The following is a 144179-nucleotide window of genomic DNA, read 5'->3' on the forward strand; positions in this document are numbered from 1 at the left end:
GATGGGGTTTCGTCCAAGCATAGCGAACTTGGGTCCGATCAAAATGGGGTGTCTACAACGAGCTAGCAGTTGAGAGACCGAACGTTACTCAGAACCCGCTTCCTAACCATCATGCTATGTCTCCTCCTGCCACAAATGCCATCTTTACCGATGAACCTTTGCTCAATCCTTCAACTCTCATTTGTGCCATTACCATAGAAAAAACCTATGTAATTAAGTTTGACGAAGAAGAGTTTGAAAAAGTGAAAAAGAAGCAACCTTATGTAATCTCGTTTGACGACGCTGAGCTGACTGAATCATCTTCATCTCAGTCTTGTGTATTTCAGACTGACAGTGCAGGAAATACAAAGAGAGCTCCGTATGTCCTAAGGGCTGAAGACTTTGAAGAAAAAGACGGTAGAAAGCCGTATGTTGTCCGAATGGAGGAAGACGAGCTACTGTTGTTAGATGACCATTGTGATGAGATGCGTCATATGATCCGCGGCGGACGTGTTTTCAAACCTCAGGAATTGTGTGTAGAAAATCTTGCAGAGGTTGCAAGAAATGCAGAAAATCCGAGACAGAATAAGGTGAACACAGATGAAGAAAAGGAGAGCTTGCTGAAGCAGTTGAAAAAGACTCAGGCTAATATCTCTGTGTGGGGTTTACTCATGGCTTCATCCAAGCACAGAAAGCTAATCCTTCGAGAGCTAAACTCAGCACAAGTTTCTGTTGACACCACTCCTGATGAGTTGGTGAGTTTGGTCGCCATGACAAAAGTGTCTAAGACCTTGTCTTTCACTGATGATGACTTGCCTTCTAAGGGCCGAGACCACACCAAATCTCTCAAAATCACTATCATTTGCAACATGAAGATCGTACCGAGGTGTTGGTTGACAATGGCTCTGCTTTAAATGTCTGCCCGCTGAGTACTGCGACAACCCTTGGATTTGGTCCTGAAGACTTCGTCCAATATGAGCAGGGTATTCTGGCGTATGATGGCACTCACAGAGATGTGATCGGAACTCTGGTCACTGAGATACAGATTGGAGGGGAGGAATTCGACATAGAGTTCCAAGTTTTAGATATCAAAGCTTCATTTCTGTTGCTTCTTGGCCGTCCTTGGTTACACAAGGTTGGAGTTGTTCCTTCCACTCTTCATCAAAAGCTGAAGTTTCTTCGCAATAATAGAGTGATAACTGTGAAGGGAGACCCAGATCTTGAAATAAGGCTGATTACTCAGGATTTGACTGTGGGAAAGGCTGAGGATGTTAGTCTGACTGGTTTTTCGTTAGAAGTGACTGCAATCACTTTTGAGGAAGATATGAATGAAGAAATATGTTTCCTAACCAGTACAAACTCGAATGTTATAAAGATGATTCGCCGACAGGGGTACATACCAGGTGCCGGTTTGGGCAAATATCATCAGGGTTTGACTGAGTTTCCCATGTTTAAAACATTTAATGGTTTGTTCAGACTGGGATACAAGCCTACAAAGAAAGAAATCAAAGAGATGAAACAGTTGATGCTGAAATGGGCTGAATGTCGTCGAAGAGGGTTAGAATTTCTGATGGCGCCGATTAATTTGACAATGAATGGCCGATTCCGGAAAGAGGGTGCAGACTTTTCCTTCTGTGGCTTTTCTTTAATCTGGAGTTAGAAGATGAGCCGACAGGGGTGCATATCACAGAAGTCGAGTCAGAAGCAGATTGGGCAGAACATGTAGAGCTGAGCCTTCTGAGTTCACTGTTTCTCAAAGAGTCACAAACTATTGCCGTGATCAATCAGAATGCCTTGATTCTGAACCCTACTCACCTAATCACCCCAGCAGAGGAACCGTTGACTAATTGGACCTCTCAGGTCATACCTCAAGTCACTTTCCAATACAGTCGTGTCCCTTCAAAAGAGTCAGTCGTCCGTAAGTATGTGTCAATCTCTGAGTCTGATTCAGAGTCTATTTATTCTAATGATTCTTTGGATGCAGGTACTATAAAGGTCGAGTCTCCTGAGGTTGGTGGCGATTCTTCTTCTTCTAGCGGGATTGAGTCAAATGCTGAGTCATCTAACTTTTCAATACATAGTTCAGAGTCAATTGACACAAATGTCAATATATCCGTTGAGTCTGTAAATGTGTTTCAAGAGTCTATTGTAAAGCCCGATGTGGGTAATTCATCATTTGATGTACTTGATTCAACATTCAATGAAATAAAGGATTCTTTTTCTATGTACATTCCTGTCTCCACTTTTGTTTCTAATGTTTCTACTTCAGAATCTGATGATCTTAATAATAACAATTAAGACTCCCCCTCTGATGAGGATGCCGATGACACTCCCCCTAAAATCAAACACATGATTCAACGGGAGGAGAGTCGCCGAGCAAAACCACTCGAAGAGGAAATTGAAACTGTGAATATAGGTGATGAAACCTTGATTCGGGAGATTCGAACTGGCAAAATTTTATCTCCTGAAGAACGCGAGGAATTAATGACCCTACTCAAAGAGTTCAAGGAAGTTTTTACTTGGTCATATGATGACATGTCGGGATTAAGTGAGGAAATTGTTCAACATCGCTTACCTTTAATCCTTGGTATTAAGCCAAAGAAACAAAAACACCGAAAACTCAAAACTGAATGAGAGTTGAAAGTTTATGAAGAAGTAAAGAAACTGTTAGAAGTAAAATTCATTCAAGTGGTTGAATACCCAGAGTGGCTTGCGAACATTGTACCGGTGCCCAAAAAGGACGGAAAAGTTCGAATGTGTGTCGATTTTTGAGACCTGAACAAGGAAAGTCCTAAAGATGACTTTCCTCTTCCAAACATTGATCTCCTGATAGATAATATAGCTGGACATGCTCTTCTATCCTTTATGGATGGGTTCTCAGGCTACAATCAGATTAAGATGGCGCCTGAGGATATGATGAAGACAGCGTTCATTACTCAATGGGGTACTTACTGCTAGAAAGTGATGCCGTTTGGTCTGAAAATGCTGGTGCTACATATCAGAGAGCTGCTACAACTCTTTTACATGATATGATCCATAAAGAGGTCGAGGTATATGTCGATGACATGATTGTAAAAGGCAAGACTCGACATGAGCACACTGTTGCCTTGAGAAAGTTCTTTGAGCGGATCAGGAAATATCAGCTTCGCCTAAATCCGAGTAAGTGCGTCTTTGGTGTTACATCAGGAAAGCTCCTAGGGTTTATGGTCAGTGAAAGAGGGATCGAAGTGGACCCACAAAAGATCAAGGCGATTCAAGAAATGCAGCCGCCAAAGACAGAAAGGCAGATCCAAGGTTTCCTTGGCAAAGTTCAGTATCTGAGACGGTTCATAGCACATATGACGATGACGTGTGAACCCATTTTCAAGCTTCTGAAGAAGAATTCCTCGAAGAAGTGGAAAGACGAGTGTCAGGAGGCTTTTGAAAAAGTTAAGCAATGCTTATCTTTACCTCCTGTTCTATCACCTATCATTCCAGGCCAGCCGTTGTTGCTATACTTGTCTATCATGGATACAGCGATGGGTTGCATGCTTGCTCAGCAAGATCCAGAAACTAAAAGGGAGAAGCCTATTTACTACATCAGTAAGAAGATGCTAGAATATGAATTAAAGTACACAGTTTTGGAGAAGACATGTCTAGCATTAGTTTGGGCTACCCAGAGGCTTAGACATTATCTGCTGTCAAGCAAGGTTCTTTTGCTACCACGGATGGATCCGTTAAAGTACTTATTTGAAAAACCTGCCCTTCCAGGAAGGACTGCAAGGTGGTTGTTGTTATTGTCTGAGTTCGACATCACTTATGTCACTCAGAAATCAGTTAAAGAGCGAGTCGTTGCTGAACAGTTGGCTAATGCTCCTGTAGAAGAAAATGCGTTCTTGAAGGCAGATTTTCCGGACGAAGAAATCATGGATATTGAAGAAGAGACTTCGAGTACTAAGTGGCTTATGTACTTTGATGGAGTTGTAAACAATCGAGGACAGGGAGTAGGAGCTGTGCTTATATCCCCTCGGAAGGAGTATATTCCTGTTTCTATCAAGCTGCAGTTTGAATGCACGAACAATATGGCCGAATATGAAGCTTGTATCGCCGGACTTGAGGCAGCTTTAGCTCTGCAGATTCAAGACATTGATGTGTTTGGGGATTCTATCTTGATCATTTGTCAAATTAATGGGCAATGAAAAACTCGAGAAGATAAATTGATCCCTTATAACGCGTATTTGGAATCTCTGGTCAGGAAGTTTAAGAACATTACATTCACTCACTTGTCAAGGACTAGAAATCATTTTGCTGATGCTTTGGCAACTCTTGCCTCGATGTTGGACATTTCTGTATCAATGGAGGTTCAGCCGCTAGTTGTCAGACTCCAGTGGGCTCCTTCGCATGTGAATGCTATAAAGATTTTAGCCAGGTGTCCAGATGGGAAACCTTGGTTCGCAGATATCAGAAACCTTATTTCAGGCAGGGGACATCCTCCAGAAGCTTCAAACAAAGAGAGGAAGACTCTTCAGAAATTGGTTGCCAACTTCGTTATTTGTGGTGAAGAGCTGTACAGAAGGTCATTTGATGGCATACAACTCCTTTGTGTTGATGAAGATAAAGCTATAGAGCTTATTGGGCAGACCCATGATGGAGTTTGTGGACCTCGTATGAATGGGAAAATGTTGTCAAGAAAGATTCTTAGACTTGGATTCTATTGGCCCACAATGGAAGCAGACTGCTTCACATTTGTGAAGAATGCCATAAGTGTCAAGTCTATGCAAATCTCATTCATGTTCCTTTTTCGGAGTTGCACTCTCTGACTTTGCCGTGGCCGTTTTCAGTATGGGGTATTGATATAATTGGGAAGGTTTATCCAATGTCTTCAAGCGGACATGAGTACATTCTGGTAGCTATTGATTATTTTACGAAATGGATTGAAGCCGCTTCGTTTGCTTCCATAACTTCAAACACAGTTGCGAAGTTCATTCGTGCCAACATTATTTGCAGATATGGAGTACCTCATGAGCTGATTTCAGATAATGGGTCGCATTTCAAGAAAGAGGTGTTACACCTGTGTGAAGAGTTTAAGATAAAACATCACAAGTCATCTCCTTACAGACCTCAAACAAACGGGGCTGTAGAGGCTGCGAATAAGAATATCAAAGTCATTATCAGTAAGATGACTGAGACTTATAAGGATTGGTCAAACAAACTTCCATATGCTTTATGGGCTTATAGGACGTCGATCAGATCTTCAACAGGTGTAACTCCGTACTCTTTAGTGTACGGAATGGAAGCAGTTCTCCCTGTTGAGCTAAGAATCCCCTCTTTGAGAGTGATGATGGAAGCTGACTTACCAGAGTCTGAGTGGGCTAGAGCCAGACATGATGAGCTGCAGATGATAGATGAGAAGAGGTTGACAGCCTTGTACCATATCCAGGGATATCAGAGACGAATCGAGAGAGCTTTCAACAAGAAAGTCCGTGTCCGTGATGTGAAGCCCGGAGATCTAGTTCTGAAGTCCTACAGGGCGCCAGTGTTTGATCCCAGAGGTAAATTCAGGCCAAACTGGTCTGGTCATTACATCGTTGATGAAGTCCTGCCTGGAAAAGCCGTAAGACTCCTCAATGAAAATGGAGAAAAATTAAATGAACCTACAAACCTGGATCAGTTAAAAAAGTATTATGCCTAAGTACACCAGGAGGCCGTATTTGGTCGATTTGAGCTTTGAGCCGACAACCTAAATATTTTAAACCGTTTTGCAAACCCTTTGGGCCTATAAAAAAAAACTTGTTTTCTTTGATAAACCCAAACGAGGGGCATTTTTTTTTATATAATAAAAAAAAGGGTTTGAACTACGTTATGATCTGATCCCTTTTTAAGGGTATGTAGGTAGCTTGATCAACTCGGGTTCAGTCATATCTTTTGTAGCATTTTGGAAAACAAAAATCCTTGAAACCCAAAGGGGCGAACTACGCGGATCTGATTTCCATTTTCTTCAGGGATACGTAGGCAGTCTGGAGGGTCCAGACTCAGTCGAAATGCATGTAAACACATTAGGGTTTAGCCTCTTTGAACCTAAGCCTACCTGGAAGTCCTTCTGGTGCATTTAGGCCCAGGTTTGTAGAGAAACAGAAAAAAATAAGAATGATGGAGTCTTAGACCCGCTAAGTTGAAAACCCAAAAGGGCAGTTTAGGCAAAAATCAGGGTACTGAGCCTGTTGGATGGAAAATCTGCAAGGGCAGACAGTCCAGGCAAAAATTAAGGCATGCCGTCCGCTAAATCGAAAATCCAAAAGGGCGATTTAGTCGTGGCAGGGACTTCATGAAGGATAGAGCTTTCTGGAAGCCGATTGAACTTTCATTTTCTCTTTGGCTCTTCTTTAATGTCTGAGTAAGCGCCAACAAAGCTTCTTTTGTTACTCTTTGAGTTAGGAAGATTGAAACTAAGCAATCTGAAGGGATAATAACCATGACGAAAATCTTGGAAAGAGGTTGAAACATCTTTAAACATGGTATTTAAAAGACTCTAAGAGTGGTGGACCTTTAAGAAGCAGATTCAGTCTCTTTTGGAGTCTTCTTTAAAACTCGTCAAAGTCTTTGGTCATTGTCTATCAAAGTCAGTCTGTTATCGAGTCAAAGTCAATTTTCAGAGTCCTGCTTAGTCAGTATTTCTCCTAACCGGGGTGATAAAAACTCAGAGACTCAGAGAAGCAGAGAATTTGTGGTTCTTGTGGATAATGTAAAGCAGAGCAGTGTTCAGATGTCGACAAGCTTTTAGCTCAATACCAGTGTTAGCAGATGGCAGAGATGAAAGATATTTTTCAACAGAACAAGTTTCTTGTACCTATGAAAAGCCTTGTAAACCCAAGTGTTCTTGAGAAGAATTTGTTGTAATCTCAGGTGTGTATTAATAAAAGCCTTTGGCCCATTCCTTTTGTGTTGCTTTCCGATGAAGTTTGCCATGGAAGTAATCTTACTAGGGGCATCTTTTATGACTTATGTCATAAAAGATGTCAAGTAATAATTGATATTTGAGATGGATACTCTCATCAAATTGAGACTAAAGAAGTTTGAACACTCTTTGTATTGAGCTTCTGGGTCAGGTTATTCTCCTTTGGAGTTGAATTTCTTTGAAAAATCTTTATCCCAGCGGAGTCTAGAATCTACTCCAGCGATTTTTAAACTTCAGTCAAATGCTTTGCATCTTTGGAAAAGGGGTTGTTACTCTAAAATTCTTTCAAGTTACTTGAGTCCGGTCTTTGACCAAAATCATGCTTTTCAGTTACTCTTTGCGAAGAGATGACTGGTCCTTTAATGAAATCATTAAGGGTCGATCTCTTCTTTCAGTCATTTTGAGTTTCTCAATTTTCTTTTATTTTGAAGGTTTTAATGAGGATAGAAATTGACAGATTTTTGTGTTTCACGATCTGGCCTTTTGTCCTGTCATTTTGAAGGATTTTTAATAAAGGAAATTACTAAACCTGTGTTACACGGTTTAGTCATTTTGAAAGATTTTTAACAGAGATAGAAATTACCGAACCTGTGTTACACGGTTTGGTCTTTTTGAAAGATTTGTAACAGAAATGGAAATTACCGAACCTGTGTTACACGGTTTGGTCTTTTTGAAAGATTTTTAACAGAGATAGAAATTACCGAACCTGTGTTACACGGTTTGGTCTTTTTGAAAGATTTTTAACAGAAATGGAAATTATCGAACCTGTGTTACACGGTTTGGTCTTTTTGAAAGATTTTTAACGGAAATAGAAATTACCAAACCTGTGTTACACAGTTTGGTCTTTTTTGAAAGATTTTTAACAGAAATGGAAATTATCGAACCTGTGTTACACAGTTTGGTGTTTTTGACAGATTTTTAACAGAAATGGAAATTACCAAACCTGTGTTACACGGTTTGGTCTTTTTTGAAAGATTTTTAGCAGAGTTGGAAATTATCAGACCTGTGTTACACGGTTTGATCTTTTCGAAAGATTTTAATAAGGAAAATATTTCTGATCATGTGTTACACGGATTGGTCTTTTCTTCATTCGCCCGGGTATTTAGTACCCTGATGATTAGTAGTGCAATGGCAAGTAGTGACTTGCCTAATCATCATTCCGCAATGTGCAGCTTCCTAACGAGTTAAGAGTAATGTGTATCTGTGAAGAGGTTTGTATGGGACTGTTTAGCAGGACATACGAATCTGGGTTTATGTGGAACTATTTAACAGAACCACGTAATCCGAAGTGATTCGCTACCTCGAAAGAGAGGAGTCAGAGTTACTGGGATAGTTAAACAGATGTATTTTCAGCAATGATCTGTATATATATCTCCTGGCTTGAGACTTAGTTTCGCTTTAGTAAAAGATGTTTGAATTTGGCTCAAATATTTGAGTACCCTAATAAATGGTCAATTAAGTTTTGGACTGATCGACATGATGTATAAAAAAATTAACTCTTTGAGTGTTTGGTTTTGAACTTGTTTTGGATGAGTTTCAATACAGTGGTCTTGGGCCTATTTTTGCTGGTTTCTAAAAAAGGAAAAAACTCTTTGAGTGTTTGGATTTGTACTTGTCTTAGACAAGTTGCAATGTGGTTTCTAAAAAATTTAAAAAATGAAAACTCTTTGAGTGATTGAAGTGATTAATTTGTTTGTTTGGTTTGTGCTCTTTGAGCAATTGTTGTGTACTTTGGTTTAGCCTGATATAAAAAAAAGAAAAAAGAAAGAAAGAAAGAAAGTGTGTTTGTGTTTTATTACTGTTCGTTCCTCTTTGCTAACTAGTTTCGATAGTTGAGTCATGAGTATTAGGGAGAGGCTATCTCTTTGAGATGTCGTAGTTGCCGAGTTAAGAGTCGGTGAGAGGCTATCTCCCTATTGTTAGTAGAGTCTTACCCTTGTGAATGCCGTTCTTAGAACCAGAAGTCCAAAAATTGCTTTGCTTCATATTTGGGTCAATCAAAATGTTTCGTTTGTTCAACTTTGCCATTCGCATGACAAGCACGCCTTGCCAAAGAGGGGCATCTGTAGACACCCCATTTTGACCGGACCCAAGTTAGCGTCGCTTGTGCAAAACCTTGTCAAATCAGTGAATTAAGACCTTAAATTCCACCCTAAGCTAGATTAGGGTCTCACCAAGGTCCCTGCAAAATTTCGTCGAAATTCGAGCACGTCTGCTTAGTGAACAAACCGAAGCAATGAACATAGTACATTTCCAGAAGGGGGTTGAATTATTGCAATAGGTGTGTGTTAATACCAATTTTCATGTGTATTATTTGTTTAGAAAGAGAAAATATTATTTTCTTCTCCTCCAAGTTATCATTAGGCCTAATCTTGGATTAGTGTGAGCTTTAGGTTGGGATTAGTTGGGAAGGCATCTTAGGAAGCTTCCTTGGAAGCTTCCTAGATGCTTTTAGAATTTTGATCCTAACCTCTCATTTGCAAAGGCAAAATGAAGGGTTGAGATTAAGAGAGAAAATAATTTATTTGCCCCTATTTTCTGCTTGGGACCACCCCCTGCTAGTATAAAAAGATGTTTGTAAATGCATTAGGGAGGGCTGCCCAAGGAGGATGGGGAGGCGAGTATATCATTTCCTAATATAAAATCCCAAACGGATTAGGGCTAAAGGAGGGTTTTCCATTTTCTTTTCGTAAGGCACAGAGAGAGAAAGAGAAAGAGAGAAGGGGATTTGGACGGAGGCCGACTCTTCTTCTTCTCCAGCAGATTCAAGCCAAAATCCGGTAAATCGCTTTCTTCTCCGGCCTCTCCCCACCACCATCACCACATCAAAACCCTCACCTCCTTCCCCCACTCAACCTCTATTTGTGCCATCACCATCTCCTTCTTTCACTTTCACCTCCAACACCACCACAAGCCACCGCCACCATCTTCATACCCAACCTCCTTTTGCATCTTCTCTGTTACTAAAAACCACTTCAAAACCCATTAAATCCGCCACCTCTAAAAAAACCATTAAATCCGGCACCTCCAAACCCAAATCCACTGATTCCGGCAATCTTGCCGGAATCCGACCGATTGCCATTAAAACCAGCCCCCATCTCTGGCCACTCTTTCCATCCCCTTATGCTTCTTCTTCTTTTATTCTTTCCTTCTCAAAACCCATTTCCGATCGGCCCCATCACGACCATCTTCTTCTTCTTCTTCTTCTTCTCCACCGACCTCCACCCTTACCACTTCTCCGGTCACTCTCTACCACCTCAAACCTATCCCAGCCAATATTCCCTCCCTACCATCAAAACCCTCTTCTCAGACCCTCACATCTCCCATTTCTCTATCTCAACCTTCTTCATCACCATTAGCCTTTCCATTTTCTCTATTTTCAAGAATCAAACCCATTTTCTTCATCTCCAATCATCTCCCACCTACTCCGGCCAGATCTGGTTGTCCTCTGATCATCTCTTACCTGTATCTTCTCTTTAATCACTTGTTAAAAATTCGATCTATCGTTTTACTCATTTTCTCAAACCCTAGCCTAGATTTACCTTAGATCAGCTTTATTAAATCTGAGATTCAAACTTTCCAGCTTTAAATTATCCATTTCCATTGCTAAAGAGCTTCAGATCTGTTATACTCCTTAAAAGCTCTAAATTCAAAAGCCTTAGATCGGAGTTGGATTTTGACCGAGTGAACTCGTCTGCTTTACCAACCGATCTCATTTCTAACAGGAAGATCTGAGTAAAATAGCTAATCTTCGTTGGAAGATTCAATGATCCGGCAACTGGAGCTGTGGATTTGGTAATCAACCTGTAAATCCAATTTTATCAGGCTTTCTCTGAAAGATTCTTCCATTTTTTGTTTCATCATTTGGTCCAGGTAAATATCTCTGTTGAATTCTCGTTTATGCTCCTTAAATCGCATGTTTAGAGTGTTAGATGTATGAAGAGACTGCATAATTTTATAGATTTATTTATATCTCAATAGATTAAAAGATTCTCTGCATATTTTATTGGCTCAGTTATTGTTTCGTGGGTTCATTCAGTTTATTTTTTTTATAGCAAAGCTCATATGGACCCATGATTTGCTTTATAACTGTTGCTGCTGCCATTGTGTAGTAGATTAGATTGCTTCCAATTAATCTGCCCTCACTACCTCTCTCTAAATTGGGTAAGGTAGAGTAGTGATTGTAGCTATTGAAAGCATGGTTGGGCTGTTTTCTTTGCTCAAGGGAGAACCACTTGGCCAATATGCTGTTTAGAAATAATGGCTATTGAGACAGTCACATAGCTTAGCCTATGATCCATTTCATCTGAGCATATTATGAGCAATCAAAATTGATGCCATTTGATATTTGTAATGGCATGGATGATATAGAATTATGAAACGATCTCTCCCCCAAGTGTATGAGTGCTTATGTACACGTGTGTGCCTATAAGTGCATGGATATGTGCCTGTATGAGCGTGTGTACATTTGTATGTATGATCTTGTCTGTGTGTGCTGTGCATGTATCTATGTATGCGTATGTACAGGTGCATGTGAGATTTGTGTGTACTTTGTATAAGTGAATGTGATGTCCTACAGTGTGTAGTTGTTGTCTTGTAGCTGATGCATCCTATGAATTAGATAGAAATGGTTCAAATTATACAACTCTTGGCTGTTTGGAATATGTTGACATTCTTTTGAATATTAAAAGACCGGTTGAGCTGAAGTAAATAACAGAGCATGTTTGTGCTGGTGTCATTTCCCTTTCGAAAAAACCAAATGTTAGAAGAGAATCTGCAGAAACCAATGATAAATAGAAAAAAAATTTGTCACCTGTTCATTTCAGTTTCTTCCAAAATGCTTGTGTGCATGTGAGGATAATAAGCAATAGTGTTGACTTGTCATTTTCTCCTGTTTGGATCTTTTAATGCCAATCCCGCATTTAATATCAAATGAGCAAAGGATATAATTGAGAAGGGTTTTGGAATAGTTGCTAGAAACTTGTTTTGGTTACCGTCATTTAGGTTTCAATGATGTTTCTTTACTTCCCTTTTGTTTCTAAAAATAGTATATAACCTGTTAGATTTAAGGCCCTTTTGAAATTGCATTCATTTAGTTGGATTTAGAATTTTGAGTTGCGTTTAGCATGTTGGTTTTGGACAATACCATCATATTTGATCTCATCCGGATCTTGAGATGAATTCTTGATGTTCCAAATCTCAATTGTTTCCATTTGATGGTATGATCTTTGTTGTAATGGTTACTTTAAATTCCATTTAAATTATAATAATTCCAGAGGTAAAGTTAATCCTGGAAATTTCTTTCCCTGTGCTATATTGTCATATATAATAATGGTGGTTAAGGTAAGCTTGGTGATTCTTTTTATGTTTTGAAGAAAAAGGAAAATTGTACATGACTTGAAATCGTTTTTCCTGTAGGGATATGTAATCTTTTAGATAAGTTTAGTGTAGACACCCCATTTTGTTTTGTTTTAATCAACAAATAAATTAGTGTGTTAAATCCATGTGAGAACCCCCTCTATCATTGATTTATATGTTTTAGGTCATTAATATCTTGATCTGACTTTACGGATCATCAATCGGGACAAAATAAGCTAGGGTCACTTCATAGCCCGGACCCTGATTCCATTCCGAGACCCGATTTCCGTAAATCGTTAGATCAATGGCAGATCTTGACCTGGGTCTAACCATCCAAAACCACCTAACCTCTCCTCTCATCCTAACCATCCAAACCTCACCTAACCTCACCTAACCTCTCCTCTCATCCTAACCATCCAAACCTCACCTAACCTCACCTAACCTTACCTAACCCCACCTAACCTTACCTAACCTCATCCTCTCATCCTAACCATCCAAAACCACCTAACCTCACCTAACCTCCTATCCCATTCTCCTATAAATACCCTCTCATCCCACCATCCAAGAGGAGAAGAAAAAAGAACCCCTCTCTTAGAAAATTCATCCCTCTCCCTCATCTCTTCAAGGGTTCGGCCATCCTTGCCGGATCGGGTGATTTTATACGTTGGGTGATATATATCAAAAGCAGTCATTATCAAGCAAGGAATCATCTTCAAGGAATTAACATCAAAGAAAAATCAAACACAAAGTGGGTTTCCAAAGAGGTAGGCATTTATTTCAATTCTATGTAGGGTCTGTTTTCATGCATATCTTTTACTTTAAAAGAAAAACCATGTTAGGAAGCATGTAGGGTCTGTTTTCCCCCTGGTTAGCCTCTGGTTAGACCCTGGTTGCACCCAGGTTCGCTGCTGGTTGCATCCAGGTTCGATGCTGGTTGCACCCTGGTTCCCTACTGATTCGCACCCTGGTTCCCTGCTGGTTGCACCCAGGTTCCCTGCTGGTTGCACCCTGGTTCCCCTGCTGGTTCGCACCCTGGTTCCCTGCTGGTTCGCACCCTGGTTCCCTGCTGGTTCGCACCCTGGTGCACCCTGGTCCGCACCCTGGTTTGTACCCTGCTTCCTCCTAGTTAGACCATGGCTAGTCTCGGGTTTGCTCCTAACTTAGACCCGACTCACTTGACCCTAACCATTAACCCAATCCAACCAAGTCATATCCCAACACAATCCGAGTCGCATGTCTGAATCCATTTGGCCGAATCTCATAAGCCCGCCCACTTTGAATTCCGAAAATTCAAACCCTTGATGATTCCAATATGCTCAATTCTTTCATGCAAATTCCCAATTCCAAAATCCCATTGCTAGATCAATGTTTCTGAATCTCAAGTCCAATGCTCAAATGCAAACCCGATTCCAGATACAAATACCAATTCTGTCTTCCAAAATCCAAGCAACCTCGCCAGTGGAACTACGTGTGGCTTGATCCCCATCATGGGGTACGTAGGCAATTTGGCACTCCCAAGTTCAGTCGCACCTTTCTCTATCTTTCCCATTCCCTCACACTATTCATCATCTCGATTCATCTCGTGTCTCTCGGAACCATTGGATTATGGTTTCCGTCGTAAGAACCCTTAGAGCCCAATTTAGGAACAATGGTGTCGTGTCGTGTTGTGTCCTAAGTTTTAGGGAGTCCTAGAGTTAGGAGTCCAGCCTCATCACGGACGTTTGCTATGTATAGCAACCGTGCCATAGGTCTAGTTACACTAGTCACCCAATCTTTCCCTAGGACAAGCCTAGTAAACTAGGATGTAGGCAAACCTGCATTAGTCTAAGGGACCATTTGCATTTAGATGAGAATCATATAGCATCTTAGATGAAATCCTAAGATAATAAAATCCTCAACTTGAATTAAATAACTTCTCCTAAAACTGTTGAAACAGTCAATCCCGTCTAGGTCGGTGTCCTAGTTGAGTTAGGCATAAGTAGCTTAGCTTAGGTGCACCGAACTACGTCGACTCTGATCCCAGTGAGGCTTGGGTACGTAGGCAGCTTGGATGTCTGATGGCATACCACCCGCGAGTCGGCACCACAACAAATTGTGGTGTTTTATATATTAATTTTCTTGTAAATGCTTAATTAAATCACTTAGGATTTTCCATGAAATTAGAATTCTAGGAGAACTGTCACTTAGATTGAATCCAGACAAATTAATAAATCAAGATACACATCTAGGATTCACATTGAAATTAGATTCTAGGATGCATGTCACTTAGTTCGCACATTAACATAGAGTTGAATGAGCCATTTAAAATAAATTTAAAAGAGTTAGCTTTTGGAATCGAAGACCGATTATCGGGCAAGAATGGTGCATGTGGTGGATAACTCCCCATACCTTCCATTCTCGTAACCAGGTAGCGAGTCTAGATTTCTGGTTAATTACGGGTCCTAGATCCCACATCTAGGTGGCGACTCTGTCAGTCTCTTTCGTGTGGAATTCGGATTGCCTTAGTGATCCCAAGTTCACAGGAAAGATTAATTCAAATCAACATTAAAATGCACACGCCAATCGCGTGGATACGAGAGACCAAAAGAGAGAGCGCGCGGCGGCTCGCCCCACGCCCCTCTCGCGGGATCAGGGTACCACAGTCTGGCGACTCTGCTGGGGATCACCTAACTTCATTAAAACTTCAAAAGATAATTCATTTGAATTTAATTTTAAATGGCTCATAAAAACTCTATACTTGTTAGATTAGTTTGTCTTGTTTTATTTTCTCATCACATTTTACTCAAACTTAATTTAACAAAACCTGAAGGCATCATAGATTGCGCAAACATATTGCACACACTTACATCACTTGCATCTAAACCATGCATCTCACGTGCACACACATCCTATTTTAGGAACCCGGAGTGTTATCTAGCATGGTTGACTGGGATTTCATCACCTGGTGCCTCTGTGCTAGAGAAGCATTCCACCCTTAGCCTAGTACCTTTATGGTACGTAAACGGATCCCTTGTTCACGTACTGATACGCCGGACACTGGTACAGTATATCGAACATGGATTCGCGCTAAGGGAACTCTTGGCCTTACCCCTAGATTAACCCACACATGCATGTAATATACGAACACATGTGCATCACGTGTGTGAGCCTAGTTTAGGATATTCTACCTATTTGTGTCTAGATTAGGCCGTAGTCCATCTTCCAATGGCTACGATCGGTCCTTAGATACACGAACAAAGGCATGAGTCGAGATTCTCTCTCCACTCCGATAGATTAGGATTAGGGTTGATGCCTTCAGGTAACACTGATAAAATGTGAAAAAAAAAAAAAAAAAAAAATTTCCCTTTGGGTTAGGATATAAATCCCATCATTTCCAAAAATCTCATAGGATTAGTCATTCATGATCTATCCGTTGAAAGCAATCTTATGCTATCTCATCTAATCTTTTGATCGTGCGTCTTTCGTTCTTCTGTCATACGATTCGATCGTATCTTCATGCCATCCCCTAACTGGCAGATGCAGAATCTCACAATCTTTCTATTATGCATTCTCATGATCTGATCATGCCTGGTCCAGATAATCCAATCTTGCTTGTACCCCTGGTCTCTTCCTCCTCTAGGGGCTACCTTTTCAAGATTATTTTGCTAAGTCCTTCAGAGTTCACTCTCAGAATCCTTGAGCTAGGGACATTCCCCTATGCGAATCAGTCATCATTGTCCAAAATTGAAAGTATCAGCCATGATGATGTTCAGAACGAACCAGCCTTCGCCGAGCCTTCAACGCCAAACAGTTGCAGCAGTTAAAGTTTTAGTCACTTACTATTTTATGTTGAGTCAGTCATCATGGTCAGTATAATTGTTGAGTCCGATCTTACAGTTAAAGGTCAATGCCTAGTCCAGGCAAGTTATCTTCTGTTTCCCTTTCTTATTTAGAGTTGTGAATCCTGAGCATGTTCAGGATAGGTCGTCTGATGTAATAGCTTTTCTTTAAATAAAATTTCAGTCAGTTCCAAAAAGTTCACTTGTGTCTGTTTCTTAAGTGTGCTTCTGATCTTAAAATAAGACTCCCTCCTCAAATGAGGACAAAATTGACGAAACTCCACTTGAGTCACAGCAATTACTTGAACGAGAGGAGGAGCGCCAATCCCAACCTTTCAAAGATGAAATTGAAATGATAAACACTGGCACTGAAACTTTGATTCAGTGAATGCCGATTGAAAATACATTACCCTCTAAAGAGTGTGAAGAATTGATAAAATTATTTCAAGAATAAGAAGATTGTCTAGAAAAGCTACAACCGATACCAGGGGCAAGACATAGATGGAAAGCTCAAAGAAAATGAAGAAAGTGAGAAGATATATGCTATACAAGGGGCATAGAGTGGAAACAACTTTCATATTTCCAATCAATGACCTTGGTTCTCAAATTCATAACATAAAGCCAACAAATTCAAGATAAGAAGTTCAAGAGCAAGCATTGAAAAGTGATCATCAGATATCAAGAGTTAAAAATCCATAGATGGAGGATGTCAAAGAACAAGTTTCGCTTTATGAAAGTCGAAAGTACGCATTAGAATCTTGGAAGAAGAAGATACATTATCTCTTACCTGGAAATGCCGTCAAACTCCATGAAAAAAAAAGAAAAATAAATAAATAATCAGTACCAGAGAGACTCTAGTAACCTAGATCGATTCTCATTCTGAACATCGGAAGGCCTCCTTTGGCCGAATAAATCCCAAAATCAGAACCCAACGTCAAAAGAATACCGGTTTGCAAACCCTCCGAGCCTGAATCAAATTTTCTTGAAAACCCATCAAACTCGGGGCATTTCCCCGAACTACGCGAGACCTGATCCCTATACTGGGGTACGTAGGCAACTCGGTTGAACCGAGTTCGGTCGATTCAAAAAGGAAAAGAAATTCAATCCTTTCAAAAAAAAAAAGAGAGGGACAAGTTCCAAAAGAAGAGAAGTTAATTGTTCCAGAAAGAAAAGAAAAAAGGAAAAAAAAAATCAAACAATTTATCTTCAAACTAGGGGCATTCGCCCTGAACTACACACGACCTGATTCCTACCTTGGGATATGTAGGCGACCTGTTCACAGGTTCGGTCGAAATCTTTGTTGAGCCTTAAGCCATTCTTTGAAAAGCCCTATCCTACCTATAAAAGTCCTTCTGGTGTTCAGAACTAATGAGCTAGGTCCTGAGATACAATAAAAAAATGAAATGATGATGAATAAGAAAAATAACGGAGTTTGAAGATCTGCTAGACTGAAAACCTGAAAGGGCGGTCTAGGCAAAATTTAAGATCATTCCCCTGCTAAGTTGAAAACCCGAAAGGGCGGCTTAGGCAAAAGCTAAGGGGATAGCCTGCTGGATCGAAAACCTAGAAAGGTGGTTCAGGCAAAAGTTAAGGCTAGCGCGGTCCGCCAAGTTAAAAACCCTGAAGAGGTGACTTGGTCACGGTAAGAGAATCAGTATAAGAAGGCAACAGCCGGTATCAAGACTGAAGATCAACTGAAGTTCAAGCAAATTCAAGTGATATCCTCAAAACTGGGGGCATTGAAGCTAAGCAATCTTAGGGGTCGTAATTAAATTCTTGAGGCATTACTGTTTCGAGGAAGAAGTCCGGTGTTTACCAATTGAAAAACTATTCCTTGAAAGGATAGACTTACCAAACAAAACATTAACTAAGTCAGAAGCATCACTATGTTTGTCAGTATAGTCAGTCAATCTTTATTATTCTAAGTTCACTCCTTCAGGGCTGCTCAATCCTTTGAGTAGTGCCTTTCATCTAAGTTTTCTCTTTAGAAAGAGTCAATTGTCGTTCCTATGTCCAAATGATGTAACTGTCTTGGTGAAGGAGGCCAGGCCTAGGCAGCTCCCTGCAATTATACCTGAAAGAGCTCGAGAATTTAGTCAAACAACTTCATTTCAAAGAAGATCAGCTCAGAAAAATTCAGAAGTAGAAACATCAGAAAGCCCAGCTTCCGTAAAAAGATCATACCCCAGGAAGGCACCTTAAGCTTGGAAGAACCTCAGATGCAATGGTGGTCGAGCCAATTTCTCAGAAAGATGAACCATTCAAATTCATAATTCCCTTCCGGTTAGTTATCCTGGTCAATAAATGTTTATCTAAACACCTGTCAAGAAGCAGATCCCGCTTTTCCATGTTAATATCCAAGAGAGTCGTTGTTCTAAATTACCAATCTCAAATGTCTTGTTCAAGGTTTCAGTTATCAAAATCCCCAGAAGACAAGACCAGCAGTCTCTTTGAGAAAAATCTTGTTGAAGTTTCATAAAAATGTTCCTAATCCATTCTTGCTAGTAATGGTTCTTCGTTCCAAAGGTTTGCCGTTTCATCATTCGTCAAAGTCCTAGTTTCCAACATCTTTGTCGGGCACGATCCATAATATCCCCGATTTCATTGAGTTCAAAAAATAAAAAATTCATCAAATCCAATCTTACGTCAAATTCAAGTTCATGGAAAATCTCTAAATTCTTCGAGCCCGTTTGTGAACGCTACCTCTTTTCTCGAGCCCATTTGCAAATGGCCTCGTCTTCTCCTTGAGCCCGTTTGTGAACGGTGCCTCATCTCTCGAGTCCATTTGTGAATGGTTTCGTCTTCTCCTTGAGCCCATTTGTGAACGGTGCCTCATTTTCTGAGTTCATTTATGAATGGTCTCATGTCCTCCTTGAGCCCGTTTGTGGACGGTGCCTCATTTCTCAAAAAATCAAAAATTCATCAAATCCAATCCCCAATTCAAAAAATCCAATCCTACGTCAAATTCAAATTCATAAAAATCTCTAAATTTTTCATTGTTGAATTCATCAATCAAAGCTATCTTGTGTCGTCGAGCCCGTTTGTGAACGGTGCCTCATTTCTCGAGCCCATTTGTGAATGGTCTCGTCTTCTCCTTGAGCCCGTTTGCGGACGGTACCTCATTTCCCAAAAATAAAAAATTCATCAAAACCAATCCCCGATTCAAACAAATCCAATCTTACGTCAAATTCAAGTTCATGAAAAATCTCATGCCCTCTTTGAGCCCGTTTGTGAACGGTGCCTCTTTTCTCGAGGCCATTTGGGGATGGTCTCGTCTTCTCCTTGAACCCGTTTGTGAACAGGTTTCTCATTCTCTGAGTCCATTTGTGAATGGTCTCATGTCCTCTTTGAGCCCGTTTGTGAACGGTGCCTCTTTTCTCGAGGCCATTTGTGAATGGTCTCATCTTCTCCTTGAGCCCGTTTGCGGACGGTACCTCATTTTCCAAAAATAAAAAAATTTATCAAATCCAAATCCTTAATTAAAAAATAAAAATAAAAATCCATTCCTACGTCAAATTCAAGTTCATAAAAAAATCCCTAAATTCTTCGAGCCCGTTTGTGAACGGTGCCTCATTTCTCGAGTCCATTTGTGAATGGTCTCGTCTTCTCTTCGAACCCGTTTGTGAACAGGTGTCTCATTCTCTGAGTCCATTTGTGAATGGTCTCATCTTCTCCTTGAGCCCGTTTGTGAACGGTGCCTCATTTTCTGAGTCCATTTGTGAATGGTCTCGTGTCCTCTTTGAGCCCGTTTGTGAACGGTGCCTCATTTCTCGAGTCCATTTTTGAATGGTCTTGTCTTCTCCTTGAGCCCGTTTGTGAACGGTGCCTCATTTCTCGAATTCATTTGTGAATGGTCTCGTCTTCTCCTTGAGCCCGTTTGTGAACGGTGCCTCATTTCTCGAGTCCATTTGTGAATGGTCTCGTCTTCTCCTTGAGCCCGTTTGTGAATGGTGCCCCATTTCTCGAGTCCATTTGTGAATGGTCTTGTCTTATCCTTGAGTCCGTTTATGAATGGTGCCTCTTTTCTCGAATCCATTTGTGAATGGTATCGTCCTCCTTGAGCCCGTTTGTGAACGGTGCCTCATTTCTCGAGTCCATTTGTGAATGGTCTTGTCTTCTCCTTGAGCCCGTTTGTGAACGGTGCCTCATTTCTCGAGTCCATCTGTGAATGGTCTTGTCTTCTCCTTGAGCCCGTTTGTGAACGGTGCCTCATTTCTCGAGTCCATCTGTGAATGGTTTTCTATCCTCCTTGAGGCCGTTTGTGAACGGTGCCTCATTATCCAAGTCCATTTGGGAATGCTTCTTATCCTCGTTGAACCCGCTTGTGAGCGGCGTCTCATCTCCTTCTAAAAACTGTTTGAGAGCGATCTTTGTCCTTTCCCTTCAGAATCCATTCGAAAATGATATCTCATTCTCTAATTGCCCGTTTGTGAACGGCGCCGCATCGAGTTTTTTTTATTATTCAAGTTCTAGGGTTTCATCTAAGGTTTTGCATTATGTTAAGGTGCGTTGTGTCTAGAGAGTCCTTTGTCGATTACAGCTACGCAAAATGGTTCTGTCATTTTTAACTTTGGTATTCAATGACTACGTCATCTCTACCAAAGAGGGGCATCTGTAGACACCCCATTTTGTTTTGTTTTAATCAACAAATAAATTAGTGTGTTAAATCCATGTGAGAACCCCCTCTATCATTGATTTATATGTTTTAGGTCATTAATATCTTGATCTGACTTTACGGATCATCAATCGGGACAAAATAAGCTAGGGTCACTTCATAGCCCGGACCCTGATTCCATTCCGAGACCCGATTTCCGTAAATCGTTAGATCAATGGCAGATCTTGACCTGGGTCTAACCATCCAAAACCACCTAACCTCTCCTCTCATCCTAACCATCCAAACCTCACCTAACCTCACCTAACCTCTCCTCTCATCCTAACCATCCAAACCTCACCTAACCTCACCTAACCTTACCTAACCCCACCTAACCTTACCTAACCTCATCCTCTCATCCTAACCATCCAAAACCACCTAACCTCACCTAACCTCCTATCCCATTCTCCTATAAATACCCTCTCATCCCACCATCCAAGAGGAGAAGAAAAAAGAACCCCTCTCTTAGAAAATTCATCCCTCTCCCTCATCTCTTCAAGGGTTCGGCCATCCTTGCCGGATCGGGTGATTTTATACGTTGGGTGATATATATCAAAAGCAGTCATTATCAAGCAAGGAATCATCTTCAAGGAATTAACATCAAAGAAAAATCAAACACAAAGTGGGTTTCCAAAGAGGTAGGCATTTATTTCAATTCTATGTAGGGTCTGTTTTCATGCATATCTTTTACTTTAAAAGAAAAACCATGTTAGGAAGCATGTAGGGTCTGTTTTCCCCCTGGTTAGCCTCTGGTTAGACCCTGGTTGCACCCAGGTTCGCTGCTGGTTGCATCCAGGTTCGATGCTGGTTGCACCCTGGTTCCCTACTGATTCGCACCCTGGTTCCCTGCTGGTTGCACCCAGGTTCCCTGCTGGTTGCACCCTGGTTCCCCTGCTGGTTCGCACCCTGGTTCCCTGCTGGTTCGCACCCTGGTTCCCTGCTGGTTCGCACCCTGGTGCACCCTGGTCCGCACCCTGGTTTGTACCCTGCTTCCTCCTAGTTAGACCATGGCTAGTCTCGGGTTTGCTCCTAACTTAGACCCGACTCACTTGACCCTAACCATTAACCCAATCCAACCAAGTCATATCCCAACACAATCCGAGTCGCATGTCTGAATCCATTTGGCCGAATCTCATAAGCCCGCCCACTTTGAATTCCGAAAATTCAAACCCTTGATGATTCCAATATGCTCAATTCTTTCATGCAAATTCCCAATTCCAAAATCCCATTGCTAGATCAATGTTTCTGAATCTCAAGTCCAATGCTCAAATGCAAACCCGATTCCAGATACAAATACCAATTCTGTCTTCCAAAATCCAAGCAACCTCGCCAGTGGAACTACGTGTGGCTTGATCCCCATCATGGGGTACGTAGGCAATTTGGCACTCCCAAGTTCAGTCGCACCTTTCTCTATCTTTCCCATTCCCTCACACTATTCATCATCTCGATTCATCTCGTGTCTCTCGGAACCATTGGATTATGGTTTCCGTCGTAAGAACCCTTAGAGCCCAATTTAGGAACAATGGTGTCGTGTCGTGTTGTGTCCTAAGTTTTAGGGAGTCCTAGAGTTAGGAGTCCAGCCTCATCACGGACGTTTGCTATGTATAGCAACCGTGCCATAGGTCTAGTTACACTAGTCACCCAATCTTTCCCTAGGACAAGCCTAGTAAACTAGGATGTAGGCAAACCTGCATTAGTCTAAGGGACCATTTGCATTTAGATGAGAATCATATAGCATCTTAGATGAAATCCTAAGATAATAAAATCCTCAACTTGAATTAAATAACTTCTCCTAAAACTGTTGAAACAGTCAATCCCGTCTAGGTCGGTGTCCTAGTTGAGTTAGGCATAAGTAGCTTAGCTTAGGTGCACCGAACTACGTCGACTCTGATCCCAGTGAGGCTTGGGTACGTAGGCAGCTTGGATGTCTGATGGCATACCACCCGCGAGTCGGCACCACAACAAATTGTGGTGTTTTATATATTAATTTTCTTGTAAATGCTTAATTAAATCACTTAGGATTTTCCATGAAATTAGAATTCTAGGAGAACTGTCACTTAGATTGAATCCAGACAAATTAATAAATCAAGATACACATCTAGGATTCACATTGAAATTAGATTCTAGGATGCATGTCACTTAGTTCGCACATTAACATAGAGTTGAATGAGCCATTTAAAATAAATTTAAAAGAGTTAGCTTTTGGAATCGAAGACCGATTATCGGGCAAGAATGGTGCATGTGGTGGATAACTCCCCATACCTTCCATTCTCGTAACCAGGTAGCGAGTCTAGATTTCTGGTTAATTACGGGTCCTAGATCCCACATCTAGGTGGCGACTCTGTCAGTCTCTTTCGTGTGGAATTCGGATTGCCTTAGTGATCCCAAGTTCACAGGAAAGATTAATTCAAATCAACATTAAAATGCACACGCCAATCGCGTGGATACGAGAGACCAAAAGAGAGAGCGCGCGGCGGCTCGCCCCACGCCCCTCTCGCGGGATCAGGGTACCACATTTAGACATATATTCCTGTCATTGCAACTGACGATGAAGGCGTTAGCCCAAGCCCAACCTCAGGGGACTTGCTTAGTCAAAGTAGGGTTCCCCTCTCTATTTAATAGACTTCTCTAGTCTTTTAGAAACCATTAGATGGTAGTTTCTGTTTCTCATTTAGGAGAACATTGTGGTCTTATTAGCGAGTTCCATTCTAGGAGACACGCTTTGTCTCGTTAGGCAGCTCTCCTCTGGGAGCGAGCCTCGTTGTTTAGAGCCTACCCTCAGGGAGGTTACTTTGATCTTAATACATAGTGTACCTGAAATTCCACTTAGCAACCCAAGAGGGGGTGAATTGGGTTTCTTTTCAAATTTTAAGAATTTTGAAAACTTAGATTGCACTAGTTTTAGATTTAATAGGAAATCAAAAATAGTATTCAAAGCAATAGTGAAAACTTACCACACAAGAAGAGGTGAAGAGGCAAAGAAGCTTTGACACAAAGATTTTTATAGTGGTTCGGTCTTAGCTCAAGACCTACTCCACTCTTCTCAAGTTACTCTCCTTGAGGATTCCACTATCTTCTCCAATGAACTTAAATATGGCGTTCCTTCCACCTTGTACAAATCGAGCTCCACGCTCCAAGGGTCTTCTACAGCGCCCTTTGTGCCAAATACAAAGAAGATGAAATGAAAAAGCTTGCTTGCCTCTAGATAGGCTAATTTAAGGTAAAGCTCACTCACTCTCACAAGAACAAGATGAACAAATGAAGGTCCTAAGGTGTCTCAAGAATAATCTAAGGTAAATGGCACAAGAGAGAGATGGAGAGTGAAGATCTTCAAGAGAAGGAGAATAAATGGCTTTTAGTGCTCTTGAAATCTTTGTAAAATCCTTAGGTAAAAAGCCCAAGAGTCCCTAGGTTCATATATATAGAGAGGGCAAAGAAAACACAAAATTTCGCTCCCCAACGGTCGTCTCGGACTCCGGGCTCAGAGGTCCGAGCGACATATTTTTTGAACCTGGAATGATTCTCGGAGTTCCGAGAAGCCTACGAACAACAGAATTTCCTTATATTTTTGCTGTTTTTGTTTGGGCTTTTGGAACTTTGATTTTTCAAGATAAATGGAATGTCATGAGGGTCCAACAATGTTGGGACATCACTATGAACATTCACAAACCCATTAAATTCTATCTAGGTTGATTTTAACTCTCCTTTGTGCCATAGACCTAGACTAAACATTAAGGACCATTTACATTCTAAATTTACTTGGTCTTCAATCTTGTTGGCACCTTGTAGGGGCTTTGACATGTCTTCACTCAACTCCATTGATGCTTGAGCCAAGCTTGAACTTTTAAGTTGATTTGCCATTTTTGTGCTTGAGTTGATTTGCCATTCTTGTGCTTGAGTTGATTTGCCATTTCTTGTGCTTGAGTTCACCCTTGTCATGCACTCTTGAGGATGGTACACTGTGAACATCATAACTTTGCCACTGGAAATTATTAGTGTATAAAACCTTTATAACAAATTGAGTTTGTTAATCATCAAAACAATTCAATAGGAGTACTTGTTGAACCCTTGGGCTAACAGTACCCATAGGAGGCATGCATTGCTTCATTTAAAGAGTCCCTCTCTAAGTTGTATCCCAACTTATACCTTTGCTAGTTGAAGACCAACTTGGTCTGTTAGTTGCTTTTGCCTTTAATCATTGCTAGGGCGATGATGAGGCTACTTGGAGCCCGCCTTTGCGTCCAGGAGATTTACTTAGTCTCGTTAGCTCCCTTTTTGGTAGTATGGTTAGAGAGTCTTTGACTCAGTCGCCCTTTAGGTGGTATTATTAGAGAGTCTTTGACTCACTCGTCCTTCAGGTTTTGTTATTAGAGAGTCTTTGACTCAGTTGTCTTTAGGTAGTTATTAGAGAGTCTTTGACTCATTTGTTATTATTAGAGAGTCTTTGACTCATTCGTCTTTTAGCAGTATTATTAGAGAGCCTTTGACTCATTTGTCTTATTAGGGAGTATTTGACTCAGTTGTCTTGTTTAATCAATATTATTAGAGAGTCTTTGACTCATTTGTCCTTGTTAGGGAGTCTTTGACTCAGTTGTCTACTTTAGCGATATTATTAGAGAGTCTTTGACTCATTCATCTTTTCGTGGTATTATCAGGGAATCTTTGACTCACTCCTCCTTCTCTTTTGCTAGCAGAATTAGAGAGTCTTTGACTCATTTCCCTCTTTTCTTCAGTATTTTTAGTTAGGAGTTTCTCCTTAGTCTTGTTATTTATTCTTCTTCTTTAGAGACTAGCACAGTCTCATCAGAGCCTTGCTTGTTAGGGATCTTAGATAATTGTCATTATCCTTCACAATTAGCTTATCTGGTTTAGGGGTTTTCCCTGTTAGCCCTAGGGTTTGGCCCTAGCGTATTGCTTGGTGTATTCCCTTAGGTCTTTGACCAAAAGGGTGAAAACCTTTAAAAATCTAAAAAAATTGGAAAAGCTTTAAAATCTAAAAATCATTGAAACATTTAAAACTCAAAAATATTAGAAATTTAAAACATAAAAAATATTTGAAAACCTTAAAAAAAATCTAAAGTGTTGAGTGTTTTAGAGCTAGTAATTAGAAGAGTTCGTTTCGAATTACGTTGGCTTGATCATCTTCCACGAGGTACGCAGTGCAGCTTGGGATCTGTATCCCAAGTCCAGCCAAACTTTTGTAAACAGCGTTTTAAACCTTTTTGAATAAACAACTTTACAGCCTTGATTTCAAAAGATCTTCCTCTAGAGTTAGGACTTTGTCCTAGATAAAGAGTTTTAGAGTTAGGGTTTAGTCTTCGATTTGTTGTGTGCTTGTTTGTGCTTGTTTTAGAGTTAGGGATTTGTCCTAAAGTTATAGGAACACCTCCATCCGGTCAGTTAGAGATCCACATCGCTGACTGGTGACTATAATAGGATGCGTTAGTTCACCCTTTGTTTTTCTTAGGAAACACAGCCTAGTTATACATAGGTTGTATGAATCACCCGCATTAACTTAAGGCTAACCTGTATTTAGTTAGGGCATATAGGGTGTCCTAAAATCCACAATTCACTGGAATTTAAATAATCGCTCAAGAAGCTTTAATAATTAGTCCGGTCTTTTAGATCGAGTCTAGGATAGAGGTCTAGATGTCTTAGGCATCCTAGCTTAAAATAGGGGCGAAGAACTACGTTGCTCTGATTCTTTGGGAGGCGGGGATACGTAGGGTTCTTTGGATGAACATCAGACCATTCAAGGACTTGGGCTAAATCGTTTAGAGTCTTAGGATTTGTGGTTGTCATTGTTGTGTATTGTAAGCCCAATGGTTCCCACCTTGGCAATTCTCATCTTATTTTGATGATTCCAATACACAAGTGATTTAAGATCACTAATGTGTTTGATTGTTTAAGTTGTAGATCTTAATTGTGCTAAGACAACATTGCTTGGATTGAGGCCAAGAAGATCTCATTGGACCACATCATGAAGGCCAAAGTCATCGAGTCCAAGACGAATGAAGACTAGAAGAATCGCATTGAAGATCGAAGTCAATTTAGATTGTAAAAGATCCAATCTTAATTTAGATTTTAGAGGCATAAATTAAGTAATCTCACACACCCCTAAAATGTATAAGTGATTGCCCTTGTGGTGTTCCAACACTTTGGAACCCTCATAACAATCCCAAGTTGGTGAAATATTGGAAGCCCAGAAACAAGAGTTGAAAATCTGCTGCTGATAGGCTTCTCGGAACTCTAAGATAATTCTCAGAGCTCCGAGCTCGGAACTCCGAGAGATTCCTTGGAGCTCCGAGAAATGGTCCAGTAGAAATTTTCTAACTTCTGTTGAACTCCGAGAATTTCTCGGAACTCCGAGAACACTATAACGGTCTGATTTATAGCCGTTGGGAATTTTCGCAGGAATTACCACTATGCCCTTGAACGGTCATATTTTGGTTTTTCTATATATATGGGCATTCTAAACTTCAAAACTATCAATCCTAACACTCTAAAAACATACTTGAACATCCTAAGAGTGATCAATACTTGTTTATGCCTCTCATCATCCAATATTAGGATTTGGATCATTAGGCTCAATTTGTACATCTTCTACAAAGTTGTAAACCCTTGTGAGGGATTTTTGTTTCTTTCTTTCTTATTCAAGAACTTTGTATCGGGCGATTGTTCGGAGAAGCGTAGCCCACTCTCCGTGGTGAAGATTGCCACCAAGGTTAAAGGCGGTTGGAATTTTGTAATCGGCATTGATCTTCGCCGAAGTTAAGAAGATCACATAGTGAAGCCATCAACGGGTTTTTGTTGGTGGAGTGGAGTAGCCCTCGCATTTTGAGGACTTAACCACTTTAAATCTCGGGTGCACTCTCTCTTGAACTCTTGCTCTTTATTTGTATTGCACCTCTAGATTTAACTTGTGTACTTGAATTTCATTGTTGATCTCTTAATTTCCAAATTAGGTTTGAGTTTTTCATAAGGCTAAAACTTGCTAGCAACCTAATAATTTTCACTCCTCATTGTTGCCATTTCGGGACCACCCTTGAATTTCACTTGGTATCAGAACCTTGGGTCTTAAAAGATTTTCGTTTTCTTAAAATCTTTGGTAAATTTTTCTTTAAAATTTTAACAAGGGAAAGATCATTTGATCTTTGGCAACTTTCTATTTTGTGAAATGGCAAATACAAATGGAACCGGACTTCCGGAAGGCCATTCCACAACTAGACCTCCCTTCTTTGATGGGTCCAACTATGGACATTGGAAGACAAGGATGCGCATCTATCTTCTTTCGATAGATGTGGAACTTTGGCACATAGTTGAAAATGGATACATGTTTCCTTCCAAACCATTTGAAGAATGGAATGTCGTAGAGAAAAGGCATGCAAATTTAAATTACAAAGCTACAAATTCTTTGTTTTGCGCCTTATCTACGGAGGAGTTTAATCGAGTTGATCTTTTTGATTCCGCCAAGGTTATTTGGGATACACTTGCCGTTACCCATGAGGGAACATCACAAGTCAAGGATTCCAAAATAAACTTGTTAAAGAGCAAATATGAAATGTTTAGAATTGATCAAAATGAAAGTATTTCCGAAATGTATACCCGATTTTCTAAAATTTCTAATGAATTAGCTAATCTTGGTAAATCTTATCCTACTGATGAGCTTGTGAGTAAGTTGCTTAGGTCTCTTCCTCCATCTTGGGATCCAAAGATAACCGCCATACAAGAATCAAAGAATCTCAAGACGCTAACCATGGAGGAGCTCGTAGGATCTCTCATCACCCATGAGATGCTCCTCACTAGCCGACAAGAGGAGAAGAAGCCAAAAGAAAAAGAAAGAGAAAGTTGATCTCTAGCTCTAAAGGTCTCCAAGGCAAAAGCGGACTCATCATCCTCAAGCGAGGCGGATAGTGATGAAGAAGAAGCATTGAGTAAATTTAAAAGCTTATGGAGAAAGAAGCATAAAAAGGATAAAAAGAAGAAGAAAGAAGAAAGTGAAGTTGAGAGAGCTATAAGATGTTACAATTGTAAGAAAACCGGAAACAAAAGACCGGAATGCCCTCTTCTCAACTCATCCTCCTCGAAGTACAAGGGTAAGAAGAAGGATTGGAAGAAGCACAAGGCTCTTGCCGCCGGTTGGGATACTTTGAGCACCTCGGGACAAAGCTCAAGTGAAGAGGAAGCAAAAAATGATGATTTTTTCCTCATGGCACTCTCCCATGAAGTTGAGGTAAATTCTAACATCTCTTATTGTTCATCAAGTAGTGATAGTGAAAAAATATCTTATGATGAATTGTGCTCAACCTTACATTCTCAAATTTCAAAAAATAAAGTTCTTAAAAAATCTATTTCTAAATTAGAAAATGAACTTGATATTTTAAAAAATGAGTCATCCTCTTCCATATCAAAATCTCAAGCACAAATTGAACATTTTAAACTTGAGATTAAAACCCTTAAGGGTTGTTTGGATGAGAAAATTTGCCAACTCCAAAATGTGGCAAGCTCTTCCAAATCTTATGAAGATGAATCTAATGATTTTTTAAATCAAATAACCCATCTTCATAATGAAAATGAAAGGTTAAGATTATGTCTCCATGGATTCCTAAATGGTGACAAAATAATTGACATAATCTTGAAGAAAGCTAGTCATAGACCTAATCATGCATTTTATGATAGGACTAGCTTATCTAACCCTCATGTTAGATGCCATTATTGTGGAATAAATGGTCATTACCAATTCCAATGTGCATCTAAGATTAGGGATTGTGGTGGAACCAAGAAATCTTGGGTTCCCAAAGCCCCCATATGATTCTCTTCATATATGCTTAAATAAGGGGTTTATGCTTAATATTGAACATCTTTTTAGTGGTTAGTTTAATATCCCCTCTTATATTGAATAAAAATTCTAATTAGGGGGAGTACTAGGTTTGTCTTTTTCCATGAAAAAGGGAGAGTTTAAAATTGTAAATTTCATCCCTTTGCTTTTCTTTTACCCCAAATCTTTTTGATTGATGCCAAAGGGGGAGAGAATTCTAGTATATGGAAAAATAAGTGTGCTTTTATTGGAAAATCTCTTGTGCTTGTCATCATCAAAAAGGGGGAGATTGTAAGCCCAATGGTTCCCACCTTGGCAATTCCCATCTTATTTTGATGATTCCAATACACAAGTGATTTAAGATCACTAATGCGTTTGATTGTTTAAGTTGTAGATCTTAATTGTGCTAAGACAACATTGCTTGGATTGAGGCCAAGAAGATCTCATTGGACCACATCATGAAGGCCAAAGTCATCGAGTCCAAGACGAATGAAGACTAGAAGAATCGCATTGAAGATCGAAGTCAATTTAGATTGTAAAAGATCCAATCTTAATTTAGATTTTAGAGGCATAAATTAAGTAATCTCACACACCCCTAAAATGTATAAGTGATTGCCCTTGTGGTGTTCCAACACTTTGGAACCCTCATAACAATCCCAAGTTGGTGAAATATTGGAAGCCCAGAAACAAGAGTTGAAAATCTGCTGCTGATAGGCTTCTCGGAACTCCGAGAGATTCCTTGGAGCTCCAAGAATTACTCCGAGATAATTCTCGGAGCTCCGAGAAATGGTCCAGTAGAAATTTTCTAACTTCTGTTTGTATTCCCGGAACTCCGAGATTTTTTCTCGGAACTCCGAGAACACTATAACGGTCTGATTTTTAGCCGTTGGAAATTTTCGCAGGAATTACCACTGTTCCCTTGAACGGTCATATTTTGGTTTTTCTATATATATGGGCATTCTAAACTTCAAAACTATCAATCCTAACACTCTAAAAACATACTTGAACATCCTAAGAGTGATCAATACTTGTTTATGCCTCTCATCATCCAATATTAGGATTTGGATCATTAGGCTCAATTTGTACATCTTCTTCAAAGTTGTAAACCCATGTGAGGGATTTTTCATTCTTTCTTTCTTATTTAAGAATTTTGTATCGGGCGATTGTTCGGAGAAGCGTAGCCCACTCTCCGTGGTGAAGATCGCCACCAAGGTTAAAGGCGGTTGGAATTTTATAATCGGCATTGATCTTCGCCGAAGTTAAGAAGATCACATAGTTAAGCCATCAATGGGTTTTTGTTGGTGGAGTGGAGTAGGCCTCGCATTTTGAGGACCGAACCACTTTAAATCTCGGGTGCACTCTCTCTTGAACTCTTGCTCTTTATTTGTATTGCACCTTTGATCTCTTAATTTCCAAATTAGGTTTGAGTTTTTCATAAGGCTAAAATTTGCTAGCAACCTAATAATTTTCACTCCTCATTGTTGCCATTTCGGGACCACCCTTGGATTTTCATGTATTTTATTTTCTTACTTTCATGTTCAGACTATATACCTTTAGCTGTAGCATGCATGTGTTTGTCCATCAGAACTTAGATACCAGTTAGGTATGTCACTCATAACCTAGCAATGTTTAGGTGACACCTCTTTCATTTATTTTTGTGTGCTTATTATTTCTATTCTCAAGAAATGCATGCTTAGGTAGACGACTCGTGAGGATTGTTCCCATTTCACATGATTTTTGCCTAAAACTCTTCAAGGTTAATAAAAAATGCCATAATAGACCAAGTGCTTGCACTCAGACGAATTAGGGGTGCTTTCGGACCTTCTCCGTTCGTAATCAGGCACGAGCCCATGTATATTTCTGGTTATCCATTGCACAGAGGATTTGATTTTGGGGTTCCATGGCCTATCCATGGATGGCGACTTTGAGTTTATTTCTGGTACGTCTAGGTTTGAGGATTTATTCTTGGATCAGGAGGTATCTAGTTTGTATCGCCACTCGTGCTTTGCTATGAGGGTGGCATCTGTTCGAGAGTTCCTTGGTAGAGCTCTCCTTCACGTGTGGATGATCTAGAGACTGTTGGCGGACTCTGTAGACACCCCCATTTTGCTCCACCTTAATCGACAAAGAAGTTAGCGTTTCTCTATTGGTCTTTTTCAGTATTTTCCATTCCTGTGTCTGCTTCTTATGTTTTCTCAATCTTCCCGATTATTTCCGCAATGTTCTGTATCTTTCTTTTCGCCAAGTGTGGAGAAGAGCTTTTCAGAAAAATCTGAGCAAGAGGGAATTTGGACCTGTTTGATGGGCCCGCATTGAATATTTGTTTAGATTTGGATCAAACGGGGGACCCGCATTGTTTTAAATGAAAAAAAGAGTATTGAACCTGCTTCGATCAAATGCTTAAAGATGCCCGTTAAGGGAACAGTCGAAATCTCAGGAAGTCATTTATATCAATGTCCATCAAGTTGAGCCATTCAGATAATCCTTGGAAATGATTTTTAGGCACAACTTTATAAATTAAATGGCATGGATCATCCCGCGAAATTGATTTGGAGGGGCACATCCCATATATATTGCTGCCTTTCAAATGGACAATTACTATCATCTCATGGAGGAGATTGTTGAAATGCAACTAATTTGTATCTTGGCCCGTCGGTTGGATGGCTCAGATCATACTACGGAAATGATCTTAGGAGCACAACACATTTATGTGTAGCCCATCTATTGGACGTTCCAGATTATCCCGCCATTCTTGAAAAGCTAAAACAAGAAACGTGCTAAAAGGTCTGCAAAGACATTTAGAAAATTCTAAAGGGTAATTGTGTTAGGTAATCAAAAGCAGCGCCATCCTCATAGGATATCACTCAATAAAAGCAGCAACTCATGCTATCTTTGGAGGTAAATAACGCAAACTCTGTTTTTGAGAGGTAGTTGCTATTTATTTTTCTTGTTGAGTTGATGAAAATGGCAGCATGGCAAGCAAAATTTTAAACGGAAAAAGGCAACTATACGAAGTTACTGTATTGGTGTAATGCCTCATATACAGGTTGGGGCGATGAAAAAAGAAAAAAGGAGAAAAAACACAGCAACTGGGTGGAGAAAAAAAAAAGAAGAAAGGAGAAGGGAGGCTCTCGGGTTTTTTTTGGTCTGCAACGCTGTGAAAAAAAAAGAAAAAGAATATAGATAGTTAGAGGGGAGGAGAAGGAAAAACCAAGAAAAGAAAAAGGGAGAGGATCGGCTCTATTTTTTTTTGAAATCCCTACTCACCCTCTGTTTCTTCTTCATCTTCCCCACACGGCATCTCCCTCAAGCTCTCCCCAGCTCTGCGTATTCCTCATCATCTCTCCCTCTATCTCTTCATCTCTTGTTTCACACTCACGTTTTTCTAAAGAAACAGAGCACACCCTCAGCCATCTCTCTATATCTCTTATTCATCTCTCCTCTAAAACAGAGCATCGGCTCTCCCACACCATCCTCTATTTTTTCCCCTCCCTTCTCATACTCTACACTCTCACCCATCCTCTCTCATCCTCTGTGCTTCCCTCTTCCTCTCTCTCTACCCATCTGTTCTAGCTTCTCTCCCACAGCCCTCTCGGTTTCACACCCAAACTCCATCTAAAACAAAAAAAAAAAAACAAAAAAAGAAGAAGAGAGAACGAAAAAAACAGAGCATCTCACGCTCTGTTTTTTTCCTCTCTCACACCTATCATTCTCTCTCTCTCTCTCTCTCTCTCTCTCTCTCTCTCTCTCTCTCTCCACCACCTCTCCCTCACTCTCCCACTCGGTTCTCTCTCCCCCTCTCATCACCCTCTGTTTCCATTGCTATCTCTACCTCTCTCGAATTGTCTCTCTCTATCTCTCTCAGATTGTCACTCTCAACTCACTCTCTCTCTATATCTCTCATCATCTCTCCCAATCACTCTCTCTTACTCACACTCTCTATATATATATATATATATCTCTCTCTCAATCACTCATATTCTCCCCATCAGCAGTGAGAAAATAAAGAAAAAAGCAAAGAAATAAAGAGAAAGAAAAGAGGTCGGATCGCACGTCGGCGGAATTTTTGGATTTTTTGGCTCTTGGATTGGGCGAGGATCTCGACTACAGGTAGGTACACGATTCTCAGATTTTTCCAGGATTGTTTGGTATTTTTTATGTATTTTGCATGATTTTTAAGCATCTAATTGAATTTAATTCAATATTATATGTGTGAGCTAAAAATCATGATCTGCATGAGTGTTTCAAATCCGTTTCGTCCCGAAATTTAATACAATGTTCTACTTAAATAGACTAAAATAACTATCGGATCGGATCGGACATTGAATCAAAGGGTTTTGAAAATTTGAGTGAAGAGCGGAATTTTATTTAAAATAATGGCCGAGAAATTACGAAATTCGAAAAAATAGCCATCTCAGGATGATCTATTTTTTAGAATTTTCAATTTTTCTTGTGTTCATCACATCAGAACAAGTTTAAAGGAAGTTTTCCGGAGCCATAATTTTCTCGAAAATCGTGTTTTAAAAATAGAAAACTCTTCAAAAATATCTTTTTGACAAAGAAAAATAAATTATATGCTAAACGGATTTGAAAATTAATGAAATTTCGTGGGAAAATAATATGATACGGGTACATTATACCATGAAGTTTTGAGAATTTTTGGATTTGGTTTGGTATATTAGTTTATGCTTTCTTTGAAACTTATGAGATTTTGGGATAATTTTTACAGACATCAGATCACAGATAAAATTCCCAAAATTTTCATAGTAGTCTTTTATTCCACATTTCTAGTTTCTGTAAAACTTTCAAGTGATTTAGATCTTGTTTCATATGGGATGTAGTGTTAATTCATAATCTGGTCTGAAAATTGAAAAATCCGAAACTGATAGTAAATAGTTTCTAAAATTCATGAAAATCTTATAGCATGCTATTTTTACTTATATATGACTATTGTAGAAATTTCATTGAATTTAGATTTCTATTTCTAGTAGTTTCTGTGTTATTTTTGCAATCTGGTCTTATTATTGTTAAATCAAAATTGAATATGAGCTTAATGTAAAAATCTGCAAAATTCATCCAGTAAGCTACATGCATTCTCATCTTGCTGCTGTAGAGATTTTGATTCATTTCGAATTCGTTTGCAACAATTTCACTTCTAAAATCACTCATATGTTTAAAATTGATAAATTCCATTGAAAATTCGAAATTAATTAAAAATCATTATCAAAATTTCTAAAGAACCTTAAATTTTTGTCACATATTCACTCCTCAATCCATTGAAACAGAAATCTTAAGGATCTTTAGATTTCCCTGGAAAAATGACCAGTGCGTCCATAATCGTATCCCAATTGCAACCGACCTTTGACAATTTGAATATTTAAGCTATAGCATGTTGTTGGCTTCGAGGTTACTGTCCACGGAAATCCTGAGATATGCCAGGCAATAAGATGCTATAACCTAAGTATTAAATTGCACAAGGAAAGAGCGCACGATTCCTTTCCGTGGATGCTATTCTGGGCCGAAATTGGTGAACCTTAGAACCATTGGTATTCCTTAAATGTCCAGAAACTGAAAATCCTTGAAATCTGAAATTAATTAACTTCAAGAACTGAAATCGATTCATCTCGTGTCTTTCGGAACCGTTGGATTACGGTTTCTGTCATAAGAACCATTAGAGCCCAATTTAGGAACACTGGTGTCGTGTCTTGTCCTAAGTTTTAGGGAGTCTTAGGTTTTAGGAATCCTAGAGTTAGGAGTCCAGCCTCATCACGTACGTTTGCTATGGATAACAACCGTACCTTAGGTCTAGTTACACTAGTCACCTCACTTTTCCCTAGGACAAGCCTAGTAAACTAGGATGTAGGCTAACCTGCATTGGTCTAAGGAACAATTTGCATTTAGATAAGAATCATATAGCATCTTAGATGAAATCCTAGGATAATAAAATCCTCAACTTGGATTAAATAACTTCTCCTAAAACTGTTGAAACAGTCAATCCCGTCTAGGTCGGTGTCTTAGTTGAGTTAGGCATAAGTAGCTTAGCTTAGGTGCACCGAACTACGTCGACTCTGATCCCAGTGAGGCTTGGGTACGTAGGCAGCTTGGATGTCTGATGGCATACCAACCGCGAGTCGGCTACACAACAAATTGTGAGGTTTTGTATATTAATTTTCTTGTAAATGCTTAATTAAATCACTTAGGATTTTTCCATGAAATTAGAATTTTAGGAGAACTTTCACTTAGATTGAATTCAAACAAATTAAGAAATCAAGATACACATTTAGGATCTACATTGAAATTAGATCATAGGATGCATGTCACATAGTTCGCACATTAACAAAGAGTTGAATGAGCCATTTAAAATAAATTTAAAAGAGTTAACTTTTGGAATTGAAGACCGATTATCGGGCAGGAATGGTGCATGTGGTGGATAACTCCCCATACCTTCCATTCTTGTAACCAGGTAACGAGTCTAGATTTCTGGTTAATTATGGGTCCTAGATCCCACATCTAGGTGGCGACTCTGTCACTCTCTTTTGTGTGAAATTCGGATTGCCTTAGTGATCCCAAGTTCACATAAAAGATGAATTAAAATCAATAATAAAAATGCACACGCCAATCGCGTAGGTACGAGAGACCAAGAGAGAGCGTGGCGGCTCGCGCCCCACCCCTCTCGCGGGATCAGGTCCCACAGTTTGGCGACTCTGCTGGGGACCACCTAACTTCATCAAAATTTCAAAGGATAACTCATTTGAATTTAATTTAACTGGCTCATTTAGCTATATACTTGTTAGATTAGTTTGTTTTGTTTTATTTTCTCATCACGTTTTACTCAAACTTAATCTAACAAAACCTGAAGGCATAATAGATTGCGCGAACTTATTGCACACACTTACATCACTTGCATCTAAACCCTTGCATCTCACGCGCACACACGTCCTATTTTAGGAACCCGGAGTGTTATCTAGCATGGTTGACTGGGATTTCATCACCTGGTGCCTCTGTGCTAGAGAAGCATTCCACCCTTAGCCTAGCACCTTATGGTGTGTAAACGGATCTTTTGTTCACGTACTGATACGCCGGACACTGGTACAGTATATCGAACATGGATTCGCGCTAAGGGAACTCTTGGCCTTACCCCTAGATTAACCCACACATGCATGTAGTATACGAACACATGTGCATCACGTGTGTGAACCTAGTTTAGGATATCCTACCCATTTGTGTCTAGATTAGGCCGTAGTCCATCTTCCAATGGCTACGATCGGTCCTAGGTACATAAACAAAGTCATGAGTCGAGATCCTCTCTCCACTCTGCTAGATTAGGACTAGGGTTGATGCCTTCAGGTAACACCGTTAAAATGTACAAAGATTAAAAAAAATAAAAAAATTTCCCTTTGGGGTTAGGATATAAATCCCATCTTTCCTAAGATCTCATAGGATTAGTCATTCATGATCTATCCGTTGAAAGTAATCCTATGTAATCTCATCTAATCTTTTGATCGTCTGTCTATCATTCGCCTCTTGTGGGATTCCATTATGTCTTCATTCCCTTTCTCAATTGGCGGAAATTGTGTCTCGATCACTTGATTGTGCAATCTTGATGATCTGATCATGCTTGTACCTTTAGTCTTCTCTTACTCTAAGGGCAACCTTTTCCAAGAATATTTTGCTAAGTCCTTCAGAGTTCACTCTCATAATCCTTGAACTAGGGGCCTTCCCCTATACGAATCTGTCATCATTGTCATGTCTTGGTCCTTTAGGATGCATTCTATTGTCCCAATTACTTATTTAAATGTGTAATCTTTTTTAGTCATTGAGAATGAACGCTCCATGAATGTCAAGCTCATATACCTCGTGTTCATTATTTCCATGACAGGAAGTTGGCACCATAGCAAAACCTACTACTCCTTGGGTTCGAATTTCTTCTCGGTTAGAGAGGAAATCTGTCTCTCCACCACCCTCTGTGAGAACTCCGGCGTCCCTTTCTATCTCCTCACCCATGGCAGAAAACCAGGGGAATCCTCCGCTCACTACTGTTGCTGAAACTCTTGCCTTAGTTCTCCAGCAATTACAAGAGATCAAAGATAAAAATCAGGCCCTCAAAGCCCAGCTTGCTGAGAAACTCGAGCCATCGTCTTCCAAAGATAAAAGGCCTATGCACCATACAGCTACTTCAGCAGCACCCGCCCGGCCAGTGTTCATCCCTATCCCAGATAAAACTGAAGAGGAGTTAGAAAGAGAGCAGTACAGCGAAGGTCATGGTAAGCCTTCCCAGTCAGCGGTTGATAAGATGGTTATGGAGAAATTAGAAAGTCTTACTAGGAAAGTTCAAGACATTCAGCTTCAGGACCGAGGTGGTTTCAACCCAAGTGATCTTACATTGTTTCCTGAAATCCGTCTCCTCCCAAGCTTTCAGATGTCAGATTTTGACAAATATGACGGTGTGGGTTGTCCGATCACACATTTGCAAATGTTCACCATCATGTGTCAGCCTCAAGGCTTATCTCCTGAGCAAATGGCTCAATTGTTCCCAGTTTCCCTAACCAAGGTTACTAGGAGATGGTTCATGGTCCTAGACAAGACTCGTTATAGGACATGGAAGGATATCGGTGAGCAATTCATCAGGCAGTTCAAATATGATGATGGGACCGAAGTCACTAGGAAGGATCTTGAGAGAACCAAGCAGGACTCAAAAGAGTCATTCTTAACTTTCGTCAAGAGATGGAGAAGGTTAGCGGCTCAAATGATGCAGCGTCCCTCAGAAGAGGAGCAAGTCCAGATGATTATAAAGAATATATCCTCTCAGCTCCAATATCACATGTCTCTTCAGTATTATCCAGATTTTAAACACTTCATCAATGCTGGTATGCAAATTGAGGAAGCAATGGCACAAGGAGTTTATAATAGAGGAAACCCAATTTCAAAAGAAGTTAAGACACAGACTCTAGCTAAGATCTCTGAGGTTGATAATGTATCAATGGCTAACCCGTCACAGAACTCTATGGTATTCAATATACTCAATCAGGGATTGCAGCTCAGCAAAAGCCTAATAGGGAATTCACCCCTCTCCTGTTTCCACCATCTGTCATATTGCAGCAAGGATTGGAATCCGGCGATATCTACTTGCCTCGCATTAAGGAACCTCCTAATCCGCTCCCCAGGACATGGAGGGCGGAAGAGCACTGCAATTTTCATCGAGGATCGGGGCATAGTACTGATCAGTGCATAACTCTGAGGCATGTGATCCAGAAGTTGATCGATGAGCGCAAGCTACCATTTCAGCAAGCGCCAAATATTGCTGATAGTCCTATACAAAACCAGGTTGTATCGCTGCTGGATGATGTTTAGGCACTTGGGGTTTGAGAAGCTCAGGTTCAGTTGCAGTGATAGAGAAGAACCAGAAGTTAAAAGGCACTTGTTATGATGATGATTCAGTTTTCGCCGAGCCTCTAAAGCCAGACAGTTGCAGCAGTCTTAGTCCTTTTGTTATTTTAATTAAGTCATGTCAGGATGTCGAGTCCAGTCATTAAGTGCAGTCTTCTAAAAGTTTGAATAAATTTCTAGTCCAGTTGAGTCGTTTCTTACTTTTATTTTGGAGTCAAGAGTGTGAATTCTGAGTCTGTTCAGAATAAGTCTTATCAGATGTGGTTTTTTTTTTCTCAATTCAATGAAATTTGTTTTTTCTATACATTCCAGTGTGTGCTTCTAACTTTAATAACCAATAAGAATAATGCTCCCTCCTCAAATGAGGAAGAAGATGCCGACGAAACTCCTCTTGAGTTGCAGCCTATGCTCAAACAAGAGAAGGAGCGCCGAGCCCAGCTTCTAAAAGAGGAAATTGAAATGATAAACATTGGCACTGAAACTTTGATCCAGTAAATGTCTGTTGGAAACACATTGCCCTCTGAAGAGTGTGAAGAATTGGTAAAGTCATTTGGAGGATAAAGAGATGGTCCAGTAAGCGCTACCATTAATGCCAAGAGAAAGACCCAGATAGAAGGTTCAAGAAAGAATGAAGTGAATATCACATGCTATATAAGGGGCATGGATTCGAAACAACTTCCATATCTCCAGTCAATGGCCACGGTCACAGGTTTCACCGGTGACAATGTAAAGCCATCAATTCCAATATGAAAAGTGCAAGAGCAATCATCACAGAGGGATCATCAAAATATCAAGGGCCACCGATTCAAGGATGAAATGATGTCCAAAAACCAGTATGCACCCTCAAAGTCAACTTACTTATCAATATCCAGAAGGAAGAAGAATCATTATCTCTTACCGGGAAATGCCGTCAAACTCCGTGAAAAAAAAAGCAAAAAAATAATCAGTACCAGAGGGACTCTAGTAACCTATATCGATTCCCAATCTGAACATCGGAAGGCCTCCTTTGGCCGAATAAACCCCAAAATCAGAACCCAACGTCAAAAGAATACCGGTTTGCAAACCCTTCGAGCCTGAATGAAATTTTCTTGAAAACCCATCAAACTAGGGGCATCCTCCCCGAACTACGCGAGACCTGATCCCTACTGTAGACACCCCATTTTGACCGACCCCTTTTACCCAAAACCGAATAAATTCCTGAAATCGAGCAAAGTTTCGAAACTGATTCCAAAGGTCCCGAAGTCAAATAAATTCCCGAAGAGCTGAATCCCCAAATTCTTGAAGAGCCGAGTCCCGAAATATCTTAAAAATTCCCTATGGTGAAGCTTGTTGAGTATTTTTGTAGCCCGAAAATTTTTATTAGTAAAAGAGCAACCATACATGCATTATGAGGGGGGGTGTCCTAGAGAGCAGGGTTGAAATATATCACTTTCCTTTTATATTGGACCTCCGTTTCTTACCAGAGTCACCCCGTTGAGTTAGAGAGTAGTCATAAAATACACTAGAAAGGGGGTTGTCCAGTTAGGAAGAGGGAGTGCAGGTATATCATTTCCTATCAAAAAGAGGGGTGAATCATATAATAGGGTGTGTGCATAGGAGGATGGAGGATCGAAATTTTTGTTTTTTTATATATAAAACTGATCGAGTTAGGGCAGAACGAGAGGGATCTCATTTTCTGAAAGAAGAGAAAGAGGGAGGTTCGTTTTCACAGCCGCAAGGCAGATGGGAGAAGAGGAGAAAACCCATCTTCTCCGGGCAACCTCCAGCCAGAAATCCGATCGGTCCCCACCGCCGTCTCAACATCACCTTCCACCACAGCCATCAACCGACCCTCACCACCATTAATTCCGGCAACCTCCATTGAAACCCACCTCCTCCATCTTCCTTTTCCTTCGACCTCTAAAACCCACCATCACCGGAATCCGAGCCACCTTCATCCTCCGGCCTTCTTCCACCACCCAAACCCTCTCTTCCTCTCCACCATCTTAAACCCATTTCACCGCCACCATCACCGAACCCATCCCCTGTTTTATCCAAAACCCAAAACCCATTTACATCGTCCTCTGCTTCTTCTTCTTTTTCCGTTTTTACCCTTCTCCACCTCCACCGATCCGACGACCACCATCTTATATCTCTGTAACCCACCACCAAAACCACCTCTGCAACTCCCGTACCCACGTCCATTGCCGCTATCTGTCCTTTTCTCCATCCCGTCCACCATTGATTCCGGCCACTTTGCCGGAATCCGACCACCCTAACACCATCAGCCGCCCTTACCCTCATCACAGCCACCGTCAAACCCATCTGATCTTTCTCTCATTTCTATCCCTTTACCCTTTTCCAAACCCATTTCACCCAAACCCTCTCAACCATCATCTTAAAAACCATTTCCCTTTTATCCCCATCGAAACCCACATCAGCCACCACTACCCCCATCTTCTCAAACCCCACTTCCAACCTTTTTCTTCCCTTAAAACCCATCCGGCCGACCACCACCTCCCTCCTCCATTTTACCACCAGCCACCTCCTCCTTCTTCTTCTCTAACTGCCATTTTCACAATTTCTAAACCCATCCGATCACCATTTCTCAACAGATCTTTATGCTAATTTCTCAAACCCACTTCAAACCCTCTCCTATTTTCCCCATTCGCATCACCTCTCCATCTTCTCCAAATCACGTTTCCACACCATTTGTAACTGTTGAAACCCAACCCTTTTTTTTTTAGAACCGAACTCTCATCTTCCCCTTAGCCCCACTACCGAACCACCCCAAGGCCTATCCTTCATTTGAAAATCCCTTGGGCAAACCCATTTTTATCCCCTCAATCTACTTTGAAACCCATATTAAATCCCTCATTAAATCCCCATTTCTAGCTACCCGTTTTCCCTTTCCTTTGGATTCTCGAGGAAATTTCGCGGCATTGGTGAGGGCTCTAGGAAGGACAAAGGCAAAAAGTCGTGATTCTCAGTGGGTTTCACTCGGATCACTCTGGTAATTCATTTGAATTTTTTTGTTATCTTCTCTTTGTGGTGCTGGATTTTCTCCTCTAAAAGCTTGGATTCATTGTTTTTCTCTTGGATTGGATTAGGAGCTTCAATATTCACTAGTTTTGTTTTAATAGCCTCATGAATTTCTAAATCAAATGGTTATTTTATTTTGGAAAATTTTAACAGCCAATACCTTGCGACTTTGGAAATCATAAGGATCCTCTATTATTTTCTGGCTTGGCGGTGTTTAAGTTCTTTTAGTTTCCATAGCCATTAAATCTTTTGGTTGAGTTTTACCTTTTGATAAAATCCTGCTTTCTAGACTTCTACTTAATTCGGACATTATATCTTTCTTAGTCTCTACTGCCGAATCATGTGTAACTATTTACTTCGTTTACTGGTAGTATATCATTCTTTCATGGGTTTAATGTCAATTTGCTTATTGGATTTGATTTGAATTTCAATTTCTGTGGTGAATGGGGGTGAAGTGACATATGCCTAATTGATGTAGGAAATATCATCTGATTTCACAGGAGACCCCATGTCGAGGGTTTGTTTGTGTGTATCACTTGATGTTTGTTTCTTTACCCTATGTTGTGGGCATTACTGGAAGGATTTGTTTTCACTTATTTCTGGAGCATCTGTAGATTCCTGGAGTTTGACATTTTCATATATTTCCTGAACCTTGCTTTGGTTGAGTTAACCCTCGGTTTCTATATTTTGATTTGAAAATAGCATGTGTTAAGTAGATGATGTTTCCGGCATGACTGGCTTTGTTATCTTATCCCTTTTGGATTGGTTCTAATACCTGATCATTGTGAGGATGTCATTTCCTTGAGGCATTCACCTGTATTCCTAACTGAATGTGTTTTGGGCCTTCATTTCGGAGGGCTATGATGAGGCTATTTGGAGCCCCTCCTTTTTTCTTTTTTATCTTTACCCCTGTGGGTTTTGGTATCGATATTCGGGTTTATTTGGGATTTTTTGAGCAAACCCTTGTCATCTTGATTTTTCATTAGAGCTTAAGTTTTTCGTAAGTGTTTGGCATTTCTATCGATTTTTGGGAATTTTCCTCTTGGGTTCTGGGCGATGAAGGCGCTAGCCCAAGCCCATCTTTAGGGGACTCGCTCAATCCAAGTAGCGCTCCCCTCTTTTGTTTAGTAGGCTTACCCAACCTTTTGGATTTCTTTTAACAATTTTTTTTTAAAAAAGAACCCTTCTCTGGGCAATGATAAGGTTACTTGGAGCCCGTCTTTATGTTTTGTGGCTCACCGCTTTGCACTTGGATCTGCACAAGTTGATGTCCCCTGTATGCACTGAAATTTTTACTAATTGGGATTATCATAATCTTTTGATATTTCTAATACTCTTCTTATCTTAAGCATTAAGTTAGGTTCTGAAGACAATAATGAATGGACTGTTCAGGTGAGACTATCTTGAGGCTTATGATATTTGTTTAATTTTATTTAAATAAATTGTTTTAGGAAAGAAGGAGATCAGATGACTACTCTATTCGATATTATCGACATGAGTACTGTCTGATTTCAAGGCGAGATTAGAAATAATATCATGTGTATTATGATCTTAGATGATTACTTTAGCATCATCTGATTTCATCCCCATATTGGGGTGGTGTTTGTGGTTGGGCATAGAAGTGTTTGATATTGTTTTTGCTTTATTAGGCTATCCAGCGGCTGGTCTGGACTAATTTATGTTGTTTATCATTTTATGATTGCTATAGGTTGTGTATTTTTTAATTGAAAATTCTTCTTTGCTTAACACTTGATTTATTTTTATAATAATTGAATGGAAATCTGAGTTTATTTGATAACCTTTTTCTTCACTTTGATTAGAGACTAACTCAGTCTTGTTAGAGCTTTGCTTGCTTGGGATCTTGGATCGTTTTCTCTGTTCTTGGGGCACTTCTTTACGTGTTGTGGTTCGTCTCTTTGAGACGCTAGTTGCTTGTTCGGGGTTTCCCCTTTATATTTAGGGCTTTGCCCTAGTTTGTGGTATTACTTGCGTGTTCCCTTTAAGATTGAAAACATTTAAAGGTTTAGAGCATTGGAAAAGCTTTAAAATCCAAAAACATCAGAAATTTGAAACTCAAAAACATTTAAAAACTTTAAAAATATCAAAAACATTTGAAAAACATAAAAAACCTTTAAAAAATCTAAAGTGTTGAGTGTTTTCTTTTATAAGCGTAGTTTGAGAGTTCGTTTCGAACTACGTTGGCTTGATCCTCTTCTACGAGGTACGTAGTGCAGCTTGGGATTCTTATCCCAGGTCCAGCCAAACTTTGTAAATAAATGCTTTAACCCGTTTTCTTCAAAACCTTGTTTTCAACAAGATCTTCCTCTAGAGTTAGAATTTTGTCCTAGATAGAGGGTTTTAGAGTTAGGAGTTTGTCTTTTGTTGTGTGCTTGTTGTGTGTTTGTGTTAGAGTTAGGATTTTGTCTTTTGTTGTGTGCTTGTTGTGTATTTGTGTTAGAATTAGGAGTTTGTCCTAGCTAGGAGCGCCTCCGTCCGGTCAGTTGGCGATTCACATCGCCGACTGATGACTAGGTCTAGGATGCGCCAGTGACCCCTTTGTTTTCCTTAGGAAGCACAGCCTAGTTACACATAGGTTGTAGGAATCACCTGCATTAGCTTAGGGCTAATCTGCATTTAGTTAGGGCATATAGGGCGTCCTAAAATTCACCATTCACTGGAATTTAAATAATCGTATAAGAAACTTTAATAACTAGTCCGGTCTTTTAGATCGAGTCTAAGATAGAGGTCTAGGTGTCTTAGGCATCCTAGCTTAGAATAGGAGCGAAGAACTACGTTGCCTTGATTCTCGTGGAGGCGGGGATACGTAGGCTTCTTTGGATGAATACCAGACCATCCGAGGACTCGGGCTAATGATTTAGAGTCTTAGGATTTGTTGTGTAGTCATCGTTTGTTTTGCTATGTTTTCTTACTTTCTTGTGCAGACCTATACCTTTAGCTGTAGCATGCATGTGTTCGTCCACCAGAACTTAGACACCAGTTAGGTATGTCACTCATAACCTAGCTATGCTTAGGCAACACATCTTTCATTTTATTTTATGGGTGTTTATTATCTTTATCCTCAGGAAATGCATGCTTAGGTAGACGACTCCTGAGGATTGTTCCCATTTCACATGATTTTTGCCCAAAACTCTTCGAGGTTAATAATAAGCATAAGAGACCAAGTGTTCGCACTCGGGCGAATTGGGGGCGCTCTTCGAACCTTCTCCATTCGTCATCAGGCACGGACCTTCTGTATCTCTGGTTATCCATTGCAAACAGAGCATTTGTTTTGGTTCCATGGCGTGTCCATGGATGGCGACTCTGAGTTATTTTTAGGTACATCTTGGTTTCAAGCCCTGGCTCCTGATCAGGATGTATCTCTTTCTTTTTATATCGCCACTCATGCTATGCTGTGAGGGTGGCATCCGTTTCGAGAGTTCCTTGGCAGAGCTCTCTTCCGTTGTGGAGATCTTAGAGGATTGCAGGAGGGATCTCGCGTCCATCGGCACTCGTCCTCGGATCGGGGTCCACACCTACACTGGGGTACGTAGGCAGCTCGGTTAAACCAAGTTCGGTCGATTTAAAAAAAAGAAGAAAAGAAATTCAATCGTTTTAGTAAAAAGAGGGACAAGTTCCAAAAGAAGAGAAGTCAATCATTCCAGAAAGAAAAGAAAAAAGAAAAATCAATTAACCTTCAAACAATTTATCTTCAAACTAGGGGCATTCGCCCTGAACTACACACAACCTGATTCCTACATGGGGATATGGAGGCAACCTGTTCATAGGTTCGGTCGAAATCTTTGTTGAGCCTTCAGCCATTCTTTGAAAAGTCCTATCCTACCTATAAAGTCCTTCCGGTGTTCAGAACTAATGATCTAGGTCCCGAAACACAAAAAGTGAAAAAAAAATGATGAATAAGAAAAAGAACGGAGTTTGAAGATCTGCTAGACTGAAAACCTGAAAGGGCGGTCTAGGCAAAATTTAAGATCATTCCCCTGCTAAGTTGAAAACCTGAAAGGGCGGCTTAGGCAAAAGCTAAGGGGATAGCCTGCTGAATCGAAAACCTAGAAAGGCGGTTCAGGCAAAAGTTAAGGCTAGCACGGTCCACCAAGTTAAAAACCCCGAAGAGGTGACTTGGTCACGGTAAGAGAATCATTATAAGAAGGCTACAGCTGGTATCAAGACTGAAGATCAACTGAAGTTCAAACAAATTCAAGTGACATCCTCAAAACTGGGGGCATTGAAGCTAAGCAATCTTAAGGGTCGTAATTAAATCCTTGAGGCATTACTATTTTAAGGAAAAGGTCCGGTGTTTACCAATTGAAAAAAAAAAACATTCCTCGAAAGGATAAACTTACCAAATAAAGCGTTGACTAAGTCAGAAGCATTACTGTGTCTGTCAGTGTAGTTAGTCAATCTTTGTCATTCTATGTTCACTCCCTCAGAGCTCCTCAATCCTTTGAGTAGTGCCTTTTATCTAAGTTTTCTCTTTAGAAAGAGTCAATCGTCGTCCTTGTGTCCAAATGATGCAACTGTCTCGGTGAAGGAGGCCCAGCCTCGTCAGCTCCCTCGATTGTACCTGAAAAAGCTCGAGAATCTAGTCAAACAGCTTCATTTCAAAGAAGATCAGCTCAGGAGAATTCAGGAGTATAAACATCAGAAAAGCCCGGTTCTCGTAAGAAGATCATACCCCAGGAAGGCACCTTGAGCTTGGAAGAGCCTTAGATGCAATGGTGGTTGAGCCAGTTTCTCATAAAGATGAACCATTAAAAATCGGAATCTCCTTCCAGTCAGTTGAATATTTGTTTGAATGCTTGTCAAAAGAAGAATCCTCTGTACCAGTGTCCGAATATTCCGAGGTCCCAGTTTATATCCCCAGTAAAGAAGATCTTAATCTAAGAAATTTCAAGCCCTGTGAGACTTTCTTGTTCATCCCCAGTAAACAATTCAAAATGCGAATAAACTTGTGTAAAAAACCAGTTTACTAGTTCATCAATTACCAATTCCTGATTTTCCAGTTCCAGTATCCAGTATTCCAGTTCTAGTTCCATTATCCAGTACTCCAGTTCCAGTTCTAGTATCCAGTATTCCAGTTCCAATTCCAGTACCCAGTATTCCAAAATTCCAGTTCCAGTATCCAGCATTCTAGTATTCCAGTTCCAACATCCAGTATTCAGTTTCAATTCCAGTATTCCAGTTCCAGCATCCAGTATTCAGTTTCAATTCCAGTATTCCAGTTCCAGCACCCAGTATCCAGTTTCAATTCTAGTATTCCAGTATTTCACTATGCCAATTTTAGTCTCCAGTTCCGGTATCCAATTTCCAGTTTCCAGTCCTAACATCCAGTGATCAAACTCCAATCCCAATTGAATCAATCAAAGTGTCAATCCAATCTAATCCCCAATTCACCAATTATCAATTTTTGACTCCCCAGTTTTCCAGTAATCAAGTTCTGCAAATCCCAGCGAACTAGCTCCTTAACTTCTCAGTTCTTTAATTCTCCAATTATCCGACTATTGAGTCCCTTAATCATCCAGTTCTCCAATTTTCAGCTCCACAAATATCCAGTCCCTAAATTTTCCACTTCTCCAGTTTTTCAATTCTTCAGTTTATCAAATCTTCAATCCTCCAGTTTCAAGTTATCCAGTCTTCCAATTCTCCAGTCCATCCATTGTTTGATTATTCGGTATCTCAGTTCTCCGGTTCTCAAGTCCTTAAGCCTCTAATCCTCCGGTAATCGAGTCCTCCAGTGGTTAAATTGTCATTTACAGTCTCATTCTCAATTGTCAAATCCGATTCTCCATTATTCTAAACTACCATCTCATGGTGTTGAGGGTAAAAGATTTTTGAAATATGTTCCAATTCTAGGGTTTCATCTAGGGTCTTGCGTTATATTAGGTTTCATTGTATTTAGGGAGTCCTTTGTCGATTAAAGCTACGCGAAATGGCTCTGTCACTTTTGCTTTGATATTCGATGATTATGTCATCTCTACCAAGACACCCCCATTTTGCTCCGCCTTAATCGACAAAGAAGTTAGCGTTTCTCTGTTGGTCTTTTTCAGTATTTCCCATTCCTGTGTCTGCTTCTTATGTTTTCTCAATCTTCCCGATCATTTCCGCAATGTTCTGTATCTTTCTTTTCGCCAAGTGTGGAGAAGAGTTTTTCAGAAAAATCTGAGCAAGAGGGAATTTGGACCTGTTTGATGGGCCCGCATTGAATATTTTTTTAGATTTGGATCAAACGGGGGGCCCGCATTATTTTAAATGAAAAAATGAGTTTTGAACCTGCTTCGATCCAATGCGTAAAGATGCCCGTTAAGGGAACAGTCGAAATCTCAGGAAGTCATTTATATCAATGTCCATCAAGTTGAGCCATTCAGATAATCCTTGGAAATGATTTTTAGGCACAACTTTATAAATTAAATGGCATGGATCATCCCGCGAAATTGATTTGGAGGGGCACATCCCATATATATTGCTGCCTTTCAAATGGACAATTACTATCATCTCATGGAGGAGATTGTTGAAATGCAACTAATTTGTATCTTGGCCCGTCGGTTGGATGGCTCAGATCATACTACGGAAATGATGTTGGGAGCACAACACATTTATGTGTAGCCCATCTATTGGACGTTCCAGATTATCCTGTTAGTGTGAATTAGATGAAAGAGGCAAGTGAATAATTTTTCTTTTGAAATGGCAAGCTGCCATTCTTGAAAAGCTAAAACAAGAAACGTGCCAAAAGGTCTGCAAAGACATTTAGAAAATTCTAAAGGGTAATTGTGTTAGGTAATCAAAAGCAGCGCCATCCTCATAGGATATCACTCAATAAAAGCAGCAACTCATGCTATCTTTGGAGGTAAATAACGCAAACTCTGTTTTTGTGAGGTAGTTGCTATTTATTTTTCTTGTTGAGTTGAACAAAATGGCAGCATGGCAAGCAAAATTTTAAACGGAAAAAGGCAACTATACGAAGTTACTGTATTGGTGTAATGCCTCATATACAGGTTGGGGCGATGAAAAAAGAAAAAAGGAGAAAAAACACAGCAACTGGGTGGAGAAAAAAAAAAGAAGAAAGGAGAAGGGAGGCTCTCGGGTTTTTTTTGGTCTGCAACGCTGTGAAAAAAAGAAGAAAAAGAATATAGATAGTTAGAGGGGAGGAGAAGGAAAAACCAAGAAAAGAAAAAGGGAGAGGATCGGCTCTGTTTTTTTTTGAAATCCCTACTCACCCTCTGTTTCTTCTTCATCTTCCCCACACGGCATCTCCCTCAAGCTCTCCCCAGCTCTGTGTATTTCCCATCGTCTCTCCCTCTATTTCTTCATCTCTTGTTTCACACTCACGTTTTTCTAAAGAAACAGAGCACACCCTCAGCCATCTCTCTATATCTCTTATTCATCTCCCCTCTAAAACAGAGCATCGGCTCTCCCACACCATCCTCTATTTTTTCCCCTCCCCTCTCATACTCTACACTCTCACCCATCCTCTCTCATCCTCTGTGCTTCCCTCTTCCTCTCTCTCTACCCATCTGTTCTATCTTCTCCCCCACAGCCCTCTCGTTTCACACCCAAACTCCATCTAAAACAAAACAAAAACAAAAAAGAAGAAGAGAGAACGAAAAAAACAGAGCATCTTACGGTCTGTTTTTTCCCTCTCTCACACCTATCATTCTCTCTCTCTCTCTCTCTCTCTCTCTCTCTCTCTCTCTCTCTCTCCACCACCTCTCCCTCACTCTCCCACTCGGTTCTCTCTCCCCCTCTCATCACCCTCTGTTTCCATTGCTATCTCTACCTCTCTCGAATTGTCTCTCTCTCTCTCTCAGATTGTCACTCTCAACTCACACTCTCTCTATATCTCTCATCATCTCTCCCTATCACTCTCTCTTACTCACACTCTCTCTATATCTCTCTCTCTCTCTCTCAATCACTCATATTCTCCCCATCAGCAGTGAGAAAATAAAGAAAAAAGCAAAGAAATAAAGAGAAAGAAAGGAGGTTGGATCGCACGTCGGCGGAATTTTCGGATTTTTTGGCTCTTGGATTGGGCGAGGATCTCGACTACAGGTAGGTACACGATTCTCAGATTTTTCCAGGATTGTTTGGTATTTTTTTATGTATTTTGCATGATTTTTAACCATCTAATTGAATTTAATTCAATATTATATGTGTGAGCTAAAAATCATGATCTGCATGAGTGTTTCAAATTCGTTTCGTCCCGAAATTTAATACAATGTTCTACTTAAATAGAATAAAATAACTATCGGATCGGATCGGACATTGAATCAAAGGATTTTGAAAATTTGAGTGAAGAGCGGAATTTTATTTAAAATAATGGCCGAGAAATTACGAAATTCGAAAAAATAGCCATCTCAGGATGATCTATTTTTTGGAATTTTAAATTTTTCTTGTGTTCATCACATCAGAACAAGTTTAAAGGAATTTTTCCGGAGTCGTAATTTTCTTGAAAATCGTGTTTTAAAAATAGAAAACTCTCCAAAAATATCTTTTTGACAAAGAAAAATAAATTATATACTAAACGGATTCGAAAATTAATGAAATTTCGTGGAAAAATAATATGTTACGGGTACATTCTACCATAAATTTTTGAGAATGTTTGGGTTTGGTTTAGTATATTATTTTATGCTTTCTTTGAAAATTATCAGATTTTAGGAGAATTTTTACAGACATCAGATCACAGATACAATTCCCAAAATTTTTACAGTAGTCTTATATTCCATATTTCTAGTTTCTGTAAAACTTTCAAGTGATTTAGATCTTGTTTCATAAGGGATGTAGTCTTAATTCATAATCTGGTCTGAAAATTGAAAAATCCGAAACTGATAGTAAATAGTTTCTAAAATTCATGAAAATCTGACAGCATGCTATTTTTATTTATATATGACTACTGTAGAAATTTCATTGAATTTAGATTTCTATTTCTAGTAGTTTCTGTGTTATTTTTGCAATCTGGTCTTATTATTGTTAAATCAAAAATGAGTATGAGCTTAATGTAAAAATCTGCAAAATTCATCCAGTAAGCTACATGCATTTCCATCTTACTGCTGTAGAAATTTCGATTCATTTTGAATTCGTTTGCAACAATTTCACTTCTAAAATCACTCATATGTTTAAAATTGATAAATTCCATTGAAAATTCGAAATTAATTAAAAATCGTTATCAAAATTTCTAAAGAACCTTAAATTTTTGTCACATATTCACTCCTCAATCTATTGAAACAGAAATCTTAAGGATCTTTAGATTTTCCTGAAAAAATGACCAGTGCATCCATAATCGTATCCCAATTGCAACCGATCTTTGACAATTTGAATATTTAAGCTATAGCATGTTGTTGGCTCCGAGGTTACTGTCCACGAAAATCCTGAGATATGCCAGGCAATAAGATGCTATAACCTAAGTATTAAATTGCACAAGGAAAGAGCGCACGATTCCTTTCCTTGGATGCTATTCTGGGCCGAAATTGGTGAACCTTAGAACCATTGGTATTCCTTAAATGTCCAGAAACTGAAAATCCTTGAAATCTGAAATTAATTGACTTCAAGAACTGAAATCGATTCATCTCGTGTCTTTCGGAACCGTTGGATTACGGTTTCTGTCATAAGAACCCTCAGAGCCCAATTTAGGAACACTGGTGTCGTGTCTTGTCCTAAGTTTTAGGGAGTCTTAGGTTTTAGGAATCCTAGAGTTAGGAGTCCAGCCTCATCACGTACGTTTGCTATGGATAACAACCGTACCTTAGGTCTAGTTACACTAGTCACCTCAATTTTCCCTAGGACAAGCCTAGTAAACTAGGATGTAGGCTAACCTGCATTGGTCTAAGGAACAATTTGCATTTAGATAAGAATCATATAGCATCTTAGATGAAATCCTAGGATAATAAAATCCTCAACTTGGATTAAATAACTTCTCCTAAAACTGTTGAAACAGTCAATCCCGTCTAGGTCGGTGTCTTAGTTGAGTTAGGCATAAGTAGCTTAGCTTAGGTGCACCGAACTACGTCGACTCTGATCCCAGTGAGGCTTGGGTACGTAGGCAGCTTGGATGTCTGATGGCATACCAACCGCGAGTCGGCTACACAACAAATTGTGAGGTTTTGTATATTAATTTTCTTGTAAATGCTTAATTAAATCACTTAGGATTTTTCCATGAAATTAGAATTTTAGGAGAACTTTCACTTAGATTGAATTCAAACAAATTAAGAAATCAAGATACACATTTAGGATCTACATTGAAATTAGATCATAGGATGCATGTCACATAGTTCGCACATTAATAAAGAGTTGAATGAGCCATTTAAAATAAATTTAAAAGAGTTAACTTTTGGAATTGAAGACCGATTATCGGGCAGGAATGGTGCATGTGGTGGATAACTCCCCATACCTTCCATTCTTGTAACCAGGTAACGAGTCTAGATTTCTGGTTAATTATGGGTCCTAGATCCCACATCTAGGTGGCGACTCTGTCACTCTCTTTTGTGTGAAATTCGGATTGCCTTAGTGATCCCAAGTTCACATAAAAGATGAATTAAAATCAATAATAAAAATGCACACGCCAATCGCGTGGGTACGAGAGACCAAGAGAGAGCATGGCGGCTCGCGCCCCACCCCTCTCGCGGGATCGGGTCCCACAGACTCGTTTCCTTACTGTATCTCAGATTGGGGTCCACAGGGAGGTTTTATAAATGAGGCACTGTATGCCTCCTAGGGGTACGTCTCTATTATAATCAAGGTTGAGTCCCTAAAGGGGGAGGTTCTAAACAACAAGGCTCGTCCCCAGAAGAGAGCTGCCTAGCGAGACAAATCATGTTTCCTAAAATGGAGGGCTCTAGATGACTCTTTCATTGCCCCTGCAATGAGAATGATTCTACTATCTAAAAGACTGTGTTAGTATACTAAATAAAGAGGGGAGCACTACTTGGATTGAGCAAGTCCCCTAAGGATGGGCTTGGGCTAACGCCTTCATCACCCTTGCAATGACAATGACCTAATGTAACATGAGTATTTTATCTTAGAGTTTACCCAAATTCTTGAACTTTATCTCATTTGAAGCTATAATAATATTTCTATGTAAATAATACATGTAAAAGCGAAGATCATATAAATAATATTTCCATCATCTAAATGAGCTATAAAAGACATTTGACTTATGAAAGGTGTAAGCCCAATGGTTCCCACCTTGGCATTCCCATCTTCTTTTGATGATTCCAATACACAAGTGATTTTATATCACTAATGTGTTTGAGTGTCTAAGTTGTAGATCATAATTGTGCTAAGACAAGATTGCTTGGATTGAGGCCAAGAAGCTCTCATTGGACCACATTCGGAAGACCAAGACATCGGAGATCCAAGACGCATGAAGACTTGAAGCATCGCCATTGAAGATCAAAGTCGTTTTAGAATGTAAAGATCCAATCCTAGTTTAGGTGATTAGAGGCATAAATAAAGTTAAAACACACATCCCTAAAATGTTTAAGTGATTGTGCTTGTGGTGTTCCAACACTTTGGAACCCTCATAACAATCCCAATTTGGTGTAGAATTGGAAGCCCAAAAACAAGAATTGAAAATCTGCTTGACATAAGCTTCTCGGAACTCCGAGCTCCGAGCTCCGAAAAATGGTCCAGTAGCATTTTTCCAACTTTTGTTTGTATTCCCGGAACTCCGAGATAATTTCTCAGAACTCCGAGAACACTATAACGGTAAGAATTTATAGCCGTTGGGAACTTTGCCAGATTTACCACTATGCCCCTCAAACGGTCATATTCGGTTTTCTATATATATGGGTATTCTAAACTTCCAAATAATCAATCCTAACACTCTAAAAACCTATTGGAATATCCTAAGAGTGAATTAAAGCTTGTTTATGCCTCTCATCCTCTAGAATTAGGATTTGGATCATTAGGCTCAAATTTGTACATCTTCTACTGAAATCCCACTAGGCAATCCAAGAGGGGGGTGAATTGGGTTTCTTTAAAAAACTTATTCTCTTTAAAAACTCCTTACCAAAATTACCCTAGTTTGAACTTTTCTCAATCAAGTTAGTTTGATTAATTAAGCTTAATAGTAATGATGTAAACTTTACTCCCTAGTTGATTTTATAACTTGACTAGAATGATGAGAGGTTTAATTAGAAAGAGATGAATATGCAATTTCAACTTAAGTGCTAATGACTCACTCAAGCAAGGATAAGAATATTAAAGCACCAATAAGAGAGAGTAAGAGAGATGTGTACCAATCACCAATCAAGAAAAGGAGGTAGAGAGACAAGAGGCTTTGACACAAGCGCTTTTATAGTGGTTCGGTCTTAAACCCAAGACCTACTCCACTCTTCTCAAGTTTGCTCTCCTTGAGGTATCCACTATCTTCCAAGGAACTTAAATACGACGTTCCTTTCGCCTTGTACAATCCGAGCGTCCAAGCTCCAAGGGTCTTAAATACGGCACCCTTTGTTGCCAAATACAATGAAGAGAAGAAGATGTTGCTCACTTGCCTCTAGATAGGCTAATACAAAGTAAAGCTCACAATGCACTCTCAAAGATGATTACAAGTAATGCCTAAACCAATCTCAAATGATTTTTCAAATCAAGGAACAAGAGGTTGGTGAGAGAAAATTAACTCAAAAATGATTGCAAGTAGTTTTCAAGGGTTCTTTTGAGTTGGAACATGTTCATCTTTTAGTTTTAGGTCCATACAATGTGTATATATAGAGTTCCAATTCAATATGACCGTTTTGGGGGTATTTCGGTCATTTTCGGGTCAAAAAACTACTAGCCGTTGGACCCCCAACGGCTCTATTTTTTTGTGTCCAGGTTGTTTTCTCGGAGCTCCGAGAAATGTCTCGGAGTTACGAGAAAATTCTCGGAGCTCCGAGACTGGATTTTCAACAATCAGCTTCCAATTTGAAAAATTCATATCTCCTTCGTTTCTTGTCGGATTTCAACGTTCTTATACTCTACGGATATGAAAAAAATGAGAGCTATCTGTTAAAAGTATTTTCAAAAATATTTGGAAATGTTTTAAACAAGTTTTGATAGGATTTAGTTGCTGGTCCAGATTGTACTCTTAAAAACCCTGTTTTGTTCAATGTTGTGTTAAATGCTATATGGGACCCAACATGTTGGTGCACCAACATGGCCATTCACTTATCCATTTAAGTCCTTAAAGGGTGTGTTAGTCTCTTTGAAAAATATATTTAAAGGGGTTTTAAGGTGTGCCTTGATCAAGAAAAAATACAAGAGAGAAAGGTGATAAATACTACCATTCTAAGTACTCCCTTGTTCTCTTGGGCCAATCTTCATTTGATCTTCAATGGTGTGCTTGGCTTGCTTTGGGATCTTCAAGGTTGAGCTTCTTTGCTTGACACCTTCAAAGGATGATGCCACCATTTGGTTCAAGCTCCTTTGCAAGTTGTTGATCCACAAGCTTTGGCCTTCATTGATCTTCCTTTGTTTGTTCAATGCTTTGAGATGGTTGTGTGGAACTTCTCCTTGGTTGATCCTCCAAGGTATGGTTTGTCCAAATATGCTTTAGCTCCTTTGTCCTTTGTTTGGTTCATCTTCAAGCATAGGCTATCAACGGTGTGTGCTAGCATGGATTGACATGTGAATTCTCTGTGTATAGCACAACACTGAAGGCAAACAATTAGTCCATAAAAGACTAATCAATTTGTGTTTGTTAATAATCAAAACAAGGTGATTGAATGAACCCATGGGGAACCCTTGGGCTAGCAATCTCCCCCTTTTTGATGATGACAAACCAAATTGATTAGAGAAGTGGTAGAGAGGTGGGAGGATCCTCTTATGAGGATTAGATAAACAATGTAAGCATAACTCTCCCCCCATATGCATGAGTTATATTTAACAAATTATAGTACAAGAATGCATATGATTATGGATCTAATCAATTACACAAATTCTCCCCCTTTTGGCATTAGCAAAAAGGAATGATTAAACATTTAAGCATAATACAAAATGCATCAAAGATATTCAGTGAGACTAGATGCTCCCCTAGCTTCTTATCATGATTAACCAATGAAATAAATGTATATATGGCATGATAAGAGACAACCAACGTAGGAAAGGAATAACACAAAACAAATCAAGCCTATGTTGGAAAACAAAGAGACATTCTAATTTTAGCTTAAATTTTTAGGGTATATCATAGTATATGAATAAAACCAATATAAATCTACCGTATGACCCATAATACATTAATAGATTAGCAAGTTAAAGCTTATATTTTACTTATCATGAAAGAAAACAAGCAAGTTTAAAGTTTAGCATGATAAGCCCCCAATTTGTTTGAATTCCTATTAGAATCTTATCATGAAGTGATGTGTCGTTATTATATCAAGTAAAACCTGTCATGATAAGCAAGAATATGTATAATGAAAGTTAAGAACTCCCCCTTTTGAATTGTCATGCATATGGTTAACTTTTAGCACATTTCATGACAAGATAGTGAGGTATATCATGGGTATATGAGTGAAAAATTAAAAACACACATGGTAACCATTCAACTTCATAGAAATTAGGATGAGCAAGTGTAATATACTTCTATGAATGAGAATCAATAGTCATATTAAGGTTTTAGCACAAAATTCAAAAAGTTGATCATGAAATCCCTTTTTTTTTGTTAAAGATATGCAAGTTAAAGCACAAATATGTGGGGAATATCAAAATGGACAATCCACAGAAGTCATTATGGTACATACGATTCTAAATATAACACTAGTAAGCTTTCCTCCTTTGTTTTTGTCATTGGCCTTAGGTGAAACCTATATGACAAGGCATGACATGCCACAATAAGCTAAAGGTATGAAAGTGAATATATGGCCAACAAAGAAACTTATCATGATTATATATACTAAATAACTTTAGAAACACATGATAAGAATGTCTAATTATAGAAAATAAGATAAACAACTCTAAGAAAGATCCTATGAAAGAGATTCTAGGGAATACATGATGAACACATTTATGTGTGAATGGTAGTGATAGGAAACACACATATTTTGTCCTTTAAAGCAGTGCTACTAAGGTATTTTCTTGTTTTTGGTGTTTCAGGGTTCTAAGTGGATTTTTGAAGGAATTGAAGCTAAAAGATGAAATATTGAAGAGAAATAACCAATTTCCAATGTTGGCTGAATTTCACAAGAGACCAAGAGGGTGGAAATTTTGACTATATATGATGATCCAGACCATTTGTTGGGCAACCCAACTGTTGGATTTGTTGATATATCCGGACAAGATCATATTATTGGAATTGTAATGTCCCAATAAAGTGAATGGTTTGGATCGGCCGTGGGAAATGATTTGAGGGGTTTTACTAACATTCATTAAAATTGATGGTTCGGATCAAGTTATGGAGATGAATTAGAGGAGTACAACCAATTTACATTATCGCCCACTATTTGGACGGTTAGATTGCTCTATGAAAACCACTATGGAGACTTTCATATTGGTGGTTTGGATCATGCCATGATGCGCAATTCACTTTCTCTAAAAGAGGGAACTACATTAGCATTTTTAGAAAGTGATGGAATTTTTAGAAAGTGATGGATCAAGAAAAAGTAAACATTCTCGAACATGGAAAATAGCATATCTATTCTTTGATAAATAGAAGCTTCACTTTTATAATTTGGGCCCACTTGAGGTTTGCCTCAATTCAGAAAACGTTGGGAAAAAGGGGTTGTGGTTACTAATTTGAAAATTCTAAAAACTTTGGAATTGTTGACCATGGCAGTGAGCAAGATGCCATGTATAGAATTTTCTTGTTCTATTCTTGCTTCAAGAAATCACATGCAGCCACTTTTTGGAAGGCAATATTTCCTAATTGCTACACATGCATACTCACGTGGGACCCACTTGGACATGGGTAAAAATATAGCATGCATGCAGCCCACGTTTTTGAATTTGTAAGAAAAGAAATACTTTGCAATTTTCTACATGCAATGGTGGGACCCACGTGTGGCTCTCTCTATTGGATTGGGAAAGCATCCCACGTTTTTGGTTTTTGGCTTGCAATATATATTATATAATATAAGTGGAACCCACCAAAGAAGGAAACAAAGAGTTGCCAAATTCTCCACCTTTCCCACGTATTTTCTAATTGCATGTAATTTATATATATTCAATTATGTGGGACCCACTTGCATTTGCTAAAATTCATTCCCTTTATGTATGAGATTTTATATGGTGTATAATATATGCATAATCATTCTATTTCGTCTTGTAGCAAAAATCTTAACCCATATTCCTACGTTGGAAGGTCAAAAAGGAAGAGACAACTTACCAAAAATGGGTGCTAAGTTGCTGAAATTGTGAAGAAAGAAAAGAGTAAGTTTGCTCTTACCAACAAATACTAAAAGTTTCAGAAATTGCCAAAGACAGGTGGGGTTGCCAAAAATACAAAAGATGCCAAGATTGTGTCTTTTCTTGGAGATAAAAATAGAAGGGGAAGAAAGCTACATATGGGAAAAAAGAAGACATTCTTTTCACTCTATTTTTTTCTCTTTTTCTCTCCACTACTCTCAAGCTCTCTCCCTTAGGTTTTCTTGTTCTTTTCTTTTTCTTTTTCTTTTCAACTCTCAATCCAAGGCATCATCACCACCATTCAAACTCAAGGTGACATTAAAGCTTGAAGGAGGAAGATGCAACCAAAGTTGGAGGAGAAAAAGACTAAGTTCTATTTAATTTTTGTTATTTATTTTAAGTTCAATTTCATGTAATTTTGTTTCAATTCAAGTTAGTGAAGAAGTAATTAGTTTTTGTTTAATTTTCTTTCAAGTTCTATATGGCAATTCTTCTCCCATCTATCTCGTTTATTTTTGTTTTTCTTCCCTTCTTCATGAGTAACTAAATCCTATTTACTTAGGGTTTAGTTGAAACCATGGGGAAGGAGAAATATTTACAATTAAATCAATCTACTCAATTGAAAAAATTGTGTAGGAGTTTGTGTTTGGAAAATCCCAATCATTCATGCCATTGGCTTTCCCCTTTCGTATGAATGATTGTTGATTAACAAATATAAAGTTCTATATAATCAATGTAAATTGGAGAGTGGATTTGATTAATTACTTATAAGGAATGACATCCCTTTGATCTTATTCCTTATTGACTAGTTAATCGAATTTTCAACCCAATTCAAGAGTTGTTTTAATTAATCAATTTAATCCAAACCCATGGTGGATTCTAACCCTAAGTAATCTTTTATATTGAATTAAGGTTTTTACACTATTCTAAATTACTTTTGCAATTTTTCAATTAACTTAGGCCTTTAGAATTTTAGTTTTCTAATTAGATTAGATAAGTAGTTAATCAAGATCATTAGAATTTTGGTACACTTTGCCTAAATTAAGATTTCCAAATCAAGATCATAGTTGAATTTGATTCTTAGATTGAATAGAATATAAGCTTATATATAGTGTTGGCTCCGAGGTCTAAGTCCACGGAAATCCTGAGTCCATTCCAGGCAACATTATATCATAGTTAGTATTCTAATCGGTAAAAGAATAGGATTGACAACTAGATTTCTCTTCCTTGAGTTCGACCCGTATTTACACGATCCGTGCACTTGCGGTTATTTAATATTTCAATCAAGTTTTTGGCGCCGCTGCCGGGGAAGAGAGTTGCATTAGAATCTTAATTATTCAAAGTGTTAGATTAGTAGTTATTTTTATTTTAGTTATATTTTTTGGTTTCTTGGCTATCCATCTCTCTTACTTGGTTTTCCTGTGTTTATGAGTGAAGGTTGGGTGCGGAACTCGGCCAATCGACTAGAAAGAGCAAACCAGTTAGAGACGGAGGAAGACATCGAACCAAATCCAAATCAAGTAGCCATGGCGGAAGAACAAGAGCCGCCAAAAAGTTTACGCGATCGCTTCTATCCGGCCCGAACCGCGCAACCTTCTTGCATTAGATTGCCAGTTGCGCAGGGCAATAATTTTGAGCTAAAATCGCAATTTATTTCTTTGCTTCCTCATTTTCATGGCCTCCCTTCGGAGGATGCTTATTTATTTTTGCGTGAGTTTGAAGATGTATGTGCTTTAATTAAGATGCAACAACTTACCGATGATGCGGTAAAGTTGCGGTTTATTACGTTTTCACTCAAGGAGGGAGCTAAAAAGTGGCTCTATGGCTTACCAACGAACTCCATCACCACTTGGGAGGAGTTCGCCGTCGCTTTCCTAAAAAAGTTTTTTCCATTACATAAAACTAATAAGCTTAGGAATGATATTTTACAATTCAAACAAAAGCCATTAGAGTCATTTTCTAAGTTTATGGAGAGGTTCAAGGACCTACTCCAAGAGTGTCCTCACCATGGAATTGATGTGTGGCATTTATGCCAAATTATTTATGAGGGCATAGATTACCAAACAAAGCAACTTCTTGAGTCCATGTGTCCTAACGGTTTTACATCTTTCACAGATGAGGCCGCGGCATGGAACTTCTTACTTGATTTGGCGGAAAAAACAAGAGAGTGGGAATCCACTCAAGAAGGTGAGAGAGCCAACACAGGTAAGGGATTTCTAATAGAGGGTGCCGTGGCTAAGGAGGCCCATCTTGATAGCCTAATCAAAAGGCTAGAAGCAATAGTTGTCAAAGGACCTTCACAGGTCCATCAAATTGAACATAGTGTTCCTATGTGCAATTGGTGTCAAGCCACGGACCATGTCATGGAAGAGTGCCCAACTCTTGCTAAATTTGGTAATTCTAATGAAAATGCAAGTGCCATGTTTTTAAATAATCCATATAGTAGCACATATAATCCGGGATGGAGGAATCATCCCAACTTTTCTTGGAATCAAGGGAATTATCAAGGAGGGCCATCAAATTTCCAAGGTCAAGGCCAATTTGGCCAACCTAGGCCCACCTTCCCTTCTATGAATGTTCGACCACCCCTAACCACACCTCCACCTTTTCAAAACCCAATTTTAAATAATGTTTCAAATCAGCAACCACCGGGTTTTCCAAAACAAGGGGAGTCGGCACGCATAACTTCCTTAGAAAAGAGCATAGAACTTCTCACTAGCACTTTCATGACAAGCCAACACAATATGGAGAAACAAATCTCCCAACTTGCCATGGCCTTGCATGAAAGGGAAAAGGGGAAGATGCCAAGTCAACCAGTTCCTAATCCAAGGAATGTGGCCATAAATGGGAATCAACAACCACAGGTAAATCAGTTGAATGCCATGCAACCAAACTTGCCGCAGCAGGAGCCCTCCGATCACTGTAACGCTGTATTTGCTTTAAGGAGTGGCAGAGAATATCAAAGGGAGGAGGGCAGATCCGAACCTTCTAAAGATGCTCAAGAATCTCCAATTAAGGTAAGTAAAGAGTCATCCTCCATTGGTTCAGAAGAAGAGCCCGAACAGGTAAGTACAGAGCAGGCAGTTTCTCCACCTGAAAAAGAGTATGTGCCTAAAGCTCCTTTTCCAAGGAGACTTGCTAATAATAAAAATGTGGCTGCTAAGGAGAAAATTTTAAATATGTTTAAACAAGTGCAAATTAATATTCCATTGTTAGATGCGATTTCCGAAGTCCCGACTTATGCCAAAGTTTTAAAAGACTTGTGCACACAAAAGCGCAAGTCTAATGTACCCAAGAAGGCATTCTTGGCTGCAAACATTAGTTCCATCTTGTCTCAACAGATGGTGGCTAAGTACAAGGACCCGGGATGTCCTACCATTGCATGCACTATTGGAAATACTCATATTAATCATGCTCTTTTAGATTTAGGGGCCAGTGTGAATTTATTACCTCTTTCTGTTTTTAAACAATTAGGATTAGGAGAACTCAAACCCACCACCGTCACTCTTCAGTTGGCGGATAGATCAATGAAGAAACCGAAAGGGATGGTTGAGGATGTCTTAGTTAAAGTAGGAGAGTTCTTATTTCCTGTAGATTTCATTGTGCTAGAAACTGAGCCCGTTGCTAATATCAAGGATCAAATTCCTATAATTCTTGGTAGGCCTTTCCTTGCTACGAGCAACGCCTTAATTGATTGTAGAAATGGTTTAATGAAATTAACTTTTGGGAATGCTTCCATGGACTTTAATGTTTTTAGATTAGGTAAGCAACCTAATTTACAAGAAGAAATTAATATGTTGCACTCCTCTCCTGAGACTAATTGTGAAAATATTTTGAATGCAGGATTTGAAGAAGCTCTGGATGAAGAAGGCTTGGAGAATGTAAGAGATATAGGGGACTCCTTTTCTGATGACCTTAGCATCCAACAAATAGAATTTGGAGCATCCCTATTTCCGCCCCTTCCCAAGCCTCCACCCAAAAAGGCCCCACAGTTAAATTTGCCGCCTTTGCATTCAAATTTAAGAAAAGCATATTTGGGTAAGACTTGCACATCTCCTGTGACAATCAAAATGGACTTAAACTCGACCCAAGAAGAAGAGTTAATTAATTTTTTAAAAGAAAATAAGGACTCTACTTGGAAGGACAAGTTTCATTTACTCAGATTGAAGTCCTTTGTTGAGTTACCAAGATCTAATTTAGAAGAGGTCATGGATCTTCATGAGCCTCTTTATTCAAATCTCTCTTAAAAGAACAAGGTACGCCCCTCTCTTCTCTTTATTGTCCTTGTTTCTATTTTTGCATGCATTGAGGACACTGCATGATTCAAGTATGGGGGGGTAGCTTTTAGAAACTTTCTTTTCTAATCTTTTCTATAGTTAAAGTTAGAAAATTTCCTTTCTTTTTATTTTTGGTAATTTTTCGCAAATTAGAAAGAACTTGGTATTCTTAGAAAGAAAGTTGTTCTCTTATTTTAAGAAATAAAGTTAGTGGATATTTTAATTTTGGAATTTGAAAAATTAGAAAGAATACTTTCCTTTCTTAGTTTTGTTTTCTTTTGGAATCTTTCTTTTTAAAAGGATTTGAATAAGAAATAGAAATAGAAACTTGCTTTTTATATGGTATGGATAAAAAGGAAAGAAAGGTTGAAACAAAGAAAGAATGAATGATTTTTAGAAAGTTTGCTTCTTGATTATAGTTTTGATTTGTAGCCTTGTTGACTTGAGCTATTAAGTCTGAAGGGTTTTTATGCCTAGTTCCTTAAAGCCAACTGGCTTCAGAGCAACTGACTGAAAACTCCATACATGGGTCAATTAGAAAGCTTAATAAATCAAAGCATTGCACGTAATCAAAAGTAAAGCTTGAACTCATATGCATCAATGTCTATGACATATGCAAATCAAAGATTAGTCGGACACTGCTTAGTAGCCTGGGTGTCTGGTGCATGCCCTGCATGTCATTCACGCCAAAAGCAGTAGAGGATTACAAAAAAAAAAAAAAAAAAAAGAGTTCTATTCTTAGAAACTATGGGAAAAGTTGAAAGTATGGTGGACCATATAAATTTGTAAGTTTTCTACGAAGTTTCCGAATCAAATTTCTTTTATGGTACGATTACATTAGAGGCAAGTTTAAGGGAGCAAAGTATGACAAATTCAAAAGAGGATTCCTTGATTAAAATATTTTTCTAATTTTTTCAACTTGGGATAGGATGCAAAGTTTAAGTATGGGGGTATTCTTGTTCTTCTATTTTGAGCAATTTATCAAAGAAAAAGGATTGAAATTTTTTTTTTTTGGCTTTACTCTATAGTGGGATTTGAAAGAAAAGTTTATTTTTAGAATTTTGGGTGTATATTCACTGCAAACACTCACGAGACAAAACTCGTCCACTAGGGTAACCTAGGGGTTTAAAGGCTTATTGCACCTGCTAAGTGCAATCGTGATTCCTACGAAAGTGAGTTAGGATTTTATTTTATTCCTATTTTGTTTTAGTTTTTCTTTTTGTTTGCTTGAGGACAAGCAAAGCTCAAGTATGGGGGAATTTGATGAACACATTTATGTGTGAATGGTAGTGATAGGAAACACACATATTTTGTCCTTTAAAGCAGTGCTACTAAGGTATTTTCTTGTTTTTGGTGTTTCAGGGTTCTAAGTGGATTTTTGAAGGAATTGAAGCTAAAAGATGAAATATTGAAGAGAAATAACCAATTTCCAATGTTGGCTGAATTTCACAAGAGACCAAGAGGGTGGAAATTTTGACTATATATGATGATCCAGACCATTTGTTGGGCAACCCAACTGTTGGATTTGTTGATATATCCGGACAAGATCATATTATTGGAATTGTAATGTCCCAATAAAGTGAATGGTTTGGATCGGCCGTGGGAAATGATTTGAGGGGTTTTACTAACATTCATTAAAATTGATGGTTCGGATCAAGTTATGGAGATGAATTAGAGGAGTACAACCAATTTACATTATCGCCCACTATTTGGACGGTTAGATTGCTCTATGAAAACCACTATGGAGACTTTCATATTGGTGGTTTGGATCATGCCATGATGCGCAATTCACTTTCTCTAAAAGAGGGAACTACATTAGCATTTTTAGAAAGTGATGGAATTTTTAGAAAGTGATGGATCAAGAAAAAGTAAACATTCTCGAACATGGAAAATAGCATATCTATTCTTTGATAAATAGAAGCTTCACTTTTATAATTTGGGCCCACTTGAGGTTTGCCTCAATTCAGAAAACGTTGGGAAAAAGGGGTTGTGGTTACTAATTTGAAAATTCTAAAAACTTTGGAATTGTTGACCATGGCAGTGAGCAAGATGCCATGTATAGAATTTTCTTGTTCTATTCTTGCTTCAAGAAATCACATGCAGCCACTTTTTGGAAGGCAATATTTCCTAATTGCTACACATGCATACTCACGTGGGACCCACTTGGACATGGGTAAAAATATAGCATGCATGCAGCCCACGTTTTTGAATTTGTAAGAAAAGAAATACTTTGCAATTTTCTACATGCAATGGTGGGACCCACGTGTGGCTCTCTCTATTGGATTGGGAAAGCATCCCACGTTTTTGGTTTTTGGCTTGCAATATATATTATATAATATAAGTGGAACCCACCAAAGAAGGAAACAAAGAGTTGCCAAATTCTCCACCTTTCCCACGTATTTTCTAATTGCATGTAATTTATATATATTCAATTATGTGGGACCCACTTGCATTTGCTAAAATTCATTCCCTTTATGTATGAGATTTTATATGGTGTATAATATATGCATAATCATTCTATTTCGTCTTGTAGCAAAAATCTTAACCCATATTCCTACGTTGGAAGGTCAAAAAGGAAGAGACAACTTACCAAAAATGGGTGCTAAGTTGCTGAAATTGTGAAGAAAGAAAAGAGTAAGTTTGCTCTTACCAACAAATACTAAAAGTTTCAGAAATTGCCAAAGACAGGTGGGGTTGCCAAAAATACAAAAGATGCCAAGATTGTGTCTTTTCTTGGAGATAAAAATAGAAGGGGAAGAAAGCTACATATGGGAAAAAAGAAGACATTCTTTTCACTCTATTTTTTTCTCTTTTTCTCTCCACTACTCTCAAGCTCTCTCCCTTAGGTTTTCTTGTTCTTTTCTTTTTCTTTTTCTTTTCAACTCTCAATCCAAGGCATCATCACCACCATTCAAACTCAAGGTGACATTAAAGCTTGAAGGAGGAAGATGCAACCAAAGTTGGAGGAGAAAAAGACTAAGTTCTATTTAATTTTTGTTATTTATTTTAAGTTCAATTTCATGTAATTTTGTTTCAATTCAAGTTAGTGAAGAAGTAATTAGTTTTTGTTTAATTTTCTTTCAAGTTCTATATGGCAATTCTTCTCCCATCTATCTCGTTTATTTTTGTTTTTCTTCCCTTCTTCATGAGTAACTAAATCCTATTTACTTAGGGTTTAGTTGAAACCATGGGGAAGGAGAAATATTTACAATTAAATCAATCTACTCAATTGAAAAAATTGTGTAGGAGTTTGTGTTTGGAAAATCCCAATCATTCATGCCATTGGCTTTCCCCTTTCGTATGAATGATTGTTGATTAACAAATATAAAGTTCTATATAATCAATGTAAATTGGAGAGTGGATTTGATTAATTACTTATAAGGAATGACATCCCTTTGATCTTATTCCTTATTGACTAGTTAATCGAATTTTCAACCCAATTCAAGAGTTGTTTTAATTAATCAATTTAATCCAAACCCATGGTGGATTCTAACCCTAAGTAATCTTTTATATTGAATTAAGGTTTTTACACTATTCTAAATTACTTTTGCAATTTTTCAATTAACTTAGGCCTTTAGAATTTTAGTTTTCTAATTAGATTAGATAAGTAGTTAATCAAGATCATTAGAATTTTGGTACACTTTGCCTAAATTAAGATTTCCAAATCAAGATCATAGTTGAATTTGATTCTTAGATTGAATAGAATATAAGCTTATATATAGTGTTGGCTCCGAGGTCTAAGTCCACGGAAATCCTGAGTCCATTCCAGGCAACATTATATCATAGTTAGTATTCTAATCGGTAAAAGAATAGGATTGACAACTAGATTTCTCTTCCTTGAGTTCGACCCGTATTTACACGATCCGTGCACTTGCGGTTATTTAATATTTCAATCAATACACAAGGTAGACTACTAGAATGGAAACTTATCCTTGGAATGACAATTACCACATATTAATACCAAAATGATACCAAATGAAATCAAATAGATGATCCAAGATAAGTATGAGGCCTAATGGTTCTGACCTTAAAATCTATGCTATGTGCTTACTTATCTTAAACTCAAAATACACATACAAGCACAAGACAATGCCAAAAGACACATATGGAGCAACCATACTCCAAATGAGTGAACTTTTTATATAAGAGATGATATACACATTAGAATTCATATGATAAGCCTCTAGGGACAAGATCTAACTTTTAAGCTCCCTCTTTGAAAAAGAATCATACAATGTATGACTCCAAAGGGTGTCCTAACATAGACTCCAAGAGATTTTGGATATTTTCCTTTGATACCAAATAAGACTCAATCCTTGGGCAACAATTGACACTTACACTTTAAGTGTCGGTTTATCATGATAAGAATAAAGTCATAGTCTAGCTCATCATGATAAACAATCTTAGCACAAAATAATTACAATTTAAGCTCATGCTCCCCCTAAATGTGATACAAATTTCTACAATTTCAAATTTTGCTTCCCTTAAGTATATATCATATAAACTAGATAGGAAGATCACACAATAACATATACCTATCCATGTTTGAGATGGTGGCATAAGGCCATATGATTAAGTGTTTTAATTAGATGAAGGTACCGTCTCTATCTTAGGAACTAAGAAGGCTAAGGGTACCAATTGAGTGGCTTTTAAGGTTAATGTTTGACATCTCATACATATGGGTACCATACAAAACAAGGGATGATAACTATAGATTACTTATTTATACCAATCAATGCTCAAATCTATAAAACTTAGACAAAGAGGAATGGACTATTAAGGAATCAATTCTAAGAGATATCCATGGCTCAAGAGTGGGAGTGTATCTCATGAGGAAGGTATGATCAAAATCAAGGCTTCCATAGATAGACAACAAGGTTTGGACATAAAGAAGACATTACAAGAAAAATACAAGGTCCAAACACCTACATCCTACATCCACAACCACTTATGTAATGACAAGGCATTTAATTTCTTAGTTTTGCTATAAATAATATATAAATGACTTTAAGTACCAAATATCTAGCAAAAGCCAATTTTGTCCAAACTATAGTTCAAATATGAAAGATATACTCTTATGGGTTTAACTTGAACTCATGGGCAATGAAGAGGTTGATATTCATGTAAGATCAATCATGATTTTCACATTAAGTGCTCTATTGTGATTTTACATGTCGATGACTGCTAAGTGCAAAAGGATCTAAGTCTTAGTGAGTGCACTTAGAGTAGTATATATAGATACACAAGAATCAAACACTATAAGTCTATAGTATCTATATGTGTTTCTTTTGAAAAAGATGTGATCATTAAAACACATATGAGGCTAGATGCAAGGAAATAATAATGTGACATCTAGCATCCAAATAAACACAATTGATATAGCATTTAATCTTAAGGCTAACTAGATACATGGGAATCAAGCATATTGTATCTAGAAGCATAGTTTTCATAAAATTTAACAATTTTAGCACAACATAGACTAGATATCAAATGGGATATCTAGAGAACCTTTTCCAATATATTTTACACTTAAATATAGCATGTCAAAGTCTTATTGTAAATAAGTTTAAGCACATAGATTTTGAATTCTAAGAAGAGATTTTTCATTTAAGCACAAACATGTATAGATACATGGAATCAAAACAAGAATAAGCACATTGTATCTATTCAACCAAATTTCTCAAATGATATTCAAGTTATAGCACATACCCCAAAATCTACGAAGCATGTAGAATGCCTCAAGTAGGGGGTTTTGGAACCCAAACCATCTTGGGCCAAACTAAGTTTGTGTGATGTAATGAGTCTTTTCTAACCCACACAAACTTAGAGCTTTTTACAAATCTAAATCTACATCTAGATTTGTAATGTCCTAATCTTCCACAATAATCACAAGACATGGAAGAATAGGTAGAAGGACTAGATGAACATGATGAACTACAAGAATGCATATGGTGACAATTATGTTTAGCTTTTTCTTCTTGTAGATAATACTTTTCCAACTCAAGTTTCTCATTCTCGGTTTTCAAATCAGTTATTTTCCTTTTTAAGTTTATTGATTCAAGAGATGACAAAACTCTATTTCTATCTTCTTCTTCATTGATAACTTTAAGTTTTTCCAATAAATCAAGATTTTTCTTTTCAAGTTCAATGTTATATTCAATTAATTTATTTTCTTCATTTTGTAAATTTACATATTCATTTTGAAGATTTTCAAGTTCATTTGAAATTGATTTGAGAGATTTTTTAAGTGATTGATTCTTTGTGGTTTGTAGTTCAAATTGATCATTAAGTTTAACATAGTTATTCACAAGATCTTCATAATTAGGAAACACAAAACCATCTAACTCATCATCACTTAAATCACCATTTTCTTCATTTTAATTTTCAAGAGCCATCAAGCAAATATTTTCTTTGAAATTGTTTTCTAATGAAAACCAAATTTCTTTAGCATTTTTGCATGAAGAAACTTTTTCAAATAGATGTGAGGGCAAGGAGCAACATAAGGAAATCATGGCTTTTGATTTAAGAGAAAATAATCTTTTATCATAATCACTAATTCTCTTAGATTTGGAATTTAAAACAAAGCCATTTTCAATTGATTTAAGCAAGTTTTTATCTAGACTCTTTAGATAAGACCTCATATGGATCGACCAAGATCCATAGTTGGTTCCATTAAAACAAGGAAGTCTAGAAGCCATTAGGTTGCCAATATAGATCTTTTCTCTTGAAGAAATTTGAAAGTTCAAAAATCTATATAAGAGCCTTTAGCTCTGATACCAAGTGAAATCCCACTAGGCAACCCAAGAGGGGGGTGAATTGGGTTTCTTTAAAAAACTTATTCTCTTTAAAAACTCCTTACCAAAATTACCCTAGTTTGAACTTTTCTCAATCAAGTTAGTTTGATTAATTAAGCTTAATAGTAATGATGTAAACTTTACTCCCTAGTTGATTTTATAACTTGACTAGAATGATGAGAGGCTTAATTAGAAAGAGATGAATATGCAATTTCAACTTAAGTGCTAATCACTCACTCAAGCAAGAATATGAATATTAAAGCACCAATAAGAGAGAGTAAGAGAGATGTGTACCAATCACCAATCAAGAGAAGGAGGTAGAGAGACAAGAGGCTTTGACACAAGCGCTTTTATAGTGGTTCGGTCTTAAACCCAAGACCTACTCCACTCTTCTCAAGTTTGCTTTCCTTGAGGTATCCACTATCTTCCAAGGAACTTAAATACGGCGTTCCTTTCGCCTTGGATATGAATATTAAAGCACCAATAAGAGAGAGTAAGAGAGATGTGTACCAATCACCAATCAAGAGAAGGAGGTAGAGAGACAAGAGGCTTTGACACAAGCGCTTTTATAGTGGTTCGGTCTTAAACCCAAGACCTACTCCACTCTTCTCAAGTTTGCTTTCCTTGAGGTATCCACTATCTTCCAAGGAACTTAAATACGGCGTTCCTTTCGCCTTATACAATCCGAGCGTCAAAGCTCCAAGGGTCTTAAATACGGCGCCCTTTGTTGCCAAATACAATGAAGAGAAGAAGATGTTGCTCACTTGCCTCTAGATAGGCTAATACAAAGTAAAGCTCACAATGCACTCTCAAAGATGATTACAAGTAATGCCTAAACCAATCTCAAATGATTTTCTCAAATCAAGGAACAAGAGGTTGGTGAGAGAAAATTAACCCAAAAATGATTGCAAGTAGTTTTCAAGGGTTCTTTTGAGTTGGAACATGTTCATCTTTTAGTTTTAGGTCCATACAATGTGTATATATAGAGTTCCAACTCAATATGACCGTTTTGGGGGTATTTCGGTCATTTTCGGGTCAAAAAACTACTAGCCGTTGGACCCCCAACGGCTCTATTTTTTGTGTCCAAGTTGTTTTCTCAGAGCTCGAGCTCCGAGAAATGTCTCGGAGTTTCAAGAAAATTCTCGGAGCTCCGAGACTGGATTTTCAACAATCAGCTTCCAATTTGAAAAATTCATATCTCCTTCGTTTCTTGTCGGATTTCGACGTTCTTATACTCTACGGATATGAGAAAAATAAGAGCTATCTGTTAAAAGTATTTTCAAAAATATTTGGAAATATTTTAAACAAGTTTTGATAGGATTTAGTTGCTGGTCTAGATTGTACTCTTAAAAACCCTATTTTGTTCAATGTTGTGTTAAATGCCATATGGGACCCAACATGTTGGTGCACCACCATGGCCATTCACTTATCCATTTAAGTCCTTAAAGGGTGTGTTAGTCTCTTTGAAAAATATATTTAAAGGGGTTTTAAGGTGTGCCTTGATCAAGAAAAAATACAAGAGAGAAAGGTGATACATACTACCATTCTAAGTACTCCCTTGTTCTCTTGAGCCAATCTTCATTTGATCTTCAATGGTGTGCTTGGCTTGCTTTGGGATCTTCAAGGTTGAGCTTCTTTGCTTGACACCTTCAAAGGATGATGCCACCATTTGGTTCAAGCTCCTTTGCAAGTTGTTGATCCATAAGCTTTGGCCTTCATTGATCTTCCTTTGTTTGTTCAATGCTTTGAGATGGTTGTGTGGAACTTCTCCTTGGTTGATCCTCCAAGGTATGGTTTGTCCAAATATGCTTTAGCTCCTTTATCCTTTGTTTGGTTCATCATCAAGCATAGGCTATCAACGATGTGTGCTAGCATGGATTGACATGTGAATTCTCTGTGTATAGCACAACACTCAAGGCAAACAATTAGTCCATAAAAGACTAATAAATTTGTGTTTGTTAATCATCAAAACAAGGTGATTGAATGAACCCATGGGGAACCCTTGGGCTAACATCTACAAACATTGTGAACCCTTGTGAGGGATTTTTTGGTCTTTCTTTCTTATTCAAAAGATTGTATTCGGGCGAGTGTTCGGAGAAGCGGAGCCCACTCTCCGTGGTGAGGATTGCCACCAAGGTTAAAGGCAATTAGAATTGTAACCGGCACCGATCTTCGCCGAAGTTAAGAAGATCAAATAGTGAAGCCATCAACGGGTTTGGTTGGTGAAGTGGAGTAGGCCTCGCGTTTTGAGGACTGAACCACTTTAAATCTTGGGTGCACTCTCTCTTATCTCTTGCTCTACATTTGCATTGCACTTGGGATTTAACTTGTGTGCTTAACTTTCATTCTTGATCTCTTAATCTTCAAAATTGGGTTAGAAGTTTTCAAAAGATTAAAACTTGTTAGGAACCTAATTTTACCTCCTCATTAGTTGCCATTAGAGTAAGTACTCGGGCCTACCTTTGGAATTTCAAAAGGATATTAATTATCAAAATGAGATCAATATAAGTCGTTCCAATATTATTGTCCAAACAAAACACTGAAAGTGTCCATCAAACATCCTAACCAAATCATTATTCTTTTGCTAAAATAACCCACAGTCATCACTACTGTGACACATGCATGCCCTAGTATAATGAATAGAAAATTACCCAAACTGTAATATATCATCCTTGTACAAATCAAGGTTATACCATCACCTGAACCCACAATGTAGGTCTCAACAGTTGTCATTTAACACATCAGGAAACACAACAAAATGATGGCATTTTACATACATTCATAAGAACAAGATAATATTAACCATTACTTTTAGGTAAAACTTTGTCTGAATAAAACCAGATGATGCAAATTTAGTTTTAAGAAATCAAAAGAACACATTCTAGGGTCTTGCATATAGTTTAAGAGTCACAAACATCTATTTTCAGTACAAGGTTCTCAAAATTTAATATAATTAAGCACGCCACTTGAAACAAAACAACCATGTCATAAATGAGATCAAAAGCATCACAACAAACTCACATGTCATTTATACCTACATCATGACTACAGATTCAGTACCCAAAACAGTTCGATACAAATAAAGGGTCGTTTAAGATCATATGATTTGAAATTTACAAATGGCCCTTTGAACATCAATATAGTGCATAGAAACCCTTGCCTAAAGGAGATGATCCATCCCATTGAATGCAATTAATACCTGATGACCCAATCGAGTTAAAGAACTTTAAAAAAAAATGAACAAGGGAGTTAATTTGGAGCACAAGAAACTGATAGGTATTTTGAAAAGACCCCTTTATACTATTAATCATATGATAAGACAAAGAATTCATAACTAAGTAATGTGAATTTTTGCCCAAACAAGTATATAGTCATACTGACATGAATAAGCCTCAGAGCTTAAAGGCTCCACACAATTACAGACATACACATACACGCCCACACACCTACAAACTTGCACACACTTGCATGTAGACACACACACACACACACATACACTTGCATATACACATATTCACACATTTACACACATGTACACACAGGTATACTCACAAAAAAATGTATATATAATAACCATTCTACTCATCAATCAACCATTACCTATCATATTGTTGGGGGTAAAATAAAAAATATGAACTGATTCCTCATTTTTATCAAAGTTATTAGACCCAATTGGTTCTATCTCGGTTCTATTTCCTCTATAGCTAAAGCCTTGTCAATCTGAACTAAACACCAACTGATCCCATGAGCTATTAAATCACAAAGTAGTACTAACATCAAAAGAATTGATAATTATACTTCCAAACTCTCTTAAAATAAATGACCAGGTAGCAAGCTCCCTCCATCGGGATAATATATTCAAATCAAGAATTTTTTTTTTTGGGGGAACTATAACATCTAATCCTTAAAAGGAAAGAATGCAGGGCTGAAATTACAGCCATGTAAAATGCCCAAACCTTACTACTATGTCCAGGGTGACAACAGGAGACATACACATACATACCTAAAATGTCTCTATGATTCTCTAATAACACATGTTGGATCAAGAACCAAGGTGCGATCAACACAAGGCCAGAATATGCTATCAATTCCTTAGAAGCTATGTTACAGATTATGATTTAGCCTTGACATAAAACCAAACCTTATCCTACACAATAGAACATCGTATCACGTTGAAGCAATGAGCATAAGGTTTATACAATTCATACGAATTGACTAAAAAAAATTGAATGAAACAATCAATTTGATCAGCTTTTCTAAGTGAAAACAATGTCTGTATAGCCATTGCACTGATGCATCTTGCCTTCTGCATTAGTATTTTCATGGACAGACATGTATAACAACTTAAAATGAAATTTCAATTTGGCTTTCATATAGAAATTCCCCTTTTTCACAAGCTAAAAATGAAGTCAATGACCAACAGAATATCAACTACATGCTCTCACGTGATCACCAAACAGAGTTAAGGGTAGATAAATGTGTATATACTCGAAAATTTTCACAAAATCTGGTAAAATTCTTTTAAAACCAACTTTCCAAAAGCATCTCATAAAATTAAATTACTAGAGATAATTATTCCAAAAAAAAAATCTACTAAGTAAATTATTCCTAGGGAATGATCAAAGGAAGAAAATCAGACTAATCGAAACCTTTCTAGAGCATTCTTAGATATACATCAGGATCATTTTATCAATCAAAATTTCACGCAACAAATATTCCTAAATATTCTACAGATCAAAATCATTTCATAAGATTAGTAAGCTTAAATTGATTTACTTGTGCTAAATATCAGGCACAACATAATTCAATCTTCAAGACCTTGGATAATCAGAGAAAGAAAATCCAGCTCAAATTTTTTTTTTTTTAAAAGCTTATAGATTGTCTGTGATGTTTTGGTAAAATTGAGCTGGATTTTCTTTCTCTGATTATCCAAGGTCTTGAAGATTGAATTATGTTGTGCCTGATGTTTAGCACAAGTGAATCAATTTAAGCTTACTAATCTTATGAAATGATTTTGATATGTAGAATATTTAGGAATATTTGTTGCGCGAAATTTTGATTGATAAAATGATCCTGATGTATATCTAAGAATGCTCTAGAAAGGTTTTGATTAGTCTGATTTTCTTCCTTTGATCATTCCATAGGAATAATTTACTTAGTAGATTTTTTTGTTCAGTAGGGTTATCCACATTAAACACTACTGACAGTGTTGCAACCACTATGGATACTATGTCAACCACTAATTACACAGTTCAACCACCATTCCAACAATCCTCAACCACAAGTGGAGTGGATGGAATCAATCCAATCCAATGAACAAATTTGGACAATCCTACACTAATGAGGAACAGAGTTTGCATAACTTCTTAATGACATTGAGCACTATTCACAATGTTGCAACCACTATTGATATCATTTCAACCAGTAATTACACAGCTTCAACTACTGTTCCAACAATCATCACCCACTAGTGGAGTGGATGAAATCCAATCCAATCAGTGAGTGAACATGAAGTAGATGGAATCCAATCCAATGAACAAATTTGGACAACCCTACAGCAGTGCGGAACAGAGTTTGCATAACTTCTTAATGACATTGAGCACTATTCACAATGTTGCAGCCACTATTGATATCATTTCAACCAGTAATTACACAGCTTCAACCACTGTTCCAACAATCATCAACCACTAGTGGAGTAGATGGAATCCAATCCAATCATTGAGTGAACATGAAGTAGATGGGATCCAATCCAATGCACAAATTTGGTCAACCCTAGAGCACTGCGGGACAGAGTTTGCACAACTCCTTAATGACATTGACCATTATTCACAATGTTGCAACTACTATGGATAGCATTTCAACCACTAATTACACAGTTTCAACCACTGTTCCAACAATCATCAACCACTAGTGGAGTGGATGGAATCCAATCCAATCAGTGAGTGAACATGAAGTAGATGGAATCCAATCCATTGAACAAATTTGGACAACTTAGACCAGTACGGAACAGAGTTTGCACAACTCCTTAATGACATTGAGCACTATTCACAACGTTGCAACCACTATTGATACCATTTCAACCACTAATTACATAGCTTCAACCATCATTCCAACAATCCTCAACCACTAGTGGAGTGGATGGAATCCAATCCATTCCAATGAACAATTTGACAACCCTACACCACTGCGGGACAGAGTTTGCACAACTCCTTAATGACATTTAGCACTATTCACAATGTTACAACCACTATTGATACCATTTCAACCAGTAATTACACAGCTTCAACCACTATTCCAACAATCATCAAGCACTAGTGGAGTGGATGGAATCCAATCCAATCAGTGAGTGACCATGAAGTAGATGGAATCCAATCCATTGAACAAATTTAGACAACTTAGACCAGTGCGGGACAGAGTTTGCACAACTCCTTAATGACATTGAGCACTATTCACAATGTTGCAACCACTATTGATACCATTTCAACCACTAATTACATAGCTTCAACCACCATTCCAACAATCCTCAACCACTAGTGGAGTGGATGGAATCCAATCCATTCCAATGAATAAATTTTGACAACCCTACACCACTGCGGGACAGAGTTTGCACAACTCCTTAATGACATTGAGCACTATTCACAATATTGCAACCACTATTGATACCATTTCAACCAGTAATTACACAGCTTCAACCACTATTCCAACAATCATCGACCACTAGTGGAGTGGATGAAATCCAATCCAATCAGTGAGTGAACATGAAGCAGATGGAATCCAATCCATTGAACACATTTGGACAACTTAGACCAGTGCGGGACAGAGTTTGCACAACTCCTTAATGACATTGAGCACTATTCATAGTGTTGCAACCACTATTGATACCATTTCAACCACTAATTACACAGCTTCAACTACCATTCCAACAATCCTCAACCACTAGTGGAGTGGATGGAATCTAAACCATTCAAATGAACAAATTTCGACAACCCTACAGCACTGGGGGACAGAGTTTGCACAACTCCATAATTACATTGAGCACTATTCACAATGTTGCAACCACTGATGATACAATTTCAACCAGTAATTACACAGCTTCAACCACCATTCCAACAATCTACAACCACTAGTGGAGTGGATGGAATCAATCCAATCCAATGAACAAATTTGGACAACCCTACGCCAGTGCAGGACAGAGTTTGCACAACTCCTTGATGCATTGAGCATCATTCGCAATGTTGCGACCACTATTGATATCATTTCAACCAGTAATTACACAGCTTCAACCACTGTTCAAACAATCATCAACCATTAGTGGATGGAATCCAATCCAATCACTCAACATGAAGTAGATGGAATCCAATCAATTAAAAAATTTTGGACAACCCTACACCAGTGCGGGAACAACACAATTCCTTAATGACATTGAGCAATATTGACAATGTTGCAACTACAATAGATACCATTTCAGCCACTAATTACACAGCTTCAACCACCATTCCAACAATCCACAACTACTAGTGGAGTGGATGGAATCCAATCCATTCCAATCGAATGAACAAATTTGGACAACCAGTGTGGGAAGAGTTTCGACAACTCCTTCTGCACACTAATGACTACTCATAGTGTTCCAACCACTATTGATAGCATTTGAACCAGTAATTATAGAACTATTTCAACAATCCTCAACCACTAGTGGAGTAGATGGAATCCAATCCAATCACTCTATATGAACTAGATGGAATCCAAAGAGTTTGAACAAAATTTGGACAATCCTGAACCAATTTCAACAAGAAAGTTTGAAACATTAACCGTTATTGACAGTGTTGACACCTCTATATAAATACCCTACATACACAGTTTCATCACCATTATTAAAGTAGCTCAAATCCAACCTAATGACACAATCCAATCCAATTCAATCAAATCCAATCCAATTCAATCAAATCTAATCCAATGACACAATCCAATCCAATGACAAAATCCAATTCAATCCAATGACACAATCCAATCCAATCCAACCCAATCCAATCCAACAATAACATTCGAACAACCCCGAACCAGTGTAGGAACAGTTTGGACAACTACTAACACAGTTATCCACCACTATTCCAACAATCCTCCAAGTCTATTAAAGGATGAAATCCAATCCAATGAGACAATATCTACTACATGGAATACATTCCAATGAACGACATTTTAACAACTTTAATAGCATTTAGCGATTGACTTTAACACATGTTTCAAGATTGAGTATTATAACACAAATCAAAACTACATACACTCTACAAAAACAAACCACAAAACTACACACTCTACAAAACTACGTACACAATATACAAAACTACATACACAATATACAAAAAATAAAATAAACACGTTTAAAACCATAAACATATTTACCTACACAGATTTACCTACCTTCCAAACTCCAAACGTAGCTTTAATGGTGGTAGAAGGAAAAAGTGTTGTTGAAGAAGAAGAAGAAGAAAGCTTTGGTGGTAGGTAGAAGTCACGTCTAAAACAGAAGTGAAAAAGGGATAAAATAATACTTTTCTCTCTTAAAAGACTTCTGACATGTAGATGGGCGGGAGGGGCAATTTTGCGTCACAAAAATCTGTGAACAGTGAAAGCACTTCACTTTGGTCATTTTAAACTCTCCACTGCTTTTTAAATAATAGTCCAAAAAGAGCTTTTTTTAGGTCATTTTCCCTATATTTTATTGTTTCCATTTTTTCCGGGTAAGTGAAATTCTAGCTTTCATATAGAATTTTAGCTGCTCCCATTGTCTTGGTTAAAATCATAAGCTAAGAATGTTATTGGCCAGGACAATTGTTCAATGAATGTTGGTAAGGACTTGTTCTCGTATAAGTTATGCCCTAAACAATTATCCTACAATCAAACATGCATGCCGTATATGTAACGGTCATACTGTCAATATCGACGTGACTAAGGCGATTATGAATTCTTATGGCCCCAAAAATAAATTGCTATGCAATTTTTCATCCATATATTTGTCTTTCATAATTTTTCAATAAATCTCATTATATGTTCATCTAAAACTAATGATTGAAACAAAGCCTAAACGCCTAGGAATTTCTCCTATTTTAATTTGCTATTTTTATATTTATATTTTTATTTTTATCACAAGTTATCTGATTTAATAATTTATTATAAATGTTTACATATATAAATTTCTATTTGATCTCTTAATCTTTTTGTAAATATTCAGCTTTTTATTTGGATTTTGAATATTTTTATGATTATATGATTTTTGTACTTATTTATAACTAACACATGGGGAATTGTGTTAAATACTGAATAACTTTAGTTCATAATAAGCTGATTTATGTATCTTAAACATAATAACTTGTGTTAATCATGTCATTATAGGAATATTGTAGGCTGGGGTTGGGCCTATAGTACAATGGCTGAGGCTTTGTATCTTGACCTTGAGGTCACAAGTTCAAGCCCAGCTTACGTATGAAAAAAAAAGAATAACAATAGGTTATGTAACATAAGTCAATACCCGATAACTTAATATAATTTAAAATAGGGTAAATTATTAAAAAAATGCAAAGCTTTTGTGAAATTGTGAATGAAGGATGGGGTTTTCAAATTCATCAGAAAAGGGCTATTAGGTACGGTTGGGAAAGGAAGATTACTAAAATACCCTTCCATCCACTTTAACCTCTCATTTTACCCTTTCACCATCTTTTACCCTTTTTCTCCATTTTTCAGTCGTTCTCTCCCTTTTACCTCGCCGACGGATACTACTCTTGCCGGAAAGCTTGCATACGCGTCGGAAAGTTTAGCTTGTCGCCGGAAAGTGTAGCTCCTCTTGCCAAAACCACTACTTCAACTCTCCCAAGGTATTTTTTAAACCATTTAATGTAGGGTTTCATTTTTTGGGTTTTCTTCTTGGGGTGTTGGATATGAAATACTTGGAACCATTATTGAAATTGTATAAAGCTATAATTAGTTTCTGTGTTAGGGTTTCAAAAGATTTCACTTGATTTCTAGTTTATCCATGGTTTGCAAAGGGTTTCATTTTGTTGATTTTCATTTTTTTAGGGTTTCGATGGATTGAAAGAAATATATTTTAGAAACCAAATATTTTCTTAGTTTCCATGTATTTGACTATGGTTTCGAACGATTTAATGTAGGGTTTCTATGTTTTGAAGGGTTTCATTTAGGGTTCGAAAGGGTTTCATTTGTTTTGAAAGGTCTAACTGTGGTTTGTTAGGATTTCATTCAGGATTTGTAGGTTTTGAAGGGTTTCATTTTGGTGGCCAAGGGTTTTATTTTTGTTTTCAAAGGGTTTCATTTGATTTTGTTGGGAGAAGGACCGTTATCGATTTTGTTTTGCACTCTTTTGACAGAAGGGAAAGAGGCATAACCATTATTTTTGGGATTTTTGAGGCTTTCGAACCCTTGAAACCAGTAAGTATAGTTCCAAGGATCCTTGTAAGCAGTGATTTTGATTCCAACTGTCTAATATTGTGTTTGAAGTGGTTCCAAGTCTGAAAATAGTGGTTCCTATTGTTCCTAAAATAGTGGTTCCTATTGTTCCTTCTGTGGAAATAATTATCCCAATTGTCAATTTTGGTTCAATTGTGGTTCTAACTATTTCTGGTTCGAACCCTCATATTTGTGGTTCCAAGGATTGTTACGTCTTTCTCTTGGATTTTCCTATGGTGAAAAATGGCTACTTCGAGGGAGCCAACCTCCACGAAAGAGTATACTTTTTAGGAGAAGAAAGTTGTATGTCTTTCATTCATGAGAAAAGAGTTTAAGTATAATACAATTCTCCAAATGACAACTACGACAACTGACTCCACGTACTAGTAACAGGACTCCATAACTGACACCACAATGACTCAAAACAAACTCCATTACATACATGGGACTGACCCTACAGAAAATAACTAAATAACTGGTACAGATTGTGCACGTAACACTCCCCTCATGGTTTGAATCTGGAAACCTCTTCAATAGATCATGGTAGCGCTCCCATGTTGCATCTTCAACTTCAGCTCCTTGCCATTTCACTAGCACTTCAGTCATGGTTCGATTCCCATGCTTCAGAACTCGACGATATAAGATGATTTGAGGTTGAGGTTGGAGTAATCCCTCATCAGTAACTGGTGGCAGCGAGGTCTGTGTTGGAATGCTCTCTCCCAACTTCTTCTTGACCAAAGAGACATGAAAAGAAAATACTGGATTGACTGAAGAAGGTCAATGGCCTCCCTTCTTGCATGAGGACACCACCCACCCCTTTTCTTGAAGCATCACAGTCAATGGTGAAAGGTTTGGGGAATTTGGATAGAGCCAACACTGGGGGTTCAGCCATTGCCTTTTTGAGGTCTTCAAAAGCTTCCCTTGCTACATCGGACCATTTGAAAGAATCCTTCTTTAGCATAGCCGTCAAAGGTGCTGTGATTTTACCATAATCCCTTATAAATTTCCGATAATACCCACCTAACCCCAAAAACCCATGTAATGGTTTAGTTGAAGTAGGTAAAGGCGAACTAAGTATGCAAGAAATCTTGTTTGGATCAGCAGGTACTCCTTCTCTTGATATTACATGACGAAGTTACTCCACTTTGTCACAACCGAACCTACATTTAGAGTCCTTTGCATAGAGCTTGTGAGATCTTAATAACTCCAAGGTGGTACGAAGATGTAAAAGGTGTGCATCCCATGATTGGTTGTACACAAGTATGTCGTCAAAGAAAACGAGAATAAACTTGCGTAGGTAGGGTTTGAATACCTCATTCATCAAACCTTGAAAAGTTGATGGTGCATTGGTGAGCCCAAAGGGCATTACAAGGAACTCGTAGTGGCCTTCATGAATCTTGAAGGCTGTCTTGGAAATGTCGTTTGGATGCAATCGAATCTGATGGTAGCCTGAACGAAGGTCAAGCTTGGAGAAGATTGTGGCACCATGCAACTCATCCAACAATTCTTCGACTACAGGGATTGGGAACTTGTCTTTGACAGTAGCCTGATTGAGAGAACGATAATCTACGCGCATACGCTAGCTTCCATCACTTTTCTCACTAGCAAGACAGGTGAGGATAAGGGGCTTTCGCTTGGTCGAACTATACCATGTTGTATCATCTGTCTTACTAACTTCTCAATTTTTGATTTTTGACAATGAGGGTATCTATATGGCCTAACAGTGATTGGCTGAGTTCCATTAAGCAAAGGAAATCTGTGGTCATTTGGCGTTGAGGTGGTAGTCCTTTTGGTTCTCCAAAGACATCTTGGAATTCAGCCACCAATGTCTTGAGATTTGAGTTGGGATTTACTTGCGGCAGACTCCCCTCCACACTAAATAATTGGAGAAGTAGTCATCTTCTTTCAGTTTTAGAAGCCTTCTTGATGCCATTCCCAGTAGTGACAGTTAGCTCTTTTATCACCTCACCCTTAAATTGGTGAGTCTTCCCATCAATTGTAAATTGCATAGAGAGATTAGCAAAATCCCACAAGAATGGACCAAGGGTCCTCAACCAATGGGCTCCAAGAACCACATCACAACCTCGTAATTGTAATAAATAAAAATCAGTGGTTGTGGGAAAACCTTGTATGATTATAGTAACTCCCAAACAACAGCCTTCACTTGCAAGCTTTTCTCCATTCGCCACCATCACCCTGAAGTGGCCACCCGAACTAATTGGTAATCCCACCTTACGAGCAATACTCGGATGAAGAAAGTTATGTGTACTACTGGAGTGAATCAAAACCACCATTTGATGTTGACCAATAACACCCTTCAGTCTCATAGTTTGAGGCGTTGGTGCACTCGCAATGGCATGTACTAAAATTTCGGGGCGGGATCTCCTTCAACATTTGCTGCATCAATGGCTTCGAAATTGGCATCTCCTTCCACTTCCTCCAGTAAAGGTTCCTCGGGATCAGCACCATCAAGTAGACAAAGTTTATGAGTTTTACATCGATGTCCGGGTGGTAGTCTTAAGAGAAATATACCCTTTTTTTACTTTTTCTTTCTTACTTTCGTTTTTTACTTTTGACACTGTTTTTTTTTACCGTTCTCTTCTCAAACGAGCCCCTCTTCTCGGTGGAGAAATGAGACTTCTCACCGTCGTACGTCGGCGTGAATCTCGCTGACGCACGACCTACTCGCCGGAAAGCATCCCCTCTTGCCGGAAATCAATTTCGTCCAGTATAGGAAGGTAATTTATAAACATTTCATCTAGGGTTTTGTTAATTTTGGGTTATTTTTGTGATGGGTTGGATCTCACACACCACGAACCATGTTCGTTGGTATCTGAACCTGTTTTAAGTACCTCTTTGGTAGTTTGTGAGAGGGATTTGCATGAGTATGTAGTTTTGAAGCCTTTGAAATGCTTTGCAAGGGGTTTCATTTGGATGGATTTAGAAATTTTAGGGTTTTAATGGGCTCGAACCATTAATTGTTAGAAACAAAATATTTTGATATAGGGTTTATAGGTTTTCAATGGTTGGGCTTTGATTTTGTGTTTCAAAAGGTTTCGTTGAGGGCTTTAAATGGGAACAATGAGTAGGAAAATCAGAGGAGATCTAAATCCCAAGGGTAGGAGAGAAGAGTATGGGCATGAAATAGTCCTGACCAGTTTCCAATCATGTCTTTTTATAAAGTCTCCTTTCCTCTTGGGCAATCTATCACCTGGTGCGAAAGTGTGGCATGTCCGTATCCCTGAAAGAGGAGAAGCTTTCAGTTCCTGGGAGCAAGAAATAACATTCTAACTTGCAATCATAACCAAAATAGGAAGATCCATCTGGGAAATTGGTGAACTCTTGTACGAAGGCAGCATAGGTGATGAACCAGTTCTTCATTCATTGTTCAATCGTAAGAGTTGTTAAATTTAAGAGATTAGTTTTTTTTATCAATCTGAAAATCCGATATAGGGGGTCCCAAGTTATAATAGAAATGGCAACTATGAGGAGGGAGAATACGGTTGTTTAAGAAAACTAGAATTTACCAATTTGAAAAACTTAAACCGATTAAGAGATCAAAAACAATATTTTAAGCATACAAGTTAAATCTAATGGTGCAATGCAAATGAAAGAGCAAAGAGATAGAAAGAGTGCACCCGAGATTTAAAGTGGTTCGGTCCTCAAACCCGAGGCCTACTCCACTCCACCAACCAAACCCGTTGATGGCTTCACTATTTGATCTTCTTAACCTTGGCGAAGATCGGTGCCAATTACAATTGCTTTAACCTTGGTGGCAATCCTCACCACGGAGAAAAAGGGCTCCGCTTCTCCGAATACTCGCCCGAATACAAATCTTGATAGATGAAAGAAAGAACTAAAAGATCCCTTCACAAGGGTTACAAAAGATGTACAATTGAGAGCCTATGATCCAAATCCTAGAGTTGGTGATGAGAGGCACAATTGAAGCTTGATTCACTCTTGGGTATTCAAATGAAGTTTAAGAGTGTTAGGATTGATCGTTTGTATGTTTAGAACACTCATATTTATAGGAAAACCAAAATATGACCGTTCAATGGCATTGAGGTAATTCCAGCAAAATTCCAAACGGCTCTTTTTCAGACCGTTGGAGTGTTCTCGGAGTTCCGAGAATAATTCTCGGAGTTCCGAGAATTCTCGGAGTTCCGAGAAAAAATCTCGGAGTTCCGAGAAGCCTCACAGAAATTGGAAAAAGTCTACTGGACCATTTCTCGGAGTTCCGAGAATAATTCTCGGAGTTCCGAGAATTCTCGGAGTTCCGAGAAGCCTATGCAGAGCAGATTTTCAATTCTGTTTTTTGGGCTTCCAGTTCTCAACCAAGATGGGATTGCTATGAGGGTTCCAAGGTGTTGGAACTCCACAAATATAATCACTTGTCTATTTAGGGTGTGTGAGATTACCTTAATTATGCCTCTAAAAACCTAATCTAGGTTTGGATCAATTACATTAAAAAAATGGTCTTCAATATTAATTTCTTCATGTCTTCAAGTCTTCATGACTTCTTGCTTGATGACTTTGGCCTTCCAATTAGTGGTCCAATGTGGGCTTCTTGGCCTTCAATCCAAGCATCCTTGATCTTACTTTATCAAGATCTACAACTTAGACAAACAAACACATTACTGATAAATGATCACTTGTGTATTGGAATCATCAAAACAAGATGGGAATGCCAAGGTAAAAACCATTGGGCTTACAATCTCTCCCTTTTTGATGATGACAAGCACAAGAGATTTACAAATCAAAGCATATACTCTTTTCACATTTTTCTTACACTAGAGACTTTACTCTAGATTCTTCTCCCCCTTTGTCATCAACAAAAAGAAGGGGTAAGAAAAATAAGGGTTTAAAATTTTCAATTTTAAAGCTCCCCCTTTTTCAAAGAAAAATTCAATTTTAACTCCCCCTAGTTAAAATACAAGAGGGGTTATCAAACAAAACATACAAATGAAATATATTCAATTTTAAGTTCAAAAACCCCTAATCTACACAATATGAATATCATCATATGGGGGTTTTGGGAACCCAAGATTTCTTGGTCCCACATCTAGCCCTACTCTTGGATGCACATTGGAATTGGTAATGACCATTCATTCCACAAAAATGGCATCTAACAAGAGGGTTAGATACACTAGTCCTATCATGATAAGCATGTTGAGGTCTAAGACTAGTTTTACTTAGGATTATGTCAATAATTTTATTTCCATTTAGAAATCCATGTAAACATAATCTAAGTCTTTCATTTTCATTATGAAGATGGGATGTTTGAACTAAAAGCTCATTTCTTTCATCTTCATAAGAATTGGAGGAGCTTGCCATATTTTGAAATTTTAAAAGTTGGCAAGTTTTCTCATCCAAGCTACCCTTAAGGGTATTAATCTCAAGTTTATGATTTTCAAGTGTAACTTGTTCTTGAGATATGGAAGAAGATAAATAACTTTTCAAAAATTCAAGTTCTTTTTCTAACTTTAAAATGGATTTTTTAAGAACTTTGTTTTTGGAAATTTGGGTATGCAAGGTTTCACATAATTCATCATAAGGTATGCTATCACTTTTACTACTAGATGAAGAATATGAGGGGTTAGAGTTTACCTCAACTTCATGGGTGATTGTCATGAAGCAAAGATCATCTTTTTTATTTTCTTCTCCTTCACTTGAGCTTTTGCCCGATGTGCTTAACGCATCCCAACCGGCGGCAAGAGCCTTATGCTTCTTCCAATCCTTCTTACCCTTGTACTTAGAGGAAGTTGATTTTAGAAGTGGACAATCCGGTCTTTTGTGTCCAATCTTCTTGCAATTGAAGCATCTTAAGGCTCTTTCAACATCACTTTCCTCTTTCTTCTTCTTATCTTTCTTATGCTTCTTTCTCCACAAGCTCTTGAATCTTCGTAAAGCTTCTTCTTCGTCACTATCCGCTTCACTTGATGAGTCTTCCTTGGAAGCCTTGAGTGCTAGGGATCTAAATTCCCTCTCCTTCTCCTTTGGCTTCTTTTCCTCTTGTCGGCTAGTAAGGAGCATCTCATGGGTGATGAGAGATCCTACAAGCTCCTCTATGGTTAGAGTCTTGAGATTTTTTGACTCTTGAATCGCGGTCACCTTTGGATCCCAATGGGGAGGAAGAGACCTAAGTAACTTACTCACAAGCTCATCGTTAGGATAAGATTTACCAAGATTAGCTAGTTCGTTAGAAATAATAGAAAAATGAGTATACATTTCCGAAATACTCTCGTTTGGACTCATTCTAAACATTTCATACTTGCTCTTTAACAAGTTTATTTTGGAATCCTTGACTTGTGATGTTCCCTCATGGGTAGTTGCAAGGGTATCCCAAATAGTCTTGGCGGAATCAAAAAGAGCAACTCTATTAAACTCCTCGGTAGCTAAGGCACAAAACAAGGAATTTATTGCTTTGTAGTTCAAATTAGCTTGCCTTTTCTCTACCACATTCCATTCTTCAAAAGGATTGGAAGGTACATTGTATCCATTTTCAACAATGTACCAAAGTTCCACATCTATCGAAAGAAGATAGATGCGCATCCTTGTTTTCCAATGTCCATAGTTTGACCCATTGAAGAAAGGAGGTCTAGTTGTGGAATGGCCTTCCGGAAGTCCGGTTCCAATTTGGTGTGCCATTTCACAATTAGAAGTTGCCAAATAAAATCTTTCCCTAGTTAGATTTTGAAATAACTTTTACAAAAATTTTAAAATCTTTTAAGAGCCAAGGCTTTGATACCAAGTGAAAATCCGATATAGGGGGTCCCAAGTTATAATAGAAATGGCAACTATGAGGAGGGAGAATACGGTTGTTTAAGAAAACTAGAATTTACCAATTTGAAAAACTTAAACCGATTAAGAGATCAAAAACAATATTTTAAGCATACAAGTTAAATCTAATGGTGCAATGCAAATGAAAGAGCAAAGAGATAGAAAGAGTGCACCCGAGATTTAAAGTGGTTCGGTCCTCAAACCCGAGGCCTACTCCACTCCACCAACCAAACCCGTTGATGGCTTCACTATTTGATCTTCTTAACCTTGGCGAAGATCGGTGCCAATTACAATTGCTTTAACCTTGGTGGCAATCCTCACCACGGAGAAAAAGGGCTCCGCTTCTCCGAATACTCGCCCGAATACAAATCTTGATAGATGAAAGAAAGAACTAAAAGATCCCTTCACAAGGGTTACAAAAGATGTACAATTGAGAGCCTATGATCCAAATCCTAGAGTTGGTGATGAGAGGCACAATTGAAGCTTGATTCACTCTTGGGTATTCAAATGAAGTTTAAGAGTGTTAGGATTGATCGTTTGTATGTTTAGAACACTCATATTTATAGGAAAACCAAAATATGACCGTTCAATGGCATTGAGGTAATTCCAGCAAAATTCCAAACGGCTCTTTTTCAGACCGTTGGAGTGTTCTCGGAGTTCCGAGAATAATTCTCGGAGTTCCGAGAATTCTCGGAGTTCCGAGAAAAAATCTCGGAGTTCCGAGAAGCCTCACAGAAATTGGAAAAAGTCTACTGGACCATTTCTCGGAGTTCCGAGAATAATTCTCGGAGTTCCGAGAATTCTCGGAGTTCCGAGAAAAACTCTCGGAGTTCCGAGAAGCCTATGCAGAGCAGATTTTCAATTCTGTTTTTTGGGCTTCCAGTTCTCAACCAAGATGGGATTGCTATGAGGGTTCCAAGGTGTTGGAACTCCACAAATATAATCACTTGTCTATTTAGGGTGTGTGAGATTACCTTAATTATGCCTCTAAAAACCTAATCTAGGTTTGGATCAATTACATTAAAAAAATGGTCTTCAATATTAATTTCTTCATGTCTTCAAGTCTTCATGACTTCTTGCTTGATGACTTTGGCCTTCCAATTAGTGGTCCAATGTGGGCTTCTTGGCCTTCAATCCAAGCATCCTTGATCTTACTTTATCAAGATCTACAACTTAGACAAACAAACACATTACTGATAAATGATCACTTGTGTATTGGAATCATCAAAACAAGATGGGAATGCCAAGGTAAAAACCATTGGGCTTACACAATCTTTCCGCATGAGATGATATTTCATCAGTAGGATGGTTGAGAGGGCCACTAACCGTATAAGAAGGCGCATCTTTTGGAAACTATATCATATGCTATTATGTCATTTTGTTCAAAAACTTGAAAAGAGAACGGAAGATCGTTTAGCGATAAAGGCATATCCTTACTGGAGATGAAGATGTTAGTAATTCATAGGAAATTGTGAGGAAAGGGATTAGAGACATCAACGTACAAGACATGGAACAGAAATAGATGATGCAGCACAAAGTCATAAGTCCTTCAAACAAGAAATTGGAGAAGGAAAGAAAAGCTCTCCATGGTGAAACTCATGATAAACCACGGCCCCAATTCCTCATTAGTGAAAAAAGGTGAAGAAGAAGAATTAAAATACCAAAAGAAGGGCTCACTGATAAAATAAGAAATGTCGCAGAACTTTTGGGCACACACGTCTTTTTTGAGGGAGGGGGGATACACTCAAACGGAAGGAAGAATTGATGGAGTTATAGAGAAGGACAAAGAATGTATTCCCAATCACAAAAGAGGAGATGAATCCAGTGTTAGGGTGGAGGAATCAGAGTTCGACAAAGAACCATCTTTAATGAACATTCTGAAAAAGAAGAGAAATTTACTACAGAATGCTAGAAATTGTCTTTGAAGATCATGATGAGAGATGTGTAGGAGAAAAAGCATTTGTTGTTTTGATGTGTTTCTTTCACTCTGCATGAAAATAGCAAATATATGAGAAGATCTTATGGCCGTGGTTGTGGATAAAAATAAAGTGACAGAATTACTGAGGAAGGTGAAGCTCTGGGACTTTGATTCCTCAATGAATCTACAATTTTTTATGAAAAAGGCATGGCACCTAAGTAGAAGGTTGTAGAAAGGATGAGTCATGAATCATTAAATCGGATCCGGAGAAGGAGATGTTCAAGGAAACCATGGAACAAGAAATGGACAAAAATTAGGGGGGGGGGGGGTGGAAACATGGAAAGAACCTGTAATCGACGCACTCACGCTCAACTTTGAAGAGAGCTTGGTTGGAATTTGAGGACATCCAGAATTAGGGTATTCAGGAATTACATAGGAAAACTCAAGTTAGTTTTCTTATAGATAAGGTGGATGCTAGAGTATTATTGGAAGGTTTACAGAAAACGACGTGAATGCTAGAGTATTATTGGATGAAAGAAGTTAGGCAAAAGATGAGTAGTCAAATAGGATTGAAGTAATTATAAGAAAAGATCATGTCATTAGTACTCAACTCAACTCAACTAAGCCTTTGTCCCAAACTAGTTGGGGTCGGCTAATGAATCATTTAGAAAATTTTAATGAAGAAGGTAAAAGGATCTACCCCGCTCAAATTGACTAAGTCTACTCGTGACACTAGTTGGGTTCGTGTACATGGATAATTTTCTTCCATTCTATCCTAGCCAAGGTCGGTTTGAGGTTTATTTTGGGTTTTAAAGGGTTTAATTTAAGGTTTGAGAGGGTGTAAATATTTTCATTTATGGTTTCAATGGCTTTGAATGGTTTAGGTTTTCATTTAGGCTTTGAATAATCCATGAGAGCATCTGGCGACTCCAATACAGAGCTGAAGGGGTGATGGAAAACCACTTGGAGTTGGCAACGTGTTTCCTCCGCAGAAATCTGTCAATATGAAATGCAATGGTATGTATTAATGGTTGTTTGTGGTGACGAAGAACCAATGTGGGGGAAAGCGATGGCATTTTGCAAGCCTGGTTTTTTGGATGGGGCATCTTTCTCGAACCTGAATTGAGCGAATGCCCCTAGTTTGATGCATCTATTTGGTGTGTGGTGGTGGAAAGGAGGGAGGGGGAGGGAGAGAATGTTGATAGTAAATGTAAATGTATAGTGATATCGGATATGTTGCTGCTTATTGTTATTTAAGGGTGCATCTGAGCACACCTAATAGATCTTTAACATGCGGAATACATTTTAAAATGTAAATTTAGTATCTTAACCTGAATCATCTTCTTCCCTCCATCTTACCGTGAACTTTACTGATGAAAACATAACCATGCCTACCTGCTTGGCTTGCATGCAATTAACGGGGAAAAAATCCCGGTTCCTTTCATCATTTGATCTGTGGACTGGAGATTGTTGAAAGAAGACACTTCAATACTAGTTTGTATGCATAATTGAAGTTGAACTTGGACATTTTTTTAAGTATGCCATGGTGCTTGGTACCCTCGTAAATCTAAATTCTTAAATTTTTTCTGTCCAGGTTACTTCTCACCTGTTCTTTGGAGAACCCTGACTCGAGCAGTTTCAGATGATTCTTGTCCTTTGACTATCTATGTTGCTACCTCTATAAGGTTATCTCAGCTCTCACTGCCATTTATGGTGTAATGTTTCCATAATTTGTATTACCTTGAAGCCTTATAATGTCTTCATATCCACTATTGTTGCTATAAGTATTATTTTTCTGAATGGTATCTACTTGAAATTTTATATTCTCCAGCTTTCTGCAGATAAGCACCGGAAGCGGCTCCCTTTTTTACTTTGTGATCCCCCCTAACCACCTAAGCGAAAACCCCTATAGTAATGCGGCGTGCCAAGCAAACAAAGAAGAATGTGAATTTAGACTTCCCACCGCAAACGGCGTGGAAAGGCTATCCGTGAGCCCTCCCCTAGTCCTCCTGCCTCTGACGAGGATATGGGCAATGAGGATGAAGATGTAGAGGTCGGCTCCCTCGGTCGTATAGAAACAAAGGGCATACTCCGAGGTAGGAAAGTCATTTTTAAAGATCTCGAAGTTTATAATGTGAAACCCTTATTTCTGACCTTTGGATGGGTCAATTTTCTCGAAATTCATTATGACTCGTACCCGACTCTCGTGAAGCAATTCTATGCCAATTATAGATTCGACAGAGATTTGAAGGTGTTCCAATCCAGAGTAAACAATAAAACCATCTATATGACACTTCAAAAGTTTTGTGAAGTTCTCTCTCTTCCCCCCACAGGCGACGAAATCTACTTTTGGCCCGGTAATATGGATGAAATTTGTGCCTGTATATATGATCCGGTTGCCGCCTATGGGGAGCTTGGTTGCGAAGGCCCACCTACTAACGGGTCAACCAATGTATCGTACAATTCCCTCACCCCTATGTGGAAAGTCCTACACAAGATTCTGACTAGCAATATCACGCCTCGCGGAGGCAATGCTGACATGGTCTGGCCTTTTGAGGCTTTTATAATGCACCGACTTCTTCGCCGCACGCCCCTTCACCTTGGCTATATCCTCCTTAGGTTCATGGAGGACACGAGGACGAAGGCCTTGGCTAGTCTACCATTCGGGATGCTTCTCACGCATGTCTTCAACCATGAGATGTTGATACAAGGTGGTGAAGAACGCCTTAGTCCCTCTACTATGTTCAATGCTAAAACTATAAAGGCCATGCGGCTTGATATACAAGGCCCTGCTCCCCCTCCTCGTCAGCCAGGTCAGCATTTTACATCACAGGAGTTTGTTACGCAGGAGCTTCGTGCACATCGTCAGTACCTTGACGGGCAGTTTACCGCGGTTCATCAGCTTCTAGAATCCCATCATCAGGACCAATTGGTGACTCAGCAAGCTTTGACTGGGCTACGCACCAAGGTCTCCACCCTTCGCGAGGACTACGCCACGGCAGTGACCTCCCTCCGGCAGGACTACGGCACAACGGTCACCTCAGTCACGGAGCAGGTTTCTTCACTCACCAACTTGGTCCGCCGTCTGTTGCCCCCAGATCATTAGACCGTTGCTGTGCAATTAATATTTTTTGTTTACTGTTTTTGGCATGTATATGGATCGTATGTTATTATGGTTGATATTATGGATTGATGGATGTTATGTTATATACGGGTTTCATATGTGATTATGGATGGATGGATGATATGTTAGTGGACCCCGATCCGAGGACGGTGCCGAGGGATGCGAGATCCCACCTGCAATCCTCTAAGATCTCCACAACGTGAAGGAGAGCTCTGCCAAGGAACTCTCGAAACTGGTGCCACCCTCACAGCATAGCACGAGTGGCGATATAAAAAGAAAGAGATACATCATGATCCGGAGCCAGGGCTCGAAACCAAGATATATCTGAAAATAACTCAGAGTCGCCATCCATGGATGCGCCATGGAACCCTAAAATCAAATCCTCTGTGCAATGGATAACCAGAAATATATATGGGTTCGTGCCTGATGACGAATGGAGAAGGTCCGAAGAGCGCCCCCAATTCGCCCGAGTGCGAACACTTGGTCTCTTATGCCATTTATTATTAACCTCGAAGAGTTTTGGGCAAAAATCATGTGAAATGGGAACAATCCTCAGGAGTCGTCTACCTAAGCATGCATTTCCTGAGGATAAAGATAATAAGCACCCATAAAATAAAATGAAAGATGTGTTGCCTAAGCATAGCTAGGTTATGAGTGACATGCCTAAAGGGTGTCTAAGTTCTGATGTGCAAACACATGCATGCTACAGCTAAAGGTATAGGTCTGCACAATAAAGTAAGAAAACACTACAAAATATACAATATAACAACACAACAAATCTTAAGACTCTAAACAATTTAGCCCGAGTCCTCGGATGGTCTGATGTTCATCCAAAGAAGCCTACGTATCCCCGCCTCCACGAGAATCAAGGCAACGTAGTTCTTCGCACCTATTCTAACTATGATGCCTAAGACACCTAGACCTCTATCTTAGACTCGATCTAAAAGACCAGACTAGTTCTTAAAGCTTATTGTACGATTATTTAAATTCCAGTGAATTGTGATTTTTAAGACACCCTATATGCCCTAGCTAAATGCAGGTTAGCCCTAAGCTAATGCAGGTGGTTCCTACAACCTATGTGTAACTAGGCTGTATTTCCTAAGGAAAACAATGGGATCACTAGCGTATCCAAGACCTAGTCATCAGTCGGCGATGTGGATCGCCAACTGACCGGACGGAGGCGCTCCTATAACTCTAGGACAAACCCCTAACTCTAAAACAAACACAAACAAGCACAACAAGACAAACTCCTAACTCTAAAACTCCCTATCTAGGACAAAGTCCTAACTCTAGAGGAAGATCTTTTCGAAAAATAATATTTGGGAAGATTTATATATTTTTTTTAAAAGGGTTAAAAGATTTATTTACAAAGGTTCGGCTGGACCTGGGATAAGAACCCCAAGCTGCACTACGTACCTCGTGGAAGAGGATCAAGCCAACGTAGTTCGAAACGAACTCTCAAACTACGCTTCTAAAAGAAACACTCACACTTCAGATTTTTTAAGGTTTTTTATATTTTCAAATGTTTTTGATATTTTTAAAGTTTTCAAATGTTTTTGAGTTTTAAATTTCTAATGTTTTTGGATTTTAAAGCTTTTCCAATGCTCAGGACCTTTAGATGAATTCACTCTTACAGAGAACAAACAAGCATAACCATAAACTAGGGCAAAGCCCTAAAGCAAAAAGGGGAAACCCCAAACAAGCAACTAACGCCTCAAAGAGACGAACCCCAACACGTAAAGAAGTGTCCCAAGAACAGAGAAAACAATCTAAGATCCCAAGCAGGGAAGGCTCTATATGACTGAGTTAGTCTCTAATGGAAAACTCCTAACTAATAACACTAGAGAGGAAGTACAGATGAGTCAGGGACACTCTAATAACACTACCAAGTCAAAGACTCGCTCTAAAAGAGGAGGCCACTCTAACATGAGGCTAGGTAAGCCTCCTAAAGGGGAAACTCTCTATATGAGACAAGGCTTGTCTCCGAGACGCAAATGACGTAAACAAGGGTTCTGATGAGACTGGGCAAGTCTCCTATATACAAAGGAGGGGAGCGCTACTTGGACTGAGCAAGTCCCCTAAGGATGGGCTTGGGCTAGCGCCTTCATCGCCCCTTCACATCTTTCAACCATACCCACAATTCCAAACCTTGTGCTTACTGAAGTCCTCTTTTCAGTGCCACAATCCTCATTTAAGGGGTAATCCGGAGAAGAAACAGAACCGGCAATCTGATAACGCTCGGACCGACCAAAAGAACTGACCAAATTGGAGAAGCTCCCACTGCCAAAGCATGAAAGCCCAGGATCAACCTTGGCGAAACTCGCCTCAGATGGATACTGAACAAGGTGAGAGGTGTTGCCAATCGACTGGCTTCCTAGAACACCAATATTGTAAGAAGGAAAATCATTGGGATGATGAGAAGCCATTGATCCTTTAAAGCTCCCATCATGCGCCACTGAAACAAGTGGGTCCAAACCATTAGAGAAGAATGAGTCTACTGCATTTGAAGAAGAGCAAGGATTGGCCTTCACAGTACAATTAGACATGGAGCTCATCATCGCCTCTGCAATCTTTTCAGATTGAGAAGCTGAATACGTCCCAGAGGATCGACAATTTAGAAGGTTCCTTCTCTGTTCAAACCCAAAAATCACCATTATTGTCTGCACCCATGTTCTGAAATCAAACAATACCCTCCAAAACAAGCTGCAGCCCCAACCCACTAGGGAAATCTTTTAAATTCTACCCGCCAGATGGGAAAACCCAATGCCCAGACCTGAAACTAAGGCAGCCCAAAATAGAAGAAGATCTATTATTAAAGAGAAATAGAGTTTTGACTGAAAAAAGCTGGTAATTTCTTGCAGGACTCAACAAGGAACAATAACCTTGGCAGCTTCATACCAAGAGAGAGAAAGCAAAAGCAATCCTCAGGCAAAGAAAAGAGAAATCAATATATCAGGCATATAACCTAGCATCATTCCACCAGCCAGTTACTTTAAAACTACCCTAAGATCAAACCTACTATAATGTAACTACCCCACAGACGAGAGAGTGAACCTTTCAGAGCATAAAGGAGGCAAAGAAGAAAAGAGTGGCATTAGTTAAACAGCTCACCAAACTAGCAAAAGGGAAGCAGATTCCTTCTTTTACTCGACAGCCTCTAACTCATTTGCTAAACACACAAAAAAACCCCAAACTCATGAATTTGATTAAACCAGGTTTGAATTCCTATGTTCCAAAACCAGATTATAAGGTATGATACCAGATAATGAAAGCAATGATTTCTATAGTAACCCCAAAAGTATAAGAATTTTTGAAGCTTCAAATTAGAACCACCAACAACAAAAAGAGGACAAGGAACAGACACCCTTTTGGAAATTTCCCACAATGGGTATCTACAAAAACTCTAAAAGCATCAAATTCTGTTCAAATTCACAAGAATGGAAATGGGTGGTACTGGATTTGGGTTCTAACAGAGACAAAAGCAGAATTTTTCCAAAACGGGGGTTAACAGAAACCCTAAAGGCATCAAATCCTTGTTGAAATCAGAAAAGAAACAAAATTAGAACAACAAAGAAAACCCAACTGGGTCCTTGTAAAAAGCATCAAATTCTAACTGAAAATCAAGGGAATAGAAATGAGCTGAGAGATCACAGACTGTTACCTGCTAAAGAGGGGGGGAGGTGAAGGTGACAGCGGTTGTGGATGATGCAGCCGGATTCCGGTGGTGGGTGGTGGTGATTGTAAGAGAGAAAAATATATATATAATGGTGAAATGGGTTTGTGAAGATGGGTTTCGGTTTGGTTAGTAATGGCTGAGATGGGTGGAGATAGAGATGAAAAACAGAGAAGTGGGAGGTGGAATAGGGGAAGAAGGTGGAGATTGGAAGTATGGATGATGGTGGAGCCGGAGATGGGTGAGGTGGAAGAAGGTCTACCGGAGCAGATGGGGTATTGGCCGAAGTTAATGGATAGAAATGGGTTTCTATGGGTTTCAAGGGGATTGAAGAAAATGGTGGTTGAGGGTGGGTTTTGGATTGAAAATGGCCGGAGGTTTGGTGGGAGATGGAGCCGTAGAAGGGGGATGACCGGATTCCGTGGTGGATGGCCGGATTCCGACCGGAGTTGGGAATGGTGCTGGGGACGGCGGCTGAGGCAGAGGAGAGGAGAAAATGGTAACGGTTGGATCTCCGGCGGGACAGCCGGAGAAGATGACCGGAGTTGGGGAGAGATGAAGATAAGGGATGGTGGATTGGGTGTTAGAAATGGTGGCTGGAGGTCGATGGTGGAGATGATGGTTGGCCGGCGGCGAGGGGGAGTGGCCGGAGAAGGTGGCTGGCCAGGAGGATGCCGGAGAAGGTGGTTGGCCGGCCGGAGGAGGTGGGTCTCTCTCTCTCTCTCTCTCTCTCTCTCTCTCTCTCTCTCTCTCTCTCTCTTGTTTCTCTTGTGAAAGTCGTTTTTTTTTTTTTGGGAAAATCCTAGCCTAGCCCTTTTATTCTAAGGGAAGTGATATATTCCAACCCTTTTATTTACTGGGACAGCCCCTCTTAGGGTATATATGGTTATTCATTTGGCATATATGGGGTGGTCCATGTAGAAAAGGGGGCAAAGAATCTCTTCTCTCTAAATGATCCCAACCCCTGATTCGATCCAAGGGTTATTAGGGGTTGCTTAAAGCAAAAGCAACATGGGGATTACTCAAACACCCTTCTAAACATAGCAAATCCCTACAAAGCCTTTGACTTTTATGGTAAAAGGGGGGGATATTTGCACACCCAAGATTTGACAATTCATCCCAACACATCCATCTTTGATTATTGCACACACTCCGCTTGTCTTATTTTCCATTTCTCAACCCCATCACTTGAAATTTTGCAGGGGGATCCTTGGGATCACTAGCGACTTCCTGGGGAATTTGTACCCACAAATGTGGGCCATAAGCTGATGGAAACTAAAGCTTTCCTCTCATTTTGGGCCCACTCTCTCTGGAATTTTTTTTTAACTCTGAGGCCTCAACTCTATTTTAGGGACTTTAGGGCCCGGTCAAAATGGGGTGTCTACAGTTACTATGGTTCTATTTCTGTGTCTTGGATGCATGGTATTTTTGTGATGGTTGTTATGAATTTCATTCAAGTATTCATATAGCTATGGTTCTTTTAAGTGATTTTTGGTGGTTTAAGTTTGGATGGTTTAGCTCCCACTCTTACGGTTTGTTATGGTTGGTATGAGTTGGGGAGGCGTATGTTGTTTGAAGTGATGTTTCATTGTTTAAATTTGAAGGGATTAGCTATGGTTGTCGTATTTGGTGTTGATGATCTTTACCTATGGTTGTTTGAAGTTACTTGGGGAACCCTGTGTTGTTTCAAGTGATTAGCTATGGTTTCTCTATCGTTGTTGTTTCAATGGAGTAATACTGTGTTTGAATAGACTAATATGGTGTTTGAAGTTATTGTTGCTGGTTTCGACAGATACAGACGAACTTAAGAAAATTGTGGATCTTTCCCATCAATTATTTGCATCTTCGTCATGGTGAGTAACTGTTCTATTTTCCGTCTGCATCTCCTCGTGTTTCTACCTCAACTGTTTGATACTGCCATTTTTTTGCAGGCGAAATATGTCTTATCTAGATGATGTCCGTCACGCTTTCAGCAGTCCCTAAAAAATATTCGGTTACGGGATGTACATAGGGATTTCATAAAGGAGACCCCATTTACAGATTTGATTCTGCATGAGGGCCTCGAAGATGTGGAGTTGCGGAAGAAGATTTTGACGACATTGGTAAATAAATGGGATCCCAAATGGAAAGCATTTCGTTTGGGCGGCATTGTAGTCCCGTTTCTAGTTAGTGATGTAGCGAAAATATTAGGTTTAAGTATGATTGGGGAAAGGCCGCAATTAGATTGGTCTAGCAGGGATAGAGTGGATGGTTGGAGGTTTGGGGCTCCAACCGTCACCTTTGACGAGGTGGTCAAGGTTATTCATGCCGATATGGATTCAGACGAAGAAGACTTCGTGAAGTCGACTGTGAAACATTTGATAATGTGATTCTGCAGCACTGTCTTGTTTGCGCAGAGGGACCAGAAGGCATGTTCTTGCCTCTTCCCGTATATTGATCTGCAGACTATAGGAAATGTTGCATGGGCTTATCCCGTTCATGAGTTCTTGGTTAGATCATTAGATTCACATACTGCACTCCGTGGAAAAGGACATATATTGGGTTGCTCTATCCTTTTACAGGTAATTTTCCATTCATTGCATATAATTTTTTGTTTCTATCTTATATGGATCTAATCTACTTTGATATCAGGTATGGCTATTTGATCATACCACGTTATGGGCACCTAATTATCCTGATGCGTATCCGCGTCTATTTAAGTGGACCGCTCAGATGCATACGAAGAAGATGGAGCATAAACAGTTGATTAACTGTATGCTTCATGGGACGGTGAAAGCCTCAGAGGTGAGAGTAGAATGCATGTTGCTCGTTCTATCTCTTTCGTGTTATTTTTTACAGTCGTATTTGTAATTAATAATATGGAATGTATTCCAGGTGGTTAGGAGGGTCGAAGCTGTGGCAAGGGAAGAATCTCTACTTCGAGTCGATGATCAACACGACGATGCTAGTATTCCTTACGATTCAGTTGGTTCAATTGTGGTTGCAGTGGGGGATTGCATGGGTCCAACTGTGCCTGTACTGAGGGATCCAATGAGGCAAATTGCGACATATCAAAGGAGGGAACGAAGGAGGAGGAGTAGGAGAGGAAGAGGGGAACATGGGAAGTCTGAGGTACATGAATCCGTTACAAAGAGGTCAGTGGAGGATGGCATGGGTCCAATTGTGCCTGTAGTGGGGGATTCAATGGCGCCAACTGCAGCAGAGCAGGGGAGGGAAAGAAGGAGGAGTAGGAGAGGAAGTGAGGCACATGAGAAGTCTGAAGTAGATGAATCTGTTACAAAGAGATCATTGTTGGAGAGGATAACCAAAGTTGAATGTGAAATGAGGGAGATAAAAACTCATTTGTTTGGGAGAGATTCGAGAAAGAGGGAAGGTTTGGAGTCAGGGAATGATATCCCAACGAAGATAACGAGAAAGAGGGAAGGAGAGGCCGAAATTAAGGATGGGGAAGCCGAGATTGTGACTGCGAAGGAGGAAGTAGGGGATGGTGTTTTTGTAGATGATATGGGGAAATATTTAGTTGATGATAGCGTAGAACATATCTCTATTAATAGCCTAATTACTCGGGATGTCAGGGATGCTGCAGCTAATATGGTTATCTTGCTTGACAGTCCTGATTTGAACCCCAGTCAGAGTAAGATATCAAATAACAAAGAAGATAAAAAATTGATTGGGAGCATTGAAAAAAATGTGAAGCAACGTCGAAGGAGGTTACAACCTAGTAGAGCACTCAGTTCACCGTATGTCATAAGCAACCGGAAAAGCATTTATGCTCTTCGCAATGTCACCGGGCCTGCAGCGATGAAGGTGGATGCATTGGCAGCACTACAACCTAGGTAAATTTTCGTACAACCTAGATTGTTTTGGAATTCTAATTTCTCCGATTAATTTCATAGATACGTTGTTTCAGTACAATTATATGAGCAAAGGTCCATAGAGGTAGATTACTTTTTACTGGATTTGCAGTGACAGAGTCATTCACAGTGACGGGTACCACATGTGTAAAGAAAACTTGCTTATACTAACCGATTGTAGAGGGTGGTTATCATCTCCGGTAAGATGTTATATGGTTCACATAGTAACGTAAAGAGTGAATAATGCGTTGCTACACATATCTTCTTAAATTCCTTCTCGTTGACCTATGGTCTGTTCTATAGATTGTTAATGTATATACGGATTACTTGAACTTGCGGGACGAATGTTTGCGAACAAAACAAACGGGAGCATGCATTTGCCTTACTACCCATCTAGCTGTGAGATTAAATTCACTTATAAGTAATGGTTTTTGTTTTTGAAGCTGCAGGCAATTCTAACATTTCTTTTTCTGGTTGCAGCAACTTATACTTCACGAAAGATGTGAACGTCCCGATACATGTTCTAGATTCGTAAATCGTCTACAGAACATCCCACTTCAACAGATACGAAAAGTACTCATTGAAAAGTACTCATTCCAATTAACATAGATATGGTTCATTGGGTTCTTCTAGTGTTGGATATGGGGCATCGTACCTTCCTTCTTTACGATTCTCTAGTCGCTCGCACGGATTCTAGAAGGGTGCAACCCCTTGTGAGTACTACTCTAAACTTGATTCGTAGGTCAATTATTAATTAATTTGTGCTGAGTACTGCCCTAACGTACGGAATTATTGATTTGTAGGTCGATTACCTTATTTAATGGTTCAGAAGGGTGAAAGACATTGATATAAGTGCATTCCCCATTGATGTAGTGGCCGATCGGCCCGTACAAGGTAACAGGTATGTTACGTGCAATTACTTCAGTTTACGAAACCTCCGTAAACGATTAATTCTTATTGTTGCATATATTCTTCATGTTTTGCAGCCACGACTGTGGGCTGTTCGTTTTGAAAGAGATGGAATATATTACCCGTGACGCTAGCCTCGATTTCACCCAGAAAGATATTACGGCTATGCGAGCTTCGCTACTTTCCGAAATGTTGAATGGGGTGTATGGGACAGTATCCCTATAACTTGTTCACATTCTTACCTGTGAGACATTGTTGTTGGTTGTACATGTATTAGACTTCAATTGGTCGCCAACTGATACTTGCTCTCTTCGTTCCAGAAGTAGGTGGCGGAAATCAACCTGCTAGGGTGAGTGGATATTTTTGAAACAATTGGAAAACATCAAAATGTTTTATTTATTCATTATGATAATTGTGCTTGTTTGAAGGTAAGCCTTGTTCCAATTCCTGGCTCTCTTCAGCGTTAGTGGCAACTTGAAGAAGTCGTGGATGAAGAATGGCTTCAACATCTGCTCCTTCAATGGCAAGCTTCTGAGTGAGCAGGATCGGGAGAAGCGGAAGAAGTTGCAGGAAGAATGGGAGAGATGGGGGAAGCACTGGAGACAGTTGCATGAGATGGCGAAGCTACTGATGAAGAGCAAGAATATGAAGCCAAAGAAGTGGAAGTTGAAGAAGTCGTGGATGTTACAGAACAGATTGTCTCATATGATTTTTTAGTACTAGTACTCATTGATCACACTCTAATTTTTTTTTTCTTTTAACTTTTAAATGTTGATTGTATGTTTAATTTCAACCCATAACTGACACAGCTGGGACTTTTTGTTTTAGTCCCTATGTTCAATGAAACTAAGATGCAGGTGCTAATTTTTCTTTCACCTATTGGTCTCTCACTATTTATAAATGTAATCTGCAATTTATTATTTTCGCTGATATTGGCACTACAATGTTTTGATATTAGGGCGAAGTCCTGTTATCTTTGCCTTATCACAGCATTTTCGTAATTGTACTACTCAGGTAGTTAAATAAAAAATAAGAAGGTGAGTTTCCTCCATTATCAAAGCATGGGATCTGTTTCTCCCCTTTGAACTTTTCAGGTTTGTTTGTGGATCAATGCGTGTGTAAGGTAGTGCTTTTACTAAATCTGTGTCATCGTTCTCTCTGCCCTTGTTTGACCCCTTCACCTGAAATTCATTTATCTCGGCTGGACAAATGTTTTTCAATTCTGCCCATGCGAAAAAAAATACCGAAATTGCACCCAATATTACTTACACAGTTACATGTAAACCCCCTTAAAGGTTTGAATTTGTATAACGCAGCCCCCTCTTTGAAACACAAGTAATGGTAATGAAAACCTCATACACCCCTCCAAACCCCATTCCCATATCCAAACACTGGGTTTCGGACTGGATTTCATTGTACTGGATTTCGAATGAAGTCCAGTGGAATGGCAATTGTACTGGATTTCATTCGGAAGTCCAAAAGGTTTTGTCGGAATTCCGTTTCAGAAGTCCGAACAAAGTTTCGACCTTCCGAATGAAGTCCAGTGGAATTACAATTCTACTGGACTTACTTCGGAAGTCCGAAAGGTTTTTCGGAATTCCATTTCGGAAATCCGAACAACCAATTTAATACTATAAGTCTATAATAACGTTTAATTTATACAAATTCTGTGTGAGTAAATATCATGTGCAGTATGAAGTGTCCCAAAATCAAGGCCACTTTGTACAAAAAAACCAACAACTCCATCCCTAAGCAAAGAAAGGAGGTGCGAAGGACACACCGGACCTACAAGAGAAAGTTGCAACAATCAATAAAATGATGGGTTTGATAGAGAAATCATATCGAGTGAGTAATAATGGAACATACCTATTTTCTGTAGGTGCGGATGGAGCGATGGGCGTCATATTTAACTGACGATTTACAAGGGGGGGATTTTTGCACGTTCTTTTGTTATGTCCAGGTTCCCCACATGATTTGCAGTTGTGATGTTCTCCAAATTGCAGCCCTCTTTCCATTCGTACTTTTTTCGGTCGTCCGGGCTGTCTTCTTACTCGTGGTGGCAACACTACTTCTAAAACATGGGATGGCTCCGGCCATTGTGTTCGATCTAAAGTAGGGTGAATCACCTCCTCATATGTAGTCCGATAAGTTGAAGCCAAAAACCAATCCTGGCAGTACCTATATTTGTCCAGCTTGTTTACTCCCATGGCTGCTATGGCATGCCCACACGGCAATCCCATAATTTGGAAAAGACGACACGTACACGTTCTCTTCTCTAAGTCCACACGATCTGTATTAGTTGATGATATCACTTCATATTCATTCCAACTACACGGCCGGGGTATAAACTTACTACCATACAGACATGATCTGTCTAACCATTTTTCTGCATTATGGGTCAAATGTGTTTTCCATTCAGAAGCAGCCTTGCGGCGAAGGTGGAAGTACTCTTGTACTTTCCATCTAGTGTGATCGACTAGAGCCGCGATCGGTAACTTCCGTGCGCCCTTTAATACGTTGTTGAAGGACTCCGTGGCATTAGTTGTCAACATATTCCACCTAGACCCTTTAAAGTATACATTAGCCCAGTTTTCTTTAGGAATCTCAGATATCCATTTCTCTGCTTTTGCGTTCTTCGCTTTAATACATTCCATCGTCTCCTTATAGTCTCTCTCCCTTAAAGCATATGCGGCTCTCGAAAATAGTTTGCAAAGTATTTGACTCTTAAAGGTCTTCAGGAAATTGGCATTGAGGTGACGAATACAGTAGCTATGGTATGATCCCGGCAATGCTTCGTCTATAGCTCTAGGCAAACCCTTCATCCGATCAGAGGAAATAGTGAATTCGTTGTTTTTTTCTCCTGGTATACCCTCTGGCGGAGTAAACGAAGGAACCATAGCCAGCTCTCATACATCTCATTCTCAACCACTGCATATGCTAACGGAAATAATCCACCATCACCATCTACTGCAGTCGCAGCCAATAAAATTCCTTTATACTTGCCTCGCAAATGTGTCCTATCAATTAGTATCAGTGGTCTAATTGTTCGACTGAAGGAGCGTATGCTAGGGCCGAATGACCAAAATAAACGACAAAATGTATTATCTCCACCCGTCCATAGCTGCCGACTTCGATATACACACATAATGGTGCCAGGATTGCATCTCTCCATCTCTTCAGCATATGCAGGAAGGATGCGGTAAGACGCCTCGGCATTTCCACACATTATTTCGTGTATAATGACCTTCGCATTGAAAGCCTTCGCATAGCTTATGGTTATACCCCACTTATCATTTATGTATGCTCTTATCAAAGTAGGCATCACGTCTCCTGGGTGGGAAAATAACCCAAGGCAGGTGTCTGCTGCCCAAGCTGCTGTGACAAGGGGATGGTCATTACCCCTCAAAGTACGTGAGCATGTATGCTCTGGCACAAACCTTTTTACCATAACATGATCCAAATAATTTCTCCCACTGATTCTGAAGGGGCAACTTTTATCCTTGCATCTAACAGCATACTTTGTAGGCTTTGAATCTACTGGGACGAATACAAACTTCCTTTCAATTGCGTACTCTTTGACTTTCTTCTTAAATACTTTCAAATTCGGGAAGATTCCCCCCACCTTCATCTCCTCAAGTCCTATACGTCCCTCATTTAATTCATCTACAACCATCTCATCTACTTCCAATGGCTCCCTTGTATACGTATTACAGAACGGGTCGCCCACAACGTTCTGTAGACCAACGAGGGGGCGTACACCTTCGCACTCATCTTCCTTACCAAAGTCACCTTCGCGCTCACTGTCCTCAACAAAGTCATCATCACCAAATGAATCATCACCCTTTATACTGTTACCATCCTCCCATTCAATGCCATCACTAACATGCATATCACTATGGAAATCCCTGCTGAACTCTGCATCGTGCCTGCACAGTAGGGACTACGTTAGAATGAATATTGTATGAGACAAACATAGAACTGGCCAAGTAAATGTAATTAGTAATTAGAAGATTACATGACAGTGCTCATATCTTGACTTGTATTTTCCTCTATCTCATTAAAAATAGGGTCCTCATAGTCTTGCTTCAAGTCCACTGAATATCTTTTCGGATACCGAGCAATATTGGTATATTTTCGGATTCTGCCCAATATTGGTATGTTCTTCGAACCAGCAACGTCATTTCGATTAGGTGTTGCTGAGGCTGCACGGATGGAATTATTTCTGGGGTTCAATGGCGGTTCAAGAGGACGACAAGAAGGTTCACAAATATTTTCAAATAAAATAGGATCTTCATAATGTTGATTTATATCCCTCATATACCTGACCAATGACAAATTTCACATGACCTAATAGTGTAATCGAATGAGAGTTCAAAGAATGAAAATTTCCACCTGAGTGAATATTTTACCTCCGGATGGGGATCGCTGCAAAACTAATTCCTGCTACTTTGTACTCTTTGGTTATGTACAGGCTCCTACAATTGAAGAGGCTATTCTCAAAAAGCATCATCACCATAGCTAAGTCATCATCATTTCGAATGTCGTACAACAAGATTTAATATGGATCCATGACATATCGACATTTTATAGATTGTGAGATACCGGTTGCTGCGGTCCCAATTTTTTGGTGAACTAGAGACTCAAATTCTAAAAATTTTATATGCCGATTCACAATTAAAGACATCTTCGTCCCGCCAATATACTGAAATGATACTTCATCCTTGAAGTACCCATCAACATGTAAGATAAAAGAAGCCCTTCTTTCCACTATTTTCGCAAACCCTATTAGGATAAAACCATTATTAAACCTTCATAAATTTTCAATACAAACTATAAACAACCATTTACAATGATACAACCACTTTAGAATGTTAGAACCACAATTGGAACAACAAGTTAGACTCTTGGAACCACATTTTATACCTTGGAAGCACTGCGGAACCACATTTTATACCCCGGAACCACTACGGAAACACATTTTATACCTCGGAACCACTAGGGAACCACATTTTATACCCCGCAACCACTCCGGAACCACATTTTATACCTCAGAACCACTAGGGAACCACATTTTCTACCACGGAACCACTAGGGAACCACATTTCATAAACCGGAACCACTAGGGAACCACATTTTATACCCCGCAACCACTACGGAACCACATTTTATACCTCGCAACCACTAGAGAACCACATTTTCTACCACGGAACCACTAGGGAACCACATTTCATACACCGGAACCACTTGGGAACCACATTTTATACCCCGCAACCACTATTGAACCACATTTTATATCTTGGAACCACTAGGGAACCACATTTTCTACCCCGGAACAACTAGGGAACCACATTTATTACCCCGGGACCACTCTGGAACCACATTTCATACCCCGGAACCAGTAGGGAACCACATTTTGTACCCCACAACCACTACGGAACCACATTTTATACCTCGGAACCATTAGGGAACCACATTTTCTACCCCGGAACCACTAGGGAACCACATATTTTACCCCGAGAGCACTCGTGAACCACATTTTATACCCCGCAACCATTCAGGAACCACATTTTTACCTTGGAACCACTAGGGAACAACATTTTCTACCCCGCAACCACTACGGAGCCCCATTTCATACCCCGCAACCGCTACGGAACCACATTTTATACCTCAGAACCACTAGGGAACCACATTTTCTACCCCGGAACCAGTAGGGAACCACATTTTTTACCCCATTACCACTCGGGAACCACATTTTATACCCCGGAAACACTAGGGAAACACATTTTATACCTCGGAACCATATTTTCTACCCTCGAACCACTACGAAACTACATTTTACACGCCGGAACCACTAGAGAACCACATCTCATACCCCGGAACCACTTGAAAACCACATTTTGAGCATAGGAAACACTAGGGAACAACATTTCATACCCCGGAACCACTAGGGAACCATATTTTATACCCTGGAACGACTACGGAACCACATTTTAAACCTCAGAACCACTAGGGAACCACATTTTCTACCCCGGATCCAGTAGGGAACCACATTTTTAACCCCATGACCACTCGGGAACCACATTTTATACCCCGGAACCACTAGGGAAACACATTTTATACCTCGAAACCACTAGGAAACCATATTTTCTACCCTGGGAAAAACTCCGGAACCACATTTTATACCTCGGAACCACTAGGGAACCACATTTTCTACCACGGAACCACTAGGGAACCACATTTCATACACCGGAACCACTACGGAACCACATTTTATACCCCGCAACCACTACAGAACCACATTTTATACCTCGAAATCACTAGGGAACCACATTTTCTACTACGGAACCAGTAGGGAACCACATTTCATACACCGGAACCACTAGAGAACCACATTTTATACCCCGCAACCACTACAGAACCACATTTTATACCTCGGAACCATTAGAGAACCACATTTTCTACCCCGGAACCACTAGGGAACCACATTTATTACCACGGGACCACTCGGGAACTACATTTCATACCTCGGAACCAGTAGGGAACCACATTTTGTACCCCACAACCACTACGGAACCACATTTTATACCTCGGAACATTGAGGGAACCACATTTTCTACCCCGGAACCACTAGGGAACCACATATTTTACCCCGGGAGCACTCGTGCACCACATTTTATACCCCGTAACCATTCTGGAACCACATTTTATACCTCGGAACCACTAGGGAACAACATCTTCTACCCCGCAACCACTACAGAACCACATTTCATACCCCGCAACCACTAGGGAACCACATTTTATACCCCGCAACCACTACGGAACCACATTTTATACCTCAGAACCACTAGGGAACCACATTTTCTACCCCGGAACCAGTAGGGAACCACATTTTTTACCCCATGACCACTCGGGAACCACATTTTATACCCCGGAACCACTAGGGAAACACATTTTATACCTCGGAACCACTACGGAACCATATTTTCTACCCTCGAACCACTACGGAACCACATTTTATACGCCGGAACCACTAGGGAACCACATCTCATACCCCGGAACCACTTGAAAACCACATTTTGAGCAAAGGAAACACTAGGGAACAACATTTCATACCCCGGAACCACTAGGGAACCATATTTTATACCCCGGAACGACTACGGAACCACATTTTATACCTCAGAACCACTAGGGAACCACATTTTCTACCCCGGAACCAGCAGGGAACCACATTTTTACCCCATGACCACTCGGGAACCACATTTTAAACCCTGGAACCACTAGGGAAACACATTTTATACCTCGGAACCACTTGGGAACCATATTTTCTACCCTGGAACCACATTTTATACACCGGAACCACTAGGGAACCACATCTTACACCCCGGAACCACTTGGAAACCACATTTTACACGCCTGAACCACTAGGGCACCAAATTTCATACCCTGGAACCACTAGGGAACCATATTTTATACTCCGGAACGACTACTGAACCACATTTTATACCTCAGAATCACTACGAAACCACATTTTCTACCCCGCAAGCAGTAGGGAACCACATTTTTTACCTCATGACCACTCGGGAACCACATTTTATACCCCGGAACCACTAGGGAAACACATTTTATACCTCGGAAGCACTACTGAACCATATTTTCTACCCTGGAACCACTACGGAACCACATTTTATACACCGGAACTACTAGGGAACCACATCTTATACCCTGGAACCACTTAAAAACCACATTTTGAGCGCCGGAAGCACTAGGGAACAACATTTCATACCCCGGAACCACTGGGGAGCCATATTTTATACCCCTGAACCACTACGGAACCACATTTTATACCCCACAACCACTACGGAACCACATTTTATACCTCGTAACCACTAGGGAAATACATTTTATACCTCGGAACCACTACGGAACCACATTTTTTATACACCGGAACCACTAGGGAACCACATCTTATACCCCGGAACCACTTGAAAACCACATTTTATACGTCGGAACCACTAGGGCACCACATTTCATACCCCGGAACCACTAGGGAACCATATTTTATACCCCGGAACGACTACGGAACCACATTTTATACCTCAGAACTAGGGCTGGCAATTTCACCCGAAAAAGCAGGGATCCGCCCCGCCCCGCCACGCTTGGGGAGGGGTTTCCCCGATTTGAGTGGGGAAGGGGAAGGGGAAGGGGATTTAAAAAATTCCCCGGTGCGGGGAAGGGGAGGAGAAGGGGATGGAATTCTCCCCGCCCCGCCCCGCCCCACCCCTCGCCGCCCCGCATTAATGCTTTTTTTTCTTGTATTTTTAAAGTGTTTTTTTTTTTTTGGGAAAACTACTAGAAACCCCTTGGATCAAAACATATCTACAAGATTCCCCCAAAATTTTCATAATTTCCATTAGTATAGTTTTGTCCCGAAAATAGCTTTTTATGTTTTCTTTTACCCATAATCCATGGGAAATGATATTTACGCCCCTTTTATCACCAGGGACACCCATATGCCAGTGTACTTTGCAATCAAAGCCTCTCGATATTTCTGACATAAAGTACATGAGCCTCCTTTTTGCCATTGATACATTAACGCTGGGTGTCCCTGGTGATGAAAAGGGGCATAAATATCACTTCCCATAATCCATTGGGCATTGTCCCTCATTATATTAGTATATTAGCCTTAGAAATCCCTAAAATCTCTCCATCGAACCATCACTGTAAGGCAACATTAAATTCTTTGAAAATCTCCCTCCCCCAAATAAAGGCAACATCTCTCTGATGAGTGATGAGATTTTATATGGTGTGCGCTCGTATAGTCCATTATTTTTCAAAAAGTAATGTATGGGCTACACCATAGGATGATCCAAACCGTCCATTTGATAGGCTACAATTTAAAAGTACTTTATAGGCCACACCATAGATCATCCAAACTGTCCATTTGATGGGCCACAACGTAAATAGATTGCGGCCCAAAAATCATTTCCATAGGATGATTGCAACCCTTCGATCTATAGAAGGTACCATAATATGCAATTCCTCTATAGATCAGAGGGTTGGGATTATCCTATGGAAAAGATTTTTGGGTCACAACCTATTTACGTTGTGGCCCATCAAATGGACAGTTTGGATTAACCTACAATGTGCCCATCAAGTGGAAGGTTTGGATCATCCTATGCCTATGGTAGTATGGTGTGCCCATCAAATGGACGGTTTGGATCTTCCTATGGTGTGGCACGTACAGTACTTTTTGGCAAGTGGGATTGGGAATTAGGGATCTGCTAGGGACTATTGATCAATTAAATGAATCTGAGAGCAACCACCTTTGTCCCCATGTTAATAAAATGAATAAGACAAAATCTTAGCCTGTGTGGGTTGTGTGGCTACTCTCACATGCAATAACCAAGCCGCAACATGCCAGAAGTGATTGTCCCTAGCAAATCTTTAGTTTTAAACCTAACATTTAACAAAGTAAAGTGAGAAAGTAAAGTGATTGTCCTTGAAGGATGCGGGGCGGGGAAGGGGAGAGGATGGGGATTAGATATTCCCCGTGAGGAGGGGAGGGGATTCCCCACCATCCCCGCAGTGGGGAGGGGAAGGGGAGTGGGAAAATTCCCCGCAGAGGGGAACGAGTAGGGGACCCCAACATCCGGCCCCGACCCGCTCCGTTGCCAGCCCTACTCAGAACCACTAAGGAACCACATTTCTACCCCGGAACCAGTAGGGAACCACATTTTTTACCCCATGACCACTCGGGAACCACATTTTATACCCCGAACCACATTTTATACCTCGTAACCACTAGGGAACCATATTTTCTACCCTGGAACCACTACGGAACCACATTTTATACACCAGAACCACTAGGGAACCACATCTTATACCCCGGAACCACTTAAAAACCACATTTTATACGCCGGAACCACTAGGGCACCACATTTCATACCCCGGAACCACTAGGGAACCATATTTTATAACCCGGAACGACTACGGAACTACATTTTATACCTCAGAACCACTACAGAACCACATTTTCTACCCCGCAAGCTGTAGGGAACCACATTATTTACCCCATGACCACTCGGGAACCACATTTTATACCCCGGAACCATTAGGGAAACACATTTTATACCTCGAAACCACTAGGGAACCATATTTTCTACCCTGGAACCACAACGGAACCACATTTTATACACCGGAATCACTAGGGAACCACATTTCATACCCCGGAACCACTAGGGAACCATATTTTATACCCCGCAACCACTACGGAACCACATTTTAAACTTCAGAACCACTAGGGAACCACATTTCCTACCTCGGAACCACTTGAAAACCACATTTTATACGCCGGAACCACTAGGACACCGCATTTCATACCACGGAACCACTAGGAAACCATATTTTATACGCCACAACCACTACAGAACCACATTTTAAACCTCAGAACCACTAAGGAACCACATTTCCTACCCCGGAACCAGTAGGGAACCACATTTTTTACCACATTACCACTCGGGAACCACATTTTATACCCCGGAACCACTAGGGAAACACATTTTATACCTCGTAACCACTACGGAACCATATTTTCTACCCCCGAACCACTACGGAACCACATTTTATACACAGGAACCACTAAGGAACCACATCTTATACCCCGGAACCACTTGAAAACCACATTTTGAGCAAAGGAAGCACTAGGGAACAACATTTCATACCCCGGAACCACTAGGGAGCCATATTTTATACCCCTGAACCACTACGGAACCACATTTTATACCCCACAACCACTACAGAACCACATTTTATACCTCGTAACCACTAAGGAAATACATTTTATACCTCGAAACCACTACGGAAACACATTTTTTATACACCGGAACCACTAGGGAACCACATCTTACACCCCGGAACCACTTGAAAACCACATTTTATACGTCGAAACCACTAGGGCACCACATTTCATACACCGGAACCACTAGGGAACCATATTTTATACCCCGAAACCACTACGGAACCACATTTTATACCTCATAACCACTAGGGAACCACATTTTCTACCCCATAACCAGTAGGGAACCACATTTTTACCCTATGACCACTCGGGAACCACATTTTATACCCTGGAACCACTAAGGAAACACATTTTATACCTCAGAACCACTAGGGAACCATATTTTCTACCCTGGAACAACTACGGAACCACATTTTATACACCGGAACCAGTAGGGAACCACATCTTATACCCCTCAACCACTACGGAACCACATTTTATACCCCACAACCACTACGGAACCACATTTTATACCCCACAACCACTACGGAACCACATTTTATACCTCGTAACCACTAGGGAGACACATTTTATACCTCTAGGGAACCATATTTTCTACCCTGGAACCACTAGGGAACCACATTTTTACCCCGGGACCACTCGGGAACCACATTTTATACCCCGGAACCACTAGGAAAACACATTTTATACCCCGCAACGACTCCGGAACCACATTTTATAACTAGGAACCACTAAGGAACCACATTTTCTACCGCGGAACCACTAGGGAACCACATTTCATACCCAGGAGCCACTAGGGAACCGCATTTCATACCCCGCAACCACTACGGAACCACATTTTATACCTCAGAACCGCTAGAGAACCACATTTTCTACCCCGGAACCACTAGGGAACCACATGTTTTACCCCGTGACCACTCGGGAACCATATTTTATTCCCCGGAACCATTACGGAAACACATTTTATACCTCGGAACCATTAGGGAACCATATTTTCTACCCTAGAACCACTAGGGAACCACATTTTATACACCGGAACTAGTAGGGAACCACATCTTGTACCCCGGAACCACTTGAAAACCACATTTTATACGCCGGAACCACTAGGGCACCACATTTCATACCCCGGAACCACTAGGGAACCATATCTTATACCCCGGAACCACTTGAAAACCACATTTTATACGCCGGAACCACTTGGGCACCACATTTCATACCCCGGAACCACTAGGGAACCATATTTTATACCTCTGAACTACTACGGAACCACATTTTATACATCGTAACCACTAGGGAACCACATTTTATACCCTGGAACTACTAGGGAACAACATTTTCTACCCCACAACCACTTGGGAACCACATTTTATACGCCAGACCCACTAGGGAACCACATTTCATACCCTACAACCACTAGGGAACCACATTTTATACCCCTTAACTTAGTACAGAACAACATTTTATACTCCGGAACCACTTGGGAACCACATTTTATATGCCGGAACCACTACGGAACCACATTTCATACCCCGGAACCACTACGAAACCATATTTTATACCCCTGAACCACATTTTATACCTCGGAACCGCTAGGGAACCACATTTTATACCCCGGAACCACTAGGGAACCACATTTTATACCCCGCAACCACTACATAACCACATTTCATACCTCGTAACCACTAGGGAACCACATTTTATACCCTGGAACCACTACGGAACCACATTTTCAACCCCAGAACCACTTGGGAACCATATTTTATACGCCGGAACTACTAGGGAACCACATTTCATACCCCAGAACCACTAGGGAACCACATTTTATACCCTTGAACCTAGTAAGGAACCAAATTTTATACCTTCGAACCACTAGGGAACCACATTTTATACGCCGGAACCAGTACGGAGCGACATTTTCTACCCCGGAACCAGTACGAACCAAATTGGGTAGAAACAAGTAATGGTCTTTTTCCAACAGAGAAAATGGTGGTTCTAACTTTCTTTTAAAACCCGAGAAAACAATGGAAACAAATATACAACCAACATAGAACAACTTGGGTAATTTCTCTCTTTTTTTCAACACAAAACAATGAAAATCTTCATAAAATGTTCAAACCCAACAAAATTGAAAACCTTCATAAAATGTTAAAACCCAACAAAATATGAGAACCTTCATAAACTGTTAAACCCTATTGAAGTAGAAGAGCATGGACCTACTTGGAGCTATGTTTATCACCGAAGTTCAAATTTCTCACAAGTAATGGTGTTTTTTTTTAACAAAATACAATGGGATTTGAGCTTCCAAAGGATGGGAATGGCTGCACTGGTGTTTTTCACATTGGCTGGGAGAGGAAGAAGAAAGAAAAACGTGGGGATTAGAGCATAAGAAATGGTGGGAAAATGAAAGTGGGGGTATATTTGTCCTAAAACTCATACTCTCTCACCTGATAGCCCTTTTTTTACAATATTTAAATATCTACCTTTTATTCACAATTTAGCATAATCTTTGCATTTTTTTAATCATTTACCCTTTAAAATATGTTATTTACTAGTTACAAAAATTACATTTTAAAAGGTGTGTAGGTCCTCTTTGTTTTGAATTTAATTTAAGAATTGATTTTGAATCCAAAACTAATTATTGGATTCAAAATTCATTGGACTTAAAATTGAATTTTGAGTCCAATAAGTAATTTTGGATTCAAAATCAATTCCCAAAATCCAAAACAAATTGGGTCTTAATAGCCATATATGGAAATTTACATCTATCAGGTTTTAAATAACCTCGAAGAGTGGACATGAGAACGAATAAGACAAGCTTCTGTATTATATGTATAATATAAATATTTAATGAGGAAAAAGAGTATGCGCTCGACCGTTTTTACCATTCATGCGGTTGAAGAGAGAGGTGCACTCTCATTGGCTATTGAAAGTGGGCCCATGCGTATGCTACAGAAAAAGAGTATATGTTGTTAAAAAAACCAGCAGCAAAGAAATTCCCAAATCGGAGAGGTCTCGAAGCCGACGATCCTCCGACGGAAACGCTCGCCCAAAACTCCGACACGCACCGACGATCCATCCAACGGAAACGCTCGAACGATCTTCTCCTCCCACAGGTTAGTGCCTTCTTCCTCTTTTCCTCCTTTTTTTTCCCTACGGATTTGTCTGTAAAGAAGAGGATTTTTTCATTTTTTTCAGCAGGAGAAACCCAAATCCTCGAGGTCTTGAAGCCGACGATCATCCGATCCTCCTACCCAAATCCTAGAGGTCTCGTATAAACCCAAATCTCCGATCCTCCTACCCACCAGCCGTATAAACCCCAAAGAAAACCCTCATCCGACGGAAACGCTCGCCCATGAACGATCTTCTCCTCCCACAAGTTAGTGCCTTCTTCCTCTTTTCCTCCTTTTTTTTTTTTGCCTACGGATTTGTCTGTAAAGAAGAGGGTTTTTTCATTTTTTTCAGCAGGAAAAACCCAAATCCTCTGTGAGATAAATTTCTTTGCTACGGTTTCAGCTTTATTTTAACTTCTCTCTCATTTTCTATTTCTTTGCTGCAAAAATCTTGCAGAAATTTTTGATTTTTGATTTTCTCTCTTTTTTATTTTTCTGCTGAAAAGCTAATCGATTTAGGGTTCTTTCTCATGAAACCCCCTTCCACTGTAAACCATAAATCCATGAAACCCCCTTTGGGTTCTATATTTTAATTTTTTTCTTCTGTTGATGCTTAATTTGTAACGCTTCTCTCCGTTTTTTTTGTTGTATAGTGGGTTGCTAAAAGCTAATCGATTTAGGGCTCTTTTTTTCATGAAACCCCCTTCCACTTTAAACCCTAAATCCTGTTTAAAATTTTAACAGAGAAGCTTATTGCTGCAAAAATCATGAATGTTGCACAAATTTTTGATTTTCTCTCTTTTCTCCTTTTTTCCTGCAAAAATCATGAATGTTGCAGGAATTTTTGATTTTCTCTCTATTTTAGGTTTTATCTTATGCTCATAGCTTATTTTCATACTCAATTCTCAGTTATTTTTATCTTCTTGAGGTTCTGCTAGGGTTTTTTTTTATGATTTCACCCCATCTACATCATGCTATTCCCTTAATTTTTTTTGTAGTTAGTAGTTACCTTCACCTTGTTAACCATGGAAAGAGTTTTCCATTTTCCATGCATAGTGCCAAATTCATTTGTATTAGTAATCTAATTTGTCGTTTTCTTATTAAAATTCATTTCTTGGTGAAATCTACAATAGTTTTGTAGAATTAGTCAATCGGCCATTTCTTGTTTTGTATTTTGCTCTCTCTATTTATGATAGTGGTAACTGCTGATATCATTTCCCCTTTATTTTCTGCTCTCTCTATTTAGGTATAAAAAATGGACCCCTCTATTGACGATGGGTTTAATCTGAACGATGATAATTTAGTATGGGATGGGAATATAATTGACATTAATGATGGGGTGAATGTCAATGATGATGATCTACAATGGGAGGCTACTGATGGGAAAGACGGAGATGAAGGTTGTAGTCATACAGTTACTACTCCCAACAAGGTTGTCGGTGAAGATAGTATTGTGAATATGCCGTTTGAGGACCAGGTTTTTCAAACTTGGGAAGCTGCATATGAGTTCTACAATGCTTATGCGTATGCTACTGGTTTTGGACTACGAAAATCTAGTACTACCATATCAAATTTAACAAAGACGGTGATATCGAGAACGTTTGTATGTAATAAAGAGGGAGAGAAAAAGGATAAGGAGAAGAGAGATGATGTTAAGGACTTGAGGGAGCGTCGCCTTGCCAGAATGAATTGTAAAGCAAGGATGATCATCAAATTGAGAAATAAAGAGTGGAAAGTTACAACTTTTGACGACATCCATTCTCATGACCTTACTTCACCACTTAAAACGCAAATGCATCGTTCACATAGTCAATTCCGTAAAAACAAAGGCTGTAAGAATTTGATTGAACAGCTCAGTGGAAGCAATTTCAAGCCTGCTCAGATAAAGAATGCCATTAACTCTACTTCCAATGCTCCCGTGGTCTCAACAAATCAAGTTATTGCCCATTTGAGAGCAGTTAGGGAGAACAATATGGGTAAAGAAGCGGTGATAGTGGCGAACCATTTCCAAAAGAGAAAGTCTGAAGACCCGAACTTCTAATTTGAGTTGGAGTTAGACGCGAATGGAACTTTGCGTTCGATGTTCTGGGCTGATTCGAGGGCGAGACAAGCATACCTTACGTTTAGTGATGTGATCGTATTTGATGTGACTTATAAAACGAACAGGTTTAAAATGCCGTTTGCACCGTTCACTGGGGTTAACCATCACAGGCAGTCGACTCTTTTTGGATGTGCACTTCTTGCCGACGAGACAGAGGAGACTTTCACCTGGTTATTTGAGCAGTGGCTCACGTGTATGTTTCGTAAAGCTTCAGGTGCTATAATAACTGATATGGACGGGGCTATGCGAAATGCAATTCGAAAAGTATTTCCACATACCAGGCATCGGTTTTGTTCGTGGCACATAAAGAAGCATCTCCTTGAGCATGTTGCGGACATGAGAGATGTCGACACTGATTTCTACAAGGATTACAATCACTGGTTTTACAGGAGGGAAATAGAGGATTCTGAGACAGAATGGAAATCTCTGGCTGATAAATATGACATTGGTGAAAGTCATTGGTTAGGAAAAATGTGGGATATCCGCGAGCATTGGGTTCCCGCCTATTAGAGAGACACATTCACAGCAGGAATGACATCTAGTCAACGGAGTGAAAGCGTAAATTCCTTCTTTGATGGTTATGTTAACCAGAACACCTCCTTAGTTGAATTCTTGGGTCAATACGACAAGGCACTGGTTGAGCGGCGTAAAGCCGAATTGGAAGAAGATTTTAAGTCTAAAAATACAATTGCCAAAATGAACACAACCAGCCCATTGGAACTAAAGGCTGGGGAATTCTATACAAAGAAGATGTTCACCATATTCCAAGATGAGATGATGGGTAATTTTGCCTTATGGAAAGACAAGTTGGGAAAGAACGGCAATGTTGTGGAATACAATGTAGGAATCAGGACAGATGACAAGAAGAAATACCTTAGGGTTCTGTTTGACAGTTCCAACGATGTAACTGCGACATGTCAATGTGCTAAGTTTGAGAGGGAAGGAATCTTATGCAGACATATCCTTCACGTTATGGATAGAAAGCAAGTACCTACTATCCCTAAACGCTATTTATTAAAGAGGTGGTCAATTGATGCAAGGTATCGAGCTGGGGGCACAACATCTGTAACCCAAGGAGATACTAGTGGCGTGAATGGACTGAAGAGGTGGTGTCTAATGTCAACATGGCAGCAACTGATTGAAAAAGTTGGTAATGACGAGATTCTCTTCAAGAAGATGACTGATTTTTGTACAGAGCTTGCTGTAGAAGTTGAAAAGAAGGAGAAGGATATTGTCTCTCCGCAGAGTGACTTGGTAACAGTTGGTAGCCAAGTGCAGTCAAACATTGGTCCTAGTGAAATACCTCAGTTAAACATTGGTCCCAGTCAAATACCTCTGTCAAACTTTGATTCCAGTCAAATACTTGGGTTTACAATTCGCGACCCTGAAGTTGTAAGGACGAAGGGCAGGCCAAAGCGTGCAACGCGTCATGTATCTGGCATAGAGGCCACTCAAGCACAAAAACAGCAATGCCAGTGCTCAAAATGTGGGGGATATGGACATTACAAAACAAGCTGTCAAAAGAGGACTAAGGTTTGGAAACGTTATTATTGCTCTTGTCAATTTATTATGCTCCGTTTTTTTTCTTATTGATTTAAATCTCTACTACTGTGCTTGCTAATAGGTGGCTGCAAATGAGCAGCAAAATGCCGATACCCAAGATGGAAATGAGTAAGATGAAGAAAGTTAGACTCTTGCTGTTTTACTACTGTTGTTGTACGCTTCTTTATGGTATGAGATACCAATCCTTCCCCCTGTTACTGATATTAGTATAATGGTTGGATTTTTTTTTAAATGTTCTTCTTTGTCATAGCAATAATTGTTATAGGTCCACTACTTATTAGCTTGATTAGCCTTTAATTGGGCTTTCTGTTTCTCTTTTCTAGGTCTTCCACATATCGCATTTGTTTCCTTTTTATCCATATAGCTATTGTTTGAATTTGCGTTCCTGCAGGTGAATGGCAAAACAAAAGTTCTACGCTGTTTTCAAGGGAAGGCAGGTTGGTGTATTTGAAAATTGGCAGGATTGCCATCTTCAGGTCAACAAGTTCAGTGGAGCTTGTTATCAATCATATGGGACTAGGCAGGAGGCAGATGTTGTCCTTCATGCCTATTTACATGGCAGTACTGGGTGCGTACAAAATGGGAAAGAGGAGACCAGCGCTCACGGATATTCACTAGCGTCAACAACTTCTGCCGGGTCAACTTCCTCTTCTACTTAGATATGGTTCTTATGTTTGGTGTTCTTTTCATTTTACTGGACATGTCTATTGGCTGTAAATTTGCTTCGGATTGTGTTTTAGTGGACATAGCCCACATGGTGATCAATCATCAAATCCGTTATGACTATGTTTGTAACTATAATCTAGATTCTCAAAAGTCTAAATCATGCATAACACATGAATATTTTTGTAACTATAATGGACTGTTTTACCTACGTGAGTAATGTTTGCAGATGGATATACAATTCCAGCAGGATGGGCGATTATGGTGTGTCCTCCAGCCGTCCACTTGAATCCTGCAACTTATGAAGATCCACTTGCCTTCAATCCATGGAGATGGGAGGTGTGCCATTATCAGTTTTCTATCAATCATGGCAACAAAAATGCCAAACTTCCTTTCTTGCTAACAGAATGTAGTGTTCTAAAAATGGGTCTTGGATTTTCTTTCATGTTCTTTCTTGCTGTTCAAAAATGAAAAAAAAAATTGACAAACATGAACAAATACTTAACAGGGCACTGATGCACGAGGTGGGTCTAGATTCTCATGTAAATGGGAATGATACAAAAAGTTTATTTGATTATTTGTTCAGGAACAGACTGATCTATTCATGTTCTTGTGAAGTGAAAAAAAATGCTTGTTTCAGTTTCTTTCCTTGTTCATATTTTTTGCATTAGGTGGAAAATTATGGGCATGTTTAGATTCATGAAAATTTGAAGATAACCCTACGTTATTTGTAGTTTGAATGTTTAATGAAAGAGTTACGGAGTTACTACCAAAAAGCAGGATTTTGAAAGTGAGATTAACTTCACATTAGATAGATGACCACTGACCAAATCAATGTTAACAATCAATTTATGGGTTCCACAGAGGGACATGCATTTGTGAAAATCCGATATAGGGGGTCCCAAGTTATAATAGAAATGGCAACTATGAGGAGGGAGAATACGGTTGTTTAAGAAAACTAGAATTTACCAATTTGAAAAACTTAAACCGATTAAGAGATCAAAAACAATATTTTAAGCATACAAGTTAAATCTAATGGTGCAATGCAAATGAAAGAGCAAAGAGATAGAAAGAGTGCACCCGAGATTTAAAGTGGTTCGGTCCTCAAACCCGAGGCCTACTCCACTCCACCAACCAAACCCGTTGATGGCTTCACTATTTGATCTTCTTAACCTTGGCGAAGATCGGTGCCAATTACAATTGCTTTAACCTTGGTGGCAATCCTCACCACGGAGAAAAAGGGCTCCGCTTCTCCGAATACTCGCCCGAATACAAATCTTAAAAGATGAAAGAAAGAACTAAAAGATCCCTTCACAAGGGTTACAAAAGATGTACAATTGAGAGCCTATGATCCAAATCCTAGAGTTGGTGATGAGAGGCACAATTGAAGCTTGATTCACTCTTGGGTATTCAAATGAAGTTTAAGAGTGTTAGGATTGATCGTTTGTATGTTTAGAACACCCATATTTATAGGAAAAACAAAATATGACCGTTCAGTGGCATTACGGTAATTCCAGCAAAATTCCAAACGGCTCTTTTTCAGACCGTTGGAGTGTTCTCGGAGTTCCGAGAATAATTCTCGGAGTTCCGAGAATTCTCGGAGTTCCGAGAAGCCTCACAGAAGTTAGAAAAAGTCTACTGGACCATTTCTCGGAGTTCCGAGAAAAACTCTCGGAGTTCCGAGAAGCCTATGCAGAGCAGATTTTCAATTCTGTTTTTGGGCTTCCAGTTCTCAACCAAGATGGGATTGCTATGAGGGTTCCAAGGTGTTGGAACTCCACAAATACAATCACTTGTTTATTTAGGGTGTGTGAGATTACTTTAATTATGCCTCTAAAAACCTAATCTAGGTTTGGATCAATTACATTAAGAAATGGTCTTCAATATTAATTTCTTCATGTCTTCAAGTCTTCATGACTTCTTGCTTGATGACTTTGGCCTTCCAATTAGTGGTCCAATGTGGGCTTCTTGGCCTTCAATCCAAGCATCCTTGATCTTACTTTATCAAGATCTACAACTTAGACAAACAAACACATTACTGATAAATGATCACTTGTGTATTGGAATCATCAAAACAAGATGGGAATGCCAAGGTAAAAACCATTGGGCTTACAATCTCCCCCTTTTTGATGATGACAAGCACAAGAGATTTACAAATCAAAGCATATACTCTTTTCACATTTTTCTTACACTAGAGACTTTACTCTAGATTCTTCTCCCCCTTTGTCATCAACAAAAAGAAGGGGTAAGAAAAACAAGGGTTTAAAATTTACAATTTTAAAGCTCCCCCTTTTTCAAAGAAAAATTCAATTTTAACTCCCCCTAGTTAAAATAATTTTACAATACAAGAGGGGTTATCAAAAAAAACATACAAATGAAATATATTCAATTTTAAGTTCAAAAACCCCTAATCTACACAATATGAATATCATCATATGGGGGTTTTGGGAACCCAAGATTTCTTGGTCCCACATCTAGCCCTACTCTTGGATGCACATTGGAATTGGTAATGACCATTCATTCCACAAAAATGGCATCTAACAAGAGGGTTAGATACACTAGTCCTATCATGATAAGCATGTTGAGGTCTAAGACTAGTTTTACTTAGGATTATGTCAATAATTTTATTTCCATTTAGAAATCCATGTAAACATAATCTAAGTCTTTCATTTTCATTATGAAGATGGGATGTTTGAACTAAAAGCTCATTTCTTTCATCTTCATAAGAATTGGAGGAGCTTGCCATATTTTGAAATTTTAAAAGTTGGCAAGTTTTCTCATCCAAACTACCCTTAAGGGTATTAATCTCAAGTTTATGATTTTCAAGTGTAACTTGTTCTTGAGATATGGAAGAAGATAAATCACTTTTCAAAAATTCAAGTTCTTTTTCTAACTTTAAAATGGATTTTTTAAGAACTTTGTTTTTGGAAATTTGGGTATGCAAGGTTTCACATAATTCATCATAAGGTATGCTATCACTTTTACTACTAGATGAAGAATATGAGGGGTTAGAGTTTACCTCAACTTCATGGGTGAATGTCATGAAGCAAAGATCATCTTTTTTATTTTCTTCCCCTTCACTTGAGCTTTTGCCCGATGTGCTTAACGCATCCCAACCGGCGGCAAGAGCCTTATGCTTCTTCCAATCCTTCTTACCCTTGTACTTAGAGGAAGTTGATTTTAGAAGTGGACAATCCGGTCTTTTGTGTCCTATCTTCTTGCAATTGAAGCATCTTAAGGCTCCATCAACATCACTTTCTTCTTTCTTTTTCTTATCTTTCTTATGCTTCTTTCTCCACAAGCTCTTGAATCTTCGTAAAGCTTCTTCTTCGTCACTATCCGCTTCACTTGATGAGTCTTCCTTGGAAGCCTTGAGTGCTAGGGATCTAAATTCCCTCTCCTTCTCCTTTGGCTTCTTTTCCTCTTGTCGGCTAGTAAGGAGCATCTCATGGGTGATGAGAGATCCTACGAGCTCCTCTATGGTTAGCGTCCTGAGATTTTTTGACTCTTGAATCGCGGTCACCTTTGGATCCCAATGGGGAGGAAGAGACCTAAGTAACTTACTCACAAGCTCATCGTTAAGATAAGATTTACCAAGATTAGCTAGTTCGTTAGAAATAATAGAAAAACGAGTATACATTTCCGAAATACTCTCGTTTGGACTCATTCTAAACATTTCATACTTGCTCTTTAACAAGTTTATTTTGGAATCCTTGACTTGTGATGTTCCCTCATGGGTAGTTGCAAGGGTATCCCAAATAGTCTTGGCGGAATCAAAAAGAGCAACTCTATTAAACTCCTCGGTAGCTAAGGCACAAAACAAGGAATTTATTGCTTTGTAGTTCAAATTAGCTTGCCTTTTCTCTACCATATTCCATTCTTCAAAAGGATTGGAAGGTACATTGTATCCATTTTCAACAATGTACCAAAGTTCCACATCTATCGAAAGAAGATAGATGCGCATCCTTGTTTTCCAATGTCCATAGTTTGACCCATTGAAGAAATGAGGTCTAGTTGTGGAATGGCCTTCCGGAAGTCCGGTTCCAATTTGGTGTGCCATTTCACAATTAGAAGTTGCCAAATAAAATCTTTCCCTAGTTAGATTTTGAAATAACTTTTACAAAAATTTTAAAATCTTTTAAGAGCCAATGCTCTGATACCAAGTGAAAATCCGATATAGGGGGTCCCAAGTTATAATAGAAATGGCAACTATGAAGAGGGAGAATACGGTTGTTTAAGAAAACTAGAATTTACCAATTTGAAAAACTTAAACCGATTAAGAGATCAAAAACAATATTTTAAGCATACAAGTTAAATCTAATGGTGCAATGCAAATGAAAGAGCAAAGAGATAGAAAGAGTGCACCCGAGATTTAAAGTGGTTCGGTCCTCAAACCCGAGGCCTACTCCACTCCACCAACCAAACCCGTTGATGGCTTCACTATTTGATCTTCTTAACCTTGGCGAAGATCGGTGCCAATTACAATTGCTTTAACCTTGGTGGCAATCCTCACCACGGAGAAAAAGGGCTCCGCTTCTCCGAATACTCGCCCGAATACAAATCTTGAAAGATGAAAGAAAGAACTAAAAGATCCCTTCACAAGGGTTACAAAAGATGTACAATTGAGAGCCTATGATCCAAATCCTAGAGTTGGTGATGAGAGGCACAATTGAAGCTTGATTCACTCTTGGGTATTCAAATGAAGTTTAAGAGTGTTAGGATTGATCGTTTGTATGTTTAGAACACCCATATTTATAGAAAAAACAAAATATGACCGTTCAGTGGCATTACGGTAATTCCAGCAAAATTCCAAACGGCTCTTTTTCAGACCGTTGGAGTGTTCTCGGAGTTCCGAGAATAATTCTCGGAGTTCCGAGAAAAAATCTCGGAGTTCCGAGAAGCCTCACAGAAGTTGGAAAAAGTCTACTAGACCATTTCTCGGAGTTCCGAGAATTCTCCGAGTTCCGAGAAAAACTCTCGGAGTTCCGAGAAGCCTATGCAGAGCAGATTTTCAATTCTGTTTTTGGGCTTCCAGTTCTCAACCAAGATGGGATTGCTATGAGGGTTCCAAGGTGTTGGAACTCCACAAATACAATCACTTGTTTATTTAGGGTGTGTGAGATTACTTTAATTATGCCTCTAAAAACCTAATCTAGGTTTGGATCAATTACATTAAGAAATGGTCTTCAATATTAATTTCTTCATGTCTTCAAGTCTTCATGACTTCTTGCTTGATGACTTTGGCCTTCCAATTAGTGGTCCAATGTGGGCTTCTTGGCCTTCAATCCAAGCATCCTTGATCTTACTTTATCAAGATCTACAACTTAGACAAACAAACACATTACTGATAAATGATCACTTGTGTATTGGAATCATCAAAACAAGATGGGAATGCCAAGGTAAAAACCATTGGGCTTACAATTTGTAATTGAGATCGTTGATCTGGAAGACCATAAAGTGAGCCGATGGATCAAGGGCTAGGATCAACAACCCCAATTAAAAGTCTGCACTATTCATGAAATTCCTATGATCGAGTCTCTTCATTTGAGAGGCCCCATATTGGATCGATCTGAAATGAGCTAAAATCTGCACTAATTAGATGATCCCAACCATACGATCAATCACTAGCTGGCAAAAATGGTTTGCAAAGACTGGGCAATAATCAACATTCAAAAAAGGCTTTATTGGAATGGGCTGGTAATGACAAAATGAACAACTACCTAGATGGTCTTCTCAACCATAGCTATCTACATCCACCTTCAAATGAAAAATGGTAGTGTGGGGCCCCTCACGCCCATTTAAGATGTACAAGGTCTCTTTCCTTCACATCTATTGACTTTTGAGAAAAGAAGGAGTTCACAAATCACTTTCCTACCTTTTCCCATCACTCATCTTCTCGTCAGTTACTACGTCCATAAAGTAGTAGTGGCCCCTCAAATCCACAACCCCAATTAAAGGAAATTATATATTTGTAATTTGGCCCTCTCTCTTCCCCTACTCACTACTACTAACCCCTTGTAGTGTAGAAAGCATATTCATAAATAGACTACAGGGTTCAGCTGTCAACGGGTCGACTTCTGATCGGATCCAACTATCTGATAGTCACGGTCCATTCAAATTTGTTATTGGTCAGATTGAAGTCGGAGTGTTCTTCAGATCCTACTTGAGAATAAGAAGTGGCATCAGAGCACAAATTCAATCTAATTGCCCCCATTGAGTGTGGAGCAATTCCTGACCAAAACAAGCTAGCAGACTGGAAACGTTGCAAGGGCATCTTTTGGCTACTTCTATACTTTGAACTGACTAAGTAGTGAAGAGTTGAGTGAAAGGAGAAAGGAAATCAAATATTTCCAAGCTCGTGAACCAAAGCCCTGTTAGTTTTGGATTTTGAGAATCGATTGTGAGCCCAAAACTGATCATCACACACAAATATGTGTTTACTTTCTAGTCCAATAATCACTTTTCGACTTGCAATCGGTTCTCAAATTCAGTGGGACCGATCTGAGCCCGTCACTATACATGTGAACACTCGACTGCCCCACAAATAGAAAGTTAAAAATGGAAATGATAGGCACTTCTCACGTTTTCATTAAAATTTAATATTTGCTCCTAAAGAACGATAGCAAATTAATCCCAAAAAACAATCCAACTTGTCAAATGTCTGGCTCATTTTGGAACATTCAAATGAGAAAAAAAAATCATTAATTTGATGAATAATAGTTGTTGGATCATTGTTAATTTTGTGTGATAGCCCATCCATGGTAGGGCCCATCACAAATAGTTCCTCTGATCCTATAATCATACAAACTGAGCAGAATTGAAAAAACCCATCGTCGGAGGGGACGGGAGTTTTGGGTTTTCCAGCTGGGTACGGACGATCGTCGGCTTCGAGACCTCGACGATTTGGGTTTTTCCTGCTGAAAAAATCAAAAATTTCTGCAAGATTTTTGCAGCAAAGAAATAGAAAATGAGAGAGAAGTTAAAATAAAGCTGAAACCGTAGCAAAGAAATTTATCTCACAGAGGATTTGGGTTTTTCCTGCTGAAAAAAAATGAAAAAACCCTCTTCTTTACAGACAAATCCGTAGGCAAAAAAAAAAGGAGGAAAAGAGGAAGAAGGCACTAACCTGTGGGAGGAGAAGATCGTTCGTGGGCGAGCGTTTCCGTCGGATGAGGGTTTTCTTTGGAGTTTATACGGCTGGTGGGTAGGAGGATCGGAGATTTGGGTTTATACGAGACCTCGAGGATTTGGGTAGGAGGATCAGACGATCGTCGGCTTCGAGACCTCGAGGATTTGGGTTTCTCCTGCTGAAAAAAAATGAAAAAACCCTCTTCTTTACAGACAAATCCGTAGGGAAAAAAAAGGAGGAAAAGAGGAAGAAGGCACTAACCTGTGGGAGGAGAAGATCGTTCGAGCGTTTCCGTCGGATGGATCGTCGGTGCGTGTCGAAGTTTTGGGCGAGCGTTTCCGTCGGAGGATCGTCGGCTTCGAGACCTCTCCGATTTGGGAATTTCTTTGCTGCTGGTTTTTTTAACAACATATACTCTTTTTCTGTAGCATACGCATGGGCCCACTTTCAACAGCCAATGAGAGTGCACCTCTCTCTTCAACCGCATGAATGGTAAAAACGGTCGAGCGCATACTCTTTTTGGCTATAGACAATTTTAAATTTATAAGATAAGATATTTAAACTTCACTAATAAGTCATTGGTGTAGCTTTATGGGAATAGAAACACCCCAACACCTTGGATACTTAATAACAATAAAGAAATTTAAATTTATGAGATAAGGTATTTAAACTTCTCTTATTGGCCATTGATATATCTTTATGGGAATGGTAACAAGCAGCAGCCAGCCAACAACCAATGAGGAGAGGAGTGTTGGTATCAAAACAATGGAACACAAAGATAAGTAGTTATACTATGAATAGTCATATTTTTCAATAATACAAATGAGGGCCACTTGTTCAGTGATCCAAACCATTCATCTAATAGTCTTCTCACCCAGGATTCGTTTTGATGCACATAATCATATAGAAACATAAGGAATATGGATTCTCATTTCTTTATTTTTCCTTTTTCTCTTGATTCTAGAGGAAAGTCAACCCGGGCAAAACATCTTGTATTTGGAAAATTTACAGCCCACAATGGCTGCATGTGAATAATAACCGGCAATTAACCAAATAAAGGTGAGAAATGGAAAATGTGTACTTTTAATTCCACACTTGTTGGTGCATCCAAATGCCCCCTGAATTATTATAAACCTTCAAGATTTGGCCTTTAAATGGACAATTAAAATATGAAAAAACAACAACCCACATTCATCATAAATGCCTCCACAGATCTCAAAGCTTCAAGCTTAGGGCATGTTTGGCAACCATGAAATTTTACTTCTTGGAATATTCATGGCCCCAAATGTAAAAGAGCAACCTATGGGGGGGGGGGGGGGGGCGGGGCGGCACAGGTAGAGAGAGCATGAAAAATCCATTAAAACAAGTGAAAAAAGGGAAATGATATCAGCACAACACTATTTTGATTTTTTCGCTAACCCATTCTGACTTTTAGTGTTTAAAAAGCTTACATTTCCCAAAAACCTCTCGCCCAACCAATAAAAGAAGAAAAGACAGCTGGTTTTGTGCAAATACCAAGATAAAGTTGTGTCGACAACATTTCCCCAAAAACTCTGCTCACTCACATAGTCCCATCCTCTCAAGTATCCCCTTCTCCACCATCACTCCCAACTAGCCCCACTAATATTCCATGGAATATTTTTCCATGGTTATCAAACATGGCCTTAGAATCATTTGATTGGGAGAATTTTGGTGTTAAGGTTCATGCATATAGCAATGTATAGCCAATAAATGGTTTAGATCATTGAAGAAGCGGGCCACACGCACTTTTGTCTGCTCATATTTTTTTCAAATAAAAAAAGGTATTTTTGCTCATTACTCCCTACTTTGCAAAATTATTGCTATACAGTCCTTCAGAATTTCATATTTGCCAAATAGTCCTTAACAAAAACAGGAATTGGAATAAGAAACGAATCGTCGGGCACTTAGGAGAGTGAAGATATAAAAGCCGGCTTCAGTGGGGTGCCACGTGGCACACCCACATCGTCCAGGATTCCGTTTTACTCATATATTATTAGATATTATTAAATTAGATGTCAATAGCTTTTGGAGAATAAGTACAATATCTTCAAGAGTTTCTATGATTGGAATTTGGAATTATAATGAGTTTCGTTGTTGAAGAATTCCAAAGAGTTTATCTTCAATAGATTCTTTGGAATAGGCTTTTACATATTTCCTAGGCTACTAACACACCTAGGCCCTGTTTGTTTTGGATTTTGATTGAGTCTAAAATTAATTATTGGACTCAAAATTACTTTTAAATTTGAGTCGAATGATAAATCCTATTTGTTTGGATTTTGAGAACCGGCTATAAGTCCAAAACTGATTATTGGACTCAAAATTAAATGCAATTTCGAGTTTTAGACTCACAAACAATTCTAAAAATCTAAACAAAAGGGGCCTTATAATCCAATTCAATTTCAACACAATTTTGAGTATAATAATCACTTTTAGACTCGCAATCGGTTCTCAAAAACCCAAAACAGACGTCACATATTACACACATGATACCGGCAATGTAACCATGTTCTATCGGGGTAGCCACATTTTGGCCATGCACTGATCCTGTTTCATGAGCGCTCTAGAAAACAAGCCTTAATTCTCATAGGAAGCGGCCCCACTTTCACACTCATATAGGTGAGTCCATCAAGGGTACCTGTAACTACGCACCCCGCTTTTAAACAGCTATAGACCCATTCAAAGCAAAGCTCTTCCACCATATCGTTACAGTTAGCACTAATTACATCTTAGGGATAGGCCAAGAGAAGTCTTTCATTCTCTTGAAAATTTAAGTATAGTGCTTTCATCGATCACTCGAATAACTTGTTTTTCCCATTGAACCTAGTTCTTGGGATCTCCAGTCATATAGGTTGAGTTGCCGTTATTGGTGATTCTATTTGATAGGCTTTAGCCCCATCCCTCTTGATGTTTCAGCCATTAGCTTTCTAGCTAGTCCTTTGGTTAGTGGATCTGCCATGTTTCTCTCTAACTTTATAAAGTCAATTGCAATTACTCCATCTGAAAGTAATTGCCTCGCATTATTGTGTCTCGGACGTATGTGTCTGGATTTACCATTATATGTTCTGCTCTTAGTCCTTGCTATTGTAGCTTGGCTATCACAATGAATAGAAATAGCTGAAATTGGCTTGCACCACAGAGGAATATCTGCTAACAGATTCCTAAGCCATTCTGCTTCTTCAGCTGCTTTATCTAAAACAATAAATTTAGATTCCATGGTGGAACATGCTCTATAGGTCCGCTTTGTAGATTTCCAAGCGACAGCACCACCACCCAAAGTGAAAATATATCCACTTGTGGATTTTGTTTCTTCAGAATCTGAAATCCAGTTTGCATCGCCATATCCTTCTAATACAGCGGGATAACTACTATAGTAGAGTCCAAACTCCATTGTGCCTATCAAATATCTTAAAATTCTGATAAGTGCATCCCGTTCTTGACTAGGGCTACTAGTACATCTACTTAGCCTACCAACTGCGTAAGCTATATTAGGTCTAGTGTAGTTCATTAGATACATTAAACTGCCTATAATTTTGGAGTATTCTACTTGTGATATACTTTTTCCTTTATTTTTCTTAAGATTTGAACTAGGATCATATGGTACACTTAAAGGAGTACTACAAATTTGTTAAATTTTCTAAGGATATTTTCAACATAATGAGATTTTGTGAAAACAATCTCTTCTGAGTTTCTAATTATCTTAATCCCTAGGATTACATCAGCCAATCCAAGACTTTCATGTCAAAGTTCTTTGACAAAGGATTCTTTGTGTCATTTATAACATCTACACTTGTCCCAATGATTAACATGTCATCGACATAAAGGCAGATCAAAACTCCAGAATTACATTCAAATCTATTATATACACATTTATCAGACTCATTTATAGTGAAACCATTTGATAACACTACTTTATCAAATTTCTCATGCATTGTTTTGGCACTTGTTTTAAACCATAAAGGGATTTTATAAGCTTACACACTTTATATTCTTGACCAGGGACAACAAATCCCTCAGGTTGTTCCATGTAAATAACTTCTTCTAATTCTCCGTTTAGGAAAGCGGTTTTAACATCCATTTGATGGATTTCTAAGTTATAGATAGCCGCTATAGCTATCAACATTCTTATTGTTGTAATCCTAGTTACAGGAGAATATGGGTGTATAAAACAATCTAACCATTCTTTCTGTTTAAAACCTTTGGCTACTAATCTAGCCTTAAATTTTTCTATAGATCCATCTGTTATAAGTTTCTTTTTAAAAATCCATTTACAACCTATTGGTTTGCACCCATGAGGTAAATCCGTTAACTCTCATGTGTTATTTGACATAATGGATTCTATTTCACTATTTATAGCTTCTTTCCAAAAGTTTGTATCCAAAGAAGACATGGCTTCTTTAAAAGTACATGGATCATCATCTACCAAGAGTGTATAAAAGTTAGAGCTAAAGTTAGTAGTTTTCTTTGCTCTTAAACTTCTTTTAGGTTCTACCTCTAGGTTAGCTTCTTCTCAACCTCTTTTTCTTCCTTTAGGTTCTTGGTTTTCCATTTGAGGAATACCATAACTACTAGATGCAACTTCTGTTTGAGGTATTAGGATTTGACTCACACTTTTTAGTTTAAGAAGAAATACATCCTAAAAGAATTCTGCATCTCTAGACTTTAATATAGTGTTTACATCTATAGGATTATGTTCAGATTTCACCACTAGAAGTCTATAAGCTGCACTGTTTTGTGCATAACCTATGAATACACAATCCACTGTTTTAGATCCTAATTTTGTTTTCTTAGGGGGAGGTAAGCTTACTTTAGCTAAACACCCCCACTCTTTAAGGTATTTAAGACTTGGTTTTCTACCTTTTCATAACTCGAATGGAGTACCATTTTCATTCTTATAGGGTATTTTGTTTAATATATGACAAGCAGACAATAATGCTTCCCCCACATGTTAAGTGGTAGCCCTGAACTAGTTAGCATGGCATTTACAATGTCAATTAGAGTCATATTTTTTCTTTCTGCAACTTCATGTTGTTGTAGAGAATAAGGTGTCGTCATCTCATGAATAATTTCATATTTTCTACAATATTTAGAAAATTCATTTGACGTGTATTCACCACTTCGATCTAATCTAAGTATTTTAATCTTTTTGTCTAACTGATTTTCTACTTCAATTTTACAAGTTATAAAATTTTCTAATGCTTCATCTTTAGTTTTAAGAAGATATACCATTGCATATTTAGATTTATCATCTATGAAGGAAATAAAATATTTATTCCCTCCTCGAGTCATAGTGTTCTTTAGGTCGCAAACATCACTATGTACTAGTCCTAGAATTTCTGAATTTCTTTCTATTGATTTAAATGGTTTTTTGCTAAATTTTGATTGAACACATATTTGACACTTTGGTTTTTGTTCAATAAAAACATTTGGAATCATATCTAAGTTCATCATCCTTTTGATAGATTGTGAATTTACATGTCCTGATCTACCATGCCACACATCATAAGATTCAACAATATAAGTAGAAAAATCAGAAATTTTATTGATTTCATTTATGGATACATTAAGCTTGAATAAACCCCCACAAGCATAACCCTTTCCCACAAACTTCCCACCCTTGGTGAGAATAAACTTATCAGATTCGAAGACGAGCTTGTAACCGTGCTTGTTCAACGAGTAGCCAGAAATTAAGTTCTTCTTGACTTCTAGAACATAGAGAACTTGGTGCAGTGTGAGAACCTTGCCAGAAGTGAGCTTGAGATTAACCTTTCCTTTCCCCATGACCTTAGCCGTTGAGGAGTTACCCATGCCGCAATTGAAACAACTTTCTTTCTTCTTATTCTTCTCTATCTTTTTGTTACTTTTGAAACGGTTTTGGCTCTCCATCTTCTTCTTGTTTTGATGAGACCCAAGATTTTTATTTGTTTTCTTCTCACCAGTCTCAACAAGATTGGCCTTAGAAAGGAGTTCTGATTCTTTGTCATTTTGATCACGATTTCTATGTTCTTCTTCAATTCGGAGTGTCACTAGGAGGTCTTCTAAAGATAATTCATCTTTCCGATGTTTAAGACTTTTTCTAAATTCCTTCCATGAAGGTGGAAGTTTATCAATAATGGCCACCGAATGAAAACGGTCATCCATTTTGATTCCTTCCGCTAGGATCTCATTCAATAGAAGTTGGAATTCATGAACTTGTCCTAAGACAGATTTTCCATCCACCATCTCAAATCTAAGATAGTTTCCCACTACATATTTTTTTACTCCGGCATCCTCGGTTTTGTACTTTTTATCTAAAGCTTTCCACATTTCTTTTGCGGTCTTCATTCCACAATACACGTCATACAAGAAATTTGTCATGGCACTAAGAATGTAGCCACGACACAAAAAGTCATTATTTTTCCATTTTTGTGTAACCTCGGATCGAGCGGGTTCATGTTCTTCGGGATGTGTTCTCAGGACATAGGCAACTTTAAGAGTTGAAAGCCAAAAGAATAAGCGTTGTTGCCAATGCTTGAAGTTCAATCCGTCAAACTTCTCGGGACTGGTGTAATCTTCGCTGGCCATGTTGAACTAATCCAAATAGTCTATCTTAAGATTGTTGGAATAATCTAGGGGTCAAGTAGATTAGTTCAACAAAACTAGTGATATATGTAATTGAAATGAAATAAAGAAAGTGTTACCTTTGGTGATCCCGAATGTAAACCGCAAATTTGTAAGCAAAGATCAAAGGAAATATGAAAGAAAAGGGAATGAGTGTAGTGGTAGAGGCACGTTACGAAATAACGCTACCCTTAAGATAGATTATCGCCCCCACCACGCTTGGTATGCAATCGGGTTCTGTTGCGACCTATCTCCAGGATACAACACCACTTTCTTTGTCGTTGACGGTGTGCACGCACTGGCTCGGACCTTGCGAACAACGATTGACGCCGAATAATTTGCCCAAAAATAGAACCAAATATTGCAAAAGCTTAAAAGCTTGAAAAATGAAGAAACACACTTTAGAAAAGTGAACAGTAGAAAGGAAGAGACTTTCTCGTTTTTGTTCTAACAAGAGGAAGAGTGGGATCTATTGTATACACTATGGAAGTGTATATAATCCGCAATCCCCAACGTCTCTCCATTTAAAGCAGTGGAATGTTTGCAAAAAAGTCATAAGGCTATATTAAAGAATGAGTAAATTCTATAATGAGTTAAAAGTACAAAATGTATATGATATTAAAATATAATAAAACCTGGCAAAACTTTTGGGTTTTGATTCAAAAAAGTCAACATGCCTTTAAGGCATTAAATATCCAACAACGACGACACTTCAATGATGACTGATATATTTAGAATGCTAAGATACTTGCTTTTTAAAAGATTTAGAATTGAGAAAATAGTGGAATCTTGCCTTACTCAAAAACACTAAGCTTTAACCTAGTTTTATCATTTCTAAAACACCTAAAAGACCGCAATACCTTACAATCATACATAGGTGTATCTTCTAACATAAGATTTTTAATGGACTTGCTTAGCACATGTTTTGGCTTTTGTAAAAATCAGATTGTAGAAAATGCTTGAATATAGTAAAAGTAATCCATATTGGTTCATAGATAGTTAATGACCAATAAGGTTTTGAGCTGGGAATACCTTAGCCACGTGAGTTCATGTTGGAAAGGGGTATGTTAATGGGTTAACAATGTATGTATGGGCTTAACGATGTATGTTTGGGCTCGATGTAAGCCCAATATCGTAGGTGGGCTTACATGAGGAACAAGACTCCGTAATAAGTGGACTTTTGGGTTTCCTTTGTTTTTATAGAGAATTTATAAGATGAATGGGCGTACAACCTCGTATTTGTTGAACGATGGAAGTACCACCCTTGATATTTGATCCAACAACATCTTAAAAAGTGTGTTGCTATTGGATAAAATATCAAGGGAGGGATGGTGAGTACGAGTTTGTCTGCCCATTCATCATATAATCTCTCATTATTATATGTGTGGGGTTGATCCCTACTCTCACAGATAAATCATAAGACTTGTTATTTCTCCCCATTGGAATACACGTAAGGTTTTTGTGGAGACAATAGAAGAGCACCACAAAAATCTTTCTTTGTTTTGTAGAAGATTGGAATCATCTCAACATCGAGCATAGTCAGTCGAGGGAAGTAGTATATTGAGGTATTTATGTCTAATCCTTTTTGGGTTTAATTTCTTCATTCTCCTTATTGTTTGGTCATGGAATGTCAGTTTAACACATAAAAGTAACTTGGCCATATGCAATTGAATGACATATATATATATATATATATATATATATATAATACTATATAGCAGAAGAGAAAAGGGAGAATTATTGTCCATTTAACACCTCGATGTGGATGATTTTTACGTTTTTTGCCCTCCCCACATATCTGTACATACTATCTATGTGAGGGTAAAATAGTAATCTACATACGAAAAGTACCGACACAGGGTACCTGTCTATGATAATTACGGAAAAAACTACCAAGAAGAGGTAAAGACATATGACAATGGCGAAAGAACTACTTTATATTACTCATGCAGGACACTTGCAAAATATTGACGGATTCCGGGCACCTGAAGAGGAACAACAATTATGGAAACCTCTATCGATTGGAGGGCTAGGATTAGCCTATATCGATTGGAGGGCTAGGATCAACCTATGGAAATGATTTTACGGACACAGCCGATTGATGTTGTGTTCCATCACATGGACGGTTTGGATCAACCTATAAAGCCCCCCTCCTTTATGCTTTTTTAATAAAAAATCAATAGGGTGATCTTAACCATCCCATTTAAGAGGAACAACATATTATGGCATCTTTAGATTGGAGGGCTAGGATCAACCTATGGAAATGATTTTTGGGGCACAACCTATTTATGTTGTGTTCCATCACATGGACGGTTTGGATCAACTTATGATGTGGTACGTACAGTTCTTGTCGGCCCGTGCATCGCACGGAGTTTTTTACTAGTATATATATATATATATATATATATATATATATGTGGGAAAGGTGTGCGTACTCGGTCAAGTAGATAAGCTTATCTACTCGGTCGAGTTAAAAACAGTGGGGGCCCACATTTTTGGGGTGATCCAAACCATTCATTTGAAAGGCACTTACCTAGATAGGGTGTCCACAAAAAATCAGCCTCATAGGATCATCCTGACCCATGCAACAGTGGAGGGAAAAATGGGGAAAAATGGACAAACACAGCTTGTCCACAAATCTGCCCATTTTTCCCTCCACTGTTGGATGGGTTAGGATGATCTTATATGGCTGATTTTTTGTGGACACCCTATCTAGGTAAGGGCCTTTCAAATGAATGGTTTGGATCACCCCAAAAATGTGGGCCCCCACTGTTTTTAACCCGACCGAGTAGATAAGCTTATCTACTCGACCGAGTACGCACACATTTCCCTATATATATATATATATATATATATATGTGTGTGTGTGTGTGTGTGTGTGTGTGTGTGTGTGTGTGTGTGTGTAAACACCCTATTTTGCTCGGCCTAGACTAACGATAGCTTGCCGTAAGCTGTCGAATGCATAAATCAAAGGCCTTTGTAGCCTCCAAATTATAGGAATCTAGGGAAAATTTGTGACCCACAACCTACCCAGTTAATACCCACATTGAAATACCCTTAAAATTCCGAAATACTATATTTTTAGCAAAAAAAAAGCCTTGAACATGTTACTACCACATTTGTTATAAACCTAGAAATTAGGGTTAGCTTGGGGTCACAGACTATTTGATAAGTGATAAAACCTAGATCCCTCTGCATTCATTGGGCGATCCCATATCACCCAGAATGCCATAAACCTAGTTTTTCGACTCTATAAAAGGCCTGACCCCGTGTACTAAAAAAAACTTCTGCTAAAATTTGGCCAGAAGTCCAGTGTAAAGAGTCAGAAATCCTAAAAAGGTTTAGCACTCCTCGAAATACCTCTGACTCAGGCACCATGTAGAAAAACACTCATAAAAGGAGGCCATATGAGCATAGTATGTTGGCGGCACGATAGACATAAAATGGGTACATCTTGAATGAGCAAGGTTGTTTGTGAATGATTGCAGGTTGTCAACAATGAACTTATCCTCATCCCAGAACACAAGGTATTATTGGGCATGATGACTTTGTACCCTGAATGCCTGCATGGCTTCACAAATAGAAATCAATCTGAGTTGGGTGGCAGATCTTCATATCCACTACAGTTCCTAGTAATATATTTCTACCCTTATCATCCGAAATCTGGTTTGGCATGAAAATGCAACGAGATTTGACAGAGGTGTAAAAGAGAGTTCGCAGAAATTATGAAGATGAGAAAGTGAGGATGTAGAAAAATTTAGATGGCCAAAGAGAGATAGATAGATAGAGAGAGGATGAGCTAGCATTTGGCGATTCTTGTATCTTTTTTTTTTTTTAACTTTCAAGGTTATTCTCCCCTCCCTCAAATCCTTCTCCCCTCCAGCCCGTAACCTACTTGTGATGGCATTAAAAAGTTTAATGTTTCCGTACGGGACTGATTGGGGTGAATTTATCTACACCCCTGTAATATATACTAATTAATGTAAGTATTTTCCTTTTGTCATTCAATTTTTTCTCATGGAATTTTTTTATTAAAAATCTGTTTCGATGGGAAAATCCTTAGTATTTTTCCATATTATGTAAACTCATTTTCCATGGAAATTCTTTTCAAAAATGATTTTTTTTCTACGAGGAACTTACTAAGACCTCATATTTTTTCCACATAATAATATTATTTGGATGCTAATATTGGCATCGCTATGCGCAGTGTAACAAAAATCGCATAGAACTTTAAAATTTTCTTTTCGATCTTGCAATTGTCCAAGATCCTAGAGTCTAGATTAGTTAATTATGTTAATAAAACATAAACAAATAACTCTTTGAAGAAGAAATCAAGGAACCACGCTGCTTGATCTACTTCTTGAATGGTTGTGATCGTTCTAAACGATGCGAACCCCGCAATTTGAACCGATGGATTCTTTTTCTTTGCTCAGACTATTGTGGATGTGAATAACTCTTATTCACCTCTTTAAGGTCTGATCTAATCAGTACATTTGTTATCGAGAATAGAGAAATTGATTGGAAGCCTTCTCTTTGAAACTATTTCAATTGGAAGAGAGATAGAGAGAGAGAGATGGAAAATAATTTTTCTAAAGAGGGAAGCAAGGGAGAACAAATTTTTGAATATTCCTTATTCTAAATTTCGTTCATCACTCTCTCATTTATAGAAAATAGAGTTTTGGTTTCATAAATCTTTGTTTCTTTATTTCAATTCCAATCCAATTGAGAAACCAACTTGAATTGAGACTCTTTGAGTGAATGGGACTCTCTCATACCTCCAAGGTTGTGTGGGGACACTCAAAATACATGGGAGAATGTGTATGGATGCTTCTCTCCAGCCCTTGTGGCCTTATCTCATGAGAGTTAGTGTTGGAAACAAATTGCTTGCTTTGTAGATCCTATAATTTATCAATGCTTATCCAACAAGGAGTTTGCGTGCAACACAAAGTTCTTGAGCAATTGTGACTCTTTCCTCAACTCTCCAACTGATTTAGGATTGTTGTGGGCCCCACAAACCTTATCCAATTGTCTAGTCCTATCCCAATTCCCAATTCCGTTCCAATTCTGCAACTTTTGCAAAACCGGTTTGGAAATAACCATTATTATGCTTATTATTAATTAAATTAATAATACATAATAATGTATAATAATTAAATAATTAATTAACAACTCACATCTAATGGGAGTTATTTCGGCTCCAATTTGTCTTCGAAAAATTCTTGTATTGTCTCTTGTTACTTACTAAATAAAGACATGTATATATGCATATATCAACACATACACACACACACACACACACACACACACACACACATATATATATATATATATATATATACTTAATTAATATCAACATTAATCTAACGGATCATATCCGTCCGTGCAATTATATAAAATGCGGAACCCTGATCCGTTTGGATGTTACTGGGTCATTCGAGTTATGAGTGGGATCGTCGCAGGGATCCGACAGTCGATCCTGTAGAACCTTATGCGGGCCCCACTCGATCTCTCTCTGTAGTTAAACTACACTTGCATTAGGTCAGTGGCTTCCATCGAGACATAACCGTGAAGATGACTGTCAGATCATCTTACCCCTAATCACATCATGTATGTGCAAGTCTTTTCTTCGTAACTACATCTACCGAGTTGAGTCGTACGGGAGGTGGACACCATTTACCCCCTTGGCCCACTCTTGGTATATCATTTGGTTAAGCGGTGTTCGGCCTCCAAATGCATTTGTAAAATCCTTTGAAAACAATTCAATGTTTCATTAATTTTTTTCTAATAAACATTTTATCAAATCCGCCTGGCCAGGCTATTTAATAGGCCTACCGCTCTGACAAAATTGTAGATGTCAATCCCTAAATTTTAGGGCGAATAATCCCCTGTTGAGTATCACTATTGCTCTCGAGGGCTTGCTCTAGGATATAGCTCTATCCGAATGTGACTCTAAAATAGAATCACTATAAGATAGACTAAGACCCTAGAATGGGCCGACAGACCAATAAGATCCCTTAGGTCTAAGGTCTTGTGAAGGGTCCTGTCTGGAAGAACACCTTTATACTTTCTTGTCCACAAGTTGTTCTTTATTTTATCCGGTTCGGTTGCGCGATTTAATCGTCGCACCCACTCTTCTTTCTTAGGGTCCACTACTCAGATGACCGAGATAAGTTACCTCACGACACGTGCATGTAAGTAAGATTGGTGCTAGTTGTATACTGAAAGAGATGTCTAGTCTATTTCCCAACAAAGAACTATTAAGGCTTGCATAGAACCGAGATGTCATATCGCCTTGCTCTCTTGGATTTGTGAATCCTTTGAGCATGGCATTTCTACAATGCTCCCTAAGGACGAACATGTGACAATAAAATAAGCACATCACACACATTCATTAATATAATTACCCATTCATGTCATGAAATAAATCTTTATTGATTAGAAATTCTACTTGCTTTTCAGGGCATATATTCTAACAACTACGCATTCTAATAATGCACAAACTGATCTTGCCTTTTCCTTTTTAATTGGCTTCCAAAAGCTTTTTTTTTTGGAATTGTAATAACCTGACAACTCTTTAAATAATAAAAGATAAGTTGAGTCAGTGCAATTATCAAAACATGGTAGTGTCAACATCAATAGCTTATTATTTTTATGAAAATTTTCTACATCTCATGCATAGTAATGGATGGGGCCCACTGATTTACGCCTCATGCCTGGATAGTGTGTGGGCCACCATCTTACACCCATGCATACAAGCCCGTCATTTACCCTAGATGTTTTGACGAGCTGGGGCCCACCATTTTACACCTCTATTTTTTTCATGGGTTGGGCCCAACCATCTCCAGCCAATCCATGCATAGTGTGGAACCCACCGTTTTACGCTGTTTTGATGGTTTTGGGTCCCACTGCCTCCACACAAACCCATGCACAGGTTGGATCCACCAATTTACACATATTTGCATTGGGTGGGGCCACCATTCTAGTTAAGGTTGTAATTTAAGAGTGTGCGCTGTTAAAAATTGGCAGAGCCCACCATTTTACACCTCAAGTTTGGGGAATGTCAAATGTGCCCCTTTTCATCACTACGGACACTCAGCGAAGTACGTCAGAAGGATTCAACGGATTTGATTGCCACATACATTGCAGTTGGGTGTCCCATGTGATGAAAAGGGCGCATTTATCATTTCTCCTCAAGTTTTGATGTGTGGGGCCACCATTTTAACCCATAGGTGGGCCCCACCATCTCTACCCAAACCCATCCATAGGTTGGATGAAGCCCACCATATTAACCCTCATTTTTTACACCTTTTGGGTCTCACCATCTCCTCTCAAATCCATGCATAGCGGGGTCCATTTTACACATATTTTCATAGGGTGGGGCCCACCATGCAAGATATAATTTCGGAATTTGCTAGGGACCATAGCAGAAGGCATTTCGTGCGTTGAATGTTGCATGAGATAGCAGCCACTCCCGATCAAGGTTTTAAATTTCAGTTTCGGCTAAAATTTTGGACTTATCCGAAACGGAAATTTCAACCAAAATCCCGAAATTTTGGTCAAAATTTGGTACACGCGCTCGAAACACCGTTTTTTTGGGTTGAAATTTCAACCAAAATCACCGAAACTTTGTAAAAAAATAAAAAATAAATATATTTTTAACAAATTTCGCCGAAATTGCCGAAATTAATGAAATTTCAACCGAAATTTTGTATGTTTCGGATATTTCGGATTTCGGAGTCGTATTGACCGAAGTTTGAAATTTCGGGCGAAATTTCAAACCATGCTACAGATGAATTAAATTAATAAGACAAAATCTGTTGGAAATTTTGCCTATGTGGCTGCTCTTTCATGCAACAACCTGTCTGCGAAATGCCTTCTGCCATTGTCCTTTGCAAATCTCAATAATTTAAGAGCGTGCGATGATAAAAGGAGATAAAAAATTCGAATCTAAACACGTATTTAATAAAATCGCTGACATTATCCGCGTCTCAGTTAAAAAGTTAAAGTCTGCCACATAAGTCACTTTAAGCGGTGCGCATTATCTTCCAGGGGTGCGAATTTATCATTCCCTTAAAAAAAGCATACTGCCATTGCCGCTTCGCACTTTCAATTTCACACACTCTCTCTATTAATTATCTCTGTCTCTTCTTACCTATCAAAAAAAAAAAAAAAAATTATCTCTGTCTAAAAGAAACCAACCCGTCACCGTACGCTTTCAAATTCCGCCTTTTTATTTCAGATTTGAAAATTCCGAGACCAAAGAAGAAGCAAACGAGACACGGATAAAGACAACCACCCTGCCCCTCTCTTTTGTTACTTCCACCCCTTCCATTTTGTCTTTTCCCAAGGGACCATGTCTTTTCCCTCTCCCCTCATGGCTGCTTTAATTCGAATTTCCCAGAAGAGCTGATTTGTCTGTTCTTATATAAGAAACAGACCATTAATTACAGTCATAAGCTCTACATTCATCTTGGCCTTTGTTTTTATGTAGGATCCTCAATTCCTTCTTCTTCTCAGAAGGTATACCTGTGTGCTCTCCTCTTCTTCTTTTCTTTAGAAATCGTACCTCTCTCTTTTTTTTTGTCATCTCATAGTTATCTATTCAAAAATAAAGGAAACCAAGAATTTTGATTACTTTTTTGGAAAGTTTTCTGCATTTTTTTGGTGAATCCTTTTTGGGTTTTTTCTGTTCTTATTAGGTAACTGGGTCTTCTAGGGTTTCTTAGGCTGGTTGGTGAGTAGATTGAATAAGGGTTTTCATTTAGGGTTTATTAGTCTATTTGGGTATAAAAGGAAAATATGTTTTGTAGGGTCTTGTGGTGTGAGAATGACCATTTTGATGATGGGTAGTTTCTCCTGATTTTGTTCCCTGTTTGGATTGCAGGAAAAGTATTCCTGATGGAAATTATTTTCTTGAAAAAATTTATTCTTTCCATGATTTGGGGGGAAATGATATGATTGTGGTTAGCAAAAATTTGAATATGTTTGATTCAAATCACCCTATGCGAAAAAGTAGGAAATTTTAGAAATATTTTTCCTTTGAAAACTTTCCCAGAAAATTCTTGCAATGCAAACAAGGCAAAGGATTAATTTCAGGATTTTAGAATGCAAGAATGCTGAATGCATATTGACTATGTTTGTTCTCTTCCCTGAACAGACTAGGTGGCTGCCTTTACAATCCAGCTATGGCATCCAGTACTGCTTATTTTGATGAAATGCCAAGTAGCCCTGAGGTTGTTGAGCTCTCACAAAAAGAGGATGTGATTGAAGTAGGAGAACATGCAAATTATCCTTCTCAACTTGCACCTAAACCTAATGTGGTTGTTGCTACCAGTGTGCATGAACTATTGGAATGTCCAGTATGCTTAAATGCTATGTACCCTCCTATTCACCAGGTTCGCATCTGCGTGTTCTGGTCTCTAATGTCTCTTTTTTTTTTTAAATGGCTGGTCTCTAATGTTAAAAATGCACATTTTATATAGTCATGTTTTTAATTGAGAATCATGCTCAATTGTGTTCAATTATTTCATGGACTAGTTTCTGTTTCAAAGATGTTCTCGTTCTTGTGTTAGCAAAACCGATTGGAATTTAATCTCTTTTTAGATTTGATAATTTAATGTTGGCCGTAAATATCCTTGAGTTGCTGTTTTTTTTTTTTGAATGACAAATCATTTATTAAAAAAGAAAAAGCAAGACCCAAAGTCCGAGATGCTCTATGGGTCTATGATTTGTTGTTGTAGTAGATGCTCTATTTAACTCTTGGTATTATGCTAGTAAATAATTGAAGGCTTTTAAAGAGGTTTGTCCATGATCTGTATGATATGTTTGTTCTTTATTGTTTGCCTTATGCTATCTAAAAGGCTAACGTATAATTCCATTAAAAAAATTTCGATTAATTTACATAGCTTCTGTTTAATCAAAAGTGCACGTGGTATCTCTATATGGGCCCTAATGTTAGAGCTGCCTCGTAGGTATTTGTTGGTGTGTTCGAGTGAAGTGTAGATGGAGAATAAAAGTGGCCCTAGATCTGGGATGTTATTTCTTTTAGAATATGTCAATATTTATGTCACTTATTTTAAACACAATGCTAGTAACTGTGTTCACTGGGCCAAGTCTGTGGATGTTTTTCTTATTGCCAAAGGAAAACTGAAGTACTTTACATAGGCAAAATCTCTGCCCAATGCATCCAATTTCTTTGTGTGGATTCAAGAAGATGCTCAAGTTAAATCATGGTTGTGGATTAATATGGAGTAGAAAATTAATAGTAGCCTTATTTTTTCTGATACTGCTAAATAAATTTGGGAACATGTTCAAAATATGTATTCTGGGTCCAACAACATCTCTCGAATATATTAGTTGTCTCCAATAGTAGTTTTTTAGTGTCCAATAGGGTTAAAAGAGCCCAAAAGAGCATCATTCGGCAATGATGAGTAATTTTTGAGGAGCTAAATCCATATCAGCCCATTATTTCAATAATAATCCATATCAACCTATTACCAAATATGTTTCAGTGATGCAATATCACTGAGATAATTTTAATGTGTCTGGACTCCTCTCTGGTTTGAGATAGGAGTTTAAACTTGTTCAGGCTCAAATTTCATGCTCAAATTTCATTGGTCCTAAATTTTGATCCTTATCTGAAGTCTTTTCTAGACTCCATCGTGTATCTATGCATGTTTCTCAAGTTCATTGCGGATCAATCTGCCTAGGCCGTTACAAGATGTTATGATGGTCATCACGTGTGGTTTTGGTGGTGGTCATGGTGTACGTGGTAGAGGTAGTTCTGGTGGTAGAGGTGGATATACGATGTGGTAGCGGTCATCAGCCTCGGAGCTGTACTCGATATGGTCCTGAGGGCCATAGGATGTATTTTGCTGGGACGTTTAGGGCAAACCCGCTAGTTTCGCCAATCATGACATGTATATTGATGAGGGTGCTATTGCTCTGTCTGTCGGGGGATTGATTACTCTCCAACCATTCAGTGATGTTGTATCTATCTCTAAGGAGTAGTATTGCTGTCTGGTTGCCCAGCCTGCTACGGTGCTACCCATCTATCTTCCACTGTTACTGTTACTGTTGCTTAGTTAGGTATCTCCATGGCTTGTGTTGCCTGTACTCCTTCTCTATGGGTCATAGACTCAGGTGCGTCTGATCACATGACTAGTGCATTTAATGTGTCCTTTACTATTCATTCTTCGTCTTCAAATCCATGTGTCACCCTCACAGATGATACTATGTATCGTGTCTCATTTCTTTTTCTTAAGTTCTATTTGTTTCTAAATTTCCTTTTAATTTGACGTCTGTTAGTAAACTTACCTGACTCTTGAATTTTTTAGTTACCTTCTATCCCTCATTTTTTGTATTCTAGGATCTAAAGATGAAGACATGGATTTGTGGATGGCATGAATTTGGACGTCTATATTACCTTTGATGATGGTGATGTCCGAACTCTATATCTTTACAATCCTTATTTGTTCCTCTTTAGTGCAATTGTCATCTTGGCCATCATTCGTTACACAATTTCAAGATTTCTATCCCGCCTCTGAGTCAATTGTCATCCTTAGATGGTGAGGCGTTTCAGCTCAATGAGCATCACAAAGTGCTTTTTTTTTTCCTCAAGTCGATAGTCATATCATGAGTCCTTTCCAGTTAGTTCCTTCAAATATCTACGGTAATTTTCTTTTTTTTTGAAATGGACTACAGTAATCTTCTTGTCACCTTTTATTTGAATTTCAAGTACTAAATTATATTTGTAGATGATTTTTTCAAGAATGATTTGGTTATATTTAATGAAAGATCATTATGAGTTGTTTGCTATCTTTTGGAAAAATAGATGATCAGAATACTACAAATCTTAAAGTGTTAGAACTGTTAGTGAATGAATGATCTCTAGCATAATTAAACCCAAAAATCAGTAGGTCGAATCCAACTTGGTTGCACGGACCCAAAATAGGTTACTTGAACCCAAGTTGGTCACTCGGCTCCAAATTTGTGCAACTCGGACCCAAAATTCATTTGCTGTTAAAAATCCAAAATTGAAAATAAAACTTTGGAAAAACATATTTGACTTCTCTTTGAAGAAAACCCTTTGGAAAAATCAGATTTTGATGATTGGGAA

General features: G+C 38.9%; 1 protein-coding gene, 1 long non-coding RNA gene and 1 other non-coding gene across 4 annotated transcripts in view; 2 read left to right on the top strand and 1 right to left on the bottom strand.

Annotated features, from left to right (window-relative positions):
* The first annotated feature begins 20685 nt into the window (after positions 1–20685).
* LOC143853214 (uncharacterized) lies at positions 20686–118439 on the top strand. The gene is made up of 2 exons (XR_013237053.1): positions 20686–21378; positions 118043–118439. It is a non-coding gene; the product is annotated as an uncharacterized LOC143853214 (long non-coding RNA).
* On the bottom strand, positions 60200–60306 carry LOC143853652 (small nucleolar RNA R71). The gene has a single exon (XR_013237262.1). It is a non-coding gene; the product is annotated as a small nucleolar RNA R71 (small nucleolar RNA).
* A 21815-nt stretch (positions 118440–140254) lies between the features above and the next one.
* The window catches only part of LOC143853440 (E3 ubiquitin-protein ligase DIS1-like), a 13393-nt gene continuing 9468 nt past the window's right edge, over positions 140255–144179 (top strand). The window contains exons 1-2 of one of the 2 annotated variants that reach the window (XM_077363204.1): positions 140255–140581; positions 141219–141456. In XM_077363204.1, coding sequence (XP_077219319.1) covers positions 141247–141456 — 210 coding nt within the window. In that variant the 5' untranslated portion in view covers positions 140255–140581; positions 141219–141246. The remainder of the gene's footprint in view (positions 140582–141218; positions 141457–144179) is intronic. The other variant, XM_077363203.1, reaches the window with a different exon arrangement.

Source organism: Tasmannia lanceolata, unplaced genomic scaffold (genome assembly GCF_043159265.1).
Source record: "Tasmannia lanceolata isolate RefF3 unplaced genomic scaffold, GAP_Taslan_0.1 ptg000019l, whole genome shotgun sequence".
Taxonomy (NCBI): domain Eukaryota; kingdom Viridiplantae; phylum Streptophyta; class Magnoliopsida; order Canellales; family Winteraceae; genus Tasmannia; species Tasmannia lanceolata.